At 44.5% G+C, this 121,896-nt stretch overlaps 2 protein-coding genes across 7 annotated transcripts in view; one reads left to right on the top strand and one right to left on the bottom strand.

The window, feature by feature from the left end:
• Nucleotides 1–9,435: 9,435 nt before the first annotated feature.
• LOC144480541 (neuroplastin-like) lies at nt 9,436–86,031 on the bottom strand. Of its 2 annotated transcripts, XM_078200115.1 has the most exons (9): nt 85,693–85,928; nt 55,990–56,337; nt 50,216–50,390; nt 49,113–49,207; nt 34,461–34,594; nt 32,890–33,163; nt 17,377–17,401; nt 13,855–13,929; nt 9,436–10,329 (listed from the first exon to the last, which is right to left on the bottom strand). In XM_078200115.1, exons 1-8 carry the CDS (start codon nt 85,784–85,786, stop codon nt 13,869–13,871), a joined length of 1,206 nt encoding a protein of 401 aa, XP_078056241.1. In that variant the 5' UTR covers nt 85,787–85,928; the 3' UTR covers nt 9,436–10,329; nt 13,855–13,868. The 2 variants fall into 2 exon arrangements, with proteins under 2 accessions (XP_078056241.1, XP_078056242.1); XM_078200116.1 differs by lacking the exon at nt 55,990–56,337 and having other exon boundaries at nt 85,693–86,031.
• A 24,848-nt stretch (nt 86,032–110,879) lies between these two features.
• The window catches only part of LOC144480539 (CD276 antigen-like), a 307,579-nt gene continuing 296,562 nt past the window's right edge, over nt 110,880–121,896 (top strand). For 3 of the 5 annotated variants that reach the window (XM_078200107.1, XM_078200112.1, XM_078200106.1), the window contains exon 1: nt 111,170–111,454. The gene's annotated coding sequence lies outside the window, so the exon portion shown is untranslated. Of the gene's footprint in view, nt 110,992–111,169; nt 111,455–121,896 lie in introns of those variants that run through there. The other 2 variants (XM_078200108.1, XM_078200110.1) reach the window with 2 other exon arrangements.

The raw sequence follows: 121,896 nt of genomic DNA, 5'->3' as shown, positions 1-121,896 counted from the left end.
TAAGCCATGTTTGGAAGGATTGTATTTATAATTGTGCAGCTGGGTGTTTTCCCAAGTTCAACGGAAGTTCACACACCCACTATTGCATTCAATGTCATGAGGCGAGAGACAGTGCCAAGTGCTGAGTGAAGGGCAGAGAAAGAGACCATTCGGTCCGACTGCTCTGGCTAACATTTAATTTACCTCCCTCCCTGAAATATCCCATGATACCTGACTTGATACCACACCAGGAGTATTGTGTGCAGTTTTGGTGTCCTTATCTGAGGAAGGATGTCCTTGCTATAGAGGGAGCGCAGCGAAGGTTTACCAAGCTGATTCCCAGGATGGCAGGTCTGTCATATGAGAGACTAAGTTGGTTAGGATTGTATTCACTGGAGTTTAGAAGAGTGAGAGGGGATCTCATTGAAACTTATAAAATTCTAACAGGGTTAGACAGGGTAGATTCAGAAAGAATGTTCCCGATGGTGGGGGAGTCCAGAACTAGGGGCCATAGATTGAGGATAAGGGATAAACCTTTTAGAACCGAGGTGAGGAGAAATTTCTTCACCCAGAGGGTGGAGAATGTGTGGAATTCACTCCCACAGAAAGTAGTTGAGGCCCAAAATGTTGTGTGATTTCTAGAAGAAATTAGATATAGCTCTTGGGGCTGAAGGAATCAAGGGATATGGGGGAAGCCGGGATCAGGATATTGAATTCGATGATCAGCCATGATCAAAATTAAGTGCAGAGCAGGCTCGAAGGGCTGAATGGCCTCCTCCTGCTTCTAGTTTCTATATATTTCCATGCCGGTGTTTATCCTCCTCCCACGCCTCCCTGGTGGTGCTTCTCCGTGGCATTATGAAGCAAAATGTTACAGCAATCGCCGGACATATTCGGACAGATGATCAAAAGCTTGGTTAAGGAGGTAGAGTATAAGGAATGTCTTTAAGGAGGAAAATGAGGCACAGTGGTTAGCACCGCTTCCTCACGGCGCCAGGGACCAGGGTTCAATTCTGGTCCTGGGTGTCTGTCTGTGCGGAGTCTGCATCTTCTCCCTGTGTCTGCGTGGGTCCTCCGGATGCTCCAGTTTCCTCCCACACTCCAAAGGTGTGCTGGTTAGGTCCGTTGGCCATACTAAATTCTCTCTTAGTGATCCAAACATGTGAGGGTTAGGTGGATTGGCCATGTTAAATTGCCCCTTAGTGTCCAAAAGATGTGCAGCTTAAATGGATTGGCCATGTTGACACCAAGTCCTGTTCCCCTGTGTGTCCCTTACGGAGATAGGATGGGGTGGAGAGGGCCTGGGTACGATACTTTGTCAGAGGGTCGGTGCAGGCTCGATGGGTCAAATGGCCTCTTCTGCACTGTCGGGATTCAATGATTCTATGAAGGGATTTCCAGAGCTTAGGGCCCAGACAGCAGAAGGCACAACCACCAATGCTGGAGTGATTAAAGTAGGGGATGTTCATGAATCCACAGTTAGAGCAACACACAAATCTCACAGGGCTGTGAGGGTGGAGATAGGAAGGGACGAGTTTAGAAAGGGATTGGAAAACAAGGATGAGAATTTTAAAATCACGTCATTTCCCATTTATAGAAACATAGAAGATAGGAGCAGGAGGAGGCCATTCGGCCCTTCAAGCCTGCTCCACCATTCATTACGATCATGGCTGATCGTCCAACTCAATAGCCTAATCCTGCTTTCTCCCCATAACCTTTGATCCCGTTTGCCCCAAGTGCTATATCCAGCCGCCCCTTGAATACATTCAATGTTTTGGCATCAACTACTTCCTGTGGTAATGAATTCCAGAGGCTCACCACTCTCTGGGTGAAGAAATATCTCCTCACCTCCGTCCTAAATGGTCTGCCCCGAATCCTCAGACTGTGACCCCTGGTTCTGGACTCCCCCCACCATCGGGAACGTCCTCCCTGCATCTACCCTGTCTAGTCCTGTTAGAGTGTTATAAGTCTCTGTGAGATTCCCCCCTCATTCGTCTGAACTCCAGCGAAAACAATCCTAACCTAGTCAATCTCTCCTCATATATCAGTCCCGCCATCTCCGGAATCAGCCTGGTAAACCTTCGCTGCACTCCCTCGAGAGTATGGGAGCCAACATAAGAACTAGGAGCAGGAGTGGGCCATCTGGCCCCTCGAGCCTGCACCGCCATTCAATAAGATCATGGCTGATCTTTCCGTGGACTCAGCTCCACTTACCCGCCTGCTCACCATAACCCTTAATTCCTTTACTGTTCAAAAATGTATCTCTCCTTGCCTTAAAAACATTCAATGAGGTAGCCTCAACTGCTTCACTGGGCAGGGAATTCCACAGATTCACAACCCTTTGTGTGAAGAAGTTCCTTCTCAACTCAGTCCTAAATCTCCTTCCCCTTATTTTGAGGCCATGCCCCCTAGTTCTAGTTTCACCTGCCAGTGGAAAGAACTTCCCTGCTTCTATCATATCTATTCCCTTCATAATCTTATACATTTCTATAAGATCCCCCCTCATTCTTCTGAATTCCAATTAATATAGCCCCAGTCTACTCAGTCTCTCCTCATAAGCCAACCCTCTCAACTCCGGAATCAACCTAGTGAATCTCCTCTGCACCCCCTCCAGTGCCAGTATATCCTTTCTCAAGTAAGGAGACCAAAACTGTACACAGTACTCCAGGTGTGGCCTCACCAGCACCAAACTCCATCCCTCTCGCAATAAAGGACAACATTCCATTTGCCTTCTTAATTACCTGCTGCACCTGCAAACCAACTCCTTGTGATTCTTGTACAAGGACACCCAGGTCCCTCTGCACAGCAGCATGCTGCAATTTTTTACCATTTAAATAATCGTTCATTTTGCTGTTATTCCTACCAAAATGGATGACCTCACATTTACCAACACTGTACTCCATCTGCCAGACCCTCGCCCACTCACTTAGACTATCTATATCCCTTTGCAGACTTTCAACGTCCTCTGCACACTTTGCTCTGCCACTCATCTTAGTGTCATCTGCGAATTTTGACACACTACACTTGGTCCCCAACTCCAAATCATCTATGTAAATCATAAACAATTGCGGTCCCAACACTGATCCCTGAGGCACACCACTAGTCACTGATCACCAACCAGAAAAACACCCATTTACCCCCACTCTTTGCTTTCTGTTAGTTAACCAATCTTCTATCGATGCTAATACATTACCCATAACACTGTGCACCTTTATCTTATGTAGCAGTCTTTGGTGCGGCACCTTGTCAAATGCCTTCTGGAAATCCAGACACACAACATCCCCAGGTTCCCCATTGTCCACTGCACATGTAATGTTCTCAAAGAATTCCACCAAATTAGTCAAACATGACCTTCCCTTCATGAACCCATGCTGCGTCTTACCAATGGGACAATTTATATCCAGATGTTTCGCTATTTCTTCCTTGATGATAGATTCAAGCATTTTGCCTACGACAGAAGTTAAGCTAACCGGCCTATAGTTACCCGCCTTTTGTCTACCTCCTTTTTAAAATAGTGGCATCACATTTGCTATTTTCAAATCTGCGGGAACCGCCCCAGAGTCCAGCGAATTTTGGTAAATAGGGGAGATAGGACATCTGTCAATGACACACAGGGGAACAGGACTTGGTGTCAACATGGCCAATCTACCTAACCTGCACATCTTTGGAATGTGGGAGGAAACCGGAGCACCCGGAGGAAACCCACGCAGACACGGAGAATGTGCAAACTCCACACAGACGGTGACCCAAGCCGGGAATCGAACCCGGGTCCCTGGCACTGTGAGGCAGCAGTGCTAACCACTGTGCCACGTCGAAGATGGGAGACATGCCAGGAGCTCATTAGAATAGTCAAATAGTTGAGAGATAGCAAAGAGTTTCAGTTACACATGGGCAAAGGGAGGGATGGAGTCAGATGATGCTATGGAGTTGGAAATTGGGAGTTTTAATGTTGGCACGGATGTGTGGTTGGAGGTTCATCTTGGGATAAACTGTGACACCAAGGTTGGGAACAGTCTGACACAGCCTCAGACGGCTCCCAGGAAGAGGGCTGGAATTTGAGGTGGGGACTGCAGACAATGGCTTTGATCTTCCCAATATTCAGTTGGGAGAACATCTCTGCGCACCCAGTACTGTTTAACATCTCTGCTTTCCAATTCCAACCGTCTAGCAATGAATCCCGACTGCTTCAGTTAGAAACCTTGCTGATGCCCTGATTTGGAGCATCTCATTCAGCACCAGCTTGAGATAATGGAGCCTTGTCATATTCCAGTGATACTTGGCGACACACTGGAGAGATGCAATAATCCATTAAACCACCAGGGGGATGTGATGGGTGTTTAGCCGGAATATTGCCTCTTACTGTCTCTTTTGGCCATTAATTTAGTAAAATATCTGAAACTGTTTCCTCTTAAACTGCAAGCAGGATGCAGAAATATTGTGAACATTCAACAATGCAATGAGTTCAGATTAAAATATAATTCACATTTAGTTTATCTATATTTATCCCATTGAACCATAGAATCCCTACAGTGCAGGAGGAGGCCATTTGGCCCATTCTGCCCACAAAGACCTGCTGACAGAGCATTGCACCCAGGCCTTATCCCCATAACCTGACGCATTTACCCTGCTAATCCCCCTAACCTACACATCCTGACTCACTGAGGGACAAGGGTGGCACAGCGGTTAGCATTGCTGCCTCACAGCGCCAGGGACCCAGGTTCAATTCCGGCCTTGGGTCACTGTCTGTTGGAGTTTGTACGTTCTCCCCCTGTCTGCATGGGCTTCCTCCGGGTGCTCAGCTTTCCCCCCACACTCCAAAGATGTGCGGGTTAGGTGGATTGGTCATGGGTAAATTGCCCCTTAGTATCCAAAGATCTGCAGGTTAGGTGGATTGGCTATGCTAAATTGTCCCTAAATGTCCAAAGATGTGCGGGTTAGGTGGATTGACCATGCTAAATTGACCCTTAGTGTCCAAGGACGTGTAGGATAGGGGGATTAGTAGGGTTATGGGAATAGGGCCACGTCAGAGAGCCGGTGTAGCCGAATGGCCTGCTCCTGCACTTCCATGACTTCTATGAAGTTAAACATGATTTGCCCTGAACATATCCACACGAACCTGAGTGGCTATTAATATTGTCCCAAATGATCATTTCTAAAGCCAACCTGAACTTTATGATTCAATGATCACTAATAATCCATGCTTACAACTGATCCACTTGGACTATACTATTCCCAAGAACCAGGTATAGCAGTGCCTCCTATTGCACTTGACTGGAAACATGCTGGGAGGAAACCAGAGCACCCGGAGGAAACCCACGCCGACATGGAGAGAATGTGCAGACTCCACACAGTGACCCGAGGCGGGAATCGAACCCGGGTCCCTGGCGTTGTGAGGCAGCAGTGCTAACCGCTGGTCTTTAGATTACACTGAGCAATGCAGCTCCAACCAAATAGATTCTGTCCTTGACCCCTCTGGAATATCCTCACTCCAACACTGCCATGTTCTCCTCAATTAATACTGCAACACCCCCCTTTTCCATCTTTCCTTGCATTCAGGAATATATAATTCCCTGTCCTACTTCGAACCAGGTTCATGTTTTCGACACAGTTCATATTTCCATGTGAGCATCTGTGTCTGCAACTCACCGATCTTATTTACCATACTCTGCACATTCACATCCATGCACTTTAACCCTAATATCGACTCCATTACCCCCCCCCCCCTCTCATGCTAAATTCACCTTATCATTTGCTATTTCCTATTCTAGTACTTGTCACTCGCAATATTCTTTGCACCTTGGTATCTCTTTTTCATATTACCACCTGGTTCCCACACCTTTGCCAATTTAATTCAACCACCTCATGTCCCTCACCAATTCACCTCATAAGGAAATTGGTCGCTGCTTTGTTTAGGTGCAATCCAGTCAACCTGGACACATTCCAGCTCTCCCAGAACTGATTCCCATGTCCCAAAAATCTAAAGCCATTCCTCCTGCATCATCTCTCCAACTCCACCCTCATTTCACGCATGGTACTGGGAGTAACACAGAGATTACTATCTTTGAGCTTGTGCTTGCTAACTTCCTACCTAGATCCCTAAATTATGACTGCGGCCCTCATTCCAGCCCTGTCAACGGTACTGATGTGGACCATGATTGCTGGCTGTTCACCTCCTTCCCTCCCCACCCCCCCTCCTCCTCCCTCCCACCCTCCCCTCCTTCTCCCACCCTCCCTCTTCCTTCCACACTCCCCCTCACCCCCTCCTCCCTTCCCCATCTTCCTTCTTCCCCCCCCACCCCTCCTTCCTCCATTCCCCCCACCTTCCCCTCCTTCCTCCATCCTCCCCACCCTCCCCTCCTTCCTCCATCCTCCCTTCCCCCACCCTCCCCTCCTTCCTCCATCCCCCCACCCTCCCCTCCTTCCTCCATCCTCCCTTCCCCCCACCCTCTCCTCCTTCCTCCATCCTCCCTTCCCCCCACCCTCCCCTCCTTCCTCCATCCTCCCTTCCCCCCACCCTCCCCTCCTTCCTCCATCCTCCCTTCCCCCCACCCTCCCCTCCTTCCTCCATCCTCCCTTCCCCCCACCCTCCCCTCCTTCCTCCCTTCCCCCCACCCTCCCCTCCTTCCTCCCTTCCCCCCACCCTCCCCTCCTTCCTCCCTTCCCCCCACCCTCCCCTCCTTCCTCCCTTCCCCCCACCCTCCCCTCCTTCCTCCCTTCCCCCCACCCTCCCCTCCTTCCTCCCTTCCCCCCACCCTCCCCTCCTTCCTCCCTTCCCCCCACCCTCCCCTCCTTCCCCCCTTCCCCCCACCCTCCCCTCCTTCCCCCCTTCCCCCCACCCTCCCCTCCTTCCCCCACCCTCCCCTCCTTCCCCCACCCTCCCTTCCCCCCACCCTCCCCTCCTTCCCCCACCCTCCCTTCCCCCCACCCTCCCCTCCTTCCCCCACCCTCCCTTCCCCCCACCCTCCCTTCCTTCCCCCACCCTCCCTTCCCCCCTTCCCCCACCCTCCCTCCTCCATCCTCCCTTCCCCCCACCCTCCCCTCCTTCCTCCATCCTCCCTTCCCCCCACCCTCCCCTCCTTCCTCCATCCTCCCTTCCCCCCACCCTCCCCTCCTCCTCACCGCCCCCACTCTTCTGGGTCAGCTTCAGTGATCTGAACCTGCTGCACACTGCTCCCGGTCTGCTTCACAATGATCCTGACCTGTTTCACACTCCTTGCCGTCTTTACATTGTACCTTTGTTACTCTATGTCCTTCTGGTTTATGTTTCAGCGTATTCTTGTGAAAAGTATGTGCTATATCCCAAGACTGTTTTCCATGTCCTAATTACTGGGTAGAATGTGTAGCTCTTGAACTGCGACACTGAACAAAGAGTCCTTTTAGAATCAGTCTTCCTGGGATAGTCCTACTCAAGGGACGGTTGAAATGTAGGGCAACAGGAGAACCAATTATCACAAATCAAGGCCACACAAACATCAATGAGTCAAGTGACCAGATAATCTGTTTTTCTGGTGTTGGTTAAAGGACAAGTATTGTGCACTGTTTTGGTCCCCTTATTTGAGGAAATATGTAGTGATATTGGAGGCAGTTCAGAGGAGGTTCACTGGATTGATTCCAGAGATGAGGGGTTTGTCGTAAGAAGAGAGATTGAACAGTTTAGGCCGATACTCTCAAATTTAGAATGAGGGGAGATCAAATCGAGGTACACATGATGATAAAAGTTATGAATAAAGTAGACGTGGAACAGATGCTTCCTCTTGTAGGGCATTCTAGGACAAGAGGTCATAGTCTTAGGCTGAGGGCTAGCAAATTTAAAACAGAGTTAAGGAGAAACTACTTCTCCCAAAGGGTTGCGAATCTGAGGAATTCGCTACCCCAAAGTGCGGTGGATGCTGGGACAGTGACTAAATTTGAGTTAGATTTTTAATTGGTAATGGGCTGAAGGGTTATGGGGAGAAGGCAGGGAAGTGGGGATGAGGAGCATATCAGCCATGATCGAATGGCAGAGCGGACTCGATGGACCGAGTGGCCTAAATCTGCTCTTATATCTCATGAACTTATGCACTATAGGCTAGGGTACCTGGGAGAACTTCCCTGCTCTCCTTTGAGAGATAGTGCCATGGGATCCTTCATGTAAAGCTGGGAGCAGATGGGTTCACAGATCACCGGACAGCATTATCCACAATGCAGCACTCCTTTCATCACTGCACTGTCTGCCTAAGTTTTTTTAAAAGCATTTGTTTAAAGTTTATTCATTAGTGTCACAAGTTGACTTAAATTAACACTGCAATGAAGTTACTGTGAAAATCCCCTAGTCGCCACACTCCGGCACCTGTTCAGGTACACTGAGGGAGAATTTAGCACGGCCAATGTATCTAACCAGCACGTCTTTCAGATTGTGGGAGGAAACCGGAGCACCCGGAGGAAACCCACACAGACACAGGGAGAATGTGGAGACTCCGCACAGACAGTGACCCAAGCCGGGAATCGAACCCAGGGCCCTGGATCTCTGAGGCAGCAGCACTAACCACTGTGCCACCCGGCCCAAGCTTCTGGAGTGGGGTGTAAACCCACAAGAATCTGTCTCAGAAGTGAGAGTGCTGCTTACTGGGTGGAGGAGGAAAGACAGCCTAAAGTGATGGATATCAAGATTTTACGATGGGTTACAAATGCATTTACCATTATATTTCCAATCGTCAGACATGCAGGAAAGTGTTCTGAACACAAGGTTAGCATTTCTTCCCTTTAAGGTGTCATGAACAGGTACAGGGACGGATCAAATAAGGAGACTAATTCTAGCTATCGGATGAAGAGCTTTCAGTAAAGCTTTTAGGCAATTGTGGCCTCTTTATGGAATCCCCACAGAAGGGGGCCATTCAGCCCATTGAGTCTGCACCGACACTCCAACAGTGCATCTTACACAGGCCCTCTCCCCATATCCCCACTTATTTACCCTGCTAACCCACGCAACTTGGGACACTAAGGGGCAATTTAGCATGACCAATCCCCCCTAACCTGCACATCTTGACGCAATAGGGGGCAATTTAGCATGGCCAATCCCCCTAACCTGCACATCTTTCGGACTGCGGGAGGAAACCGGGGCACCCGGAGGAAATCTACACAGACACGGAGAGAACGTGCAAGCTTCAAACAGATAGTCACCCAGGGTTGGAATTGAACCCGGGTCTCTGGCTCTGTGAGGCAGCGGTGCTAACCACTGTGCCACCCTGCTAACCACTGTGCCACTATGCTGTATGGTGAGGCAACGTGTTACTTTGATACTGGGAATTGATAGATTTTTCTTGAAGCACCAGTGTTTGTACTAACTAGTTATTCAAATTCCAGTGCGGTATCCGAAGATTGTGTCACCATCAGTTCTCAAAAGGAAATGCCACGCACTCAAAACGCAATGTCTTAATAAATTTTCTCCTTAACAAATCTCATGCAAGTAACCTGGTGTTCAGTGTCAGTCTTTATTTTTAAAAATCAGTGGGTCGACATACTGTACATGGAGTTGAGATTAACGATTATAATAATTGCAGGTAAATGTGCAATCTCATGCATTTCCACACCCAAAATTACTCTTCTTGAAGGAAAAATAAAGTTACAACATTAAAGCTTTATTTTGGTGTCCAAACAAAACAGAGGGAGGGTTTCAGACCAGTAATTTAGAAGAACAAAGGAAAAACTAATGATAAACCGCTCCTTCAAACTTGCATCGGATACTACCATGCAGTAACTACATAAAAACGCGACATCGAGAACAGGGCTTGTGAAATGGCATTCTGTGGAAGAGCTAGATATTTTAGCCTTATCCTTTACCAGATCAGTGCAATAAGATATACATCATTTTGTTATATGTTCTGAGTTACCTGACACTAAAATTTGCAATATATACAAATTTGAAACAAATACCATAGGAGTGACGGATATTGCGCAGGCGTTCAGAGGACAGAATGGAAGGAATCGTGGAGTTAGTGAGCCCAACACATGATGAAGCATGTTATGAACGAGGGCACCAGCAATAATAAAACACCGCATGCATCCACAGAGGTTTACAGGGTGAGGGACAGGGAGGTGGGAAAAGTAAATTCAAGCATCAATAGATAGCACATTAAGCGCCCAAAGTACAGCCTAGTCAATTTGAAATAATCAGAATTAAACTTGCAAAGTGATCTTCTTAATACTTTATTCTTTAGGAGAGATTGAATAAGGCAAAACATGCTTCACACAGTCATCTTCTTCCTTCTTAGATAACAGGGAAGTTAAAACCCGTCCATTCAGACCAACAATCTCGAGAGTCCTCGACTGATGCCCACGCTATTTGATAATGATGTTCAGAAATCCAAAATTCTGTTAAGATTCAAAACAAAATCAATTATTCTTTTGCACGTGGACCAAATTTAATTTACCATGACTTTAGACAGTCAACAGAAGTTTCTTGGTTTAAGAATATATATCAAGCATTCACATCAAGGCAAGATTAATCTTAAGCCATGAACTAGTCAGAACAGACAGTTACTGAATAGTTACAAGCATGGATACTTTTATCATGAATAAAAAGCTAACTTATATTTAACGATTCATATGCAAGCACAGTGGTTAGCACCTGCTGCCTCACAGCGCCAGGGACCCGGGTTCGATTCCCGGCTTGGGTCACTGTCTGTGCAAAGTCTGCGCATTCTCCCCGTGTCTGTGGGGTTTCCTCCGGGTGCTCCGGTTTACTCCCACAGTCCGAAAGACGTGCTGGTTAAGTGCATTGGCCATGCTAAATTCTCCTTCCGTGTACCCGAACAGGTGCCGGAGTGTGGTGACTAAGGGATTTTCACAGTAACTTCTTGCAGTGTTAATGTAAGCCTACTTATGGCACTAATAAATAAAAACTAGCAAACATGCCACAACTGTCTGGACCCCATATTTGGGCAGATGGGCAAAATAGCAGTCTGGGATAAACCGCAGTGGGGATATCCCGGGGACAAACACCTAAAATTATAAACAAAATTTGTAAGTCGTCAAGAGCAGATTTGCCACAACTCATTGGAAACGCAACAGGAATGGGCTGCAGTGAACAGGACAGGTGATTAGGATTGGCATGGCAATGGACAGATTCACCTTGACTCCTGATTTCTGCAGAGATCACAAGCCAATTTATTTAGTTACATTGGACAGCCAATTACTTAGATACAAATAGGGATAAATATCGCTGCAAGAACAGTTGTTAGTCTTGCACTATATATATATCTCAAGGCTTTGGATTTTAAGAATGCTGCACTTGATTGAAATCAGAAAACAATTTCAGAAGCAACACGGCAAACGGTCAAACCGAGGGGCAATTCCTGGGTTTCATAGATTCCTCTAGCTTTTTTTGGATTGTCGAACTTAGCAATGTGAGAATTATGGACAGGCGCATTTGTGTTGGAGTCCAAAGATGTGCGGGTTAGGTTGATTGGCCATGCTAAAATTGCCCCTTAGTGTCCTGGGATGCGTAGATTAGAGGGATTAGCGGGTAAAATATGTAGGGATATAGGGGTAGGGCCTGGGTGGGATTGTGGTCGGTGCAGACTCGATGGGCCGAATGGCCTCTTTCTGTACTGTAGGGTTTCTATGATTTCTATGATTTCTTCAAAAAGATGCAGCTCTGCTTTACTCACTCTGTTCAAGAAAGTTCTTGAATTGAGAGAGCAACTGACGATGCCCCTCACAAGACATTCCTGAACGAAGAAAATTACAGCACAGGAACAGGCCCTTCGGCCCTCCAAGCTTGCACGAACCATGCTGCCCGACTGAACTAAAACCTCCTACCCTTCCGGTGACCATATCCCTCTATTCCCATCCTATTCATGTACTTGTCAAGACGCCCCATAAAAGTCACTACCGTATCCGCTTCCACTACCTACCCCGGCAACGAGTTCCAGGCACTCACCACCCTTGGTGTAAAAAATCTGCCTCGTACATCTCCTTTAAACCTTGCCCCTCGCACCTTAAACCTATGCCCCCTAGTAATTGACTCTTCCACTCTGGGAAAAAGCTTCTGACTATCCACGCCTCTCAATCTTGTAGACTTCTATCAGGTCTCCCCTCAACCTCCGTCGCTCCAGTGAGAACAAACCAAGTTTCTCCAACCTCTCCTCATAGCTAATGCCCTCCATACCAGGCAACATCCTGGTAAATCTTTTCTGTACCCTCTCCAAAGCCTCCACATCCTTCTGGGAGTGAAGATTTCAATGTTCTCGCCCCCATCTGCACCGATCCAGCTGGAGGCCTCACTGGCTCCAATTCACCAAATTACCTCAACTAATTGAAGGGGACGCATTTGGAATACCACAACTACGATCACAAGTTAAATTGATGCTTTTGGATGAGGGCTCTGAGCAGGGAGGAACATCGCGAGGCTCTCAGAATTGAAGAAAGCACAAGGATGACCCAGCTCGTTCAAACTTTACCAAGCAGAATTGACATTGAAGCTGCCTGTAGGTTACTCAAATAATCATTGCCTGGAAACTAGACACAAAGGGATTGGAGATTGGGAAACAGTTCTCATGGTGTAATCGATACACAGGACAGCCATTCGCCAAACTAATCTAACTTTAGAATAATAGAATCCCGACAGTGCAGAAGAGGCCATTCGGCTCCTTGGGTATGCGCCGACTCTCTGACAGAACAACTTCCCAGGCCCTCTCCTCCGTCCTGTCCCTGTAACTCCACACATTTCCCATGGCCAATTCACCTAATCTACACATCTTTGGACACTAAGGGGCAATTTAGCATGGCCAATCCACCTACCTGCACATCTTTGGACTGTGGGAGGAAACCGGAGCACCCGGAGGAAACCCACGCGGACATGGGGAGAACGTGCAAGCTTCATACAGATGGTCACCCGAGGCCGGAACTGAACCTGGGTCCCTGGAGCTGTGAGGCAGCAGTGCTAACCACTGTGCCACCCCTTAATTAATGAACTTTGTTCAGTAATTTGATCAAATAAGTCTCTGACTCCACAACTTTTAAATTCACACATGGCATTGCAAACGAAACATTAGCTATGGAATGCAGGTGATGAAAATAGAATCTACAATGCTGTAATCAGCATTCTTGACTTTCACTTCTGGAAGAGGCCAAGAGAAATATCAGAGATTCCTCGTCTTAGAACTCATGATGCCTTTAAAGTTATGGGGGAAACCCGCATGTTTGGGTGGCCCAGTGGTTAGCACTGCTGCCTCACCGAACCAGGGACCCAGGTTCGATTCCGGGTCACTGTCTGTGTGGAGTTTGCACATTCTCCCCGTGTCTGCGTGGGTTTCCTCCCGGTGCTCCAGTTTCCTCTCACAGTCAAAAGATATGCGGGTTAGGTTGATTGGCCATGCTATATTAATCCTAGTGACAGGGGCATTAATTAGCAGGGTAAAATATGAGGGGCTATGGGATTAGGGCCTGGGTGGGATTGTGGTTGGCGCAGACCTGATGGGCCGAATGGCCTCCTTCTGCACTGTAGGAATTCTATGAATGTTTGAAAATGTGTCACTTTTGGACCAAATCCCTTTGCGGTCAGGAATATTTAAGCATTGGTTGCTGTTTTTATTGTGTTCATGTCTCCAGTTGCCTCAGCTTGACACTGTGGAATGTGAAGATCTAAAACAATTGTGTAACAAATGGAATCAGCTCAAGCAAGTTAAAAATAGAATGGCTGACATTTGACAAAGGGCTTCATTTTTTTAGCTTTTGCAAATGGTGGACCGACTGAGAATTGGCAACAGAATGTTCAGTTCCTTTCCAAGCGACTGGGAAGCAAAGAGAATGTATGCAGTTTGCTATCTGAAATATTAAGCCCAATAAATGCACAATAATTCCAGGTCTAAAATTATAAAGGAAAATGGAACTTACCTGACAACCAAGGTTTAGTTGGTGTTCCGTTGACGCAAGTTCTTATCCTTATGATTGTTTGTGGAATTGGTTTTCCTGTTTGAAATTACATGAAAATATCCAGCAGGTTAAGAGCTATTTATGCTACTCGTTATACAGACTACAATGTGAGATGATGTAACTCAGAATAAAAATAACTGAAGATCCAAAAACAAAGGTTACTGTATAAAACACACACAGCCTTGTACATTTTGGGGGAAAAGAGATCAGCCTCCCTCACCCCAAGGCATGCCCAATTCACCGCTCTCCATTCCCCCTTAGGACATGCCCAAATTTACCACTCCTTTCCCCATCTTCCCCGGGACGTGCCTCGATTCACTGCCACCCCTCACCCTTAGGGTGCACTCCAATTCACCCCCCCCCCCCCCCCCCCCCAAGTCGCTGTTACCAGGACATGCCTCAATTTGCACCGCCCCCCCCGGGCACACCTTAATTCATGCCCCCCTCTTCCCCGCCAGCACACCCCAATTTGTGCCTCCCCCCTTCCAGGGCACACCCCAACTCATCCCCCCTCCACAGTGCACCCCGATTCACCCCCCCCCCCCCCCCCCCCACAAACTCTTGGCACACCTCAATTCACTGTCCCCTTCAGTATTGAAGTCAGCAGTGAAACCACTCTACCCACACCGAGCACAGCATACTGAGGGGAGCTCAGAGCTGCTAAAATATTAGTGTATAGATTAGTAACTGCAGCCTGAATTCAACTTATTGACATCCAAATATTTCAGGTGATTGGGAATTGCTGAATCTTGTACTGTGGACTATGAGGTAATAATTGGTACAAAATGTACTCTTATCCACTGGCCGGAAGCTTTCTCCCCACAACTCAAGCAGTGGGAAAAACGGGAGAGAAAATGCTGGAAAATCTCAGTAGGTCTGGCAGCATCCGTAAGGAGAGAAAAGGGCTGACGTTTCGAGTCCAGATGACCCTTTGTCAAAGCACAAAGGGAACAGTAGTGGGAAAAGCAGCCAGGCCTCTGTTGCTCAGACCCCCATAGCCTAAGGGAAACCTTTCCTCCAATGCTTCCACCCTTCAGATCGCCATCAATTCAATGCATGCCTCTGTTCCACACCCTGCCTCAGAAGCTCGCGATCATGGACCTGCATTCCCTGCTACATCACACCATCCTACACTTCACAACCTTCCAAGTTGCAACTCTCTAGAATTCCACATCTGAAAGGCAGTGGCTAACATTTATGCATCGGCTCATGCTGCACGTCAGACAACACACCAATGGCACATGACGTGGACCAGGACAGCCTCGGGTTAATAATGGATTTAAAAATCCATTTAGAATGATATGAAATATAGACAGATTGGCTGCAGCAGCGCGAGAGCTGTGCTGACATTCAGATTTCCAATCGTGTAAAGTTGACGGGAGTCACCCAACATTGCAGCAAGAAGCAACGAGACCAGTTCAGTGCTTCAAATACATTGGCAGTTTTGGACGGCACTGAATGCTTTCCAAGCAGAGAGCGTTAATTGCTCACTGTATGACAGGACTGTGTAGGTACAAAGTGCAGACAGGCTAGGCTTTAAATGTACCTTTATTGTTCAAGATGTAAAGGGAACAATTCCTTTACTCTCTACAAAACTAATTCAGGAAAGAAACTTTTGTTCCTGTCCGTGCTGATCTGATTTGCAGCAACTTGCTAGAAAAAGAAAATCCAACAAGTATATGTGCAAGGAGAGACACACAAGCAGCAAACACATTTTCTATGACATTTTAATAGAATAATGTACGTCTGGTGGCACAGTGGTTGGCTCTGCTGCCTCACAGCGCCAGGGACCCGGGTTCTATTCCGGCCTTGGGTCACTGTCCGTGCGGAGTTTGCATGTTCTCCTAGTGTCTGCGTGAATTTCCGCCGGGTGCTCCGGTTTCCTCCCATTGCAGTAAGCCTACTTGTGACAATAATAAACTAAACTTTTAAAACAATGCTGTGATCGAACACGGTCCAAAGGTGTGCAGGTTAGATTGATTGGCCATGTTAAATTGCGCCTTAGTGTCAGGGGACTAACCGAGTAAATACATAGGATTATGGGGATAGGGCCTGGGCGAGATTGTGATCGGTGCAGACTTGATGGGCCAAATGGCCTCCTTCTGCACTGTAGGGGTTTTATGATTCGATAATGTAAAATTAAGCTAGAGTACTATAGGATTGTTGGCTAAAAGGTGCTGCAGAAAAACAAAGGTGCAGCAGCCAGGCATTTAGCACAGGCTTGGGGAGGGGGTGATGATGGCAGGGTGTGGTGGTGCGAGTAGGAGAAAGGAATATCATTACTGAAGGAACTTGGGGCGAATGGGATCAAAGGTTATGGGGAGAAAGCAGGATTAGGCTACTGAGTTGGACGATCAGCCATTATCGTGACGAATAGCGGAGCAGGCTCGAAGGGCCGAATGGCCTCCTCCTGCTCCTATCTTCTATGTTTCTAACTCCATTGCAATAAAACTCATTTACATTAAATTTCAAAAGAACCAAAACATTGAAGGCATGCATGACAAACAGTAACAGCTAACTTTAATCCTCAACAATTGAAGCTGCGTCAACTGCACAGACAGAACTCGAGACATAAGGAATGTTTGATCTACCATACAAAATTTAGAAAATACACTGGAGCTCCTTGGAACTTTTGATCAAGTCTTGTTGAGGCTACCAAGAGGGTAGAGGGGACATGCTTATGATCTTGTGAAGGAGTCCTTAATGTTTGAATATAGTTGGTATCTGTAATCTCATCCAGGTGTTTTTAAATTTAGGGGCCGCATGGTGGCACAGTGGTTAGCACTGCTGCCTCACAGCACCAGGGACCTGGGTTTGATTCCCAGCTTGGGTCACTGTCTGTGCACATTCTCCACGTGTCTGCGTGGGTTTCCTCTGGGCGCTCCGGTTTCCTCCCACATTCTGAAAGATGTGCTGGTTAAGTGCATTGACCCGAACAGGCGCCGGACTATGGTGAATTTCACAGTAACCTCATTGCAGTGTTAATGTAAGCCTTATTTGTGAATGATAAATAAACTTTAGATTCCTGAACTTGCATTGGAGAAGAATAATATCTAAGAATATTACATCATATCCTTATTGACCATATGTGGAGATATATGACCTTGCTATGTAAACTCCCCCAGCACAGACAGCACTGAAAAAGCTACATAATTTTGGGTGGCATAGTTTGGATACGAATCCAGTTCAGACTGATGATGAAATAAGCCACTGACCATTGTTTGGGAAATTGGGTTGAGCAATTTCCATGCAGTACCTGATTGGCACAGGGCCCACACAATAAAACTGCCTCCAATTTGGCACTGAACTAGTATCTTCACTTGGTGCGGGCTGAGGTGTGTTTTTGAGGCCAAGTAGAGAAAGATTTACTCAGCATGGAACCCCCAGGCTAAACCTGACCCGCCAGCGCACATTGCAGTTTCTGCTTGAAACCAACTTTGAAGAGCATCAGATATAAACAATGTGTAGAAATGCCGTACTCACATTGGTCCAGAAACTGGTTCGTCATCTGCCTCAGTTGGACAGTCAGATCACGGAGGGGGGAAGGGGTAGCAAAAAGTAAATAGAGAGAAAAGACACATTAGAGATTAACACACCACCAAGTTGCAAATGTGCTACACCAGTTGGCTTGACTTTGTCAGCTCACAGATAAACTTCAACGATGTAATTGTTCATGGAGTTAGTCTCTAAATCATTACATTCAAATGGCAAAAAAAATGTTATTACATGGTTGGTTAACATTTTGAGGCTTTGTCATGAAATACTGCAACTATAGTGGACAGATTGTGCAAGTTTCATGTTCATCTTGTCCCCAAGTTCCAGTGGTTCACTCTCATAGACCAATGAGAAGTAGTAAACCAACATCTGATTGTGAAATCCTGTTCAATGGTTTTTCTTTCTGGCTTTTGTTGACCTGAACAAAAATGGGTTTTGATTGCAGGACGAGAGGCAGAGCAAGGGCTTTGCAACGAGATCAAATCAAGACTTGGTACCTGATTGCCACTCGACTAAAAATGGCCTCAAACTTTAAAAAGTTCCTGCAGTGGTTTGCTGCATTGTTCAAATGCACTCTGCCAGAGAAAGGGACATGTTTTGTAGCAATAATTCTCCTAAAATGTCCTAATACAAGGTGGTAAAGGTGCAGTGAAATGTCGAACTGAGGATTATGTTTAACCTTAAGATCATTTAAAATTATACTCTATCGTGTTAAGGCAATATAAAAGGGTGGTAATCATACCATACGTGGGAGTGAAGGTTCACACTACCAACGCACTTTGATGTCCTGGGCTGTCTGTAAGATAGACAGTTTGTGCTGAGTGAGACACGTTGTACATAGGCAGGCTGAAGACAAGATTGTCCTCTCAAATAGGGGACTGATAAATGTGTGAAATGGTCGTCCATGTCTGTAATGGACCGTAATACTTTTAATTTGGTCACTTGTGTTGATGGCCATAAAAAGTTGGGAAATGTTTTGAGGGGGACAATGTAGCCACGGAAACCGAATGCTTAGACGGGATTGATAAAAGGTTAATTCATCCTTTTGGCTCCGTGTCATTGACGTATCACTTGCATATATCTTTGATGCACTGATTTAGTGGTACTATGCAATGAAATCAAAAATCGAAGGCAGAATTAGAATAAGAGATGCGTGAATGACGCATTGGATCAGTGGTACAATGGTTAGCACTGCTCCTCACAGCACCAGGGACCCAGGTTCGATCCCCGGCTTGGGTCACTGTCTGTGCGGAGTCTACATGTTTTCCCCGTGGGTTTCCTCCGGGTGTTCCGGTTTCTTCCCAGTCTGAAAGACATGCTGGTTAGGTGCATTGACCATGCTAAATTCTCCCTCAGTGTACCCGAACAGGCGCCGGAGTGTGGCGACTCGGGGATTTCCACAGTAACTTCATTGCAGTATTAATGTAAACCTACTTGTGGCAGTAATAAATAAACTTTTAACTCTACTTTTGGATGTTGTATTCACATTGGAATCAAGAAGTGGACACCTGAACACACATTGTGGAGTGAGGGGCATGAGGTTGCGATAAAGGCTTGAATATATACTGGATTATGTGGCATGGTGTCTCATGAATGACCCAAGAATGCATTGTTAAAGCTGCATCTGTGCTCTGATGTATAAAGTACTGAGACAAATTAGAAAAAGGGAATCTAACACCCTAGAACTTGGGTTTGAGCTTACTGCATTACTTAGCCAATTTCTATTGATTTAAAAAAAAACAGTGGCTGGTAGTCTGCTGTTACAAGTTTTTCCTCAACTCTGCCAGATTTCACCTTAATTTTTACAAATTGGTGATAAAAGGATGCATGATCTCTAGATGTCTTCATTTATCTAATTTGTTTATGTAACTATCTGTTGGGAGCAATCCTATTCTTTCAAAATATTGCTTTGTGTGTATTCAAGCTCACTTAGGAAAGGGAAAGAGCTCTGTTATCCTTTAAAATCTCTGGCTTCAATAACTATCGATGCAACTTGAAGTGGCAAAGAGGTTTTTTTTTGTCGAATGTCTGACCTTCATTTCATGAAGGGACATTGCGATGGGCCATTGTTAATGGATAGCCCAAATTTATTTTAACTCAAGGAATGACGTGGCATTGTGCAGTTAGGCAACAAAGACCGACATTTTCTTTTGGACAAGCCCTGTATTATGTCCACTAGGTTAAGCAGGATTCCACAAGGTGTCTGGTATACATGAAGCAAGTATGGAGATTTATCGCAACGCAGCCACCTGACAGCACGCATCAGGAGTAATGGCAACATTTCCAGGGCTCCGAAAGTGCCATTACTCCGTCTGTACCTTGAGGCACGGAGAGAAGCCACCGCCAGCGCACAAGTGACTGGGAAGACCAAAAAAAGTCAAACCACAAACCAACAGCTCACAGCCGCAAGACACCAGCAACACACCAGTGGCCACAGGTCTCAGTCACTGGCAAAGACGCATTTGTAAAACAGTGTACAAAGAAAACTAAGACCAGTCAGACAACCAGACGTCAGTGTCGCAGAAAAGTGTGAAATTATATACAGTTTATGTATATCGAGAGAGACGCATCAGGAATTGAAACAAGTACACAGAGTATATTGCTAGAGTTTCTCCCCTCTACCACCTGTTGCTTTACCCCAGAGTTTGCTTAAGTAGATTCTAAATTAACAATGAACTATATGACTCTTGATAGGACCAGGCAATTTTCTGTATCAGAGGACTTCCATGGCAAATTAAAAAGCAGCTTATATCACTTGGGAAGACGGATTTACCAGTACAATTTCATTCAATTTTGGTTGTTTTAAAGTCTGAGGGAGAATTTGAACACACCTACTTCCATACCCGGGAGAGGGAGTGAATAGTGCACTCCTTTAAACTCAGGAGCCAAATAAATTCACAAGTTAAAAAGAATCAAGGTACGAAAAAAAGTGCGCGCTTAATATGTTTATTCCTCATTCAAGCGCAGGACTCAAAAACTGCAAGCGATTTACAAAAATGCAAAGTTGCACAACGATCTTTAAAGGAAGGATAATATAACTTTAAGGAATATTATCAACTACACCCAGGTCTCAAAGCTAAGCTTCAATGGGGAACCTCCTACACTTTCAGTTGAGAGATGACCGGGCAGAGGTAAATTCGCATCTGAAATATTCCATTAAAAATTAAAATGTTTCACGGACACCATATTAAGGTAAGTTATATCTGTCCAACTTAATCCAAAGTAGTCCCATTGCTAGGAAGTGAAGTTGTACTTGAATGAAAAAACATACAGACCCCAAACACGTTTGCACACTATCCTTTCACTAAATCCTAACATTGTGAATTTCTAACGAGTTAAAGATTCCTACTGTGACTGACAAAAAAATAATAATTTTGGACTTTCTAAAAAAAAAAGTGACCGGACTTCAATAGTAAGTGGAAATTTAGTATCTCCGCAGGGGTTAGTTTCATTAAGAGAACTATTTTGAGTGGCAAGCAAGATTGACATACAGAAAACCTGTTGCAGAAAGGAACCTCATCATATTTAGTTGGAAGTCAACTGACATCCCAACTTTTAAAATACAGAGATGTCATCATTCTTCCCATCCCTACAAGAAATACACATGCACGCATGCATGAAGCATCTTCCACAGAGATATGCCTGCATCAGGAAGAAATTATTTTCGGGTATTGGGCAATTCTGAGAATTACAAGCTGTGGGAAGGCCAAGTGGGACGCAGAAGAAAAACACAAGATTTTTTTTTTAGTTTAATACTGCACTGGCTAGAATGGTTCCCGATCACTCCCCCCAGATCGTCCCTGTTGATGTTGGGTACCAGTTCAGTATTTACATTAACCATCTGCATGGGACATGCCAGACCACCCTGATACAGATTGTGACGTGACAAGGGTCCTCATCATCAGTCATATAGCTCCAGAAAAGGGCAGCTAGTTCAAACCTAAAGAGAATCTGAGCTTGCTGGCCGTTGAGTTCTGGCCAACTCCTGCAACATCCCCAGTACAGGAAACAAAACAAGACTAAACCCAAAAGAAACTAAAAACGCAGATTTAACAAAAAAACAAAACAGAACTACAAATCCAGAAATGGGCAGCAGGAAAAACTGAATGGAAGATACGAAAAAAAGTTGCGAACGTGGATGAGGACTTGGAAAAAAGTTTCAACATCATGAACTGATGCACTTCAGACTTGAAGCTGAGAAAAACAAATTCGAGCATGCAATTCTCTCACTTACCACCAGTTTTAGGGTATGATGCAATTGAGAGGGAAAGAAAAGAAGTCACAATAACCGACAAATATCAATATAAACCATAATTCTAACCTAGCATGTTAGTTTGAAGGGGTCTTGGTGGAGATCTGATGACCCTGCAGCAATTGACACTGAAAATGGCCTGGACGTCTGAACGAGACCAGAATTTGGAGCACTTAGAATATTGGATATAGCCTGTATCTTGTCAAGGAGACTTCTTTCAAAAAGGGATGTGCGTACATGTTTATTTCCCTAGCCTTATTTTCTACAATACATATACCTACACAGGCTTATTTGCTGTGCATGTATCAAAACTATGACTTGGTTTTTTTGTATTCGCTTAACGAGGTGATCTTGGTGGCTTTGAACTGGAGGGTTTAGAAACCAAAAATATCTGTTCAACAAAAAAATGTTTAATTAAGTATGCCTGTCCTGGACGAATAGAAGAAAAGTGTGAATGTTTCAATACACTCTTATTGGAACACTGTGTAAAACTTTTCCCCTCAACTTCCAAAAAAGAATGCACCTCAAAACCAAAACAAAAATACAGAAACGCAAGCAGAAGGAAGTTAATTTATGGGTTGCCAGTTTTTGAATAAATAGCCATTATGGATTTGGTGCACCTTACATCAATTCTGTTAAACAGTAAAAGACCCCAAGTACCTGGAGTAACAGAAAAATGCCGGTTAAACTCAGCAGGTCTGACAAGATCCGTGGGGAAAGGAGCAGGGTTAACGTCTTCAGAAAGAATTCTGAACAGCCGCAGATCTGAAACGTTAACCCTGTTTCTCTCCGCACGGATGCTGCCAGACTCGAGTATTTCCAAGCATTTTCTGTTTTTAAATGACAGATTCCCTTGTATTTTGCAAGAGTAATCATTCAGCAAAAAGCAAAATACTGTGGATGAGGGGAATCTGAAATTAAAACAAAAAACGCTGGAAATCCTCAGCAGGTCAGACAGCGTCTGTGGGGAGAGTTAATGCCGATTACCTTTTGTTACAACTCAATTGCTGCTCTTGCCTTAACGGAATCAAGGCTTAACAATTCAGCTGCAGTTACGAATCGTACGTTGGATGGATGTTCAAGTAAGACTACAGAATCGCAGTGAATTTAAAATTTATGCAACAAAAATCAGTGCGCTCTGAGATGCACAATTGTAATTCTTCAACAAAATAAAAGGTACTTGGATTAAATTTTACTGAGAATATTGCAATGTACTTTACAGACTTCCCAATTTTTGCTTTAATGCTGAGTGAAATTTTGGCAATTAAAAAAATTAATATTCCACTTGTGTTTTACATTGAATGGTAAAAAGGAAGTTTACAGTGTAGGTTTGCATCACATTTTACAAAGGTGTATTACCTTTAAAAAAAACTGAATCAGGCAACACTTTTTCCAGGAGTAACCACTGAGTTATATCCGAATAGAGGAAAACTTGGAAGTTTGATGACTACCAAAAGTAACGTTATGGTGTGATTAATCCTGGATTTGGATTCCTCCCTAATTAATTAACTTGAAATACCTAAGCGGCGTGATTGAAAGGAAGCAGTCTTGTTGTTGTTTTGGAAATGGTTTTATCAAACTGCAGTTAGCAAAGTAACCTCATTTCTGGGCTAGTTGACAACATCCAGGCTTTATCCAAATAGCTGTGGGAAAAAAAAACCTTATGCCGGCTTTAGTTTCTCTTTTCTGGGTCAGAGGGAAAAGTGAGTCGATTCGAAGTTGAGGCGCCACATCAGTGTAATGGGCTGTGCTCTCGATAATGGTTGAGTCTGTAGTCCTCTCATTTACGGATCGTGATACAAAACAAAGGCACTGTGCGGTAAGGGCTCTGAAACGTCAACTGAAATAAAAAAGTTCCTCCAAAACAAACTCTAAACTTTACAAAAAGTATATTCATAAAATCATACATCACACGAGATAACATGATAAAGTGCTAAAAATTGTTCCTTTTTGTCATAGTCTTTTTGGGTCCTTATTTTCCTCTTCGAAGCTATTCTCTTTTGACTACTTTTGACAAATTGCATTTCTTGCTCAAATTATTAAATGAAGCACTTTATTGGGAAGCACTTTTTAATGACTTAAATACCTCATTTACCCTGTTTTCTGTTGTCTGCAATGGACTTACAACAAGGATGTTTCAAATTGGAGATTAACCTAGATGGGTCAACAGCACTGCACCATGCAAGGATTCCCGCATAAGCAATAAAGTTACTTTCTCCTCACATTAAATCAGACGTTGCCAGGACGCATGGCACATTTATAGTGCTTTATTTTTCCTTTAAATACAGCTCCGCTACAACCATGTTGACAGGGTGATAATTCTGGGAGAGAAAGTAATGTATTTCTGAAAATAATCTGCACTAGATTTACTATACACAACAGCGGGAAAGGTTGATGACACACTTGCTGAAAAAAATGAAATAAATGAACAAACCAGCTTCAGAACAAAGTGAAAATCATATTTCAATTGCCATCAGACCATATACCAACTCAGATGTAATTAAAATAAAGTCAAAATAACATCAGTAAATCTTCTAAATATCATATGAATGCTCTATAATCTTTCACCGACCCTTTCAATTGTACTATTCACAAGCCAACCGGTTTTGCTTTTGTTGCAATAATCTAAACTGCACCAACTCTGCAGTAATGTGGAACAAACTTCTGTGAACTCAATGCTTTGTTCCACGGGCAAGGAAAGCAATAAAGGCCATTTGAGTTCAATTCCAGCAAACTCCTACAGATGGCCTTCTAAAACCATCTGCGGGAAATGGCAGCACGAAGTCTGGAGATTTCGGAGACGCTCACTGAAAGCGTGCAAAAACGGAACGGCAATAATCATGGGGGACTTCGACCTGCATCTTGATTGGCTGACTCAAGTTGGAAGGGGTGGGATGGAGGAAGAGTTCTTAGAATGCTGTCGGGATAGTTACCTTGAACAGTATGTTACAGAACCGACGAGGGAACGAGTTATCTTAGATCTGGTAATGTGTAACGAGGTAGTTAGAATTAAGGATGTTCTTGTGAAGGACCCTCTTGGGTCAAGTGATCACAATATGGTTGAATTTCTGATACAAATGGAAGAGGAGAAAGTAGGGTCCCATACCACTGTACTCTGTTTGAACAGAGGGAAGTACGATAGGATGAGGGCTGAATTGGCTAAGGTGGACTGGGAGAGCAGACTGGTAGGTAGGACAGCCGAGGAACAGTGGGGGATTTTTAAGGAGATCCTTTTCAGTACTCAGCAACAATATATTCCGGTGATAAAGAAGGGCTGTAAGAAAAGGGATAACTAGCCGTGGATAACGAAGGAAATTAAGGAGAGTATTAAATTAAAGACCGATGCGTACAGAGTGGCCAAAAATAGTGGAGAATCGGAAGATTGGGAAAACTTTAAGAAACAACAAAGAACGACTAAGAAAGCAATAAAGAAAGGAAAGATGGGTTATGAAGCTAGGCTAGCTCTAAATATAAAAAATGATAGTAAAAGCTTTTACAAATATATAAAAAGGAATAGAGTGGCAAGAGTGAATGTTGGACCCTTGGAGGACGAGAGGGGGGATTTAATAGTGGGAAATGAGGAAATGGCTGAAACTTTAAATAAGTTTTTTGTGTCGGTCTTCACGGTGGAAGACACAAATAGTTTACTGAATATTAACGACAGAGGGTTGGTAGGAGGAGAGGTACTCAATACAATTAATGTTACGAGGGAGGCAGTGCTTGGTAGACTAACGGGACTGAAGGTGGACAAGTCCCCGGGCCCGGATGGAATGCATCCCTGGGTACTGAAAGAAATGTCAGAGGTAATAGCGGATGCGTTAGTGGTTATTTATCAAAATTCATTGGATTCTGGGGTAGTGCCTGCGGATTGGAAAACGGCTAATGTTACGCCGCTGTTTAAAAAAGGAAATAGACAAAAAGCTGGTAACTACAGGCCGGTTAGCTTAACGTCTGTAGTTGGAAAAACGCTGGAATCCATCATTAAAGAAGAAATAGCAGGCCATCTGGATAAGAATGGTTCGATTAAGCAGACGCAGCATGGATTCATGAGGGGAAAGTCGTGTTTGACGAACTTGTTGGATTTTTATGAAGATGTGACTAGTGCGGTTGACAGAGGGGTGGATGCGGTGTTTTTGGATTTCCAAAAGGCGTTTGATAAGGTGCCTCACAAAAGGTTGCTGAAGAAGATTGGGTCTCACGGAGTTGGGGGTAGGGTGTTAGCGTGGATTGGGGATTGGCTATCCGACAGGAAGCAGAGAGTTGGAATAAATGGGTGCTTTTCTGGTTGGCGGATGGTAACTAGTGGCGTGCCGCAGGGATTGGTACTGGGGCCTCAACTATTTACCATTTATATAGACGATCTGGAGGAGGGGACTGAGTGTAGGGTAACAAAGTTTGCAGACGACACAAAGATAAGTGGAAAAGTGAATCGTGTGGGGCGTAGAAGGTCTGCAGAGAGATTTGGACAGGCTGAGTGAGTGGGCGAGGATCTGGCAGATGGAGTATAACGTTAACAAATGCGAGGTTATTCACTTTGGAAGAAATAATAGCAAATTGGATTATCTAAATGGAAAGAAATTACAACATGCTGCTGTGCAGAGGGACCTGGGGGTCCTTGTGCATGAGACGCAAAAACCCAGTCTGCAGGTGCAACAGGTGATCAAGAAGGCAAATGGGATGTTGGCCTATATCGCAAGGGGGTTAGAATATAAAAGCAGAGATGTCTTGCTGCATCTGTACAGGGCATTGGTGAGGCCGCAGCTGGAATACTGTGTGCAGTATTGGTCCCCTTATTTGCAGAAGGATATATTGGCCTTGGAGGGAGTGCAGAGAAGGTTCACCAGGTTGATACCAGAGATGAGGGGTGTTGATTATGAGGAGAGACTGAGCAGATTGGGTTTGTATTCGTTGGAATTTAGAAGGCTGAGGGGGGATCTTATAGAGACCTATAAGATAATGAAGGGGCTGGATAGGGTAGAGATGGAGAGATTCTTTCCACTTAGAAAGGAAGCTAGAACTAGAGGGCACAGCCTCAAAATAAAGGGGGGGGTCAGTTTAGGACAGAGTTGAGGAGGAACTTCTCTCAGAGGGTGGTGAATCTCTGGAATTCTCTGCCCACTGAAGTGGTGGAGGCTACCTCGTTGAATATGTTTAAATCACGGATAAATGGATTCCTGATCGGTAAGGGAATTGGGGGTTATAGGGATCAGGTGGGTAAGTGGAACTGATCCACTTCAGATCAGCCATGATCTTATTGAATGGCGGGGAAGGCTCGAGGGGCTAGATGGCCTACTCCTGCTCCTATTTCTTATGTTACGTTCTTATGTTCTGAAACGTTGCCTTATTCAGGTTTTTTAAAAAACGCCAATGGTATAAGATGCAAGCTTACGTTTTTCAAAGAAAATCCTGACTAGACCATAAACAAGGGGAGAGGAGCAGGCCATTCAGTCCCTCAAGCTTATGCCACCCTTCAATTAATCATAGAATCCCTACAGCGCAGAAGGAGGCCATTCGGCCCATTGAGCCTCCACCAACAACAATCCCACCCTGCCCTATTCTTGTCACCCCACGTATTTACCCTGCTAGCCCCCCGACACTGAGGGGCAATTAAGCATGGCCAATCAACCTAACCTGCACATCTTTGTAACTGGAGCATCTGGAGGAAACCCACACAGAGACGGGGAGAATGTGCAAACACACACAGTCACTCGAGGCCGCAGTGCTAACCACTGTGCCACCGAGATCAACTGGATCATGGTCAATCTGCAACTGAATTCCATTTACCCCATTGGTTCTATGATTCTTAATAGTGAACAACATCAATCTTGATTTTACATTTTTTTTTAAAAATTGACCCTCCTGGCCTCAGCAGCTTGCTGGGGCAGAAGGTTCTAGACTTCCACTAAACTTTGAGGAAAAGAGCTTCCCTCTTCACCTCAGAAAGCCCCAAGTCCTAATTTTAATGTTATGCTCCCCTTGTTCTGGACTCCACTAGAGGAGAGAGTTGTTACCTCCCATTTTGTTGAAACACTTTGGCGAAAACAACATAGCACTACCAATTCCTGGTTCTCCGGTTTCCTCCCACAGTCTGAAAGACGTGCTGGTTAGGTGAACTGGCCATGCTAAATTCTCCCTCAGTGTACCCTTAGAGGAGATGTGTAGGGTAAGTTTTTCACGCAGAGAGTGGTGGGTGCCTGCATCGCGCTGCCAGAGATGATGGTGGAAATAGGCACATTAGCAACATTTAAGAGGCATCTGGACAGGTAAATGAATAAGGAGGGAATTGTGGGATCTGGACTGAGTAAGGGCAGGAGGCTTTTGTTTAGTTAGGGGCATCATGATCAGCACAGGCTTGGAGGACCAAAGAGCCTGTTCCTGTGCTGTACTTTTCCTTGTTCTTTGTACCCGAACAGGTGTGGCGACTTGGGGGTTTTCACAATAACTTCATTGCAGTGTTAATGTAAGCCTAATTGTGACACTAATAAATAGACTTCTTTTTCATCCCATCTCAAGATAGCAAATAAATGAAGAATTATACACAACTCTTTAAAATCTTGATCCAATCTGGCCCAACAAATTTGGACATGGCGCTGTCAAAATCCTACACCATTGAGCCATTTAACTAAATAATTAATGTTGAATGAAACAAGAGGACTGCTGGAAAATGGCACGCGTCATTTAGACATCTAGCAATTTTATATTCATGACAATTTAGAACAGAGGTGAGCAACCAGAGGCATAGCAACTATGAAAGCCGAGATCAATGGTTTGTTATATAAACACGTCAAGCCAATTGATGAATATTAATTTCTGCCTGGACAAATCGGTTAATAAATCATAGAAATAAATCACCTCCAGTTAAAAGCAACACATTTTGAGCATTAATAAAAATGGACAATCACCACCTGTTAGAAGTTTAAACTCTAAGTATAACATGCAGAGCTACTGAAAAGAAAATGGCACAGCTAACTAAAATGGGCAAACTGACCACCACAAATATTGCATTTCAAGACTTGATAGAGTTAACCAAACTGATGTACTCGAACAATTTTTGATCGATGCCTTTTGATTACGGCAGGAAAAGAGTTCTGCTGAGTCATCAATTGAACGAGGCACCTATCTGCTTTTGTGAAGAGTTTTTAAACTGGCAAAGAATGGTTCGGGCTAATCAACATTCCAACCCAAATAACGGTTTAGGAATTCTCAGCAGGAAGCAGAGGCTTTAAGGGAGATATTCCGAATCTAACAACCGAGTCCTCAATAGCTGAGAAGTGCAAGTCAACAGGAAAATTAGAAATAAACTCAGATTTAGAAAATTAGCGAATCATAGAATCCTACAGTGCAGAAGGAAGCCATTCGGCTCATCGAGTCTGCACCGACCACAATCCCACCCAGTCCCTATCCTCATAAGCCCATGCATTTACCTAGCTAGTCGCCCTCACACTAAGGGGCAATTTAGCACGGCCAATCCACCTAACCCGCACGTATTTGGACTGTAGGAGGAAACCGGAGCACCCGCGCAGACACGGGGAGAATGTGCAAACTCCACACAGACAGTGACGCAAGGCCGGGGTCGCTGGCGCTGTGAGGCAGCAGTGCTAACCACTGTGCCACCGCGCTGCCCCACATGGGCATTTCTACGGACCTGGAAAAGGATCACAGCAATTTTTCTGACTGGAGTGTGCGCATTTCACCCCCTAGGCAAGCATGACCTCCATAGCAGAAAAACTACCATATAACTGATGAGTTCAGCAAACAGGTTTCAAATCCAAGACTTCCTGAACACCGTACAATGAAATTAAGACCACCACGATCAGATTTCATACATGTACACATTTTTCCACATGCAGTACCGCTTGATTTGCAGGTCACGTTATAATCTCTCAGTTTCAAAAAGTTGGAAGGATTTTCTAATTTGGAGTATGGGTCATTCAACAAGCTTCAGTTCAGTTTTTAACATCAAAACTCAAGACTAATTAATCTGCAGGCTCACAGGAGCAATAATAGTTTTGTCCCTACGGATTAAAATGGATATGTCCAAGGCTAGAAGATTTCTCATTCAGAAGCTATTTTAATGATTGGACCGTGTAAAATATACCATTTCGCGTCAGAGTGTCACCCATTCAGGTCACTGCCGCTATTTCCACCTTTCTTTCAAAACCTTCTGCCACAGACTACAGCTCCGAGCTCGAGCTCACTGCTCTCCCCCCTGCCACATATATTTTGATTATAGAACATAGAACATTACAGCGCAGTACAGGCCCTTCGGCCCTCGATGTTGCGCCGACCAGTCGAACCAATCTAAAGCCCCTCTAATCTACACTATTCCAATATCATCCATATGTTTATCCAATAACCATTTGAATGCTCTTAATATTGACGAGTCCACTCCTGCTGCAGGCAGGGCATTCCACACCCTTACTACTCTCCGAGTAAAGAACCTACCTCTAACATCTGTCCTATATCTCTCACCCCTCAATTTAAAGCTATGTCCCCTCGTGCTCGCCATCACCATCCGAGGAAAAAGGCTCTCACTATCCACCCTATCTAATCCTCTGATCATCTTGTATGCCTCTATTAAGTCACCTCTTAACCTTCTTCTCTCTAACGAAAACAACCTCAAGCCCCTCAGCCTTTCCTCGTACGATTTTCCCACCATACCAGGCAACATCCTGGTAAATCTCCTCTGCACCCTTTCCAACACTTCCACATCTTTCCTATAATACGGCGACCAGAACTGTACGCAATACTCCAAATGCGGCCGCACCAGAGTTTTGTACAGTTGCAGCATGACCTCCTGGCTCCGAAACTCAATCCCTCTACCAATAAAAGCTAACACACCGTATCGCCCAAACCTGTCGCTAATTCTCTCAACTCACGAACTGCCAAAACCAAACCATGTGTTTACTAACATGGAGGTACCGCACTCTGTTCTTCCATTTTGTTTAAGATCAATTAATATTACTTGATTTTTCCCGCTTATTTCTTTTGTTTATTACAAGAACTTTCACCTCAATCACACATAATGGCCACCTATTAAGGGCAAGGTCGCACAAGTTGCATCCCCTTGGCCCAATTAAGTGCATGCACGGTAACAGTTTAACCTAACACACCGCATAATATGCCCAGCTGCATGTTACCTTAAAATTTCAGGGGTTATCGCATTACCACCATCAAGATCGTGTCGGGTTTCAAAGCTTTATATTGCCTCAGTCATTAAGCAACAGGGGGAAAAAAAATGAACTGAATCCAGACATGAAAAAATCAGTCTAATATAACCGAGTATTTAAAATAATCCTAGCCAAGATTTGTGCACCTTTGTATTGACCCTCTTGTCTATACAAAACACAGATTCAAATTCTGATGGACAATATTTGCTTCAACTGGATTAACATGCTGTTCCAGAGATAGACATTTGATACCACCAAGGTTCAGCTACTTAAAATGCAGCCAACATGAGAAAGACGACACTCCAGATACAACAACTGAAATATGTAGCCCATCAGATTCACTTCCCAGTTACATGAGTTCTCTTATCAGTCTTTTCCTTTTGATTAATATGTCTCAACTTATATTTTTTCCCATGTGTCTTTGCACTGCCCTTTTGTAGCTGGCCTATTCAGCCTTTTTACTGAATTTTCCATATTTATCCTTCATTTTTAAGCTTATTACCTCTTGGGAGCTATGTCCAAAATGGTGTAAAGATAAAAGACCAATGGTCCATGCCGACAAGAGCAAAGCAGGGATTCATAGAATCCCGACAGTGCAGAAGAGGCCATTCGGCCCATCGATTCTGCACTGACTGACAGAGTATCTTACCCAGGCCATAACACCACACATTTACCATGACTAATTCCCCTAACCTACACATCTTGGGATACCAAGGGGCAATATAGCATGGCCAATCCACCTAACTTGCACATCTTTGGACTGTGGGAGGAAACCCACGCAGGCACGGGGAGAACGTGCAGACTCCACACAGAGAGTGATCCAAGGCCGGAATCGAACCCGGTTCCCTGGTGCTGTGAGGCAGCAGTGCTGGCCACTGTGCCACCGTGCCGCCCACAAGGATTCAAAGTGACAACATTCCCTTTAAATGTCAAGCTCCAAACTGTCCACACAATTACCAAAAGAATGAGCAATAAAGCACACAATGAAATTAAGATGCAACACTGCTTGTTATCCTTTATGTTTTTCTACAAGATATTGTCAAATAACCCAACATCACCCAGATGCAACAAGCCACCTGGATTTAAAGGTGCAACACTCAAGGGTTCAACTATAATCATTTGATAGTCTCACGATGCTTTACAGTATTAATAACTAGCAAGGCAGTCATTTGAATACTCCATGAAATGCAACAATCAAATACATTTGCCTCAATGGAAGTTTTAATTTTTGCTTTCACCATCTCGTGTCACTGAAACACAATGCAATAATCACATATTTATACCTACAAAAGAGAAAGGGTGAAATAAGGAATTTCTGCAGAAGGCTAGAGGTGAGTCAGACACAGCAAAAAACCTTTATTTATATAGCACCTTTAACTTAGAAAAAAAAACACTCCACAGTGCTTCACAGGAGTGTTATAAACAGAGGGAGGGAGAAGACAGGATAGGAAGATGAGGAACTGTGTCTTAAATATCAAGTTTAAACTTGAGGGAAAAAAATTCAAACGTAAACGGCATGGCCTTATCTTCAAAGTATCCTTGAAAACCGTCCTATGAAACACTTGAATCATTTAAAGTAAACCAGCAGAGGTTGACTCTGCAGCGATTTGGCTGTTCCATCTTCCAAATTCCAGTACGCCAGATTGCGATACAGGACGACCGACAATCCATTCATATATACAGGTGCATTGCGACAATGTACACAGAAGCCGCCTTAAAACCACAGACCAGCACTGGGAAAAAAGGTTCGGGAAAAGTAATGGTGACCAGTTTGTTTCTTTTCGAAAATCAAAGTTATTGGTTAGTCCATGACCCAAGTTCAAACGGATGGACTTTGGGTCAAATCCAAAAAGGGGAAACAGTTACCGGTAGCATGCTTATCAAATTGAAAAAGACAATTATCATAGAAAGGAATAATCTTTTAAACTGGGATCTGAATGTTTAACCCTTTTATTAACCCATTTAATACTATACACTGCTAAAAACAGTATTTGAAACACAACTAGATTAGTATGTTAGTATCAAATGGGTTAAGTATGCAGCAATAAAACAAAACATTATTCAAAGAAAGGGACTCACCATCAGGGACCTCATCTGGTCTCTTTCGCTTCTCATATACGACAATGATGATAACCAGAATTATGATTTCTGCCACGACCCCCAGGAAGGGCCAGAGAGGTGCCAGGTAGCTACGGACACGCAGGATAGTGGAAGCATGATGGTATCCAATGTAATTTGAAGCATTGCACCAGTATTCCCCTGGATCATCTTGGATGTGCAGGTTCTCAATAATCAGTTCTGTGTAGTTGTCTTTGTTTGTGATGAAATAGCGACCAGTAGCATTATTCAGCTCCTACCGTTGGGGACAAAAAAAATGGAATTAAAATTGAAGAAAGCTTACTGTTTTCTACTGGGAGGTGTGCATATTTATCTGCCCTTGTAAATGGAAGGAGGAATTCATCTCAACGTGCATGATATACAAACTGCAATTTAGTGCCATGCCGTGGCAGGAAAACCCGCCATCACAATCAACTTGTTGAAAAGACTTGAAATGGAAAGGAAAGCCCATGTGTTTCGACTGAAGGCCCCACCGCCAGTCTCAATTATTGATGTAGTTCGAGAACCATGAATGTCCAACCTTTGTTCTATCTAGGCATTTGGCTCTGCCCAAGGGTGGGCCTGTGCCAGAGAGATGTACGTGAACCCCGCAACACAGGTAGGTTTACATCATCTGGTTGCACGCTCCTTGGGTATACTGTTTCTGACCAGTGCCCAGGTGTTTGGACTCAGTAAGCCAAATGGTGGTCTTGTGTGTCATAATGACTCTCTCAAAGATTGTCCCTCGTGATTTTTCCACTGCTTTACTTGAGGCCATATAAATGGTTCTATGCTGATTTATTTCTAAAATAATGCCAATCATCAAACCGAGTGGCTTTCAAGGTCATTTCAGAGGGGAGTTAAGAGTCAGCCACATTACTGGAGCCACATGTAGGCCAGACCAAGTAAGAATGGCAGATTTCCTTCCCTAAAGGATGTTAGTGAACCAGATGGTCTTTATGACGATTGTTGACAGATTCATGGTCATTAGCTTCCGATTCCAGATTTATGAATTAAATTTAAATTCCACTAGCTGCGGTTCCCCAGAGCATTAAGCCTGGGCCTCTGGATGACTGGCCCAGTGACATTACTACAATCTCTCCTGAATCACACCTGATCAAATCATAGAATCAGAGTACAGAAGGAGGCCATTTGGCCCATCAGGTCTGCACCGACCACAATCCCACCCAGCCTTTATCCTCATAACCCCATGCTTTTAGCCTAGCTCAGTTCTCTGAAACTAAGGGGCAATTGAGCATGGCCAATGCACCTAACCCACGCATCTTTGGAGTGTGGGAGGAAACCGGAGCACCCGGAGAAAAGCCATGCAGACACGGGGAGAATGTGCAGACTCCACAAAGACAGTGACCCAAACCGGGAATCGAACCCGGGTCTCTGGCGTTGAGGGGCAGCAGTGCTAACCACTGTGCCACCGTGACGCTCTTACCACTGCCCTCACACCACCGTTATCCAGGAGGATTTAAATTTAAGTTAACAGAAACAAAACAGCAAGCTCTCCACGACGCCAGTGAATTCCAGCTCTGTGAACTCACCAAGAACTCGTCATTCACTTTTTTTTGCCAGGTCCAAATGGGATGTGGGTATCCTATAGACTTGCAGTACATGATAGCACTTTTGCCCTCATTCTTATTCTCACTCCGCTTGTGGCCAACGATTTCCGGAGATGCTAGAACAGAAACCCCAGATAATTAACATACTTGTATGGAAGAGGGTGGCGTTAAAACAAAAAGGCGGATTACGCCAAGAGATAGAACAAAGCAATTTAACGATACATAATCACTTAGAAGCGCCAAATGATGGCAGAATGACTTAGCCCCTCTAAAAGGCAATGAAACCAATTCATAATCTTGTCACAGTGCAAGATTAAATACACATTTGAGCTGTTCTTTTGAGTGAAAAACGCATGGGGAAATGTGATTTTGCTTCCAGTTGACAGTCAGGTTCATTTAGTATCATGTGTCGCACTAAACAACAAACTAAGCCAGGAAGAGGCAGAATATGTCTGAACGCAGTTCGGAATATTTCGCTCAGTAAATAGCTGGAGCGACGCAAGTTGTTTTCCACCTTTGGCAAACCGAACAAAGCAACTCGCCAGTTTGTCAGTTAGTTTACATCTCTACCTTGGATATTTTGTACCTTCATTTCTCGGCTTATCTAACAGTTTGACTCCTCTACAGTCTGTTGCTATGCTCCCTCCTACCCACCAGCACGGTTTTTAATTTATTTTTTAAATGAACAAAATTTCCACTCAATAATTGAGCATCTTCCATTTCCTGCAGGATTTGAAGGTGTACTGCTACTCGCCCACAATTCCTCAATTCAAACGATGTAAATACAATGTTGCTTTATTCAAATGACCAGATAATTTGATTTTTAATCCTTCTCCTCCTGTGACCCAGCCCCACACTAAATAACATGAGTACACTTTATTCCAAAGTCAATAACCCATCCCACTGTCATGTTTCCTCCCACAGTCCAATGATAAGAACATAAGTACACAAGAATTAGGAGCAGGAGTGGGCCATCTGGCCCCTCAAGCCTGCTCCGCCATTCAATAAGATCATGGCTGATCTTTTCGTGGACTCAGCTCCACTTACCCACCCTCTCACCGTAACCCTCAATTCCTTTACTGTTCAAAAATTTATCCTCGTCTTAAAAATATTCAACGAGGGAGCTGGAACTGGGCAGGAAATTCCAGAGATTCACAATCCTCTGGGTGAAGAAGTTCCTCCTCAACTTGGTCCTAAATCTGCTCCCCCTTATTTTGAGGCTATGCCCCCTAGTTCTGGTTTCACCGCCAGTGGAACAACCTCCCTGGTTCTATCTTATCTATTCCCTTCATAATTGTATATGTTTCCATAAGATCCCTCCTCATTCTTCTGAATTCCAATGAGAATAGCCCCAGTCTATTCAGTCTCTCCTCATAAGCCAACCCTCTCAACTCCGGAATCAACCTAGTGAATCTCCTCTGCATCCCCTCCAGTGCTAATATAGCCTTTCTCAAGTAAGGAGACCAAAACTGTACACAGTACTGCGGGTGTGGCCTCACCAGCACCTTATACAGCTGCAACATAACCTCGCTGTTTTTAAACTCCATCCCTCTAGCAATAAAGGACAAAATTCCATTTGCCTTCTTAATTACCTGCTGCACCTGCAAACCAACTTCTTGCGATTCATGCACAAGGACACCCAGGTCCCTCTGCACAGCAGCATGCTACAATTTTTTACCATTTAAATAATAGTCCATTTTACTTTTATTCCTACCAAAATGGATGACCTCACAACACTGTACTCCATCTGCCAGACTCTTGCCCACTCACTCAGACTATCTATATCCTTTTGCAGACTTTCAGCGCCCTCTGCACACTTTGCTCTACCACTCATCTTACTGTCATCTGCGAACTTTGACTCATCTATGTGAATTGTAAATAACTGCAGTCCCAACAGTGATCCGAGACACACCACCAGTCACTGATCACCAACCAGAAAAACACCCATTTACCCCCACTCTTTGCTTTCTGTTCGTTAACCAATCCTCAATCCATGCCTTGCACCTTTGTCTTATGCAGCAGCCTTTTGCGCGGCACCTTGTCGAATGCCTTCTGACATGTGGGTTAGGTTGATGGGCCATGCTAAATTGACCATTAGTGTCAGGAGGATTAGGAGGGTAAATATGTGGGGTTACGGGGATAGGGCCTGGGTGGGTTGTGGTCGGTGCAGACACAATGGGCCGAATGACCTCCTCCTGCACTGTAGGGATTCTATGATTCTGCTCACCTCCTTGTGCTCAGGATCAACTGTTACCCACTTCTAATTTTGGTTCCTTTAACTTTCTCCCACCCCACCCACCCACAAGAAAGTATACCAAATTGATCATATACGAAAACATATTTGGCGCAGAAAGATAGTGAATGTAGCCCTGTTGGTTCATTGGGAGAAGCTGCAATTGCAAAATTAGAAATGGATAATACAAATCACTATTCAATCCATGGTGCTCAGATTTCCTGTCAGGTTGAGAGAGAATTTGCCGGATCACGTACCAACCAAATCAAGAACAGCTTCTTCCCTGCTGCCATCAACTTTTGAATGGACCTATCATATATTAAGTTGATCTTTCTCTACAACCCTTTGGCTGTTACACTACATTCTGCATCCTTGCCTTTCCGTCTCCCCTTTGTACTCTATTAATGGTATGCTTTGTATAGTACACAAGAAACAATACTTTTCACTGTATCCCAATACACGTGACAATAATAAATCAAATCAAAAATGTTGTTAGTCCAAGAGTCTCTATCATCCAGAATTAAAGACACAGCAATTTGAATGATTGAATAATATAGAATTGCACAGCGCAAACAGTCTCAAATAAACCGACTGCCAAGGACTTGTTAGCAGTGTAACCATACATAATTTGATCAGCACCAAGAACTTTCAACCCAATTTTAAGTCAAGTTTGGAGACAGGCAAGTGGTCTCAGTCCCCATTTTCACCTTCTGTTGCCAAAAATCAGAGCTCATGCTTTTGTTGCCTGAAGATTTGATTTCTCCGAAGTCTTAACAGCTTTCCTCTGCCCCAGCTCATCAAAATACAGTAGTCCTCATCTTCCTTTGTATAAACGAACAGTGAATGCATAACATCGAACTAGGCCATTCGGCCCGACTGCTTCATGTCAGTATTGCAACACTGATTACAATGGGATCTTGATCAATTGGCCCAGTGGGCTGATGAATGACAGATGGAGTTTAATTTAGCTAAATGAGAGGTGATGCATTTTGGTCGATCAAACCAGGGCAGGATTTACTCAGTTAATGGTAGGGCATTGGGGAGAGTTATAGAACAAAGATCTAGGGGTACAGGTTCATAGCTCCTTGAAAGCGGAGTCACAGGTAGACAAGGTGGTGAAGGAGGCATTCAGGATGCTTAGTTTCATTGGTCAGAACATTGACTAGAAGATTTGGGACATCTTGTTGAGCTTGTACAAGACATTGGTAAGGCCACACTTGGAATACTGTGTACAGTTCTGGTCACCCTATTATAGAAAGGATATTATTAAACTAGAAAGAGTGCAGAAAAGATTTACTAGGATGCTACCGGGACTTGATGGTTTGAGTTATAAGGAGAGGCTGGATAGACTGGGACTTTTTTCCCTGGAGTGTAGGAGGCTTAGGGGTGATCTTATAAAAGTCTATAAAATAATGAGGGGCATAGATAAGGTAGATCATCAACGGCCGGAACTCTACCACCTCGCCAGCCACAAAATCAGCACGGGTGAGTGTCCAACGGAAATCTCTGTTGACCTCGGGCAGAATTACTAGTCTCGCCAAAGCGCGGCCGTAAAATCCCACCCAACATCTCTTCCCAAAAGGTAGGGGAGTCCAAAACGAGAGGGCATTGATTGAAGGTGAGATGGGAGATACGCAAAAGGGTCCAGAGGGTCAATATTTTCACATAGACGGTGGTGAGTGTCTGGAACGAGCTGCCAGAGGTAGTAGTAAAGACGGGCACAATTTTGTCTTTTAAAAAGCATTTAGACAGTTACATGGGAAAGATTGATATAGAGGGATATGGGCCAAACACGGGCAACTAGGACTAGCTTAATGGTAAAAATGGGCAGCATGGACAAGTTGGGCCAAAGGGCCTGTTTCCATGCTGTAAACCTCTATGAGCATTTATCCTCCATGTACCTCCTGCCATCCTACTTCATCTGGTTTAGTATACCTTTCCATTTCTTTCTCCTTCATGTTTATCTAATTTCCCTTTAAATACATAAATGTCATTAGTGTCAATTATTCCAAATGGTAGCATGTTCTGCACTTGTAGATGGAACACCTTATTTGATTTATGAATGACTCTGATCTATGGCCCTTAGTTTTAGATGCCCCAGTATTTGCAAACATCTTCTTTACATCTACCCTCTAAAATGACTTAAGGAACTCCTTGTTCAACATTGCTATTGCAGAGTCCTTTTCAAGCTCCTCGCTTCCCAGCACGCTCTCTCAGCATTCTCCAACTTGATTTAAAATCCCTTTGTGCCTTTATCCTATCCTATGTCTGGGACATCACCAGCCTTGTAGCCCAGCAGGCAGCCTCCATTCCTGCAACTACTGACTTCTCATCACTGGTGCCCCCTGCTCCAGTGAAGGTAGCTTTTTAATTAGCTACCAAATCCTATCCTCTGGAAAACTCTACATATCATTTCTGGCCACTTTCAAAGTCCTCTTCATTGGTAGAATGGAGATATGCCCCTCTGCATGCACAGAGGTTAGCACTGCTGCCTCACAGCGCCAGGGACTGGGTTCAATTCCCGGCTGTGCGGAGTTTGCACATTCTCCCTGTGGGTTTCCTCCGGTGCTCCAGTTTCCTCCCACAGTCCGAAAGACGTGCTGGTTAGGTGCATTGGCCGGGCTAAATTCTCCCGAACAGGTGCTGGAGTGTGGCGACTAGGGAATTTTCACAGTAACTTTACTGCAGTGTTAATGTAAGCCTACTTGTGACACTAATAAATAAACTTAAAACTTTGCTTCTTTTGCAGTCTAATACTAGAGTATAACTGCATCATTGTAAACATAAAACCTTGGAGTGTCTTTCTGAATGCTTCTTGGTCCACATATTCACCCTAACATTCCAGTTTGTTGCCTTTCAATGCACCGTTCACTTTTGAAAATGGTATAACAGATAAAGAACAATTCATGCTTCCAATCTGTTCCATTGTACAACTGAATATTATGAACCCCATTTCTCCTCTACACAATATCTTTTGTGTGAGAGTGCCAAAAAAGCAAGAGAGAGATATGGACCAAGACCAATGTAAGTGGGGAGCAGGGATGCGTGAGGAAAAATCTAAGAAATCACAAATTAAAGCTCATGTCCATCATGGTAACTGTAAGACCGGGATCAACTTGATGATCTATGAACTCTTTCCCACAACCTCCATGTTATTCACCCTAAGAAGGGACCAAAACTGCACCAAAACTACATCAAGGTTTTAGACAATGACAAACCTTTTTGCTTTTGCTATTGTCACATTGCTCTCAGTATTCAACTAATGTTTTGTGTACCATTAACCAAGGCTCCTCACTGCAATATTTCATTAAATTAAGTTATTATTAGCACTAACATGCAGGAGGTTTCTAATTACTAAAAGTAAACACTACCCATCCATCTTAACTCGTGTCGCTATGGATTTAATGTTCTTTTGGCAGTATACACACCATTGGAGCAACAGCATCTTTGCTCAGAGTGTTAGCAATGCAGGGGATGGGGTATCTCGGAGAGAAGGGGCAGGAGGGGAAAGATAAAGAAGATGCAGTTTCTTCCAGAGAAGTTAGAAAACAAATTAACACAAGGAAAAAAATCCATCTTAGCCTTTGCTGGGTTAACAAATCCCAGGGTTATCTTCCCCCAGAGCCCTACTTCTGTTGTCAATTATCCTTAATGGTAATGATCACGATTTCAATTCATTTCTCTTGTTAAAGCAGCCCATTTTCCAACATCCACGAAGAAATTAATTTCTCCCAACTTATTGGTAATGATTTCAAATTGGTGACTCTTCTGTCACTGGCTCACTAACATACAGCAATGCTCAAAATGGTAGAGACAAGCACACTTCTGGGTCAAGAGTAAAACAAAACAACTTTTTATTCTTGCAGTGTGTGTAATACTAGAACTTAATGCCTGCTCACAAGAGTTAATTCCATTGTGTGGGCTGGGAGTCCCATGTAAGCAGATGGCACAGTTGGCAGATTCCCTTTCCTGAAGGACACCCAGTCAACCTGTGGGTGTTATGACAAGCCAGTTCATTTGATGATTATATCTCCCCTTGGCACAAGCCAGCATTTAGCGAATTCAATTTCACAACCAGCTGTGATTAGGATTTGAATGCACAATCACTGGATTATTGGTACTATAAGGATTAATTAGGCTGCAGTACCCCAAGCAGTTAGTAGGTGGTTGCACTGAGTCAATTTCTTGAGGCTACTACACCCACAGAGGAAGAGGATACAATTAAAAAACAATTACTAACATTTTACTTAGGCCTCCAAATTAAAGGTGTTTTTTTAAAAAATGGCATCATTTCTAGATATGCAACTACGAACCTCAAAATTAATCTTAGTAGAGAAATGAGGATTAAAATAGAGGTGTTACACTCAAACCATAAAATATTCTTGACTGTTTAAATTTTAAAGTTTATTTATTAGTGAGACAAGTAGGCTTACATTAACACTGCAATGAAGTTACTGTGAAAATCCCCTAGTTGCCACACTCCGGCACCTGTTCGGGTACACCGAGGGAGAATTTAGCAAGGCCAATGCACCTAACCAGCATGTCTTTCAGACTGTGGGAGGAAACCGGAGCACCCAGAAGCAGCCTACACTGACACAGGGAGAACAAACTCCACACAGACAGTGATCCAAGCCAGGAATCGAACCCAGGTCCCTGGCACTGTGAGGCAGCAGTGCTAACCATCGTGCTGTGCTAAATTCAAAATCCATCCATTTGATGAAAGACCAGTTATTTGACCAAAACATAGAAGTTAAGAAGCTACAATTGAGATTTTAAACGTAAAAATAAACTGAACATGTCCTGTTCGCATATACATTGGCCCCACTTACATATAGCACCTGTACCAGAACTTTCTTACCCCAAATGTTTGTGAATGAGAGGAAGAAACAGAGCGAATGTATCTCCTATCTTCCGGTACAGGGGTGATCTTTATAGAATCTACAGGCCTGATGCACCCTTTGTGGGCCTTTAGTGCAGGGTTTAAATGATTTGAATGCAGCAGTAATTATTTTTGTTCTGCATTTTGTTTTGCAAGAAAAAAAAAATCAACATCTTTCACAGTTTGACATGGGAGTGAATTACTTAAAGCAACGTCGGAGGATTAAAAGGGCACGAGACATGAAAGCATTCCTCATCCTGCATAGCAGCAAACCGGATTCAACAGCTTAGCTATCAACATCATCGTGCAATCGCCATCTGTCACAGAGGGCTTCCAATTACAAGCCGTAAGGGAAAAACTCGAAGGGCAGATGAAGGAAGAACGGGACAGGTTTATTTCAGATCTATATTGCTGCAATTTTTAAACCACCATTGTAGTCGAGAGACTGGCACGATCATTGAATATCAAAAATGTTTGAGTTTTAAAATTAATATTCTAATAATCTTCTCCCTTTGAGTCAGAATTGTTTGTACATGACTTAAATTTACACAATGTGCAGAAACAGAACATTCAGCCCAAAATATTTCCAAAATGGCTTCAGAGTGTGGCGACATCTTGCAAGTTGTGCCCAGCTTACCCTCTAATTCTATCCTTTACTCCCTTTCTATGCTTTTAAAACTCTAACTCTTTTAAACTCTGTAACAATGCGTTAATTCAATCTCTTACAGATTTGGCGATCCTTAGAACAGAAGTCTGAGATCACGTACCAACCGACTCAAAAACAGCTTCTTCCCTGCTGCCATGAGACTTTTGAATGGACCTACCTTTAAGTTGATCGTTCTCTACACCTTAGCTAGGATTGCAACACTATATTCTGCACCCTCTCCTTTCCTTCTCTATGTACAGTATGCTTTGCCTATATAATACACAAGAAACAATATTTTTCATTTATACTAATACATGTGACAATAATAAATTAATTCAAAATCTAGTCTATCAGTTCTATGCTCCACACGCACCTCCTCCTACCTCACCTCATCTAGCCCTATCGACATGGGCAGCACAGTTACAGAGGTTAGCACTGCTGCCTCACAGCTCCAGAGACCTGGGTTCTATTCCTGGCTTGGGTCACTGTCTGTACAGAGTCTGCATGTTCTCCCTGCATCTGCGTGGGTTTCCTCTGGATGCTCTGGTTTCCTCCCACAGTCCAAAGGTGTGCGGGTTAGGTGCATTGGTCATGCTAAATTGCCCCTTGGGTATCCCAGGATGTGTAGGCTAGAAGGATTGGTGGTGTAAAATATGTGTTGTTACGGGGATAGGTGGGATTGCTGTTGGTACAGACTCCGTGGGCCAAATGGCCTCCTCCTGCACTGTGGGGGTTCTATGGACATATCCTTCTGTCCTTCCTCTCTAATGATCCTATCTTGCTTCCTTTGGTAACAAGAAAAATCAACCCAACTCACTTTGAACTAAAATCAAGACCTAGGGATACAGCATACAATGAAGTATTTAAACAAACACTGATGTGATCAAGAACTTGCTTCATTTTATTTATCTAGTAGAGATACCCAAATTTAAAAATGAAAATAGCTGAAGCAAAATCCACAGCAAAACTCCAAATGAGCTCCCACTTCTGAACAAATCACTGACCAGGCAACGGCAAAGGAAATAAATAGCCCCTCAACCTGCACTACTCAATGAAAGTCCTCAAAATATTTTTGAAACAGGAATTGCTTCACGCTCACTTTCAATTTTACAAAGCAAGCTTAAACTTCCCCTCCAAATAGATGAAGAGGTGAAAAACACGTGGGATGAGTTATAACTTTATTCATGCATCAAATTTCCACTGGGTCCCATATTGAAGGAAAATCTAAAATGCACTATTCCCATAATCCTGCGCATTTACCGTGGTTAATCCACCCAACCTACACAACGTTGGTAATTATTTCATTATTTGGACATTTTTCTTTTATCTTCATGTAGGCAAACGTATTGAAGAAGGGAAAGGATTAATGTTTTTTTTGTACTCAACGTATTTTGTACCTAAAAGGTTGAACTTTGTACCTGGAATGTATCACAAACATAACCCTTCCAAATGGCTAGTCTCCCCTTTGTTTATATTGCTCCTGGTAGTAGTATAAGCCATTTGTTCTTGGTTTCATCTTTTACTTTTAGTATAAGCCATTTGTTCATGGTTCCCTCGCTTGTTTATATCATTCTGATAAAACAGACAGTTGAATATGGATGTTAGTCTTTCTTTCCCATAGGCTTGTGTATGATTTAAACAAAGGAAGCAGCTACCAAATGGTAGAGTGCGAGAATAGCCGTTTGAAGGAGGACTCCCACTGGGACAGCTGCAATCGCACACAGTCACTTCAAAGGAAAAGCCGCGGGAAGAGCGGGGGACCAGAGGTTGCATCTTGACTACAACCACCAGGAGAATTGTGCTTTATGACTCAAGGATACCAGATAGTCTCTGGATCATGGTTAGAGAATATCAGAAGCTGTTAAAGGAACTATAATTTATGATCAAGGACTGTTAACTGGACTTTGCTTTATGGCTTGTATTGGGAACCCTGATGTATAAATGTCCACGCTTCTTGTGTTCAGAGAGAACTTTGGCTTCCGCTTTCAAGGGGTCAGGTTCTCCCTCAAGCTTGTGAGAATAAAGCCTTACTGTATTTTGACTCATACCAGCCTCAGAGTATTTTTACCGACTTCAGTATAATGATGGACTTGTGTGCATGACTTTGGGTTGATTTTTAAAATCTTTCATGGGATACAAGTGTTGCTGGCGAGGCCAACGTTCAATCCTCATCCCCAATTGGTGTGAGGTGGTGAGAGCCACTTTTCTCCAGATGGTGTTGGGGAAGGAGCTCCAGAATGTCGATCCAGCGGCAGTGAAGGAACAGTAATATTGCTCCAAATCATGATGGTATGGGGCTTGGAGGGGAACTTGCAGGTGGTGATGTGCCCTTGCATCCGCTTCCCTTGTCCTTCTTGGTGGGTAGAGGTCGTAGGTATGGAAGGTGCTGTCAACAGAGCCTTAGTGAGTTGCTGCACTGCATCTTGCAGCTGGTACACACACTGCTGACGCTGTGCATCTGTGGTGGAGGCAATTTAGCGGATGGGGTACCATCAAATGGACTGCTTTGTCCTGGCCGGTGTTGAGTTTTGAGTGCTGTTGGGAGCTGAACTCATTCAGGCAAGAGGAGAGTATTTTAATACACTCCTGACCAATGCCGTGTGGTGGTGAGCAGGCTTTGGAGAGTCAGGAGGTGGAATCCTTGCTGTAGGATTCCTAGCCTCTGATCTGCTCTTGTAGTCTCAGTATTTATATGGCTAATCCAATTCAATTTCTGATCAATGGTAACCCCCTAGGATGCTGATAGTGGGGAGATTCAGCGATGGTAATGCTATTGAATGTCAAGGGAATGTGGTTAAATTCTGATTGGAGGTAGTCATTTCCTGGCACTTAACTGGCAAGTTACATTTGCACTTTACAAATCTGAATGTTGTCCAAGTCTTGCTGCCTATGGGCACAGACTGTTTTAGTGTCTGAAGTGTCACAAATAGTACTGAACATTCTGTCATCATCAGCAAACATCCCCACCTCTGACCTGACAATGAAGGAAGGTCATTGATGAAGCAGCTGAAGGTGGTTGGACCTAGGGCACTATCCGGAGGAACTCCTGCTGTGGCGCCCTGGAGCAGATGACTGATCTCCAACAATCACAACCATCCTCCTTTGTGCAAGATATGAGTTTAACCAGTGGAGAATTTTTCACTCACCTCACCATCGGAGTTCAGCTTATTGTCCATGCTTGGCTCCTGAGGTCAGGAGCTGCGGGGTCTTGGCAGAACCCAAACTGACAATGACATCTTATTAAAAACGGTCCTGCAGTGTGACAAGGAGTTTGGAACCGAATATGGCAGGACCCACAATCGCTTTCAGATAGGTGAATTACTTTGGTCAGTTTGGGGGACACCTTCCATCTCTTTGCTAATCAAGAGTAGACTGGTGGGCAGTAATCGGCCGGGTTGGATTTCTCCTGCTTTCTGCAGACAGGACGTACCTGGGTAATTTTCCACATGGCCGAGGAGATTCCAGCATTGTAGTTGTAGTGATAAAGTTTGGCTAGAGACACAGCAAGTTCTGGAGCACAAAAGTCTGCAGTACGATTGTTGGAATGTGGACAGATATCCTGTACCCCCAGCTGTTTCTTGATACCATGTGAAGTAAATAGAATTGAACACTGGCATCTGTGATGCTGGGGACCTCAAGAGGAGGTCGAGATGGCTCATCTACCCAACAGTTCTGGCTGAAGATGGTTGCAATTGCTTCAGCCTCATCTTTTGTGCTGGGCTCTCCTACCATTGAGGAAGGGGATATTTGTGAAGCCTCCTCCTCTAATTGTTCGCCACCATTCACGTAGCAGAATTTCAGAGCTTAGGTTTGGTCTGCTGGTTGTCTATTTATCACATGCTGCTTACACTGTTTGGCATGCATGTAGCCCTGTGAATGTTTCACCTGGTCAACATCTCATTTTTAGGTATGTCTGGTGTTGCTCCTCGTATGCACTCCAGCACTCTTCATTCAATCACGATTAATCACCTGGCTTGATGGTAAATGGTAGAGAGGAGGATATGTCAGGCCGTGAGGTTACAGATTGTGCTTGAATACAATTCTGCTGCTGCTGTTGGCCCACAATAGCTCATAGCTGCCCAGCCTTTGAGCTGCTAGATCTGTCTGAAATCTAACAGAACAGAATGGAGAGTATTCTCAACATGAAGATGGGGCTTTAAAGTTTATTTATTGGTGTCACAAGTAGGCCTACATTAACACTGCAATGAAGTTACTGTGAAAATCCCCCAGTCGCCACACTCCGTCGCCTGTTCGGGTACACTGAGGGAGAATTTAGTGTGGCTAATGCACCTAACCTGCATGTCTTTCAGACTGTGGGAGGGAACCTATGCAGACACGGGGAGAACATGCAAACTCCGCACAGACAGTGACCCAAGCCAGGAATCGATCCCGGGTCCCTGGTGCTATGAGGCAGCAGTGCTAACCACTGTGCCACCCCTTGTGCGGTGGTCACGCCTACCAATACGGTCTTGGAAAAACCTACTTCATCTTCTGACCAATCTAGCTGTCACAGATGCATTTGTCCCCTTTATTGGCTGCCTCCACACCTGCCATCAACCCACCATGACAGAGATGTTCTTTAGGACTTTGACAAATGTGCCACCTTCAGTGCTTCTTCCAAATGATGTTCAACATGAAGTACAGATTCATCACTGAGGAAGGGGGGTTGGGGAGGGTGCAATGAGTTGCAATCAGCAGGAGATTTCCTTGCCCATGTTTGGGGTGATGCTATGAGGCTTCAGAGACTTCATGGGGTTTAGAGTAAAAGTTGAGCACTCCCAAGGTAACTGCCTCCCCATTGCACACCACTTCTGTTGTGTTGTCTGAGGCTGGGGTGGAAGGGGTGGGTGTGTATGTGCACGCAGCGATCAGTTCCATTCAGGTCCACATGATTTTATAAAAGCCTCTACGACTCTCACCAACTTTTACAGATGCACCATAGAAAGCATCCTTTCCAGTATTGGCTCCTGCTCTGTCCAATACCGCAAGAAACTACAAAGGATCGTGAACGAAGCCCAGTCCATCACGCAAACCAGCCTCCCATCCGTTGACTCAGTCTACAGTTCCCACCTCCTCAGAAAAGCAGCCAGCATAATCAAGGATCCCACGCACCCCAGACATTCTCTTCCACCTTCCTCCGTGGGGAAAAAGATACAAAAGTCTGAGGTCATGTATCAATCGACTCGAGAACAGCTTTTTACCTGCTGCCGTCAGGCTTTTGAATGAACCTACCGCATATTAAGCTGATCTTTCTCTACACCCTAGCTATGACTATAACACTACATTCTGCACTCTCTCCTTTTCTTCTCTATGTACGGTGTGCTTTGCTTGTACAGTGCACAAGAAACAATACTTTTCACTGTATACTAATACATGTGACAATAATAAATCAAATCAAAAGGAAGTTTTTTTTTTAAAAAGTGCGCTTTGCACAAGCTTCAATCCCCAATTGCCAGCAGCCTGTGGAGGCTCCGGTGATGTCATGGAATGATCACATCACCGTCCATTTAAAGGAGCCATGCTACACACACCAATTCCCCCAAGTACACAATAAATTCTTGCCACCTCTGGTAGGTCTGTCCAGTAAATGGGACATAACATACCCAAGGATAGTGATATCTGGGACATAGTCTGTTAAGACCCAATTCCGTGAGTATGATTTAAAAAAAGCTTATTTATTAATGTCACAACTAAGGCTTGCATTAACACTGCAATGAAGTTACTGTGACATTCCCCTAGTCTATGGAACAGCTCTATTGACTAGTCTATTGGACAGCTCTTCAAATTTTGGCACAAAACTTTGGATGTTGGTAGTTTTGCAGGGTTTTCAGGGCTACGGAGTGCAGTTGTCATTTCAGGTGCCAGAAGGTCGGTCTGGTTTCATTCCTTCTTGACTTTTCTCTGGTGGTTTGATACAGCTGAGTGGCTTGTTAGGCCATTTCAGAGTCAACCACATTGCAGTGGGACTGGAGTCACATGTAGGCCAGAACATGCAAGGATGGCACATTTTCTACCCTAAAGGACATTAGTGAACCAGATGGGCTTTTACAATAATGGCTTCATGGTCACCAGCTTTTAATTTCTGATTTATAATTGAATTTAAATTCCATCAGTTGCTGCGATGGGATTTGAATCCATGTTCTCAGAGCATGCGCCTGGGCCTCTGGATTACTACTCCGGTGACATTACCAGTGCACCACCACCTCTTCCAAGACTGCCGAACAGAAGACCTAGGTATTATAGTACACGAGCCATTGAAAGTCCATGACCAACGTTATGGATGGATTGTGACAGCAAATACAGCGATCTGATGTATTGCCAGGACGATTAAGTATCAGACACGAATCACTGGCATTTCTTTCCGCAAAGCCTTAGTCGGAATTAGGGGAACGTAGAATTATCTATGAGTTTTAAGGTCAGAGGAGGTAGTTTAAAGTTTATTTATTATTGCCACAAGTAGGCTTACATTAACACGGCAATGAAGTTACTGGGAAAATCCCCTAGTCGCCACACTGTGGGTACACAGAGGATGAATTTAGCACGGCCAATGCACCTAACCAGCACGTCTTTTAGGCTGTGGGAGGAAACCGGAGCACCCGGAGGAAACCCATGCAGACACGGGGAGAATGCACAGACTCTGCACAAACGGTGACCCAAGTCGGGAATCGAACCCTGGTCCCTGGCTCTGTGAGACAGCAGTGCTAACCACTGTGCCACCCGTGCTAGGAAGAGGCATGACAATGAAAATATTCAAAAACAAGGGTGACAATACAAAAAAATTGAGTTGCTGGTGGACCAGAAGCCAGCGAGAGTTATTCAGCACAGGAGCAATGGATGAACATTTAAATTTCCCTACAAGGAAACAACAGTGCTTACCTTTGATTTCTATGGAGGCATTGACTGTAGGGGAACTTTCAAACATGAAGACACAATGATACGCTCCAGAACTTTCAGTTTTTGGTTTGGTAATCCTGGATTTCAAAGAGAAAAAGGCAAAGCAGATCTAATGTTTGGAGGGAAATGGATAGAGATTGTGCAAGTCTTACTATTGTGGTATGCAGGAAGTTGCAATATTTCTACGAAAGGATATATTTAATGCCTGTAAATAAATGCACATCGTGGATACGAGAACGCTACTTCATTAGAAACACAGAGTTAAGAAATGTGCAAAATTTGAAGCCACATCAGATTGTGGGTTATTTTTTTAAAAATAATGTTCTGTTGCCATTTTCAAATCAAAACTCATGGTTAACATTTTCCAGGCCACATTGCCTGTTTATACACCACTCTGAAGTAGATGTGCTGCATTCCAAGTAAACAAGAGTTTTAATTTTTAGGGGCACGGGGTGGAACGTTCTGACAGGCAAATGTAAAATGTTTTGACACCTTCAGGTATTATTCTTCGGTGCTACATTTTGACGTAAATGTGTCTTTACTAAATTGATTAATTATAGGGTATTGTCTTATAAAGCTAGAATTAAACTTTTTCGCTATAGGAGTACAGTTTTCTTTTCTTTGCAGTATCAATAAGTAGTAGCAGCTTTCCAAATCTTGATTGCTGTAGGTGCAAAGGAACACCATCACCCCCTCCAAGTTCTCCCTCCAAGCCACACAACATTCTGACTTGGAATCAACTCGGCGTTACTTCACTGTTGCTGGGTTCAAAATTCTGGAACCCCCCCCCCAAACAGCACTGTAAATACAAACTATTACCTTCTCAAAGGGAAATTAGGCATGGGCAACAAATGCTGACTTTGCCAGAGGTGCCCACAGCGCAGGAATGAAAAGAAATGTTTGGATTCAAGGCCTGCAATACAATCTGCAATATTTCAGTTAATTCACCCATAATTCTCCATAACTTTGCTTCGATATCCAGAGGCATTTGAGAAAGTGTGGTTATTTATTGCCCCCCCCCACCCCACCTCATTTCCAAAATTCCACCCCGATTGGTTACACAATTCCAAAGTCTTAGTTCTCACTTGTACTCTGTGCTGTTGGCAGCAATAGAACTCCTGGTCCCAGTAATCTCTTCGCCATCTTTCATCCAATAACTGCCATTGCTGGGAGTTGGTGCCAAGGTCAGGTTACAGAATAGGAAGATGGGTGGATTTGGATGTTTTAAAACAATGTCTTCAGATGAAGTGATCCTTGGCTCTGTAATACAGAGCAGAATAAAGGTTGTTAGTGACCATAAAATTGGTGCTGGACACACAACAAATGCAAGGCAATTCCAGCCACTTGAAAACACAACATTCATCAAACAGACTGCTGTACTGTTATATTAATTTCTCGTCAATCAACAGCTGATAAATATCCATTACTAAATGCTAGCAAGACTTTATTTTGCTACTAATGTCCCCTCACTATGATGTTTTGCCAACTAGGAGTTTAGAAATAGTTTAGACGTTCAGAGCTGTTGAACACTAAGGAAAGCTGACGCTTCAGTAATTTATCTATCCACAAATCTAGGAAAAATTCTGTAAAAACAGTGACCAGAACGGTTCCAGTGGTGAAAACCAGCGTCGTCACATCACACCACAATGGCTTCACTGATAGCCAAGTCTCCACTTACTAATGTTGAAACATGATTATAAAACAACATCCAGATGGGAACAGATTATTGATGGATCTTAATAGCACTCAGGGCAGTGAATATAAATTAATCCCCCACGAACAGCGAATGATAATTGCATAAAGTAAAATTCAATTCAGGAGATTTTCTGGCTCTGCGGTTAATATAAATAATGAGAAAGATATATTTCACAAAATATTTTTAATTCACTCCTAGTTGTTTGCAAAAATCCCTTGGTTCGCAAAAGAGTTAAGTGAAATATAATAGAATTTGTCCAGTATTGGTTGGGGATTTGAAGTAGATTTTATCAAATAATGATAGAGGAACTGCTTTATAAAACAAAGTTGACCGAAGATATTACTTACGATTAATAGAAACGTGAAGTAATAAAAATCAAGATGCCAACAACTTTAATGAAAGGGATATTAGATAGGAAGGAGGCTTGCGGCACTAAGAACTCGCCACAAATTTGTACTCAACAAGCAGTTAAATAGCATCAAAATCTTGGCAACTGAGCATAAATTTCCTGTTATCAATCCACAAACATTTTTCTCGGCCATATCTGCAGTGGAATGAGGATGGGTTTGTAACCAGATTCAAAAAGGTTTAACAAGTAAAAAAATGTTTTCAAAAGACTGGCCATTCAGGGCTGTCCACGGGTGATCTGGGGTCTGCAATATGGCTTGGTTGCTAATGGTAACACAAGTTTAGCTGTTAAACTATACCTCCCTTTTAATATCAATGCTCAGGTACTCTTTCTGAACCCAACTAGCTGTAAATTAAAAAATTAATGTACTTCCACAGTTACAGGTTAGTCAATTTGAAGATCCAGGCCAATCTAGACTTGTGATGGACATGAGCTAAGCCCCAGATATTTGTACATTTGCTAGGTGAACCTCCCATTGCAAATCAAATGCTCAAAGGCAAGATCCATATACCAGCCAATGCATTATGGATTATTCTTCTCAGGTGGGGGCTTTGTCCCTAATGCCACAAAAGAAAGTTCTTCATCATGGACGAAATTGGAAATTCTGCTTGGGGTCAGTAGGGTAGAGGAGGAGCTTATGATCTTATATTCGCTCCATCAAGATGACCAGCTAGTTCCACTTCCAGAATCTGCCTCTACCCCACCTCAGCACGCCTATTTCCCCAATTTTATCCATGCTTTGGCAATCTCCAGATTGATTATACCAATACAAATCTCAGTTTATCATCATCAATTCTTCTTTCTAAAGCCAATTTGTGTTTTGGCTTCTGACACGAATTATGGAATTCAAATTGTGGGAGATAGCCAACCTATCACAAACGTTTGAAATTATGATCACTGAATCATCTTGAGCTTGTCAACTCAAGCCCGCTTCTCACGCTAGCTGTATGTATGCTAATTTTACTTGATTTCCCAATATAGTTTCATTTTCAGAAGTAGCAATTAAGAGATATGGCTCATCATTGATTCTGACTGACAGAGGCAGAACCACACTGATTTACAATTACAGTAGCTGAGGTTATTCAGTATATCCCCACCTGTTTGTACTATATTTGATCCAATTACTCTAATCCAATTTCTCCCTCCCCTCCCCACCTCCAACTCTCTCCTCATACCCATCTAAATTTATAAGGTCTTGAAATAGATTGTTAAATATCAATAGCTGCCTGCAGTAATGCATTTTATATTCTAATCAGCCTATGCCTGAAAAAAGGTTTGCATAACTCTTTAATCTGCAGAAAGTTCCTCCCGTCTTCTTCCGACATTTCTATGAATATTAAAAAAAACTGTGGTCCAGAAAAAAATGCTTTTATAATTGGCAAATTGAATATTGAACGTGCTGTATCCAGATAGTACTAAGAAACAGGCCAGGGTCAAAGTCTGCAACAGTCCAAAGCTGCACTGAAAGTTATCACTCAAAGTTAAGCTATTTATGTTATTTCCTTCCCGTAAATCTATTTGAAATTATCAAAATTAAACACACGCATAAACATTTGCAAAGTCAAATGGTGTTAAATATAATTCATGGCAGCTTTACAGGCCAATTCATTACTACATTTGATATTATTACTGGACTGCACGGCAGGCATCATAACGGACTGCAAAGTAGAGGAAATCACATATCCCAATTCTTATCATTCATCTTTTAGACAAACAGTAACTCTTAGATCACAACAGGCTGAGCTTTGAACACATGCAAGTTAAACTTCATTTTATTTTTTTGACCTCCTCTATGGTAGCTTCAAAAGAAGTGAATTTAACCCTGCAAATACAATGTTCAAAATATTTTCCCTTCCTCTCATCAATTGAGGCTCCCAATTCAATTAAACTAAGAGGAATGCAGAGCACAAGATCAGATTCCCACTCATGCCCATATCATGTCTCTTAAGCAGTGTCTCCATAGTTCTGAAGCCAATGCTTTTCCCATTATTCACCTACCAAGAAAATGGTTGTATATTATTATTTTTCAACACAGGGTCTCATCAGTAATGTGTAAATATGTGCAGTGGATTTCCTTATCAAGAAAGTCCACATATCATACTGGACACAATTTGTGAGGGAAAACACTAATTCCTGGCAATTCAGCCTCAATTGCCCTTTTCCAGATTTCTGAATCTCAATTGACTAAGAAAAAGGGATTCTGTATTTGTCTCAAGATCCACATTCAACGATTAAAAACATATATTATGGGCATTGCAAGAGAAGTGATCCCATTAAAATTCAGGAGAGATAGACTGCCACTACAAGGGAGATACTAGCGCAGGGAACACATCTAAAGAGCTGGTGACTCGGAAGACAGAAAAGATAAAGAACAGAGATGCATTTAGTCACTGTGTGTTCTAATCTGTGACATGGAAAAACAAGTGGTCAGGGTGGGGGTAGGAAAGAGAATTCTCCACAACAGGATCACTATCTTCAATGCCTACTCACCATTCCAAAAGGCTGTGTACTCCTCTATTTTTAATACCATTGACCAACTTACCAATACTACTGAAAAAGAAGGATTAAAGCAAGCTAGTGCAAAATGCAATCAATTTCAACAGTCTAACCTTCCTTCAAAAAAAAAACGCGCACACAAACTGAAATCACTGTTAGTGGACAAAGATTTTGTGGATTTGTATCCGATTCCTCCGTCACCATTTTACAGGCAGACACTAACCCTCAAATTTTCAGTTCTGAACAGTACAAAGCCTAGCGTGTAGCAGCATCATCTGCTAAAATAAGAACATAATTATAGCCCGCTGCACAGTGCTTTAAAAAGCAAAGAGCTCGCTGGTTTGCAGCACTGAAGTTTCACATTGCAGCATAAACTTCATTTAAGTCTGCAGCATTACAGCATCAACAGATTTCTCAAGTGGGTTTGCCCATTTTGCCTCCAGCAGGCACTCCTTTATGCCAGGAGGTGAACTTTTAAACTCAGGCTGTCGTTATAACTGCACTTGAAGTGTACATAAGCCACATGAAAACTTTAGTGGCACTTCGACACTTGACAGTATCAATCACTTGGGTTTATCTTGAACTTTTGCGTTCATGTTCATTCCAAAGTGCTGTACATTGACACCAATATAGCAGTCTGGCTGCAGCCTTAATTTTGTCTCATCATAGAATCCCTACACTGCAGTCAGAGGCCATTCAGCCCACCAAGTCAATAAATAAAATTCTGGAAAAAAGGGCATCTTCGATGCAACACCTATCACTTGCATGGAATGATTTAGACTCTTGAATGCTGAACCCCAGCTCAATAATGTGCACAACAGACAATGAAATATGAATAGCATTTAAGTTCCACAATCAATGAGTGGTCCCTACTTTATGCTTGGTTACTACCAACATGAAGATAGTATAATGATGAGCTACTGTGGTCACTAGTTAAAAGGGATCATTATTAAATCAGTAGTTAGATCTGGTGGTTCTACTTCAGAAACCACTCCTTCCACCCAGTATCCGGGATGAATTCCCCTGTATATCTTAAAAAGTTTGAGTTCATGGTTCTTTTTTAAAAATACGTAAGCGTTTGAAAGAAAGGGATATGCATGCTAGAAAGTAGGCCAATAGTTCTAGATCCATGCAGTTTGAAACCTGTCTGCCACACCAACAAAAACACAATTTTACTTTTCTTCCCTAACAAACTTTACTCCAGAGCAATCTCAAAGCAGTTGCTTAACTGGAGAGACAGAGCATATGGCAGATTGTAAACTTTTAACATATAAAATGATTATTAGCACATCAGCAAGAGATTTGGTTTGCTACAATGCATGGAAGGCACTTCTTTCAGTAAGGTACAACACAACTTTTGAGTACAAATTTTGGTTCTGAAAGCACGAGATGTTTGTTGGTTAGATCAGTCAGGCATTCAAAAATTACTTCAAAACTAGCCCAACCTCAAACATTTCTGACTAGTGTTGTGTGCATTCTGTTCTCAAGTGGTAGGGGAAAAAAGAGCAGATAAAATTTAAACACTCCATTAAGCCACTTCCATTGACAGTATCTGCTAGGGTATTAAACTAGATGCACAGTGAAACATTTAATATTCTATTACTTGGATAGTGAGTATTCTAGGTCTATTAGTGCGAGTCCTCAGCCATCATTTTTAGAACTGTGTCACTGGATTTTTTTTTCTACCCTGCAGCCTCAGAAGCCCATTAGTATTCTGAGCACCTCCCTTTGCAGTTCGCTATGCTGTCTGTCCCACATCCAGCATACAATACGCAAGAATAAACCTCTCACACATACACCCACATAAGATATTTATCAGCACTAGTGGCTGGCCATGGCTGCTACAAAGGAAAACCAAATCTGATTAGGTTTGAATCTCAAACACAAAAAGACCAACAAAAGCAAAACTTCTCAAGCGACTGCTCATGGGCAAAGGGGAAGGGGAATGGTTACTTAGCAGGTAAGGAATTGACGGGTCAGACACATTACAATGGTTAATGTAGGCAGAGTAAAGTGACTTCAATACTGGGATTTTTCTAACAGAGTTCAGTTGCACAAACTAGAGGCACCATGATGAGGTTAGGAAAGACAAAGTGCAATTTTCGAGGCATTTCTAGACTACTGAAGGGGAGTGCGGTTCTACAACATCATAAATGGAGAAGGGTGGCGGGGTAATCTAAATAAAAAGACAACAGGAAAGGAGCAAGGTCTTGCTGACCAGCAGGAACTACTATGGTACCACTATAAGTAGTACTCACTTGGTAGGATGACAACAGTGGCCTGGGCTCGTATCCAGGTAATGGCTGGATTTTGTCGCAGGTCGTTCCGCCTGGGGTCGTTGCTGGCCCTGCACTCGTAAGTCCCCGTATCTTCCAGGCCCAACCTAGTGACACGCAGCACACTCACTCCATTGCTGCCGTAAGCTGTGTTTATTGAAACCCGCCGCTTCCGAGCACCATCCCACAGTTGTATGAACGAGTCGCCCCTGTTGACCTCAGCATACCACCACTGGATCTCTGGTGTGGGGTTCCCTACCACATCACAGTACAGCTCAAAGGTGTCGCCTGTCAGTTTAGTTTCTGACAAGGGTGACTTGACAAACCCAGCTGGAGGGAGGGCAGTAGAAATGTAGTGATAGAGCAGTCAAAGAAGCCCTAAACTCTGAGAATATTCTTAACTCTAGACAGGTTATAACAGAAATTGTTTATTTGTAAGTTAGCTTAGAATACAACAACAGAAAGTAACAGTACATATAATTTAACGAGAACAAGACACAATGTTAGGTACTGAAATGGAAAAAGGTACATAAGAAATGTGGAGTATGGAATTATTAATTAGTTATATAATCAAGGCTTCCTTGGTGAAAGAATAATTTGCAGAGATTCATTAGAAAAAAAGGTGGCTATTTAGTGAATAGGTCAGAACATTACTACACAGAAATGAATAGGAATAGTCTAGTGTTTTAGAAATCTGTGATGTGCGCACAGGTTAAGAATATAAAGAAAAATAAATTGTTGTGCTCTTTATAACCGGCCACATGAAGATATTTTGGATTTGTAGTTAACTGATGGCATGGCTTGATGTGGCTCTTTACTGATCACTATACACAACCGGTGGCTTTTGAGGATGTTGAAGTACCTTCATTGCACTGGAAATGCATCCCGAGCAGAAAAATTCAGCAACTTCCCCAGTAATGTTCTTTTTAACTCCACGAAATATACCCAACTCCATTATACCTCAACATCAAGAACACACACAAATAAACCACTTGATTCATTTTATTGCACAGGGAAAAGCTAACTAAAAGTACCCCCTCTCCTTATTAAGCATCAAAGAATTTAAAACAGGAGGCAATGGAAACTTCTCAAGGAACCAATTCACTATACTGTACAATTGTTAACCTTACTGAACAAGTTCCTACACATACTGTAGCGCTTGCAACATTCACCCCACTGGAATGTGCAAAGCACAGCCACAACTAATTACACAGAAATAGAGAAACCAAAAAAAGCTTAAAACATTAAAAATTACAGATTGCAAAGAGCTTTACCAATATCTTATGTACGGGCACTCTGCCTGTTCGCAAGTTTTGATTACATTTTTATGAAAGCTTTAAATCCCCTAACGCAAACATTTAGAATGGCAATCCTAGATGTAAACAGTTGAGTAACAAAGTGCAGACTCTGGCTAATAAGTGGTGCAGTGCAGTGAGTTTCTAAACTCTGCTTGCTTTGTTACTTACTGTACATTAAAAAACACGATGCTCATTAATTGACTGAGATTAATTAATATGCTATCAAAATAAAAGCTTTTTTCACAAAGTTAAGATCAGGATTTGGCTTCAGGGTAGGACTCTGACCTTCCAGATACATACATTACCAAAATGCTGCATCCACGCACAATAAGTCAGGTTCATGGTCATTTTTACAACATGCGGAAGATAGCATTTAAGAACTAGAGTGAATAGCTGGCTTTTACGCAGGATTTAAAAAATATAAAATGCTGTGGGCCCAATAGTTCAAATGAAGCAAACACTAGATTGGAGCCCGCATCAGCAACACCTCAAAAAATTTAAAATTTTCCTTTGTGTACAACTTCCTTCATGGCCTAGTCCCCTGCCGCTCCCATCTTTAACCTCTCCTAGCCCCATACCTTTGGAGATCTCAGCACTCCTCCAATTCTGGCCACTTTTGCACCCCCAATTACCCCACTGGTGGCTGTGCCTTCAGTTGCCTTGACTCGAAGTCTGGAATTCCTTTCATAAGCTTCTCTCTCTCTCTCTCCACCTTTAGGAAGCTCCTTAGAATGTACCTCTTTGATCAAGTTTTTGTTCCTTATGCCCGTGTGCCAAATTTGGTTTGGTAATGCTGTGATATACCTTTGGATGTTTTGCCATGTTAAAGGCACTATATGAATACAAGTTGCTGTAAACGTCAATATAACGTCAATGGGCAGCACGGTGGCACAGTGGTTAGCACTGCTGCTTCACAGCGCTTCGATTCCCGGCTTGGGTCACTGTCTGTGTGGAGTTTGCACATTCTCCTCGTGTCTGCATGGGTTTCCTCCGGGTGCTCTGGTTTCCTCCCACAGTCCAAAGATGTGCGGGTTAGGTTGATTGGCCATGCTAAAATTTCCCCTTAGTGTCCTGAGATGCGTAGGTTAGATGGATTAGTGGGTAAATATGTAGGGATATGGGGGTAGGGCCTGGGTGGGATTGTGGTCAGTGCAGACTCGATGGGCCAAACGGCCTCTTTCTGCACTGTAGGGTTTCTATTCTATTCTATTCTATTCCTCAGGCTACAGAATAGCTAGTGGGGGAAATGGAATAGGAAGTGCTATAAGTGATGTTTAGAGGCTGGGAACTGAGGCATATTGGAGCGGAATAGAGTGGGCTATGCACAGGTATAAAGGCAAAGATATAAATAGACATTTTGCAATCCCAATGACAAAATGTACATTTGAACATTGCTTATATATTCAAATGGGTCTGTCTACCATAAGAGGTTGTACTAGATTCTGCATATGAGCAGCGAACATAGGAACAAGAGTAGGCCATTCAGCCCTGGGCATGCCCTATTCAATCAAACCATGGCTGACCTACAAAGTAAATCTACATACCCACCTTTGATCTGCATCTCTCATGTTTTTGCTTCACAAAAAAATCTGTCAAACCCAGATTTAAAATTAACTGACCTAGAAACAACCAGTTTGCTGGAGAGAGTTCCAAGCTTCTATCACCCATTACTTGTACAAGTATTTCCTTAATTAACAACTAAAAAGCCTGGTTCTAACAACTGACTAATGTTCCCTAGCCTTAAACCACCCCCCCCCCCCCCCCCCCCCCGCAACCAGCAAAAAAACAAGGATTCCTATTAGTTCACCTTGATACCCTGAAAAATTTGATCATATCACTCCTCAGCCACCTAAAGGGGAAATAAAAGTCTAGTGGTACCGAGCATGCTGGGCGACACATGATTCTAGTGAATTCAAACAGAATTTATAGGTACTGAAACTTGGCAGGCTACCAGCGTAAAACCGTATTTTCAATTTCTGCTTAAATATCCGATGCAGCAGAGAGAGATTTGCTCTTAGACATAACTGGAAAGCCAAAAATCTGAAAAGGAGAGAATGTTTAGTCAAGGTCTCAATTCCGGGTGACTGCGTGGAGTTTGCATGTTCTTCCCATGTCTGCGAGGGTTTCCTCCGAGTGCTCCGGTTTCCTCCCACACTCCAAAAGATGGGCGGATTAGGTGGATTGGCCGTGCTAAATTGCCCCTTACTGTCAGGGCGACAGGGAAAATGTGGGGTTATGGAGACAGGGCCTGGGTGGGATTGTTGTCGGTGCAGGTTTGATGGGCTGAATGACCTTCTTCTGCACTGTAGGGATTCTATGAGTCTATGAAATAGATTTGAAGGCATTTCAATTAACTAAATTATTGGGCGGGAAGTAACAAGTATCATTAATCTGCTTTTGCTTTTCATGTCCTATTTGCTATCTGCCATCCTTACCTGGTCTGGCCTACATGTGACTTGAGCCACACAGCAAATAGTTGACCCAACTGCCCCTGGGCAATTTGGGATGGGCAATAAATGCTGGCCAGCCAGCAATGCCCATGTCCCACGAATGAATAAAAACTATTCCAAGGCTCAGGTATAAGTAGCCCGATGATACCGTAGACTCAGTATTCAATTTGTTCCTGTTGATTTCTGCTGTTTATACAGAAAAAAGCCAAAAAAAGTTACAATAACAAAAAAGACTCCAGGGAATGTTTTTAAAATCCTATTATAACAGGTGGATTTAATACTAGTCCCCTGCAGTGCTTTCAAATCCAAAACAATGGGATGAAAGGGTCTCGGGTCTAAATCCTGTTTCTTGTTGGTATGGAGGTACAGTACAATATTGTCCCCAGTGAAGCATGAATCAGCAAACACATTCCAGGCCAATTATTGTGTAGCCTGATGGATATTAATAAGGGACCAGCAAAGCCTGATGGTTAAAACAATCTGTCTCAGGCTAGGGACTGTTGGAGCAGCAAAGAACAGGATGTGCAGTTATGGAACAAGCACGGGAGTTGATTGGACTGTGGCTGTTGCCATGCCTTGAACAGGCAGTGATTGAACATAGGTCCCGGTGTGTTGTGTTCCTGAGAGAATCTGACAGAGGCATGACATTTCAGTATTAGTGACCAATTCATGCCTGTCCTAGGAGTATGTGACTGGAAGCATGATCACTGCCAGTAAGATCTGTATGAGAAAAAACAGGGAAACATTGGCAGCAGTAATCCAGGATCAACTACTGCAGAAGCAGCAGCAAGACTCCACGTCTGGGACTTGGAGACATCAGAGCAAAGCCCATCAAGAGGGAATCTGATCAGCTTGCCTCGCCTCAGGTAGTATCCCCAAATCCAAGTCATGAGTTTGGATATTTGGGAAGTTTTGATACCCCTTGGATACTTAAAGTGGGAGTTTTAACAACACCAGGTTAAAGTCCAACAGGTTTATTTGGTAGCAAATGGCATTAGCTTTTGGAGCCCTGCTCCTTTGTTGAAGGACGAAGGAGCAGGGCTCCGAAAGCTAATGGCATTTGCTATCAAATAAACCTGTTGGACTTTAACCTGGTGTTGTGAGACTTCTTACTGTGTTTACCCCAGTCCAACACCGGCATCTCCACATCATACTTAAAGTGGGTCAGAGAACAGTTACTTGTTAAAACGAAGTAAATCAGAGATTAAATACTTTGTGTATAACAAAGTTTGATGCCTAGTGCACTAAAGCTTTGTAGTAGAGTTTGATACTTTTGTGGTAACTTGATATAGAGTACAATAAAGTAAATTTGTTGCACAAATGGTTGGGGGGAGGGGTGGGAGGGAGGAGGAGGAAGGGGAGGGAGGAGGAGGAAGGGGAGGGAGGAGGAGGAAGGGAAGGGGAGGAGAGGAAGAGAGAGAGAGCGAGCACCAGAGAGAAAGAGGGTGCAACATTTTGGTGCAATACAAGGGTTGCTCATCTGAGGGGTCTAAACCATGTTGCTGAGTAGAAGAGAGGATTTTGCTCTGCATCTGGTTAGGTTTATATCTCAACTCTAGGCAGTAAGAAACTGGATTCTTGTTATAACAATATTGCAAATGACAGGTTTGAGTAAAAAAGTTGAACACATGGATTGGACTTCCTTAGCTGCTTGGCATTCATCAGCTCAGTCACACAGCTACTTACAATGGAAGGAGTATGGATAGGAATATGTTCCACTTGCATTTGAAGCTAAAAGGACAGAAAGAACACAAACAGGTTCCTTCAAGATAAGGAGTCCGCCCAAGAGACAATGTCCTGCTGCTTATCCAGAGGATACAGTACTAGCAATGGCTCTTTAAACAACTGGAGGCACTGTATGATCCTGATCTCACAGATCAATTAAAACAGAAATAAATACAGAAAGCGTTGGCAAAACTCAGCCATTCTGGCATCTGTGAAGAGAAACAGAGTTAATGTTCTGAATCAAACATGACTCTTCTCCCAAACAAATGTGCATTCTCCCTATGGCTGTGCGCGCTTTGGACAACTGACTTTTTATAATGCTGAACAGGCCGCGAAGCAATGGTTTATTAGCAGAGAATTAACTGTGAAAACGACCTTTTATTTACTAGATGGAAATATGACACAAAGCTGAGTATATCCCTTTACACTGGTCTTCCTCGCATATTTTTCCTACCTATTATAATCCTGCTTTAATGTCTATTTCTTGGCTAGTGTTTTAATAAGATAGAAAAATACTGACTATTCTACCATAGAACCATAGAAAATTAAAGCTCAGAAACAGGCCTTTTGGCCCTTCTTGTCTGTGCCGAACCATTTTTTGCCTAGTCCCACTGACCTGCACTTGGACCATATCCCTATATCCCCATATCCCTGTTCATATACCATTTCAAGTACAAAAAACTCAGTTTCCTACTTAACCCATTAACCACAACATCACAACAGTTAGCCCAGGGCAGACAGCAGCCTTCAGATTTAACCACTATAAAGTAAAACAGTGGTCTTGTCTCAATATATTTTTCTGTAAACTCCAAATATTAGTGCAGAGGAAAGATATTCTCCATTTTAAAGACAATCAAATAAACCAGGTCTACAAAACACACAACATCCTTCAGGCTGCTAAACTGTGCCAAACCATAGCTCTGTTTTAGACAATTTGAATGTGCATCAAATGCACAATGTGCATGCAATGTGATTAAAAATGATTTTTCCATATTTCAAACATAGCTTTACAATAGGAATTTAACATCTAACACTTCACCAGCATGGAGTGCAGTGAGTATCAGAATTCAAAAGTGAATTAAAAACCAACCACTTACCCATTATACTGTTTTCAAAAGCACACAATAGCGAAATAGGTTTGAGGCAATTTAAGGCTTTTTCTTTGGCTACCTATCCAGCTCAATGTAAAAAAGTCTGACCCAGAAGCACCTATATAGCTACGCAGGTCAATGGGATGCCAAATTCAAATGCCTGGTCCATATCAAGTTGTCTAATCTTGCTTCCCTTAACCATTGCTGAAGCAGCAATAGGGTAAGAAACGATCTCAATTGATAGGAGAAAGCAAGGGGGATGAAATGGAGAAGGGGGAAAAGCATGTAGCAAGGGTCACCTACCCTGATTGCTGTCTAGTGACTCCTGCAGGTACATTAAGCAAAGTCTGGCATTGCCCCTTATTCTCCCAACACTCATCAGGTTAATGCATGGTTGAAAAGCAGGATATCAATGCAAGATAGAATGCTATCAATAATCAAAACCCACCATTTTCAGAAAGAAGGTAGTGGAGGGAGAAGTGGAATGGGCCAGAAGAACAGCTGGTCAGGGATTAACAAGTCACACCCATGCCATAGGCCTGATCCCCAAAGGATGGAATTAAAGCAGATTTCTGGTGCAGTGTACATAAATCATTTTGCATTTGCCAATTCAATTCACTCTGATGTGATATCAAAGAAAACAGCTGAGTACACTGGATACTACAAAGGGTAAGGGCTCCAACAACATTGTGGCGGTGAAGAAAAATTGGGCTCCATGACTAGCCAAGCTCTTCCTGTACAGCTACAACATTGGCATCTGGCCGACAAGGTAGCAAATTGCTCAAGTATGCTCTACCCACAAAAAGCATGAAAATACAATCCTGGCAATTACCCATTAAGCTACACTCGAACTAATGCAAGGTGCAATCAACAATGCTATCAAGTGAAATTTTATCACCAATAATTTATTCACCTCAATCTGGATCAACTTCATTACAGTCTTGGTCCAAACATTGACACGAGAGCAGAATCTCAGATTATGAGAGTGACATCAAGAACTCCCACAAAATTCAAGTCAATTAAATAATTTCATTGGCTGGAGTTATACTTAAACAAGGAAGGTGGTAGTGGATGTTGCAGGCTAATCATCGCAGCCCCATCACATCATTGCAGGAGTTCCTCTGGGCAGTGTCCTCAGATCAACCATCTTCAGTTGCTTATCAAGGCCTTTCCTTCATCCTGTCAGAAATGGGGATGAGTGCTGATAATTGCAGTGTTCAGTACTAATCACAACCCCTCAGAATAATGAATAATTCATTCACATCTTGCTGCCTGTGGGGACAACATTCCGGCTTGGACTGCTATGTGGCAAGTAACACTCATGCTCTGCAAGTGCCAAGCAATGACCATCTCTAACTAGAGAGAGTCTAATCACCTCATGAGATTGACAGTATTACCATCACTGAATTCTCCGCTATTAATATCCTGGGGTGTTTACTACTGGTAACTTAACCAAAACAAATTAAATTCTCCTGACTCCTAAAGCCTATCTACAAGGCACAAGTTAGGAGTGTGATGGAATATTCTCCGTTTGCCTGGATGGGTGCAGCTCCAACATAACTCCAGAAGCAGCCCACTTGATCAGCAAAGTCTTCCAAAGTCTTATACATTCACCACCAGCACATTGTGGCTATAGCGTGTACGATCCGCAAGATACACTGCAGTAACTCACCAAGGATTATTTGACAGCACCTTCGACACCAGTGACGAATATCACCAGGATGAACAAGGGCAGCAGGTTTGTAGATCATCCTAACTTGAAAATATATTGCCATTCATATTTCGCTAGGTCAAAATTCTGCAACTCTCTTTCTTACACACATGGGTTGTAGTAATTCAACTAGTGGCTCACCACCACCGTCTCAAGTGTAATTAGAGATTGCCAATAAAAACTAGCTTTGTCAGCAATGCCTAGATTTCTTCTTTTAGCTTCTCCCATTTTACTTGGGGTCATAACACTGGTCAACCATCCCTCTCCATCTGCTCCTGTCAATCACGTTCCAATCCTGCTGTGGTTAAGTGTCTTGGCACCGCATCTTTCCACCTGGTTTTAAGGTCTTCCTCCTCCTCTTCTTAAACAGTCCCATTTCCCCCATCATTCTCCTTACCATATTTCCTCAGTCTCTGCGCAACAGAAGACCGTACCATTTCAATCTCTGACACCCACAACACATGGATGAATAACAACATCTATCCAGTGTTATACCTAATTTGTCTGTATGTAGAGCTGGCACTAGCTGCCATACGTGACAGGATGTTCCATTCCTCAGCTTGTCAGGAGCATTTTACTGGATCTGGGTGTCGCTTACAATGTCAGCACTTGTTGCCCATTCCCAATTTCCTTTGAAGTGATGGTGGTGAACAACCTTTTTGAACTGCTCCGTGTGATATAGGTAAATCCACAATGCTTTTAGGGAGAGAATTCAGGGGCTGTTTTTAAACAATGTGAAATTTGCAAAACCTCACCAACAGAATTAACAAGCATGTGAAATCATAGAATCCCTACAATCCCCCTGCAGGAGGAGGCCATTTGGCCCGTCGGGCCTGCACCAACAACAATCCCACCCAGGTCCCATCCCCATAACCCCAGCTATTTACACTGCTAGTTCCCCTGACACGGAGGGGAAATTTGGCATAGCCAATCAACCTAAGCTGCACATCTTTGGAGTGTGGGAGGAAACTGGAACACCTGGAGGAAACCCACGCAGATACAGGGAGAACATGCAAACAGACAGACAGTGACGCGAGGCCAGAATCGAACCCAGGTCCCTGAGGCTGTGAGGCAGCAATGCTAATAGAAAATTTATGAGTGTAATGCATCAAATTTTGCACCCTTAAGCTACTGTAATTGCCGCAATAGTGTTACGGACAGGAGAGGGAGCAAAACTAACTACTTTATTTTCTCGCCATTTGTCCCCAAGCACAGGTGCCTTCATTTTTGAAATCGACCGTGGCATGTTTCCCCAATCCCTCCGTTTGAGAGGTCAATTTTTAAAATGACTCTCAGCCGACTCTCTTTAGTGATAAATCAGAAGTAGTTTCATACATTGAAACCTGGGATATGGTCGCAACTTCATACCCATATGCAGCCCACAATAACAAGATGGGAAAGGGGAGTTTTGACAACTATGAATAATTTAAAGAGAAAAAGAATCACATATATGGACATCAGTTTACATGCTTGCTAGAGTCCAGTGAGGGTTCCTCCACGGAGAAGCTCCGGTTCAGGCAGGTTTAGCAAGCTGAAGCTGCAATTGTAGAATTCTGTTGATGATCACGCAGCAAGATGAGGTTGCTATATAGAGACTTGGTCTGCTTGGCAGGAATCTTCCAGAGAAAACAGGCTTCACGGAGGTTTATACTCGATACAGGCTATGATCAGCCTGGAGTCCTGCTTTGATGTTTGCAAGAGGCGATGGCCTAGTGGTATTATCGCTAGACTATTAATCCAGAAAGTCAGCTAATTTTCTGGACACCTGGGTTCAAATCCCACCACGGCAGATGATGCAAATTGAATTCAATAAAAAATATCTGGAATTAAGTATCTCCTGATGACCATGAAACCATTGTCGATTGCCGAAAAAACCCATCTGGTTCACTAATGTCCTTTAGGGAAGGAAATCTGCCATCCTTACCTAGTCTGGCCTACATGTGACTCCAGAGCCACAGCAATGTGGTTGACTCAACTGCCCTTGGGCAACTAGGGATGGGCAATAAATCCTAGCCAGCCAGCCAGCGAGCGATGCCCATGTCCCACAAATAGAAGAAAAGTTGGAGTGTACATAGTGGACAGAGTTGAGAGTTTAGAAATATAGTATTAAAACTTTCCCACGGTCAGAGGCTTAGGTTATGTAATGTTGCCTACTAATGAATCGGTTGGAGGCCAAAATGCAGTTAATATGCCTCTGGTCAAAATCCACTGTCCACTTTAAGAGATGGACGACACGGTGGCACAGTGGTTAGCACTGGTGCCTCACAGCGCCAGGGACCCAGGTTCGATTCCCAGCTTGGGTCACTGTCTGTGCGGAGTCTGCATGGTCTCCCGTTTCCTCTGGGTGCTCCAGTTTCCTCCCGCAGTCCAAAGATGGGCTGGTGAGATGAATAGGCTCTGCTAAATTCTCCCCGAGTGTACCTCAACAGGTGCTGGAGTGAGGCGACTGGGATTTTCATAGTAACTTCATTGCAGTGTTAATGTAAGCCTACTTCTGACACTAATAAATCAGCTTTAAACTTTTACATGGTGGTTATTAGCATCTTTGCAAGTAAAACAAGGTTTGATGACTCTCCCTTTGTCATAGAACCTGGCTGGGGAACTGATCATCCGATGGTCTATTGTTTTGTGGATTGTAATGTGTCCCGATGATGAAGGGCATGAGATTCCACAAGGATGAGGGTTGACATTTTGTCCTGTAACTGTTGCTGCAAGTGTTCAGCAACTTGTGAATGACATGACCTACAGCAGCCACCATTTGGTTCAATAAAGTCCACTTTTATGAATAAGCTAAAAGTAAGGTTTGATTTAAACAGTTAAGGATCTCTTTCACGTCTTAAGGGCATGACAATATTTTGTACAAATAAACCTTGTTAATGACAGCAAGACAAAGTCACTACCAGAGTGTGGACTGATTTTCTAATCAGAAAGCACATTTACATTGTGATAAAGAATTTGATCATGTTATACAGAGAGATAAGATAACCTTTTGCAAAGCCTACCAAAAGGATGTTAGCAAAGGTAGATTGTATTCAAAAGTGGTGAACTTGTATTTATATTCTGGTCCTTTCTACCAAGAGATTCCTCATGGTGCAGTGGTACTTCATCTGACTCAGAGGCAAGTGAAAAAACAACCCACAGAGGTTACGAAATTGTACAAAAAAAAAACTTCCAAACCCACAACCACTTCCATCTAGAAGGACAAGGGTAGCAAATACCTGGGAACACCACCACCGACAAGTTCCCCTCCAAGTCTCTCACCATCCTGACTGAGAAATATATCGGCAGTTCCTTCACAGTCGCTGGGTCGAAATCCTGGAATTCCCTCCCTAACGGAATTGTGGGTCAACCCACAGAACATGGATTGCAGTGATTCAAGGCAGCGGCTCACCGCCACCTTCTCAAGGGCAACTAGGGATGGGCAATAAATGCTGGCCGAGCCAGCGACACCCATGTCCCATGAATGAATTTTTAAAAATTCCACAGACTAAAATCTTGGCCTATCTGTGCAGACTTGTCTAAATTAGGTCATCAGTGACCTGGATTTATAGCTTAAAATTGGCAGAACTAAAATTGAGAGAAAATAAATCCCACAATGTATTTTTCTTGTCACAATTTCTCTCCTCCATTTCTTTCCAGAAAACTCTAATTCATCACTTGTGGACTGCTCTATTTCTAAAAGCTCTACCAAAAGGTTATGATTGACGGGCGAGTGTGGAGAGCGAGTGTCAGCAGGGCAGTTCAAGAGGTCACTACTGATCCTGCCAAAGGTGCACTTTCAACATAGAACATAATTGGGTTTGGAAGACAGGTGTCTCTCCCCTAGAACCAGGGTCAAAATAATTTTGCAAAGGTTGCCTATTTTAACCTACAGCTTTCTGGGTGCGGACAGGGAATACTTTCATTACAAAGTTATATCCCATTTTGCTACCTGGGTTCGAATCACGGTTCGGGTCACTGTCTGTGCAGAGTCTGCACGTTCTCCTCCGTGGGTTTCCTCCGGGTGCTCCAGTTTCCTCCCACAGTCTGAAAGATGTGCTGGTTAGGTGCATGTTAAATTCTCCCTCCGTGTACCCGAACAGGTGCCGGAGTGTGGCGACTAGGGGATTTTCACAGTAACTTCATTGCAGTGCGAATATAAACCTACTTGTGACACTAATAGATAAACTTTACTTTACATTTCTACCAAAAAATCGTCACAGAGCAGGGGAGAAAGGCAGCTTTGAATCCCACTCCCCACAACTCTTGACCTGAATCATTTTGAGCAGGGAAGTGGCCAACTAACCTCTAGCATTGTCTTACTTATGAGAGATATGTATTTACATAACATCTTTCATGCCCTCAGAGCACAGCAAAGTCCTTTACAGCCAATGAGGTACTTTTTAAAAATCTAGTCACTGTTGTAGTGCAGAAAACATGGAAGCAAACAGCAATGTGGCAATTGTCAGAAAATCGGTTTCTGGGGTAGAGAGAAAACATCGGCCAGGCCAAAATTACAACAGTGCCTTAGAATCTTTAATGCCGATCTGGGAAAGAAGGTGGGGGTGATGCATCATCACAAGAAAAACAGCAGCAGCAACGATGTGACATTCTCTCAGTACTGCAGTGGTGGTATCAATCCAGACTGCGTTCAAAACCCTGCAGTGGGGCTTGAAACTACAACCATACTGGCTCAGTGCTACCCACTGAGTTATGGCACCATGAGCTGCTTCTGCCATTTTCTAAATAAAAAGTTGCATGTTTTGTGGATAAGCAAAGCATTGTTAAACATAAATGTCCTCGTGCTTCAGTCGCTGAAAGTTTTAAGCCATGGTAAAAGATTTGGACAGTAAGAAGTCTCACAACACCAGGTTAAAGTCCAACAGGGTTTATTTGGTAGCACAAGCCACAAGCTTTCGGAGCGCTGCCCCTTCATCAGGTGAGTGGGAGTTCTGTTCACAAACAGGGCACATAAAGACACAAACTCAATTTACAAAGTAATGGTTGGAATGCGAGTCTCCGAAACCTCCGAAAGCTAGTGGCTCGTGCTACCAAATAAACCTGTTGGACTTTAACCTGATGTTGTGAGACTTCTTACTGTGTTTACCTCAGTCCAACGCCAGCATCTCCACATCAAAAGATTTGGAGACAGTTTTCCATTAAAAGTTGAGCAGAAACCTTTGTCAACAGCGACAAGTTTGATATCTGCAGACTGATGCCCAGCTTGGAGTCGAGTGTCCCATTACATGTCTGAGATTGTGACTTGATTGCTAAATTTGAGCATGAAAATGATCCTGGGATTTAAAAAATCCTAAATGCCTAATTTCCTCAAAGGAAATCAATACAGAAATACTATTTTGTGCGACTCGTGTTGTATCAATGTAGGAGTTGGGTTGTGTGAATATTTAAAGAATGTCCAACTGCTTTGTACGAGGTTAGAAATCAGTCTTTTAAAAGTTTTTATTTATTAGTGTTACAGGTAGTCTTACAATCACACTGCGATGAAGTTACTGTGAAAATGCTCATCACACTACAGCGCCTGTTCAGGTACACTGAGGGAGAATTTAGCACGGCCAATGCACCTAATCAGCACATCTATCAGACTGTGGGAGGAAACTGGAGCACCCGGAGGAAACCCACGCAGAGACGAGGAAGAACGTACGGACTCCGCACAGACAGTGACCCAATCCGGGAATAAAACCTGGGTCCCTGGTGCGGTGAGGCAGCAGTAGTAATTACTGTACCACCGTGCCACCCAGCTTAACCACCAGGAGAATTTTAGGGCGGTTAAGGTCATAGAATTATAGAATCCCTACAGTGCAGGAGGCTGCCATTCGGCCCATCGAGCCTGCACCAACAACAATCCCACCCAGGCCCTATCCCTGGAACCCCACATTTACCCTGCTAATCTAGCATGGCCAATCAACCTAACTCGCACATCTTTGGAGTGTGGGAGGAAACCAGAGCACCCGGAGGAAACCCACCCAGACACGGGTAGAACATGCAAACTCCACACAGAGAGTGACCTGAGGCCGGAATTGAACCTGGGTGCCAGGCGCTGAGAGGCAGCAGTGCTAACCAGTGTGTCACCGTGCCGCTCAAGATGATCAGGAAAAAAGCAGCTCATTCAGCCCCTCCAGCCCATTCCGTCATTTAGTTAGATCACAGCTGACCTGTCCAGCAACTCCATTTGCTCCCATTGTTCAAGCATCTAGCATTCTCAGTCTTGATGTTTTCAAGTGACCCAATGTCCAAAAACTGCTACTTGATTTCACTCCTGAATGGTCTAGGTCTAATTTAAAGATTATACCTCCTTGTACTGGATATCCGTGTACTTGGCGGCACTGTAGCACAGTGGTTAGCACTGCTGCTTCATAGCTCCAAGGGACCTGGGTTCGATTCCCGGCTTGGGTCACTGTCTGTGTGGAGTTTGCACATTCTCCTCGTGTCTACGTGGGTTTCCTCCGGGTGCTCCGATTTCCTCCCACAGTCCAAACATGTGCGGGTTAGGTTGATTGGCCATGCTAAAATTGCCCCTTAGTGTCCTGAGATGCGTAAGTTAGAGGGATTAGCGGGTAAATGTGAAGGGGTATGGGGGTGGGGCCTGGGTGGCATTGTGGTCGGTGCAGACTCGATGGGCCAGATGGCCTCTTTCTGCACTGTAGGGTTTCTATCTATCCCCAGCAGGGATAATAGTTTTTCAGTATCTACCCTAACAAATCCTATCTGAAACGGAGTCTTTGCCTGGATGGGTGCAGCTGCAACACCATCCAGGGCAAAGCACAATGCTCGATTGCTACACTTTCCACAAACATTCAGTCTCTCCAACACTGATGAACAGAGGCAGCAGTGTGCACCATCTACAAGATGCAGGAACTCACCAAGGTTCCTCAAGCAGCAGCTTCCAAACCCAAGATCACTGCCATCTAGAAGGACAGGGGCAGCAGAGACACCTGGGAAAATCATCATCTGGAGCTTTAACCACCAAGTCACTCACCATCCTGACTTGGAAATATATCACCGTTCCTTCACCGTCGCTGGATCAGAATACTGACATTCCCTCCCCAACAGCACTGTGGGTGTATGTATACCCGAGGGACTGCAGCGGTTCAAGAAAGCAGCTCATCACCACCTTCTCGAGGGCAACTAGGGATGGGCAATAAATGCTAGCCTAGAGTGTGATGCCCACATCCCATAAATTAAAAACAAAAGCATTACATCTAGAAACACTAATGTCTCATTGCCTACTCCTTGATTAATCATAAGAGTTAGCCTCCAGTAAACTTATACAATAAGGTGACTCAGAACATACTGTTGCACATTTTACAAATCAAACACTGCTGCATAATTTCTAGCGTGATGCAAGGGGCCGCAATTTACTTTTGATGTTCATCATAAAAATGCTTCCATTTTGTTTTCAAACAGGCTCAAGTTGGTTGCAAAGTAAGTTACTTTATAATAAGTCCTAACTGTTCAGATCCTCTTAAATCAATTTTCATACTCCCCAACCCACTCCCATTTTCATTTCCAAACGCCCATTGCAGAACACTGCAGCTGAGGACATTGTAGAAAGATAGAAAAGGAAAGGGCTACTATAAGATTGCTAGACTCTGCTGGGGTTTATATTTAATCAACTTAGATGTAGAATTTACTTTATCAATGGGGAGCAAGTTTGTTAGTAATTGTAGTTAGGTGTTTTAAATACTTTGTAGTTTTAAAGGTACATTAGTCTATACATATAAATATATCTTCTATACATTTTTAAAAGCTAAAAAGAAATTTTGATGCACAGTTACAGAGTGTCCTTTGATGCTAAACATATACGTTAGATACAGTCCTTTTGAAGCACCCAACTGTTGGAATCACAAGGCCATAAAGGACACTTAATTGCCTTATCAGAAACAACTAATACAAGCGTGAGTTTTAACGAGGCTGCCTTCACAGTTTCTAATCAAGACAGTCAGAAAGACAATGTCACAGCTAATGAAAGAATTATGGTAGGGGACTTAGTGGGAACTGACAAGGATTAGTGGTAACGTGATGACACCCCTCAAAATTGTAGGTAGTGATAAAAAGTTCAGTCATTGAATTGATAAGCAACATATACACGTGTTTCATTGTGGTTGGCAATAAAACTTATCAGGGCTATAATCGGGGAATATCCTGAAGGCAAGTCGAGTTGACCACATCCCTTAGAGATTCAGTTAACTTCACTGACAAGGCTATAAAATACAAATTGCTTTTGTAGGCCATTTTGTGGTTTTCTTACCAGCAGAGGCCAATCGGGATGCCCTGTTTCTGTGTTGTACATACTGTTTAGCTTATTGCTTGCTAAATCAGGTCTGGAAGGGACCATTTTGATGCCCGTTGGCTAGCCCAAGTGTTTAAAAGACCTAACACCCCATTATTTTAGTGGGAAGCTGTCTCAAAATCATTTACAATGGTTTGACCATTGGATGAGAATTTTAGGGTCATGATGATGATGAGAAAAGGACTGATCCATTCCCCCAGTCTCTTAAGTAATTTCCTCAATAAATCAGAGTCCATAACCCTTTATAATTATTGAAGTTAAAAGTCATGGATTTGCAACGGTTAAAATGTGGGAAAAGCCAGCCGGAGGATGGTTTGTTTATGTTGGTAATGGAAAGACAAATCTTAATGGGGTTGTTGGTTTCTCAATTATTAACTGAACTGCTAGATAATCCTGAAGTGTTGCGCAGTACTCCTTTTTAAGGCCAGTAACAAAAAGGGTGAAAGGCTGACAGAACTCTAATACTACAGTGGAAGAAATCCTTGTCAATGGTTATTACAAATCAACAACACTCAACCCTGTATCACTTGAAATAATGAAGCGTGGGGGTGGTAAAGATGACTTTCAAACAAAAAACGTTATAAATATAAACAGCTGCGCATGTTTAAAAACCTGCAAAGGATTAACCACAAGACTAGAAGGCGCAATAAAGCTACACTTATAAATAGATTCAGGCTCAATGTTGTTATATAATTGATTTGCTATTTGGCTGGTTATACGTCGCTTGCTTGCTCAGAACCCTGCAGTTTCACGTTACCGAGAAGACACTTTCTAATCAGTCAATAATTGCTTTGTTAGCACAGGAGGGAAATAGAGAAATTGAGTAAATATTTCATGTGATATCGGAGCTCAGCAGAGGCTCCCCACACACTTCTCTCCTCTGAATCATTTTATTTTTCTGGCGCTATTCCTTATGGGCTCTTGGAATTCTGTCAGCAGAATTCAATTTGTTAAAATTACAAACTGAGGAAAGACAGGCATATGGGCACTTATAGGGATTTCTGTGGAGGAATTTAATTTTCCGCACGGATTTCAGAAGGGCAACCTCATTTTGGAACACAAAATTTTTAATCATTCGGAGTTGAATCATTTTGAGTATCAATGTGTATTTTTAGAATTTCACTCAAGCTGTTCTCCCAGATGCTCCAATCCAATCTCAAATGCCATGGCCTGGTGTCACATTCAACCAGCACCTCAGACAAATTTTTTGCCCTCAATGTAAAAGGGACACAAAATTTGATACAAGGTCAACTCCAAAGCCATTTCTTGAAACTGAAGTGGGATCAAGTTATTAAATATTGAAAGTAATACAATATGCAATGTATGCAAATTCTTCCCTTTCCAAACTGCTCTGAACGTTTGAATTGAAGCACAACTGTAGATAGTACTTGGAGGAGGAGGAAAGTAAACTAAATCGTTAGGTCCATAAAAGGAAATTAGGATGTAAAAGTGACACATCTCCAGTCATTAGAGTTTGACAAATAAGATTTACACATCCTCCATTGGTGAACTATCCCCCCTCGTGCTGTGTGATGTATATGCAGCTTTTGACATGGTTGACAATGCCATCCTTCTCTAATACCCCTTCATTGTCGACCAGCTGGTGGCATTATTCTCACCTGTCTAAACATGGCAAGGGAATCACTTGCAATGGCTTCTCTTCCTGCTCTCGCATTGTGACATACCTGAAAATCTATTCTTAACCCCCTGCGAGTTTTCCTCATCGACAGTATCCAAAGACACAACATTAGTTTTCACATGCATGCTAATGGCTACCTAACCAACTCTTTGAACTCCTCCACTGTTGCTAAACTAAACTGTTTACCCAACGTCTGGCACTGGATTTGCAGAAACTTCCTCCAATTAAACATCAAGATTGAAGCCATTGTTTTAAGTCCACACACTATTCCCATCCCTACTGACACCATTCCACTCACTTCCTGCAGTCCAAGACTAAACTAGTCTGTTCATAACATTGGTACCATATTTGACGCCAAGATAAGCTTCCAATCACTTCTTTGTGCTTTTAAGACCGCCTATTTTCACCTTCACATGGCATGGCCCAACTTCTTCTGTCACAGCTCATTTGCTGCTGACTCCCTCGTATATATCTTCATTACCTTTAGACTTGACTATTCAACTGCACTCCAGGCTGGTGTCTCACATTTCACTCTCCATAACCGTGTGGTCATCCAAAACTCTGCTGCCCATGTTTTAATTCACCGTGAGTCCCATTCCTCCAGCATCCCTGTGCTCTTTGACATAAAACCCAGGCAAGAAGCATCTTGATTTAAAACACTCCACTTTGCTTAAAAACCTCTCCCTATCTTTGTAGTCTTCTCCAGCTCCACAACCCTCCAAAATTTGCACTCATCTAATTCTGGCCTCTTGTGCACCCCCAATTTTAATTGCTCCATCATTGGCGGCTATGCCTTGAGGTGCCTGGGCTCCAAGCTCTGGAATACTCTTCCTACATCATTTTGTCTCCCTTGCTCTCCTCAAACATACTCCTTAAACCTACGTCCTTCACTGAGCTTTAACTATGCTTACGTGAAGCATCTTTGCATGTTTTATGTTAATCACACAGACTATATAAATAAGATGCTACAGCATCTGTTAAGATAAGAAGGGAAGGACAGTGAGGTAGTGGCATTGTGATTGGGCTAGTAATCCAGAGACCCAGGCTAATGCTCTGGGAACCCAGGTTCGAGTCCCAGCACAGCAGGTGGTGAAATTTGAACTCAATAAAATCTGGAATTGAAATTCTAATGATGACCATGAAACCATTGTCGATTGTTGTAAAAACCCACCCGGTTTCACTACAAAAATCTGCGGTCCCTAACCAGCCTACATGTGACAGCAATGTGGCCGACTCTTGGCTGTCCGTCTGAAATAACCTAACAAGCTACTCGGTTCCTGGGCAATTGGGGATGGGCAATAAATGCTGGCCCAGCCAGCGATGGCCACATCCCGTGAATGAATAAAGAATATGTACACTAAAACTTCAAGCCTTTTCAGAAAAAAAATCAAATTCAAAGCACCATGAATAAAGAGAATCACTGAAATTATCTTTAAAATGTAATTTAACAATTCCAATTTATTCCACAACCCGCATTAAACTGCTCCCTTTCTAAAGAAGGTACTTTGTTTCACTTGTGAACAATGTTTACAGGGGTAAGCAGAAAATGAAATTGCCACCATTTGTCGGAGGCACTTTGTGTGAAACGTATGGAATTAATTAAGAAAGACAAAAGCAGGGTACATGAGCAAATTTCTGTCCGCAATGACCCGAGGCCTGGAGCGCAGTTTCTGCCATTTACAGCACTGAATGGGAATCTATACTAAATGCAGTCAATTAAAAAGTTAAACGATTATTCAATTTAAACTTAAATAAAACTAGGATATTGCAAATGCCAAGTTTTCGAACAAAGCAAATGCCAGCCCTGCAGATCATCTGGGCACAAATTACAAACATCGTCTCGGACTTTAAACATATTTTTAAAATATCAAAAGTAGAGATCAAACACTTGCAAGATCTTAAAGTAGATTCGAAACATATTTGAAATACTGCCTTAATATACAGGATATTTGATTATTGTTGCTGAGCAATTTGTCGGAATAATCACGGTTGCTCGAATCACCTTCATTTCTCGCTCACTCTGCAAGCTAAAGAGTGGGAACTAAAACTTAAACTCAAGCTCACGTGTTTATTTCTAAATGTCTAATGCAGACTGATCAGAAAATCGACAGCTCTGAAATTCAAAGTAATCTTTCATTACCTTCTACATCTCAGGAGAAGAATTTAAAAAGTCTTTCTGAGAGAGCTATTTGTTCTATTGAATATTAACTTCAGTGGAAGTTATCAAGGCCAATACACAGAAAAAGGACCTGGTTGTGCTGAGAACAGTGGTGTAAGCACAGTAAGTGCCAGCATTCTAAGGTTAAAGTCCAACAGGTTTATTTGGCAGCCCTACCCATCGGAGTCTCAGGCTCCTTCATGAGGGTGAGTGAGGACTTGTGTTCACAAACACAAGGTCATATACAGACACAAACTCAATTGCCACTATTTGTCGGAGGCACTTAACGTGAGTTTGTGTCTGTATATGACCTGTTTGTGAACACAAGTCCTCACTCACCTGATGAAGGAGCCTGAGACTCTGAAAGCTAGTGCTGCCAGATAAACCTGTTGGACTTTAACCTGGTGTCGAGACACTTTTTTGTGCACTTACCCCAGTCCAACGCCAGCATCTCCACAACAATGGTGTACACACACCACCATTATTGTGCAAATATAGCCAGAAATTTGAAGAGGAAGCGCTACACTGAATTCTGAATTACCACAAGATGCTGGCTGATTTGAGCTGCTCTGCTGCCAGCCTCGCAAAGACAGCATCTCACCCTTAACCTGCCCAGATGTCAAATAGTGTGCATAACCATTGACAATTGATAATGACTGCCAATCAATCTCTCTTGCCCAGGAAGTGAACAATAAGTGTGCAGTCTCACATCTTCAGATTGTGAATTGAGATTTTTTTTAAACTTATTTTTTTTCAAGTTGTTGCTTTCCTTTCTCTCTCTTAATCCAATCTTCCCACTATTCTGAACATAACATTAAACTAGAGTGGGCAAGTTCACCCTCCTCTTTACATCTCAGTTCTTTAATCGCTGGTTGAGATACACTGCCTGCCCCATCATTTATCAAGGTCCCAGATGTCCTGCTGTATTATCAGCACACACTTCCAGAAACCTCTTCAGCAAACATTTCTCAAATCTAAACTTGCTATTGTCAGGCTAACAAGTGGGAAACACTTGCTGTAGCAAAATCTGGCCCTTGATAATGAACTATGTGGCAGAACCATTCAAAATATACTACTCAAGCACCAACTTTGGGTCCTATACCGGAATTGCTGTTCCAATATTAGGGAATTCTTGTTTTTAACAGACCTCTGCAAGATTTGAGGACAACTGGATGAAACACTGATACAGTACTCTTAAAAAAAATCTTACTTTGGCCACGCACGCGCACACATGTTTGATTAGTTAGTTTCACAGTCTCTGAGCAAGAGATTGGCTTTTGCCACAGTAAAGTGCAGTAGACGCATGACATCCATCGTCTGATTAGACATCACCCACCTGCCCTATTTAATGCTGCATTTTGTAAAATTAAAATGTGACATTTACTATAGGCAGCTATAAAGTAACAAAAATAAACTGAACATAACTACAGTATGTGAAAGCCATAGCTATCAGGGAATAAGCCAATATACTGCATTAAATTTAAAATGAATCAAGTTGTGCATTGGTCAATACTGTACCTGTTTGTTTGTCCTCAAAGAATAGTTTTACCACAACAACGTAAAGGTTTGCATATACAGATCAAAACAGTTAAACCATATTTTTATGAAACAACTTAATTAAAAACGTTGACTATCACAGTAATTCTGAAACATTGCATTCTTAATGGATCGATTCTACAATATAACACAGCATTAGTGTAACAATTCACAACATTATCGGGCAGATAGAATGCTGGCATTGTACAAATGCAAACATTTCACTGTCCCCTTTCAAAATATTCTGCAGCTGTGCTGCTTGCTGCAGTTCACATGGTACCCAATTCAGTTTTTCCACTAAACACGATGAAAATCCACCCAGTCAGATTGCAACTATGAATTAGTGATTCCACAAATTGGCACGCTCCAAGCATGCCAGATTCAAACCCTTGCTGTTTTTCACTCTCGCTGTCATCACCCAGCTCCCACATTTACACTATTTTGGTCTGTCCAACACACACACACACACACACACACACACAGACACACGCACAAAATCTAATTTTGCTGCTTTGCCACCAGCACCACGCACCTTTGGCTCTTGTTACTGCGACTAAATGGGGTGTGATCAAAACAACAACAACAGAAAAAACCTCCAAACCATTGTATTACTCCCCATCGGAGGCAGGGAAGCTAGACTTGAAACGAGTCTGTAATACCAACAGCAGAGGCAGCAATTATTTTTAATTATCAGTTGCTATTAAATTAGGGGGTCTTTTTCTAAAAATTTCGGATGCTAAAAAGCACCATAATTTAGATGGCACAAACAGTGAATTAAAACAGCAGCGATTCGGGTGACAGGGAGGGAAGGCAAAAGATCTACATGAAAGTGGATCAGTGTTAGAGAAAAACGCTGAACTATTGGTGAAAGTTTACTTTCACACCTCCCTAGCCGTCGAAAACCATTGGCTCTTGCTGGCATAGTTAGGTGCATGGGCACCAATTATTCTGTAGGATCCAAGGGGTCATTTCTCTCACACCAGCCAGCCCAGTAAGGGTCAGTGTGCCACTCAGTTGTGAAGACCACAGTCTTCAGCCCTATAGATAAATGCTTCCAAAACAAAGTAGCATATCAATCATAAGCAGGATCTCGGAGCGATATTTCACTCCTTCTTGGCGTGGGAGATTCAGAGCCAATTGCTGCAACCTAACTGCTGCCCCTGGTAAGATCTAGTGCCTCAGTACAGACCCAGGATTCAGCCGTGAACTTTCCTGGTCAGGATCGCTCACTATGTTTGTTAGATACATGTTTGTTCTCAACCCCCCCCCTCCCCCAACTAATCCAAAAGAATTGCCTCCTTACCCAGCCACAAGCACCTACTATTGTTTCCCAGTATTCCTTCCAACATGGGGAGGAGCGCAGAAAGCTTGCTGTTTAAATTGCCCCTCTTGCATACCATTGGTGTTTTGATATTACTTGTGCCAACTCTGACAGCCAGTGCTTGAAGGCCAAACTAGTGTTTCTGAGAGCAGGTACCATGTGAACAAAGCAGAAGACATTCAGCCTGCAGACTGGTCTCAAAAATGCAAACATCAAATGCAAGTATCATTGTTGTAATGTGACGACAAATAAAACATTGTCAGAAAACAATACTGGGACAATACAGTAGGTGCTGCAGTCCTGAATCATACATGCAAAGGAGCAACCAGGAAGAATCCAGTCTTTTCCCTAGCCTATGCTGAGATAGTCAGTCTCAGAGAGGGTGGTGGTCAAGGGTTAGAACCGACATCTGCTGTTCCTGTGTAGATGGAACTATTAGCCAGGGCCCACTTTACTGCAGCATATCTAACGGCAGACTAGACTTGTTTGCAAAGTCTTTCGCAAGAACCTTGCAAACATTTACCATCCAACCTCAAGCATTAATTGCAAGGTGGCGAGCTTCGTTACTTATCCAGGGCTGCTTAAGCATAAAAGTCAATCTGTGCAGGACAGAAAGGGGGAAAAGGCAACAGTAACGAGAGAATTAAATCTTATCGTTCATCATCCTACTTTGAACAGGAATGGTAGCAAATGCATTTGTGCATGTTTTTTTGAACTGTAAGTATGCAGTTAAAAAGATTGAATTACTTTATGCAGGAGGCCACATGAAAGGTTAATGTTTGTCCCCAGTGACTAAATTATATGTGTACTATAACCATATCAATAAATTAGGTGCTGGTGACATTGCACCTTGGAGAACTTGTGGCAGAACACAGATTCCCCATGACCCATGGTTTCAATTTCATGGCTACAGATCGAAAGCATCACCAGAATAATCAATTGCTACCAGGCCGCTGGCACATACCAATCAGCTAGGCCAAGGAGGATTGGAAGCAGAAAACCCAGTCTGCCGGCTACGTGACAGATGCAATCAGTGTTGCATTTGTCGAAAAGCAAGTACAACACTAAGTTTCCCCAAATCCCTTAAGAGCTAACAGAATGGGCCTCTTCAGTTCGTTGTATACCAGCCTCCAATCCAATTAAATCTTTAAACATTAACTGGATATTTTTCAAATTCCATACATTTCTTTCCCTTTAATAGACCATTGGAGGGATGAGATTCTCGAGCTGCCACGTAAAAGCAAACGAAACACGTGGGCTCAGAAAGTAAACTATTCCCATAGAAGAACGAGGCACGAACAGCTGTAAGTACCCAGACAATTTGACTGTCAGCATTTAAGGAAACTAAACAATGACAGGGCTCTTCCATGTAATTAGCTCAAATACTCTGAACTCCTGAACATTAGAGTGGCTTGCCCAAATGTATCGTTGTCAAGAAAAGGGACTGAACCATTTTTTAAACAAATATGTTCAAAGGACAATGATCATTTCTTGGTCGATCTGAGCGTCTACGTTTTTAGTTATCGGTCAGCTAACTTTTTTAAAAAGTTCTTTTTGTCTAGCTTGGTTCAAGCTATTTTTCAGGACTTGGGTTGAGACCATCTGGATCACATTTATATTTTTTGATCAAAAATAATCACTGCAATATATATTCAACTCGATATCGAACCTAAACTTCTGCCAATTAAATTTTTCATAAAATTGAGATTCTTCCCTGAATCCTACCAGAAAAAGACAGATAAATTGATTCTATTTTAAGAAACAATGGCCGGAATTTGACCATCCCGCCTGCCAGGGAATTGGAGCAGGCGACGGGTAGCCCATGGAAAGGTCCGCTGACCTCAGGCAGGAATTTACGGTCTCGGGACAAGCGAAGCAGTAAAATCCCACCGTCTATGCCACTAATGAGCAGTTAGTTAATGGTAGCGGAACTCAATCATTCTCAGATAAAGGCAGAATACTGCGGATCTGGAATCTGAAACAAAAACAGAAAAATGCTGGAAAAACTCAGCAGGTCTGACAGCATCTGTGGAGAGAGAATAGAGCCAACGTTTCGAGTTTGGCTGATCCTTTATCAGAACTGTCAGCAGGACTCTGACGAAGGGTCATCCAGACATGGAACATTGGCTCTATTCTCTCTCCACAGATGCTGTCAGACCTGCTGTGTTTTTCCAGCATTTTCTGTTTTCGTTTCAACCATTTTCAGGTTTTCTTCAAAATAGGTTTACATGGGAAATAAATAATTCATTTGGCAAAACATTAAAGATTTGACTTTTCATCTGACATGATTTTTTTTTGTTACTTCCAGTAAAGATCTCTGACTCGGAGATCTTTGAAGCTTGTAGGTATAAAGTTGAAAATTTCAGAATGCTATGAAAGCTCTGGACACAACGTTGAAAATCAATTGGCAGTGACATTGCAGGGATAAATTAAAAGAAATCTCGTGTTTCAATCGCAATTCTGTTTGCTGAATAAAGTGGCTTTTATTGCCAGATAATGCTTCTGCCACGCTAACTAGGCTTTCTTCTTTTCTGGTATGAGAAACCATTTATCATAAGTACAGAATCAGAGCAAGAAAATCATAGGGTCCCCCGAGTCTGCACTGCTACTCAAGGTCGTCACAGCAGGTCCAGTTCCCAGCCACTCCCCATATTCATTACTGCCCAAAGATTTATCGATCTCAGCCTTGAATACACTCAGAGACTGAGCATCCACAGTCCTCCGGGGGAGGGAAGAGCGTAGAAAACTCTTCTTATTCACAATATTCAGTGAATAAACGTCTCCTCATCTCAGTCCTAAATGGTCAACCCTTTATTCTGAGGTTATGGCCCTTGCTTCTAAACTCCAGTTCGCAGAAGCAGCCTCTCAGCATCAATGGTGGCATAGTGGTATTGTCACTGGACTAGTAAACTTGCGCTCCAAGGATCATGGGCAATGATCTGGGGATCATCACTGTGGCATATGATGATATTTGAATTCAATACAAATCTGGAATTAAAAGTCTACTGATGACCATGAAACCATTGCCGATTGTCGTAAAAACCCATCTCGTTCACTAATGTCCTTTAGGGAAGAAAATCTGTCATCCTTAACTGGTCTGACCTACATGTGACTCCAGAGCCACAGGTTGCCCATTAAATGCCCTCTGGAGTGGCCTAGCAAGGGCAATTAGGGATGGGCAATAAATGCTGTCTCAGTCAGTGACTCCCCTCATCCCATGAATAAATTTTAAAAACCTGTTGATCCACTCATTTCAATGCAATCACCTCTCATTATGACAAGAGGCTAAGACAAAGTAGCTAATGGGAATTCTTACCCCACATGGATTACAGTGGTTTAAAGAGGCAGCTCACCACCATTTTCTCAAGGGCTACTAGTAACAAATTCTGGTCCAGCCAACAATCATCACACTCCGAGAATGATTTTTTTAAAAATTAAGATTTATATTACAACTTCACCAGGAGATGCTTGGGTAGCAGAGTGGTTTCCTCCCACATTTCAAAGACGTACGGGTTAGGTGGATTGGCCATACTAAATTGCCTCTTAGTGTCAGGGGGACTAGCTAGGATAAATGCATGGGGTTGTGGGGGATAGACCCTGGGTGGGATTGTGGTCGGTGTAGACTCGATGGGCCAAATGGCCTCCTTCTGCACTGTAGGGTTCTACGACTCTATATTTCTCAGTAACTCCCACAGCACAAAACCGAGATTGCTATCCATTCAAAATTATGCATACTATTTATGGGGGCTGAATCTATCAAATTTTGTTTTTGCTACGCGAGATTAAAGGATTTTCACTGTGTTAGAGGGATTTAGTCCATTAATTTTTCTCCATAATGACTGCACTTAAATAGCCTTGGTGGCAGTATCTAAAAAGATACTGGCTCAACATCCCCAATCAAAGCAGCCGTGCTAATTTTCAGGATCACTCTGACCTTGTAATGCCTCCATTACTTTCCTGCAGAAGATGCTGAATTACATTAATTAACATCTCCTTCAAGCCCGGGAGACAACAATACTGACAGGATGAAGAAAAAGCAGTGGAAATGGAATGAAGCATACTAAATCATCACTGTCACCAGCATCAGGCTGTAGAATCGAGATATTACATTTGAGGTGGGCAAAACTGGTGTTGTAAAGGATAATGTATATATTTTATATATATATAGGACAGATGACTGAGCAATCCTTTACAGTTAGTTTCCATTCATTACTTCCAGTTTTACATGCAATTACTTCCAATGCATTAGCTACCTTTCCCTGCAAACGCAGTCAACTGATGTCTTGGCATATTTTAATTATCTTAGATCTTGATGAAACGTTTTTAAAACAGACTGTCCTCTCCTTTTCCCTGTCCTCAATTACAGAATGTCAAATGGGAAATTTTGAGTGCGCCTCGGTGTTGCAGTACCACATTGCATTCATCACTTGCAACTCAGACACTGCAATCCGCAAAGCACCAGCTCAGAATGCAAAAAAAGCAGCCCCAGTGAAACAAAATCTAAACCAAAACACGCATTGGGCTGATATCGAAGGCAGATGTTAACAAAAAAATAAAGCAAATTGGCCCTTAAAGGTGGGGTGGAGGGAGAAAGGGAAAGGATATGGGTGACAATACAGCATTGAGCTTGCATCTGTTTGAGCCAGTAACACATCAAGTACACATTGATGTTTTATAGGTAGGGAATGAAAAAATAAAATTATTTAAAAGTTATATGGAATGCAAATGCAATTAAATTGTGCATAGCAAGTTTTTAAAAAAGCAGTTAGAAAGTCAATTTAAATTGAACATATTTAGCAGAGTATGGGCACGTCATAATTCTCTCCCAGGCCCCGACACCACCTCACATTCGTCCCGCTCCCACCACCACCACCACCCCCCCCGCCCCGCCCCCCCCCCCGCCCCGCCCCCCCCCCCCCCCCCCCGGCCAGAAGGGGATCTGGCCCAGTTCCTAACCACCACGTCCCACCTTAGGAGACGGTCCCCCTAAGTTCCCCCTCAGGGGACAATCTGGCCCAGGTCCTAAGTTTAAGGGCGGCACGGTGGCACAATGGTTTGAGCACTGCTGCCTCACAGCGCCAGGGTCCCAGGTTCAATTCCACCCTCAGGTCACTGTGTGTGTGTGTGTGTGTGTGTGTGTGTGAAATTTGCACGTTCTCCCCGTGTCTGCGTGGGTTTCCTCCGGGTGCTCCGGTTTCCTCCCACACTCCAAAGATGTGCGAGTTAGGTTGATTGGCGATGCTAAATTGACCCTAATGTCAGGGGGCTTAGCAGGGTAAATGTGTGGGATTACAGAGATAAGGCCCGAGTGGGATTGTGGTCAGTTCTGACTCGATGGGCCGAATGGCGTCCTTCGGTACTGTCGGGATTCTGTGATTCTAAACCCCCTCAGGGGAGGATCAACCTGTTCCTCATCCCATCTCAAGAGAGGTTCTGGCTCTGGCCCTAGCTCCCACTTAAGGGAGGGTCTGTCCTAGTTCTTTTACCCCTCCCACCCCAGGGGAGAGTCTGTCCCAATTCCTTTACCCGCCTCCCCCCAGGGGAGAGACTGTCCCAATTCCTTCACGCCTCCCAGGGGAGAGTGTGCCCCAAATCCTTTACCCCCCAGGGGAGAGTCTGTCCCAGTTCCTTCACCCCCAGGGGAGAGTCTGTCCCAGTTCCTTCACCCCCAGGGGAGAGTCTGTCCCAGTTCCTTCACCCCCAGGGGAGAGTCTGTCCCAGTTCCTTCACCCCCAGGGGAGAGTCTGTCCCAGTTCCTTCACCCCCAGGGGAGAGTCTGTCCCAGTTCCTTCACCCCCAGGGGAGTGTGTGTCCCAGTTCCTTTACCCCCAGAGGAGAGTCTGTCCCAGTTCCTTTACCCCCAGGGGAGTGTGTGTCCCAGTTCCTTCACCCCCAGAGGAGAGTCTGTCCCAGTTCCTTCACCCCCAGGGGAGAGTCTGTCCCACTTCCTTCACCCCCAGGGGAGAGTCTGTCCCAGTTCCTTCACCCCCAGGGGAGTGTGTGTCCCAGTTCCTTCACCCCAGAGGAGAGTCTGTCCCAGTTCCTTCACCCCCAGGGGAGAGTCTGTCCCAATTCCTTTACCCCCAGAGGAGAGTCTGTCCCAATTCCTTTACCCCCAGAGGAGAGTCTGTCCCAGTTCCTTCACCCCCCAGGGGAGTGTGTGTCCCAGTTCCTTCACCCCAGAGGAGTGTCTGTCCCAGTTCCTTCACCCCCAGGAGAAAGTCTGTCCCAATTCCTTCACCCCCAGGGGAGTGTGTGACCCAGTTCCTTCACCCCCAGAGGAGAGTCTGTCCCAGTTCCTTCACCCCCAGGGGAAAGTCTGTCCCAATTCCTTCACCCCCAGGGGAGTGTGTGACCCAGTTCCTTCACCCCCAGAGGAGAATCTGTCCCAGTTCCTTCACCCCCAGGGGAGCTTGTGGCCCGCTTCCCTCTCCCCGGCCTGGGGCCCGGGGCCTCGGGCACTCACCGTTCTGTCCGCGGGCCGGTGCCAGCCTCAGGCTCAGGCAGAGCAGAGCGGACACGGCGGCGCCGAGCCAGGCCGGGCCGCGGGCCGTTGCCATGGTGCTGGTGCTGCTGCTGCTCCTCTCGTTGATGGCGCCGCCGCTGTCGTCCCTACTCGGTCCGCACCAACCCTCCCTCGATGTTGTCCCTACTCGGTCCGCACGGACTGCACCAACTCTCTACTGTCGTCGCTACCCGGGTCGGCGCGGACTGCACCAACTGGAGAAATCTTGTCCCTACTCGGTCCGCACGGACTGCACCAACTCTCTCCTCCTCCCGCTCTCGCGAGAGAGCTCAGCCAGCCAAGCCCAACGGCCGCGGGATCTTCCTGCGCGCGAGAGGGAGGGAGTGAGAGTGCGCGCGCAGCCAGGGAACCCCGTCGCTGACGTCTGTCTATCTTGAAGGTCGCGGCCGCACTTTGCACCTCCTTCCAAAGGAGGCGCTGCGCCCTCACTGTAACCAGGTGCCCAACAACCTCTACACTGACCATAGAATCCCTACAGTGCAGAAGGAGGCCATTCGGTCCATCGAGTCTGCACCGACCACAATCCCATAAGACATAGAAGCCGAGAATTAGGCCACTCGGCCCATCGAGTCTGCTCCACCATTCAATCATGGCTGATACTTTTCTCACCCCATTCTCCCGCCTTTTCCCCATAACTTTTGATCCCCTTACCAATCAAGAACCTATCTATCTCTGTCTCAAAGACACACAATGACCTGATGGTATAGTAAGAAGCCTCACCACACCAGCTTAAAAGTCCAACAGGTTTATTTGGTGGCACGAGCTTTCAGAGCGCTGCCCCTTCATCAGGTGAGCCCTGGTGAGACGCACCTGATGAAGAGGCGGCGCTCCGAAAGCTCGTGCCAAAGAAACCTGTTGGACTTTAACCCGGTGTTGTGGGACTTCTTACTGTGCCCACCCAGTCCAACGCCGGCATCTCCACATCATGGCTACCACTGATGCTATAGTTAAGAAAGCCCACCAACGCCTCGACTTTCTCAGGGGGCGAAGCAAATTTGGCACGTCAGCTACAATTCTCACCAATTTTTGCACCATAGAAAGCATTCTTTCTGGTTGTATCGCAGCTTGGTATGGCTCCTGCTCTGCCCAAGATCATGAGAAACTAAAGTTAAAGTTTATTTATCAGTCACAAGTAAGGCTTAAATTAACACTGCAATGAAGTTACTGTGAAATTCCCCAAGTCGCCACACTTCAGTGCCTGTTCGGGTCAATGCACTAACCAGCATGTCTTTCAGACTGTGAGAAGAAACCGGAGCACCCGGAGGAAACCCACGCAGACACGGGAGAACGTGCAAACTCCACACAGACAGTGACCCTAGCCAGGAATCAAACCCGGGTCCCTGGTGTTGTGAAGCAGCAGTGTTTACCACTGTGCCACCGTGCCACCAACAAATGGTCATGAATGTAGCCCAATCCATCACGCAAACCTGCTTCCCATCCATTGACTCTGTCTACACTTCCCACTGCCTCGGCAAAGCGGCCAGCATAATCAAGGACCCCACGCACCCTGAACATTCTCTCTTCCATCTTCTTCCGTCAAGAAAAAGATACAAAAGTCTGAGGACACGTATCAACCGACTCAAAAACAGCTTCTTCCCTGCTGCATCAGACTTTTGAATGGACCTACCTCATATTAAGTTGATCTTTCTCTACACCCTAGCTATGACTGTAACACTACATTCTGCACTCTCTCCTTTCCTTCTCTATGAACAGTATGCTTTGTGTAGCGCACAAGAAACAATACTTTTCACTGTATGCTCATACGTATGACAATAATAAATCACATCAAATCAAAGAAAGCATCCTTTCCGGATGTATCACAGCTTGAATCATAGGATCTTACAGTGCAAAAAGAAGCCATTTGGCCCATCGAGCCTGCATCAACCCCAATCCCACCCAGGTCCTCTCCCCATATGCCATGCATTTGCCCTAGCTAGTCCCCCTGACACTAAGGGACAATTTAGCATGGCCAATCCACCTAACTCACACATCTTTGGACTGTGGGAGGAAACCGGAGCACCCGGAGGAAACCCACACAGACATGGGGAGAATGTACAAATGCCACACAGCCAGTGACCCAAGCCAGGAATTGAACTCTGGTCCCTGGCGCTATGAGTCAGCAGTGCGAACCACTGTGCCACTGAGCTGCCCTAAATTCAGCATGTCCGCTACGACTCTCACCAATTATTCCAGGTGCACCATAGAAAGCATCCTTTCCAGATGTATCCTGCTCTGATCAAGACTGCAAGAAGCTACAAAGGATCATGAAGGTAGCCCAGTCCATCATGCAAACCAGCCTCTCATCCACTGACTCTGTCTCCACTTCCCGCTACCTCAGAATCACGGAATCCTATAGAGCAGAAGAGGCCCTTCGGCCCATCAAGTATGCATGAAAGGTCCTAACCTGCCCACCTAATCCCACTTGCCAGCATTTGGCCCATAGCCTTGAATGTTATGGCCACGTACTCATTCAGGTACTTTTTAAAGGATGTTAGGCATCCCTCCTCCACCACCCTCCCACGCAGTGCATTCCAGACCGTCACCATCCTCTGAGTAAAAATGTTTTTCCTCAAATCCCCCCAAAACCTCCTACCCGTCACTTTTAACTTGTGTCCCCTCGTAACTGACCCTTCAACTAAGGGGACCAGCTGTTCCTTATCCACCCTGTCCATGCCCCTCATAATCTTGAACACCTCAATCAGGTCATCCCTCAGTCTTCTCTACTCCAGAGAAAACAACCCAAGCCTATCCAATCTCTCTTTAAAACTTAGCTGTTGCATCCCAGGCAGCATCCTGGTGAATCTCCTCTGCACCCCCTCCAATGCGTTCATGTCCTTCCTATAATGTGGCGGCCAGAACTGCACACAGTACTCCAGCTGTGGCCTCATCAAAGTTCTATCCAACTCCATCATGACCTCTCTGCTTTTGTAATCTATAACCCCGATTGATAAGGCAAGTGTGCCATATGCGATTTTCACCATCCTATTAACCTGCCTTTCCACCTTCAGAGATCCATGGGCAAATATGCCAAGGTCCCTTTGTCCTTCGGAACTTCCCAGTGTCAGACCTTTCATAGTATACTTCCTTGTCAAATTCCCTGCCTCGGGAAAGCAGCCAGCATACTCAAGGACCCATGCACCCTGTCACTCTCTCTTCCACCTGCTTCCATCAGGAAACATAGAAACGAGAAGCCAGGAGTAGGCCATTTGGCCCTTCGAGACTGCTCCGTCCTTTCATTATGATCATAGCTGAACATCAAATTCAATATCCTGATACCCACCCTCCCTCCCATATCCCTTAATCCCTTTAGGCCTAAGAGCTATACCTAATTTCTTCTTGAAATCACACAACGTTTTGGCCTCAACTACTTTCTGTGGTAGTGAATTCCACACATTCACCACTCTCAGAGTGAAAATATTTCTCCTCACCTCAATTCTAGAATGTTTACCCCTTATCTAGTTCTGGAACATTCTTTCTTAATCTACCCTGTCGAACCCTGTTAGAATTTTATAAGTTTTTTAAAAATTCCAAAAAGATACAAAAGTCTGAAATCACGTACCGACCGACTCAAGAACAGCTTCTTCCCTGCTGCCGTCAGACTTTTGAATGGACCTACCTTTTATTACCAAAAGAGAAAACGCTGGAAGATCTCAGCAGGTCTGGCAGCATCTGTAAGGAGAGAAAAGAGCTGACGTTTCAAGTCCAGATGACTGTTTGTCAAAGCGGACCTTATGTTAAGTTGATCTTTCTCTACACCCTAGCTATGATTATAACACTATATTCTGTACCCTCTCCTTTCCTTCTCTATAGGTACTCTATGAATGAACAATACTTTTCACTGAATCCCAATACATGTGACAATAATAAGTCCAAAGATGTGCGGGTTAGGTTGATTGGCCAGGTTAAAAATTGCCCCTTAGAATCCTGAGATGCGTAGGTTAGAGGGCTTAGCTGGGTAAAATATGTGGGGGTAGGGCCTGGGTGGGATTGTGGTCGGTGCAGACTCGATGGGCCGAATGGCCTCCTTCTGCACTGTAGGGTTTCTATGATTCTATGATTCTATGAATAAATCAAATCAAATCACTGCCTGAAAGGGTGGTAGAGATGGGAACCCTCACAACATTTAAGAAGCATTTAGATGAGCATTTGAAACACCATAGCATACAGTCTATGGGTCAATGATCAATATTACACACTGCCCCACGAGGTGCTGTTCCATATCCTGCCACAGGAGGTGCTGTTCCATATCTTGTCACAAGAGGCGCTGTTCCACATTCTGCCACAAGAGGTGCTATTCCACACCATGCCACAAGAGGCGCTATTCCACACCCTGCCACAAGAGGCTCTGTTCCATACCCTGTCACAAGGGCGCTGTTCCACACCATGCCACAAGTGCCACTGCTACACACCCTGCCACTAGAAGTGCTATTCCACACCCTGCCACACAAGGTGCTGTTCCATATTCTGCCACAAGAGGCACTGTTCCACACCCTACCACAGGAGGCACTGTTCCATTAGCTGCCTCTAGAGGTGCTGTTCCACACCCTACCACAAGAGGCACTGTCCCAAGCCCTGCCACAGAAGGTGGTGCTCCACATCTTGCCACAGGAGGCACTGTGATCCATACCCTGCCACAGGAGATGCCCTGGTGCAATTCCAGATCTTGCCACAGGAGGTACTATAATGCATTTGCAGACCCTGCCATAGGTGGCACTATGATGCAGTTCCGGACCTTGTCAAAGAAGTCACTGTGGTGCAATTCCAGACCCTGCCATTAGGTTATTAGTATTGATAAAAGTTTTTTTCATAGTGGTAAGATTTATTAGAGGCAGCAATGTTAATAACAGGGAAGTGGTAGGGCTGCTCCAATCTTGAGGGTGCACCTCCTGTGCTATGTGGGAACTCCAGATTGCTTCCTGTGTCCTGGATAAACATTTGTACAGGAAGCTTCATTCATTACAACCACTGGAATTCCAGGATTCGGAACTTGAGCAGCAGTTGGCGCCACTGAGACATATTCATCAGGTGGAGAGCTTCATAGATAGAATAGAAGGTAATAGGGAAGACAAATGGAATGCTGGCTTTTATTTCAAAGTGGCTGGAGTATAAAAGTAAAGAGGTGTTGCTGCAACTGTCAAGGTACAAGTGAAGCCACATTTAGAATAGTGTGTACCACTTTGGTCCCCTTATCGAAGGAAAGATATATTATCATTAGAGGCGGGACAGAAGAGGTTTACCCTGGGTAAGGAGGGATTGGCGTATAAGGAAAGATCAAGTAGGTGGGATCTGTACTCCTTGGAGTTCAGATGAATGAGAGGTGATGTGATTGAAACATGTAAGATTCTTGGGGGAGCACGGTGGCACAGTGGTTAGTACTGCTGCCTCACAATTCCGGCCTTGGGTCTGTGTGGAGTTTGCACGTTCTCCCCGTGTCTGCGTGGGTTTCCTCCGGGTGTTCTGGTTTCCTCCCCGAGTCCAAAGATGTGCAGGTAAGGTTGATTGACCGTGCTAAATTGACCTTAGTGTCAGGGGGATTAGAAGGATAAATGTGTGGGGTTACGGGAATAGGGCCTGGATGCGATTGTGGTCAGTACAGACTTGATGGGCTAAATGGCCTCCTTCTGTACTGTGCGGATTCTATGGATTCTACAATTAACAGGGTAAACGTTTGGAGGATGTTTCCACTCGTGGAAGAGTGTAGGCCGAGAGGACATAATCGCAGAATGACTGGGGTATAAGATAGATTGGAGGAAGAATTTCTTCTCTAAAAGAAAGGTGAAACTTTGGAATTCTTTACCCCAGGAAGCTCTGGAGGCCGAATCCTTGAGCAGTTTTGAGGCTGAGATTGATAGTTTTTAATCAGTTGGGGACTTAAGGATTATGGAGATAAGGCAGGAAAGTGGATTTAATGAATGTTAGATCAGCCCTGATATTATTAAATGGCAGAGCGGGCTCAAAGTGCTGAATGGTCTACTCCTGTTCCCATTTCATGGAATCATAGAATCCCTACAGTGCAGAAAGAGGCCATTCGGCCCATCGAGTCTGCACCAGCAAAATCCCACTCGGGCCCTATTCCCATAACCCCACATATTTACCTCGTTAATCCCTTTAACCTATGCATCCTGGAACACTAAGGGGCAATTCAGCATGGCCAATGCACCTAACCAGCACATCTTTCGCACTGTGGGAGGAAACCGGAGCACCCGGAGGAAACCCACGCAGACACGGGGGAGAACGTGCAAACTCCACACAGACAGTGACCCGAGCCGGGAATCGAACCCGGGTCCCTGACGCTGTGAGGCAGCAGTGCTAACCACTGTGCCACCCAGTATTAGTGTAAAGGGCAGAGGGAGTCAAGCGTTCCTTGAGTTTGTTCAGGACAACTTTCTACAGCAGTATGCTTCGAATGCAATGAAGAAGGAGGCACAGCTCGACCTGGTTCCTGGGGATGAGGTGGGCCAAATGGATCAACTATCAGTGGGAGAACATTTAGGGAAGAGTGATCATTGTATCATAAGGTTTAGGATGACTATGGAAAAGGACAAAGAACAATCCAGAGTAAAAATAATTAACTGTGGGAAAGTCGAGCAGATATTCCCATCCTGCCAGTGATGTTGCTTACCCCTGACAGAACTGAAACATTCTAGAAACATAGAAACATAGAAAACTACAGCACAAAACAGGCCCTTCGGCCCCACAAGTTGTGCCAAACATATCCCTACCTTTTAGGCCTACCTATAACCCTCCATCCTATTAGTCCCATGTACTCATCCAGGAGTCTCTTAAAAGACCCTATTGAGTTTGCCTCCACCACCACTGACGGCAGCCGATTCCCCTCACCCACCAACCTCTGTGTGAAAAACTTACCCCTAACATTTCCCCTGTACCTACCCCCCAGCACCTTAAACCTGTGTCCTCTCGTAGCAGCCATTTCCACCCTGGGAAAAAGCCTCTGAGAGTCCACCTGATCTATGCCTCTCAGCATCTTATATACCTCTATTAGGTCTCCTCTCATCCTACGTCTCTCCAAGGAGAAAAGACCAAGCTCCCTCAGCCTATCCTCGTAAGGCATGCCACTCAATCCAGGCAACATCCTTGTAAATCGCCTCTGCATCCTTTCAATCTTTTCCACATCCTTCCTGTAATGAGGGGACCAGAACTGAGCACAGTACTCCAAGTGGGGTCTGATGAGGATCTTATATAGCTGCATCATTATCCCCGGACTCCTAAACTCAATCCCTCGACTGATAAAGGCCAGCACACCATACGCATTCTTAACCACCTCCTCCACCTGTGGGGCCGATTTTAGAGTCCTATGGACCCGGACCCAAGGTCCTTCTGATCCTCTACAGTACTAAGAGTCTTTCCCTTTATATTGTACTCCTTCATCCCATTTGACCTGCCAAAATGGACCACTACGCATTTATCTGGGTTGAAGTCCATCTGCCACTTCTCCGCCCAGTCTTGCATCCTATCTATGTCCCTCTGTAACTTCTGACATCCCTCCAGACTATCCACAACCCCACCAACCTTCGTGTCATCGGCAAACTTACCAATTGCTCAATATGAAATACCAAAGGATCTACAAAAGGTCGTGAATGTAGCCCAATCCATCACACAAACTAGCCTCCCATCCATTGACTCTGTCTACACTTGCTGCTGCCTCGGCAAAGCAGCCAACATAATTAAGGACCCCATGCACCCCGGACATTCTCTCTTCCACCTTCTTCCATCGGGAAAAAGATACAAAAGTCTGAGGTCACGTACCAACTGACTCACGAACAGCTTCTTCCCTGCTGCCATCAGACTTTTGAATGGACCTATCTTGCATTAAGTTGATCTTTCTCTACACCCTAGCTATGACTGTATCACTACATTCTGCACTCTCTCCTTTCCTTCTCTATGAACGGTATGTTTTGTCTGTATAGCGCACAAGAAAAAATACTTTTCACTGTATGTTAATGCATGTGAAAATAATAAATCAAATCAAATCAAAATAAAAGGTATGATTCTAAAGTGGCTACAGTGCCAGAGGGACCTGGTTGTATGTGTACATACATCACCTGGGAGTCCTAGTTCAGGATTCTCTTAAGGTTAAGGTTGGTAGTTAGGAAAGCAATTGCAATGTTAACATTCATTTCAAGAGGACTAGGTTACAAAAACAGAGATGTACTGCTGAGGCTTTATAAGGCCAAGTGGTCAGACCACATTTGGAGTATTGTGAGCAATTTTGGACCCCGTATCTAAGGAAGGATGTGCTGGCTCAGGAGAGGGTTCAGAGGAGGTTCACGAGAATGATCCCGGGAATGAAAAGCTTGACGTATGAGGAGCGTTTGAGGACTCAGGGTCTGTACTCAATGGAGTTTAGAAGGATGAGGGGGAGATCGCATTGAAACTTACAGAATACTGAAAGGCCTGGAAAGAGTGGACATGGAGAAGATGTTTCCATTAGTGAGAGAGGCTAGGATCCAAGGGCACAGCCTCAGAGTAAAGTATGATCCTTTAGAAATGAGGTGAGGAGGAATTGGGGTAAATCTATGGAATTCCATTGCCATCCACAAGGCACAAGTCAGGAGTGTGATGGAATACTCCCCACTTGCCTGGATGGGTGCAGCTCCAACAACACTCAACAAGCTCGACACCATCCAGGACAAAGCAGCCCCGCTTGATTGGCACCACATCCATAAACATTCAATCCCTCCACCACTAATGATCAGTAGCTGCAGTGTGTACTGTCTACAAGATGCACTGCAGCAATTCATCAAAGATCCTTAGACAGCACCTTCCAAACTCACGACCACTTCCATCTAGAAGGACAAGGGCAGCAGATACATGGGAACACCACCACCTGCAAGTTCCCCTCCAAGCCACTCACCATCCTGACTTGGAAATATATCAGCCGTTCCTTATCAGTCGCTGGGCCAAAATCCTGGAATTCCCTCCCTAACGGCATTGTGGGTCAACCCACAGCCCGTGGACTGCAGGGATTCAAGAAGGCAGCTCACCACCACCTCCTCAAGGGCAACTAGGGATGGGCAATAAATGCTGGCCTCGCCAGCGATGCCCATGTCCCACGAATGAATTTTTAAATTGTGGAGGCCAAGTCATTGAGTGTATTTAAGGCAGAGATAGATAGGTTTTGATTGGTAAGGGGATCTAAGGTTATGGATAAAAGGCGGTAGAATGGGGTTGAGAAACTTATCAGCCATGAATGATTGGCGGGAGCAGACTCGATGGGCCGAATGGCCTAATTCTGCTCCTATATTCCTACAATCAAGATGCATAAAATATATTTTTGGAGTCTGAGCCCTGACTCTGAAACAGTTCTATCATTTTTAACCCCTATCTCATTTCAGCAGCATACCGTACATAAAGAAAGAAATTGGGTTAGTGAAAGAGAGAGGCAGAGAGGCCAAGAGTGACAGGCACTAGAAAGTCAATGAGAGAGATGGAGAGAACAAGGCAGGAAGAGAGAGAGTGACACAGCGAGACAAAGGGATAGAAAGAAGAGGGAAAGTCAAGGGAGAGAGAGAGAGAGAGAGGGATGACCAAGTGAGACAGAGAGAGTGATAGAAAGAGGCAGCGGAAGAGAAAAAGAAAGAGGTGAAGACTGCTGGAGAGTGGCAAGCAGAGAGAGAATCAGAGACAGATAGAAGGAAACATTCAGAGAGGCAGAGGGAAAGACAGAAAGAGAAAGAGGCAGAGAGGAGTAGAGAGATGCAGAGAGGTAGAGAGATGCAGAGAGGTAGAGAGACGCAGAAAGGTAGAGAGACGCAGAGAGGTAGAGAGACGCAGAGAGGTAGAGAGACGCAGAGAGGTAGAGAGACGCAGAGAGGAGTAGAGAGACGCAGAGAGGTAGAGAGACGCAGAGAGGTAGAGAGACGCAGAGAGGTAGAGAGACAGGGAAAGAAAAATAAAGAGAGACAGAGACAAAGCAGGAGACAGAAGCAAAGAAAGAGCCAGTATAATATAAACCAATAGAAGGAGCTGTTTCACAAGAATGTGAAATAAAAGTTGTATTACTTTTTATATCAGGAGATGCACTTGCCACGCACGCATTTGATCTGCAGTGTGTCCACATTATGTTTGTCTTCTAAAGGAGACCATGGTAGAGAACAGGAATATGAAGTTAAAAATAAATATATATATATATATAAATTTGAATCCTTGATTTTCCATACTTGTGGTCCCAACATGTGGTATGCATTGAGAAATCCAGGGAGTGCTCCTGTGATTTTATATTTTAGTGGGTGCACAGTTGTAAGAGTGTGCCCTATATTTATATGCCGCAGTGGCACAGTTGTTAGCACCGCTGCCTCACAGCGCTAGGGACCCAGCTTCGATTCCAGCCTTGGGTGACTGCGGAGATTGCACATTCTCCCCGTGTCTGCGTGGGTTCCCTCCGGGTGCTCTGGTTTCCTCCCACAGTCCAAAGATGTGCGGGTTAGATAGATTGGCCACGCTAAATTGCCCCCTTAAAGTAAAGTTTATTTATTTATTAGTCAGAAGTAGATTTACATTTACTATGAAAATCCCCTAGTCGCCACACTCCGGCTCCTGTTCGGGCACACTGAGGGAGAATTTAGCACGGCCAATGCACCCTAACCAGCACGTCTTTCGGAGGAAACCGGAGCACCCGGAGGAAACCCACGCAGACACAGGGAGAACATGCAGACTCCACACAGGCAATGACCTGAGCTGGAATCGAACCCAGGTCCCTGGCTCTGTGAGGCAGCAGTGCTAACCACTGTGCCACCATGCCACCTAGTGTCCCAAGATGTGTAGGTTAGAGGGATTAGCCATGGGAATTGTGTGGGGTTATGGAGATAGGGAGGGGGAAAGGGCCAGGGTAAGATACTCAGTCAGAGGGTCAGTGCAGACTCGATGGACCGAATGGTCTCCTTCTGCACTGTAGGGATTTCCCAATGTATGTTTCCGAGCCTCTACTGGGTGCACATATTCTAACAAATGACCCCATCTCCACCAATCCTACCCACTCCAACTCACTTCTTCCAGAAATTGCAAATTGTGAACTATATAACGTCTCACAGGCTTACTAACTACTAACCATTAATATATCTACTATATCCTTCAGTCTATATCAGTCTATAGTCAGTCTATAGTCCACTGCTTCCAGTTTTTTCCCATTCTATCTTTAATTATTTTCCATCTCGTTGGTATCTTGCTGCAAATTAAGCCTGTTCCCAAGTTTTCCAGCCCCAATAACCCACACTGGATTCTCCCAGTTGTTGAAGAACCGTACACTGGGTACCTTCAATTAATGTGATAAGTGCAGAAGGAGGCCATTTGGCCCATCGAGTTGGTACCGACTCTGGAACGGAGCATTTTACCGAGGTCCATGCCCCCCACCCCATCTCTGTAACCCCAGACATTTACCCCACTAATCCCACCTAACCTTAACATCTTTGAATACTAAGGGGCAATTTAACACAACCAATCCACCTAACCTGCACATCCTTGAAGTGTGGGAGGAAACTGGAGCACCCGGAGGAAACCCATGCAGCCACGGGGGGAATGTGCAGACTCCGCACAAACAGTGACCCCCAAACCGGGAATCGAACCCAGGTCCCTGGCGCTGTGGGGCAGCAGTGCTAACCACCGTGCCACCCGACTTTGTTAGGAACAAAAGATATTTGATAAGGTACAGGAGGGTTACAGCTCCAGGTTGTCCTGGAGCAGAGCTCCAGTCCGTACATGCTTACGACATGGCTCTGAGATGATTCCGCCTGAGAGAGAGAATTCCCCCACCCTCCAGAGGGATCACTCACTCTCAGTTCTCATTGGTCCCTCAAATCAGGTGACTCACTTCTGTTGTACTCTCTTAAAGAGGCAGACGCCCCATACACAACAACAGCACATAGTCAGGTGGCATAGTGGTTAGCACTGCTCTCTCTCACAGTGCCAGGGACCCGGGTTCAATTCTGGCCTCAGGTGACTATCTGTGTGGAGCTTGCACGTTCTCCCCATATCTGTGTGGGTTTCCTCCGGACGCTCCGGTTTCCTCCCACACTCCAAAGATGTGCGGGTTAGGTGGATTGGCCATGATAAATTGCCCCTTAGTGTCAGGGGGATTAGCAGGGTAAATACATGGGGTCATGGGGTGGGGCCTGGGTGGGATTGTTGTCGGTGTAGACTCGATAGTTCTTTCTGCACTGTAGGGATTCTATGATTCTATAAATTGGGATTTAACAATGAAAGGTAAATGTAGAAAGAGTTAACCAATTACGCTGTTATTCATGGCCAAGGCAATTCTTAAATCTGTAGTTTGTGTTTTTTGTCTGCTGGAAATACTGCTTTGGAAATTGAAGTCTTATTCAGAATTTCTCTGTCTGCGGTCCACAGTGTGATGTATGAAGGTCGGGTTCACTTCAGTTGAGAGAGAGAATCTAGCAGCTTTTTTTGCTGCCTTCAGATGTTCCTTCTCTACTGCCCCAAAGCCAATTCAGTTTTGTAATAAAAAACTTTCCAATGCCAAAGGAGTTTGGTTGTGTGGTGACTGGCCATCGATACATGATGCAAGACAATTGAGAGTCTCTTCATGGTAACAATCTGAATTTATTTGATTTATTATTGTCACATGTATTGGGATACAGTGAAAAGTATTGTTTCTTGCGAACTGTTACAGACAAAGCATACCATTCATAGAGTACATAGGGGAGAAGGAAAGGAAAGGGTGCAGAATATTAAACTGTTAAATGTGTTTAAGTCACAGATAGATAGATTTTTAACCATTAAGGGGATTAAGGGTTAAGGGGAGCGGGCGGGTAAGTGGAACTGAACCCACTATCAGATCAGCCATGATCTTATTGAATGGCGGAGCAGGCTTGAGGGGCTAGATGGCCTACTCCTGCTCCTATTTCTTATGTTCTTATATAGTGTTACAGTTAGATCACCAATAGGGTGAAGAGAAAGATCAGCTTAATGTATGATCGGACCATTCAAAAGTCTGATGGCAGCAGGGAAGAAGCTGTTCTTGAGTCGGTTTGGTACGTGAACTCAGACTTTTGCATCTTTTTCCCGACGGAAGAAGGTGGAAGAGAGAATGTCCGGGGTGCGTGGGGTCCTTAATTATGCTGGCTGCTTTTCCAAGGCAGTGGGAAGTGCAGACGGAGTCAATGGATGGGAGGTTGGTTTGTGTGATGGATTGGGCTACATTCACAACCCTTTGTAGTTTCTTGCGGTCTTGGACAGAGCAGGAGCCATACCAAGCTGTGATGCAACCGATAAGGATGCTTTCTATGGTGTATCTGTAAAAATTGGTTCGAGTCATAGTGGACATGCCAAATTTCCTTAGTCTTCTGAGAAAGTAGAGGCGTTGGTGGGCTTTCTTAACTATAGTGTCGGCATGGGGGGACCAGGACAGGTTGTTGGTGAAAGCAGTTTCCACTTTCCTTGGCCAAAACTATTAAGGTATATTGGAGGCAGATAGGGGTCCTTAGCACTTCCCGTGTGCATAATTAGTATTATTTGTTCTCCTTCAGAGTTTTGTAACCTTATAATCCTGGAAACCAAAAGCATGAGGCCTTATTGTCCTTCCTGCTCTGGGGTAAGTCCTGTCAAAGACAGGTGCAACATTTCACAAGGGTGTGTTCTAGGCATGTTAACTGTAATCCACCTTTTAGGAGCTTCCAGAAGCTTGGTCAGCTTGCAGTCCCAAACATCATGTGACCTGTGGCAGCCATTAAGTCAGTCCTTATTTTTAACAGTTCAAGTTGCCTTTTTAGAGCAGGTCCCTGTGCGAGTTGAAGAGATGAAATAAAAATTTAATGTTTGATAGTAACACATCCACCTAACAATATACGGAATGGGAACTCATTGACACGGATCAAACTGCTCTCAGCACAGACCTGGAACGTTAATGATCTATGAGGCTCAGGTCCACACTGGGACATGTACTTACCAAGTAAACCAGTGGCGGTGGGGGGATTTAAAACCTTGGGGCGCGCACGGCTGGAGAATCCTGCTCATTGTATGTGGTTACTGGGAGGATTCAGTGATCTTTATTTCAGCTAGGCCTGTGGCTGTCCAGGTTCGCTTTTCAGAGTGAATGGCCAACCCACTGCCTCACCCAGTTGACACGAGACGGATATAGATGGGGATCAGTGAAAGCAGAGCCTGCCCTCAGCCAAACAAATTGGGATTACTGGTAAGGACATGGGGATATTCGGACCAGGGGTCAACCAAGTAACCCCTCGCCCGCTAGTCAAATAGATCATGGCTAATAATCACAGCTGGCAGCATTGAGGGCAGACCAATTTTACAATGAGAGCCTCAAACAGGTTTAAGGGCGCTTTTTTACGTGTGCAAAGTGACTTAACTCCTGTTTCTTTAAAGTTTTAAAGTTTATTTATTAGTCACAGGCTTATATTAACACTGCAATGAAGTTACTGTGAAAATCCCCCAGTTGCCACACTCCGGCACCTGTTCGGGTACACTGAGGGAGAATTTATCATGGCCAATGCACCCTAACCAGCACGTCTTTGGCCTGCGGGAGGAAACCGGAGCACCCGGAGGAAACCCATGCAGACACGGGGAGAATGTGCAGACTCCGCACAGACAGTGACTCAAGCCGGGAATCGAACCCGGGTCTCTGGCGCTGTGAGGCAGCAGTGCGAACCACTGTGCCACTGTGCGTTTCAGGCATAGTCTCGCAATGTCTCTTCTCTCCCCACTCACAAATATGGTGGGTGGCATTTTTCTAATGTGAAATGTGTCTTCCATACTGGACACGTCGGCAGCCGCACAGTGGCTCAGTGATTAGCACTGCTGCCTCACAGCGCCAGAGACCCGGGTTCGATTCCCGGCTTGAGTCACTGTCTGTGCGGAGTCTGCACATTCTCCCTGTATCTGCGTGGGTTTCCTCCGGGTGCTCTGGTTTCCTCCCAGTCTGAAAGACATGCTGGTTAGGTGCCTTGGCCATGCTAAATTCTCCCTCAGTGTACCCGAACAGGCGCCGGAGTGTGGCCACTAGGGAATTTTCATAGTAACTTCATTGCAGTGTTAATATAAGCCCACTTGTGTCAATAATAAATAATCTTTAAATGTTAAACTTTAAATCCATTTCTGCCTATATAACCTTCTCTTCATAGAGAGATCCTTGATCCTTTGGGATTAAGGGTAACTTGCTTCCATTCCAGTGCGATGGGCTCTGAGGTGGCTGCTAAGTCCAATGCATGACCTGTGGGTTCTGCCACACACACACGGCAGGTGGTGATTGTCTGGTCAGGTAGGTGAATTGTTGGGAGCTTTGTGCTGTCTCTCCAACATGGCGACTTCACCTCAACGTGTTCCTGCCAACATCTCTCGGTGTGTTTGGTACCCTCCTGAATAAATGTTCTTATTTTGGTCAGGTCTGGCATCAACTGCTTTCTTGAGTGGATGCCTTTCATTTCTTCTGATGTCCCAAATTCAATTAATTATTCTCAGGAGCATAATCAAAGCTGCTTTGTCGGTCTACTCGAAAGGCTGGATGTGTCACAGCTTGGTACGGCTCCTGCTCTGACCAAGAAACCACACAGGGTTGTGAATGTAGCCCAGTCCATCACGCAAACCAGCCTTCCATCCATTGACTCTGTCTACACTTCCCGCTGCATCAGCAAAGCAACCAGCATAACCAAGGACTCCACGCACCCCGGACATTCTCTCTTCCACCTTCTTCTGTCAGGAAAAAGATACAAAAGTCTGAGATCACGTACCAACCGACTCAAGAACAGCTTCTTCCCTGTGTTAGGTTCAAGAATTCGCCAACACCTCGTGGTCTGGTACAAGTGAACGAATTTATTAGGAGTTCCTTCTCATCTTACAAGGTGTTAACAGTCTCCTGTGTTTTCTCTCTTACAGTCAGTATCATACATTATTTCAGAGACCACCCCTTCACATTCATTAGTTAATTAAACACATTTGCAGAGGTGGCTGACACTAATTGGTTCTGACCTCTGATCATGCACTGTCCACGAGTTAGTGGTCTCTGCTGAAGTTAGCTGATCACGAGATGTGAATGTACATGCTGGTTGTAACATTGTAACACGTCCCAGCACAAGTAAGATCTGAGACCTCAGCAGGATTAGTACAAATACACCGTAAAAATTATTATAAAAATTAGGAGTTATATCAAGAAAAAATAAAACAAAACAGTTAGCTTCCAACATTCCCCCCTTTAATTCTTCCTGACTCTTTACAGAAGAAGAATTAAGCCAGCACGAGCATATATTAAAGAGCATTCTCACCTATTTTTTAGTGGCCCCTTTTCTGTGGAACAGCCTTCAATAGAAAAGAAGGCTAGCGCCAGTACTGAGCTTGATTATATGTATGTGTCCACATAAGTTTAAAAAAAGTTTAAAAGTTTATTTATTAGTCACAAGTAAGGCTTACATTAACGCTGCAATGAAGTTACTGTGAAATCCCCCTAGTCCGCCACACTCCGGCACCTGTTCGGGTCAATGCACCCTAATCAGCACGTCTTTCAGAATGTGGGAGGAAACTGGAGCGCCCGGAGGAAACCCACGTAGGCACGGGGAGAATGTTCAAACTCCACACAGATACTGACCCAAGCCGGGAATCGAACCTAGTTCCCTGACGCCGTGAGACCAGTGTGCCGGGGAGAAGCTTGGTGACCTCCGAAGCCTCGTCCATAGCTCGCTTGTAACAATATTTAATGACCACGAAAATAAGATATAAAATCAATTAAAAAATCAAGAAAAACACAATCCTTGCACTGTAAGATGTTCCCAGGGAACCCAACCGCCCTGAAGCCCAGCTCCAGAGGGTAGATGGTGGAGGTTGTCTGAGTTTCTCAACTGCCTTTTTGATATGCTCGGCCAAATCAGTGATGGGTTCTGAGTTATCCGGTACAACCTTCAGAAAAATAGAACAAAACAGTTAGTTTCCACACCTGTGGCCATCAGACTGTGAATGGACCTACCATTTATTAAACTGATCTTTCTCTACACCCTAGCTATGACTGTAACTCTACATTCTGAACCCTCTCCTTTCCTTCTCCCCATGTAGAATCATAGAATCCCAACAGCAGAGAAAGGGAATGAAAGCAAAATACTGAGGATGCTGGAATCTGAAACCAAAAGAGAAAACGCTGGAAAATCTCAGCAGGCCTGGCAGCATCTGGAAGAAGAGAAAAGAGCTGACGTTTCGAGTCCAGGTGACCCTTTGTCAAAGCTTTGACAGAGGGTCATCAGGACTCGAAATGTCAGCTCTTTTCTCTCCTTACTGCCAGATCTGTTGAGATTTTCCAGCATTTTCTCTTTTGGAGCACAGAAAGAGGACATTCAGACCATCGAGTCTACACCGACAACAATCCCACCCAGATCCTACATATTTACTCTGCTAATTCCTCTAACCTACACATCCCAAACACTAAGGGACAATTTAGCACGGTCAATGCACCTAACCCGCACATCTTTGGACTGTGGGAGGAAACCAGAGCACCCGGAGGAAACCCACGCAGACATGGGAAGAACGTGCAAACTCCACACGGACAGGCGCTCAAGCCGGGAATCGAACCCGGGTCCCTGGCGCTGTGAGGCAGCAGTGCTAACCGCTGTGCCACCGTGCTGCCCCCATGTACTCTATAAATGGTATGCTTTGTCTGTATAGCGCGCAAGAAATAATCCTTTTCTCTGTATCCCAATTCATGTGACAATATTAAATCAAACCAAATCAAAAGAGTGAACCCTGCTTTGGGTGTTTTTGTAACTGAAAGAAAAAGAACAGCCATGACCTTGGGTTGGCGCTCCATCTCACTAACATCTGGAACCAGAGCCAGAAGGATAGGTGGAGAGACATAAACTGTCCAGGTGTTTCCACAAGGCAAATGCTAATTACAGCTAGCTTGAATTTATTGGGCATGTCATCCTGTATGTGGGTGTGAAAAGGCTTTGGGGAGGGATGCATAATTACCAGCAAACTGAAAGAATGATGTTTTCCGCAGTTTCACATAGTAATTTAACCCTTAGTTTTAATTATCCAAATTAAGGGTAAGGTTAAACAGATGGAGTTCATTATTTGAACACTTAGAAGTGATCACTTATTGACACTGGGCAGTGAGTACGGTTAGAGGCTACGCACTTGTAATTTTACACTTTGTGAATATGTCATGTTCACTAACTATTAAAATAATTTATTCTGAGAGAAGTGGAATATCGAAGTAGGGAAGTTTTACAGTTGTACAGAACCTAGGTGTGACAACATCTGGATTACAGTGTACAGTTTTGATCTCCTGATTTGAAAAAGAGAAGATATAATTGCTTTAGAAGCAGTTCAGAGAAGCTTCACTGTGAATCCAATCTGCCTTTAAGAAATGCATTTTAGTGATGTCTCTCTGCAGTTGTTTTAAGAGGGCCTGTTGCCGACCTGTCTGATTAGATGTCCTTTTATTGCTGCTTAAATGGTTTAAATGGGGTTTTGTTTATTTTTAATCTGGGCCTAATGCACTTTCTAGGACTTTGTGACCTTTTGAATTGTTAGAATGATAGAATCCCTACAGAGCAGAAGGAGACCATTCAGCCCATCGAGTCTGCACTGACCGCACCCCTACCCAGTCCCTATCCCCGTAGCCCCACTTATTTACCCTGCTAGTCTCCCTGACACTAAGGGGCAATTTACTGTGGCCAATCAACCTAACTCGCACATCTTTGGACTGTGGGAGGAAACCAGAGCACTGGGAGGAAACCCACGCAGATATGGGAAGAATGTGCAAACTCCACACAGACAGTGACCCAAGCCGGGAATCGAACCCTGGTGCTGTGAGGTAGGAGTGCTAACCACTGTCGCGGGAAGGATGATTGACAGGGATCGTTTTTTTCTCTCTCTCAAGAGTTTTTTTCACTTTCAGTTTTGGCTGTTGGCTTGTTAGAAGCTGTGCGGAATCCAGACTGACAACAGTGCTTGTGTCTCTCTCCCTGGTACTGGAAATTCTACTGGCTGCTGGCTCGATGGAAGCAGGCTTTCCTGCTTCTCTGGAGTGAAGATTTTGCTGTCAGTGGTTTGCTGGTTTAAAGGGAGAGGCCACCAGTGGCTCTATAGCTACCTTGAGAGGTGTTGGGAATTCCCAGAATGGAGAAGCCAGGTTTTCAATTCTCCAACCAAAGGACTAATTTGCAGTAGATGCATTGAATGTATTCAAGAGGCGGCTGGATATAGCACTTGGGGCGAATGGGATCAAAGGTTATGGGGAACATAAGAACATAAGAAATAGGAGCAGGAGTAGGCCATCTGGCCCTTCGAGCCTGCCCCGCCATTCAACAAGATCATGGCTGATCTGAAGCGAATCAGTTCCACTTACCCGCCTGCTCCCCATATCCCCTAATTCCCTTATCGATCAGAAAACTATCTACCCGTGATTTAAACATATTCAACGAGGAAGCCTCCACCACTTCAATGGGCAGAGAATTCCAGAGATTCACTACCCTCTGAGAGAAGAAGTTCCCCCTCAACTCTGTTCTGAACCGGCCCCCCCCTTATTTTGAGGCTGTGCCCTCTAGTTCTGGTTTCCCTACTAAGTGGAAAGAATCTCTCCACCTCTACCCTATCCAGCCCCTTCATTATCTTATATGTCTCTATAAGATCACCCCTCATCCTTCTAAACTCCAACGAGTACAGACCCAACCTGTTTAATCTCTCCTCATAAGCTACACCCCTCATCTCCGGTATCAACCTGGTGAACCTTCTCTGCACTCCCTCCAAGGCCAATATATCCTTTCGCAAATAAGGGGACCAAAACTGCACACAGTACTCCAGTTGCGGCCTCACCAGTGCCTTGTACAGTTGCAGCAAGACCTCCCTGCTTTTATATTCTAAAGAAAGCAGGATTAGGCTATTGAGTTGGACGATCAGCCATGATCATGATGAACGGCAGAGCAGGCTCGAAGGGCCGAATGGCCTCCTCCTGCTCCTATCTTCTATGTTTCTATGTTGCAATGCCAGAAAATCCAGCATCACATGAACATTCTTATTTTCTGTGCAAAACATGGGACTGGTGCATATTTATGGCGAGGCTTGTACAGATCTACTGGTGAGATACAGCTGACTGCCCTCTGTCAGGTTCTTCTGTATGTCCTCCAAATATGGGAAGCATGGTGGCACAGTGGTTAGCACTGCTGCCTCACAGCAGCAGGGACCTGGGTTCGATTCCTGGCTTGGGTCACTGTCTGTGTGGAGTCTGCACGTTCTCCCCGTGTCTGCCTGGGTTTCGTCCGGGTGCTCCCACAGTCTGAAAGACGTGCTGGTTAGGTGCATTGGCCAATGCTAAATTCTCCCTCAGTGTACCCGAGCAGGCGCCGGAGTGTGGCGACTAGGGGATTTTCACAGCAACTTCATTGCAGTGTGAATGTAAGCCTACTTGTGAAACTGATAAATAAACTTTAAAAAACCATTAAAAACTTTAAAAGTGTGGGAGGAAACCGGAGCACCGGGTGGAAACCCACGCAGACATGGGGAGAACGTGCAAACTCCATGCAGTCACCCAAGGTTGGAGTCAAACCTGGGTCCCTGGCATTGTGAGGCAGCAGTGCTAATTATTGTGCCACCGTGCTACCCCTTATCTGGGTGTCCTCGTGCATGAATTGCACAATGTTAGCCAGCAGTTACAGCAAATGATCAGGAATATCAATAGAATGTTTGCCTTTATTGTAAGGAAGACAAAGTATAATGGGAGGGAACTCTTGCTACACTTGTATAGCGCATTGTTTGTTAGTGTCACAAGTCAGCTTCCATTAACACTGCAATGAGGTTACTGTGAAAATCCCCTATAAGCCACATTCCGGCGCCTGTTCGGGTACACTGAGGGAGAACTTAGCATGGCCAATGCACCTAACCAGCACGTCTTTCAGACTGTGAGAGAAAACCGGAGCACCCGAAGGAAACCCACGCAGACACAGGGAGAACGTGCAGACTCTGCACAGTGACCCAAGCCAGGAATCGAACCTGGGTCCCTGGCGCTGTGAGGTAGCTGTGTTAACCACTGTGCCACCGTGCCTCACATTGGTCAGGCGGCATCTAGAGTGTGTACAGTTTTGGTTTCCTTACTCAGGAAGGACATGTTTGAATTGGAAGCAGTTCAGATACAAGGTTCATTTGGCTAAATCCTGGGATGAGGGCGTTGTCTTATGAAAAAAAAAGTTTATTTATTAGTTGCAAGTAGGCTTACATAAACACTGCAATGAAGTTACTCTGAAAATCCCCTAGTCGCCACACTCCAGTGCCTGTTCGGGCACACCGAGGGAGAACTCAGCATGGCCAATGCACCTAACCAGTAGCATTTGGACTGTGGGAGGAAACCGGAGCACCCGGAGGAGTCCCACGCGGACATGGGGAGAATGTGCAGACTCTGCACAGACAGTGACCCAAGCTGGGAATCGAACCTGGGTCCCTGGCGCTGTGAGGCATTAGTGCTTACCACTGTGCCACCGTGCCGAAAAGGTTGAACAGATTGAGCTTTTACTCGCTGGAGTTTAGAAGACTGAGAGTTGATCTTATCAAAATGTAGAGGGCGGGATCCTTTGGCTGAGTTCGCCCCAAAAACTGGAAAAATCCTGCCCGAGGTCAATGGACCTTTGCACGTTCTGCCCCATGCCTGCTACGATTCTGTGGACAGGAAAATTCTGCCTATATAAATATATATATATGATCTGGTCTGGAAGCAATTTGTTTTGACACTTGACAAATGGAAGTCAAATGGAAGCGTTCCAACTGCCCAACACTATCAATAGTCAACTTGATACAAACAACATTCATTCAGGAGAGCAAAGAGAGAGGACTGTTATATTGTGGCATATATTTAATTTTGAACAGAAATTGAGCCAATGTACCATTTGGATCGTGGATATCTTATACAAATACCCCAAGAGACCTCATAATAGATACTGCTGTTGTACACATGAGGAAAGATATGCTAAACCTTTTCTTCTCAGAGATGTTGTTAGTTGAGAGATCATTGTGAAGGTCAATGAGTTTATTTGAAAGGTCTGAAAGCTCTATTATAATAGCAGGAGTGGAATTCGATATGGTTACACATTTGTTTGCGATGGCAAGATAACTAACCCAGGCTGCTGTCTTCTCGAATGCAAAAGCTCAACGCTAAGTAATCAACTTGATCGACGTTTTCAGAGCGGGTGGCACGGTGGCACAGTGGTTAGCACTGCTGCTTCACAGCGCCAGGGGACCTGGGTTCGATTCCCAGCTTGGGTGACTGTGCGGAGTTTGTACATTCTCCCCATGTCTGAGTGGGTTTCCTCCGGTATCCTCCCACAGTCTGAAAGATGTGCTGGTTAGGGTGCATTGGCCGTACTAAATTCTCCCTCAGTGTACCCGAACAGGCGGCGGAGTGTGGCGACTAGGGGATTTTCACAGTAACTTCATTGCAGTGTTAATGTAAGCCGACTTGTGACACTAATAAATAAACGTTAAAAAACAGATCGTTAAGGGGAACAGATAGGGTGGATCGAGAAAAACGATTTCCACTGGCTGGGGAGACTAGGATTGGGGGACAAGGTTTAAAGATTAAAACCAGTCATGGAATCATAGAATCGCTACTGTGCACCCAGACCCTATCCCCGTAACCCCACATATTTACCCTTCTAATCCCCCTGACACAAAGGGGCAATTTATCATGGCCAATAGACACCTTTGGACTGTGAGAGGAATCTGGAGCATGCTCTTTCAGGTTGTTTTCCTTGGAGCAGAGGAGTCCGAGAGGGGACATGATTGAGGTGTATAAAATTATGAGGGGCACAGATCGAGTAGACAGGAAGAAACCTTTCCCCTTGGTGGAGGGATCAATAACTAGGGGGCATAGATTTAAGGCAAGGGGCAGGAGGTTTTGAGGGAATGTGAAGAAAAACTTTTTTACCCAAAGGGTGGTGGGAGTCTGGAACTCACTGCCTGAAAGGGTGGTGGAGGCAGAGACTCTTACAACATTTAAGAAGGACTTAGATGTGCACTTATGATGCCAAGGCTATGGGCCAAATCAGATTGGAATAATTAGGTGGATTGTCTTTGACTGGCACAGACATGATGGGCTGAAGGGCCTTTTTCTGTGCTGTAGACCAATATGGCTCTACAACCAGGATCTTATTGCTGTTCACGCTGGCAGGATTTTCCAAATTCTCCGACCTCACTGCAATGGGAGTGTGGCGTGAACATCAGATAAGATCACGCCCTGTGACTATGAGTGAAATTAGGGAACACATCCGCATGTTAAGCTTGGTAGACTTTCCAAAATTTCATTAAAAAAACATTCCTGAGATATTAGCATTGCAGCTATTACCCATTCCTAATTGCCCTTGAGAAGGTTTTAAAGTTTATTTATTAGTGTCACAAGGCTTACATTAACACTGCAATGAAGTTAGTGAAAATACCCTAGTCGCCACTACCCGGTGCCTGTTCAGGTACACTGAGGGAGAATTTAGCACGGCCAAAGCACCCTAACCAGCACGTCTTTCGGACTGTGGGAGGAAACCGAAGCACCCGGAGGAAACCCACGCAGACACGGGGAGAATGTGCAGACTCCGCACAGATAGTGACCCAATCCGGGAATCAAACCCGAATCCCTGGCGCTGTGAGGCAGCAGTGCTAACCACTGCGCCACCGTGCCACCACAAGGTGATGGTGAGCCATCATCTTGAAACACTGCAGTCCATGCGGTGTAGTTTGGCAGTACCCTCTGGGAGGGAGTTCCAGGGTTTTGACCCAGTGATAGTGAAGGCACGGCAATATATTTGCAAGCCAGGATGGTACATGGCTTGAAGGGGAACATGCGAGCCCTGATGCCAATGACAATTTATGCCAGACCAGTTGCTAAACTTAAATCTAAGGTGGACAGATGCTTGTGAAGCAAAGGTGTGGCGGGATCCTGGGCAAAGACATGCGCAGTTGGTTTGTAGATGGAGAAACAGGTGGGAGGGCCTCAGTGACATCCTCATGTTCCTATGTCCCTGATACATGTCTTACACCGCTCTGCAATCCTACTGCAAGACATTAGCCACTGCTATCGTTAAGAAAGCCCACCAATGCCTCTACTTTCCCAGGAGGCTAAGGAAATTCGGCATGTCCACAACAGCTCTCACCAATTTTTACAGATGCACCATAGAAAGCATCCTTTCTGGTTGTATCACAGCTTGGTATGGCTCCTGCTCTGACGAAGACCGCAATAAAGTACGAAGGGTCGTGAATAAAGCCCAGTCCACCACGCAAATGGCCTCCCATCCATTGACTCTGTCTACACTTACCGCTGCCTCGGAAAAGCTTAATCAAGGACCCCCCGCACCCCGGACATTCTCTCTCCCACCTTCTTCTGTCGGGAAAAAGATACAAAAGTCTGGGATCACGTACCGACCGACTCAAGAGCAGCTTCTTCCCTGCTGCTGTCAGACTTTTGAATGGACCTACCTCGCATTAAATTGATCTTTCTCTACACCCTAGCTATGACTGTAACACCATATTCTGCACCCTCTCTTTTCCTTCTCTATGAACGGTATGCTTTGTCTGTACAGCACGCAAGGAACAATACTTTTCACTGTATACTAAGACATGTGACAATAATAAATCAAATCCAAATCAAATCAAATCACTGGAAACCAGGCCACTTAAAATAGGGGACTGGCGGAGTATATTTACAGAGGGCGGCACAGTGGTTAGCACTGCTGCCTCACATGCCAGGGACTCGGGTTTAATTCCTGGCTTGGGTCATTGTCTGTGTGGAGTTTGCACATTCTCCCCGTGTCTGCGTGGACTTCCTCTGGGTGCTCCGGTTTCCACCCACAGTCCAAAGATGTGCGGGTTAGGTGGATTGGCCATGATAAATTCTCCCTCGCTGTACCCCGAACAATCGCCAGAGTGTGGCGACTCGGGGATTTTCACAGTAACTTCATTGCAGTGTTAACATAAGCCTACTCGTGACACTAATAAATAAGCTTAACGCTGTTGGGAAAAGCTACTGATATCTCAAATGGAATCTGGTTTGGATTGGAAGCAGTACAGAAGAAGTCAGATTAATCAGCCAGTGGGTGGATGTTTGTTAAAAAAATTGCGGATGCTGTGAATTTTTAACCTGGGTGAGAGAAGCGAATGAACTGATTCCCCCCTTCCCACTGCACAGAAAACTAGGATGGGAAGTTTAGTGAAATCCCACAAGCGGCTCCTTGTAAAAGTCAAGCTTCCCTTTCCGGTCGCCACTCATCAGAGGACAAGCAAATCATTATGCACAAGGTATTCGATTGCGTTAAAAAAAAGGACAAGACGGGATGTGTTGTGGAGTGGAGTGGGCGTTTGAAATGAACAGAGGGGGACAGGCAGACAGACAGACAGAGGGAGTGTGTGATATTGACAAGACCATCCCCTTTGCTCAGGGAAACTCCTCTCAGACTGGTTACTCCACACACACACACACACACAGCCAATGAGTAGGAATTCAGCACAGTGTGGTGACATCAGCGGGACAAAAGAGGGTCTATCCGACTTCCTTAAGCCGCTGACTCACGCTTCTTGCACCTATTACTGATCCCGCACCCCCCCCAAATCCCTCTGTGTGTGTGTGTTGTACCTTTACACCAAGAACAGGGACAAGACTGAGTGTAGCCGAGCCCTTCCCGCAAGAATCCAACTAGTGTGTTAGGGGGGGGGTGCAGAAGCTGCAACCGAGACTCTCTTTGCCTCCTGCCCTGGCAGCTTGGTGAGTACGTTTTGTCTTTTGTCTGCAATGGAACTGCACTGTAACCCCCCCCCCCCCTCCTTGAAAGAAATGTGGGACTACCTTAGGAGCAGAAATAGCGGGAAGTTTGCAATTATCCGGACTGCTGCTGTCTGTTATCTGAGTTTTAACAAGTCCTTGCATAACTGTTCTGGTCGCCACACTACCAGAAGGACGTGGAGGCTTTGGAGAGAGTGCAGAGAAGGTTTGCCAGGATGTTGCCTGGTATGGGGGGTATTGGCTATGAGGTGAGATTGAGTAAACTAGGGTTGTTCTCCCTGGAAAGACGGAGGGTGAGGGGCGACCTAATAGAAGTTTATAAAATTATGAAGGGCATAGATAGGGTGAACAATTGGAAGCTTTTTCCCAGGTCAGAAATGACAAACACAAGGGGTCACAAGTTCAAGGTTCAATACAGATATGCGGGGGATGTATTTTACACCGAGGGTGGTGGGGGCCTGGAATGCACTACCAAGCAAGGTGGTTGAGGCAGACACGCTGGGATTATTTAAGACTTATCTCGATAGCCACATGAACAGACTGGGAATAGAGGGATACAAACGGATGGTCTAGTTCGGAACACATGATCGGTGCAGGCTTGGAGGGCCGAAGGGCCTGTTCCTGTGCTGTATTGTTCTTTGTTCTGTACAGTCATAGACGCTTAAAGAAATGCTACCCATTTCCCCCAGAAGAATTGAATGATAATTTGTTGAAATTTAAAAAAACAATCCTCTGCTACTTTTTCTTTCCAAACTCTCTTCCTGTTCTCAAGTAATTCTTGCTGGAGTAAATTAATTCTTGCTGGGGCGGCCCGGTGGCACAGTGGTTAGCACCGCTGCCAGGGGACCAGATTCAATTCCGGCCTTGGGTCACTGTCTGTGTGGAGTTTGCACGTTCTCCCCGTGTCTGCGTGGGTTTCCTCCGGGTGCTCCGGTTTCCCCCCATGGTCCAAAGGTGTGTGGGCTAGGTTGATTGGCCATGTGAAATTACCCCTTAGTGTCAGGGGGACTAACTAGGGTAAATATGTGGGATTATGGGGATAGGGCCTGGGTGGTATTGTGGTTGGTGCAGACTCGATGGGCTAAAAGGCCTCCTTCTGCACTGTAGGGATTCTATGATTCTAAAGAGTTCACCCTCCAAATAGATATTACTTGTGCTTCAGTCAAGACAGCATGTGTGCCAGTAAACTGATTTGACTGGGGATTGAGGGCTATGTCAAGGCTCAGATCAAGCCCAAAATGTGGTGCAGTGTCTTTTCTTATCAGTTTGAAATCATAGAAACCATAGAAACCCTACATTACAGAAAGAGGCCATTCGGCCCATCGAGCCTGCACCGACCACAATCCCACCCAGGCCCCACCCCCATATTCCTACACATTCAACCCGCTAATCCCTCTAATCTACACATCCCAGGACACCAAGGGGCAATGTTAGCATGGCCAATCAACCTAACCCGCACATCTTTGGACTGTGGGAGGAAACCGGAGCACCCGGAGGAAACCCACGCAGACACGAGGAGAATGTGCAAACTCCACACAGACAGTGACCCGAGCCGGGAATCGAACCCAGGTCTCTGGAGCTGTGAAGCAGCAGTGCTAACCACTGTGCTACCGTGCCGCCCTTGGAGTTTGGAGCTTTCATAGAATCATAGCATGATTTGGGGTGGCACAGTTGTTAGCACTGCTCCCTCACAGCGCCAGGGACCCGGGTTCGATTCCGGCCTCAGGTGACTCTGTGGAGTTTGCACATTCTCCCCATGTCTGTGTGGGTTTCCTCTGGGTGCTCTGGTTTCCTCTCACAGTCCAAAGGTGTGCAGGTTTGGTGGATTGGCCATGCTAAATTGCCCTCTAGTGTCCCAAGATGTGCAGGTTAGATGGCTTAGTCATGGTAAATGTGTGGGGTTGCAGGGATAGAGTGGGGAGAAGGGCCTGGGTAGGATACTCTGGCAGCGGGTCGAGGCAGACTTGATGGGCTGAATGGCCTCCTTCTGCACTGTGGTGATCCCTACAGTACAGTAGGGTAGGATACTCTGTCGGAGAGTTGAGGTAGATTCGATGTGAACTTTGCAGTCCAGAAGAGGTCGTTCGGCCATTGACTCTCTGACAAAGATGGACGTTTGGAATCTGGATTTTCCATGAATCTCCAACAAAGGCATTCCTCATGTTTAAAAAAAGAATAGTTCTGCTTTCCTCAATATTCTCCCCTTAACTCGGATCTGCACTGACTCTCTGACAGAGTATCTTCCCTTAGGCCCTCTCCCTTGCCCTATCCCTGTAACCCCATTGGCTAATCCACCTAACCTGCACAACATCTTGGGGCACCCATGGGCAATTTAGCATGGCCAATCTGTTTTTCACGAGACTCTTCCGTCCTTAATACAAAGGCAAACACCAACCATTGTCAGGATCAAAGTTCTTTATTTGTCCTACATATGTAGGCTGGCTAACCTTTGCTACTCAACTTCTCCTCAGTGCTGGAAGTCAGTGAGCAAAAAGCGCGCCGGAGTAACAAGGCTGACCCCTTTTATACAGTTTTACTATTGCATCAGGTTGATGTGATTTCAAACAAGACTTAAGCACAAATCACCCGAGTCAATCAAAAACGAGTAGTTACAGGAAGTAGTTACATAAGAAAGAACGCATTTACGAGTAACAACCCCCACTCATCAGAACATAAGCACAATGTCTTTAAGATATGCTATCTGTTAGCGCAAAAGAGAACATTGTCATGGACTTAGCTAAACTCGCAGCCCAGCCGTGCCCAGCAAGCTGGAGCCTGTGGTTATCTTGTTTTGTCAGTTTGCTCCCATGAGCTGTTTCTCTGCCGTTCTTGCAAGCCCAATAGTTTATCCTGCCCTCGACAGTGGACATTAACTCTTTAATACCTTAAATCCACCTAACCTGTACATCTTTGGAGTCTTGTTTTGTCTCTCCAGTGGGGAGTATGAAATGGATTCAATTTGAATTTGGATTTTTGGAGCAAGCAAGGAGATGGATTTGGGTCCACTCTGAACCTTGGCTTTGTAACTTTAAGAATGGGATAAAAAATTAAAAAAATAATGCACAGCAACTGAACGTGAACTTGTTCTGACCCAACATATATTTTTTATTATGCGCCAAGGGCTTGTGTGCCCAGAATGATAATTTGTTCTGAGGTCATTAGTTGCCTATCCCCGCTTCTGCAATGAAGCTCATCTGGACCACCGGTTTATCATCTTTCAATCCAGTTGACTTTTCAAGTACGACCTCTTTACTCAGACCAATTTCTTCTAGTTCCTCAGTTACACAGGTTCTTTGGTCACCTATTCATAGAGTTTTACAGAACATTGTCTCTGTGCTGGTCATTGAGCATCTATCTATTCTAACCGCATTTTCTGGGAGATTTTCTCTCTCTTCTTCCATGAAGACATTTCCAACATAACTGTTTAGTTTCTCTGCCATTTCTATGTCCTCATAGAATAGAATCACAGAATCCCGACAGTGCAAAGCAGGCCATTCGGCACATCGAATCCACACCGACTCTCCGATAGAGTATCATACCCAAGCCCTCTTCCCAGCCCTATCTCCGTAACTCCGCAAATTTACCATGGCCAATCCACCTAACATACACATGTTTCGGACTATGGGAGGAAACCGGAGCACCCGGCTGGAACCCACGCAGACATGGGGAGAACGTGCAAACTCCGCACAGACAGAGATGAGGAGGAATTTCTTCAGCCAGAGAGTGGTGAATCTGTGGAATTCTTTGCAGAAGGCTGTGGAGGCCGGGTCATTGAATGTCTTTAAAACAGAGATAGATAGGTTCTTGATTAATAAGGGGATCAGGGGTTATGGGGAAAAGGCAGGAGAATAGGGATGAGAAAAATATCAGCCATGATTGAATGGCGGAGCATACTCGATGGGCCGAGTGGCCTCATTCTGCTCCTATGTCTTATGGACAGAGTCATCTAAGCTTGGAACTGAACTCAGGTGCCTGGCGCTGTGAGGCAGCAGTGTTAACCACTGTGCCACCCATGTTCTCAATTATAAATTCTCTGTGCCCCATCTGTATGCTCTATTTAAAGGTATATATACACATTATAATGCAACATGCCCCTTTGTTCCAAACCAAAGATTTACCCTTAAAGAATCTAACTATTTATATGATAGCAAAGGGAAATTAACATGGGGGGAATTTTCCCATCCCGCCTGCCAAGGGAATTGTAGTGGGTGGGGTGCGGAGGGGTGGGGGGAAGCATGGGGGTGCGGGGCATGCAAAGGTCCGTCGACCTCAGGTGGGATTTTCCAGTTTTGGGGCGAGTGCGGCTGGAAAATCCCACCCGGAGTGCCTGAATGTGCAATACATTTACAAGTCTCTGAAGTGTATTGGCTATTTGCATATCTTTGATTTGATTTATTATTTTGTCACATGTATTAGCATACAGTGAAACGTATTGTGCTATACAGACAAAGCATACCGTTCATAGAGAAGGAAAGGAGAGAGTGCAGAATGTAGTATTACAGTCATAGCTAGGGTGTAGAGGAAGATCAACTTAATCCGAGGTAGGTCCATTCAAAAGTCTGACGGCAGCAGGGAAGAAGCTGTTCTTGAGTCGGTTGGTACATGACCTCAGACTTTTGTATCTTTTTTCCGATGGAAGAAGGTGGAAGAGAGAATGTCCGGGGTGCGTGGGGTCTTGATTATGCTGGCTGCTTTCCGAGGCAGTGGGAAATGTAGACAGAGTCAATGGATCTGTCCAGACTTTGTTATATTGATCTTTGTTGGAGGTTGCTGCATGGTTTTGTCAGCGTTTTTTTGTAGGAATAGAAAAAGGCCATTCGGCCCATCAAGTCCGCTCTGCCATTCAATGAGATCCTGACTGATCGGATGTCATAATGCTCAACTCCACTTTCCCGCCTTATCCCCATAACCCTGATTCCCTTACTGATTAAAAATCTGTCTCAGCTTTAAACGTACTTAGGAATGCTTTGTCTGTGATGCGTTTCAGACCGCACTCTAGTTACAATAGGATTAGTCGGTTTTTGTAGTTCATAGAATCCCAACAGTGCGGAAGGAGGCCATTCAGCCCAGCGAGTCTGCACCGACCACAATCCCACCCAGGCCCTATTCCCGTAACTCCATGCATTTACCCTAGCTAGTTCCCCCTGACACTAAGGGGCAATTTAGCATGTCCAATCCGCCCAACCCGCATATCTTTTGGACTGCGGGAGGAAACCCACGCAGCCATGGGGAGAAAGTCCACACAGACAGTGACCCGAGGCCGGAATTGAACCCGGGTCCCTGGCGCTGTGAGGCAGCAGTGCTAACCACTGTGCCACCGTGCTGCCCGACGTTATGGTATTGTTCTGATTTGACATCTGTTTTGTCGCACAGTCATGCCATTTGGTGTTCATATTTGATACAATCTTGGTTCTGCCATAAGCAGGATTTCGGGTGCCATCAGTCGGGTGCTTTACTCGAACTTCCAGTCTGATGTATAGAACGGGTAATTTGTCACCCCCCCACCCCCCCCCCTCCCATGCCAGTCACTGGCATCTTTTACCTTCCCGTGCTTTTTGTCCAAGGCACCACATACACCTGGGCATATTGACGAGTGTTGACTGGGAAGGTTTAAAGTTTTAAAGTCAAGTTTCTTTATTAGTCACAAGTAAGGCTTACATTAACACTGCAATGAAGTTACTGTGAAATTCCCCTAGTCGCCACACTCTGATACCTGTTTGGGTCAATGTCACTAACCAGCGCGTCTTTCTGACGTCAGTGGTTTGTGTGCTGAGTAGCAGTTCCGCGGGTGAGGGAATGCCCCCACTGAGCGATGTCCCTTTAGGGAAGGAAACCTATTGTCTTTACCCAGTCCGGCCTATATGTGACTCCAGACCCACAGCAATGTGGTTGACTCTTAAATAAAAGCGAAATCCGGTGGATGCTGGAATCTGAAACAAAAACAGAAAATGCTGGAAAATCTCAGCAGGTCTGACAGCATCTGTGGGGAGAGAATAGAGCCAACGTTTCGAGTCTGGATGACACTTCATTTTTCCAGCTTTTACTGATTTGTGTGTGTCTGGTTGTGTGCGTGTGTGTTTGGTGTGTGCGTGTGTGTTTGGTGTGTGGGCGTGTGCGGAACTCATGTGTGCGCACACATGAGGACGGCCTAAACCGGGATGTTGGGTTTATGTCACACTATCGGTAACCCCCACAGCTTGCCTCCTGGACTTACAGAATCTCACTGGCTGTCCTGTCTGGAGACAATACACACCTCTTTAACCTGTGCTCAATGCTCCCTCCACTCACATTGTCTGTATCTTTAAGACCTGGTTGGTTGTAGAGATTCGCATTCTAATCAGTATTCTGTAACTTGATTTTGTGTCTCTGTGCCCTGTTTGAGAGCAGATTTCCACTCTATCTGACGAAGGAGCAGTGCTCCGAAAGCTAATGGCATTTGCTACCAATAATCCTGTTGGACTTTAACCTGGTGTTGTTAAAACTCTTACTATGTTGATTTTATCCCAGGCTGCAATATTTAGCTCCTGTCTGAGGTCTGCTGCTTAAATTTGCAAAGACTTTTACGAATTAAGGTCTCCCAAATTTGAACAATCTTACTGGGACTCGATGCCTGCTGACTGGAGTAAGGTTTGATTTGATTTTATTCATTGTCACATCTACTGGGATACGTAAGAAGTCTCACAACAGGTTTATTTGGAATCGCGAGCTTTTGCGGCGCTGCTCCTTCATCAGGTGAGTGGAGGTTAGTTCACAAACACGGCGTATATAGGCAAAGACACAATTGTAATATTATTACAGATTGGAATGTGAAGAATTGTCAGAATGCGAGTCTTCATATTCTTCACATTCCAGTCTTTAATTATCTTGCAATTGTGTCTTTGCCTATATATGCCGTGTTTGTGAACTAACCTCCACTCACCTGATGAAGGAGCAGCGGTCCGAAAGCTCGTGATTCCAAATAAACCTGTTGGACTTTAACCTAGTGTTGTGAGACTTGTTACTGTGCCTACCCCAGTCCAACACCGGCATCTCCATATCATGGCTACTGGGATACAGTATTGTTTCTTGCATGCTATACAGGCAGAGTATACCATTCATAGAGTACATAGGGGAAAAGGATAGGGTGCAGAATATGGTGTTGCAGTTACAGGTGGGCTGCAGAGATCGACTTAATATATGATATTTGACTATTATTGTCACATGTACTGGTATACAATGAAAAGTATTGTTTCTTGCAATATGCAAACAAAACATACCATTCATAGAGAAAGAAAGGAGAGAGTGCAGAATGTAGGCTTACAGTCATAGCTAGGCGATAGAGAAAGATCGACTTAATATATGGTAGGTCTATTAAAAAGTCTGATGGCAGCAGGGAAGAAGCTGTTCCTGAGTCGGTTGGTACGTAACCGTAGACTTTTGTATCTTATTCCCGACGGAAGAAGGTGGAAGAGAGAATGTCCGGGGTGTGTGGAGTCTTTGATTATGCTAGCTGCTTCTCCAAGGCAGTGGGGCTTGTCGTCAGCCAATGGATGGGAGGCTGGTTTGAGTGATGGATTGGGCTATGTTCACAACCCTTTGTAGTTTCTTGCGCTCTCGGTCAGAGCAGGAGCCATAGCAAGCTGTGATACATCTGGCAAGGATGCTTTCTACGGTGCATCTGTAAAAGTTGGTGAGAGTCGTAGCGGGCATGCCAAATTTCCTTAGTCTCCTGAGAAAGTAAAGGCTTTCTTAACTATAGCATTGGTGTGGAAGGACCACAGTAAGGAGTCTAACAACACCAGGTTAAAGTCCAACAGGTTTATTTGGTAGCAAACGCCACTAGCTTGTCTCTGTGCCCTGTTTGAGAGCAGATTTCCACTCCATCTGACGAAGGAGCAGCGCTCCGAAAGCGAGTGGCGTTTGCTACCAAATAAACCTGTTGCACTTTAACTTGGTGTTGTTAGACTCCTTACTGTGTTTACCGCAGTCCAACGCCGGCATTTCCACATCGTGGAAGGACCAGGACAGGTTGTTGGTGATCTGGACACCTAGAAACATGAAGCTCTCAAGCATTTCCACTTCATCCCATTCAATTCAGAAGTCTGGTGGCAGCAGGGAAGAAGCTGTTCTTGAGTCTGTTGGTACGTGTGACCCCAGAACGGAGGTATGGTGTGTGTAGGACTAACAAAACTCCAGAATCTCTCACAAGGTGAGGCTTTGATGGTGGTTTCACTTTCACACCAACTTTCTTCTGTTGCATGGGAAGGATTGAGGCTTGCATTCTGCTCAGTGGAACCTTCATAAACCACCACTGCCACTGATGCGCGATACAACACACGAGAGGCGTGATGTACTCGGGAAATAAAGGCTTTTATCGCCAACAATAACAGAGCTACCATATACAGTATACGATCCCAGACTAAAGGGTCACCAGGCAGAGCAGTGACCTTTATACCTCTCCCAGGAGGCGGAGCCGACTGGGGTGTACCATAACAACTATATTAACAGGTAGAACAGCCCAACCTAACCCCAACAGTAACATATATACAGACTCATAGTACTGGCCAGACCATGGCTCAGCACTACCTGGTGGGAACCAACAATGGTTCACCACAGCCACCATGTTACGTTCTTCACAATTCGATGCACATCTACCAATTATACACAGGGATTTGTGAAACAAGAGCGTGGGTTCTTCATTTAAAGATAAGACTACATACTGATAATGTTCACAGGGAGGCTAAATGTAGGACATCTGATCTCCACCTTCTTGCTTGCCGACTGATAGTATTGACAGTAGTCTCATGAGATAGAATCCCTACAGTGCAGAAGGAGGCCATTCAGCCCACCGAGCCAGCACCGACAAGTCCCATCTGGCCCTTATCCCCGTAACCCCACGTATTTACCCTGCTAGTCCCCCTGACACTAAGGGTGGAATTTTCCTGTCCCGCCAGCCATGGGAATCAAAGTGGGTGGTGTGGACCGTGCCAAACTCCGTTGTCCTGGGGGGGGGACTTTGCGGTCTTGGGGCAAGCACGGCTGGCAAATCCCACTCTAAGGGTCAATTCATAGAATCCCTACAGTGCAGAAGGAGGCCATTTGGCCCATCGAGCCTACACCAATAACAATCCCACCCAGGTCCTATCCCCGAACCCCAATGTTTTTACCCTGCTAATATCCCTGGCACTAAGGAGCAATTTACCTAACCAACACAGTGTGGGAGGAAACCAGAGCACCCAGAGGAAACCCACGCAGACACGGGGAGAACGTGCAAACTCCACACAGACAGTCACCCGAGGTCGGAATTGAACCCGGGTCCCTGGCGCTGTGAGGCAGCTGTGCTAACCACTGTGCCACCTTTTAAGGTATGCTCCCATGGATGTACATCATTTGACAGCAGAACTGACGGATGATAGCGTCGGAGGTGCAGTATACTCTTTGGCTGTTGACCCTGAAGATTCCAATGGATGCTCACTCGCTCTCCCACCTGTTTCCCTGTCCAATGCCATGAAGGCCACAGAGATGTCCTGGGATTTTGCGCTTCAGCCAAAGAACACCGAAAACATGTTTGACTAGATTTGCGACGTAGCAGGCCATATCACCTACATCTGAAAACAGCACGCCAAGTTTACGGACTTGCCCTAGTGCTAATTCCCATCCATTCTCAAGGCTGATACAATGTAAATTATCAACCCATGGAATAAAGAATTCTTAACGGTCTTTCACTATGTTTTACTGTGCATTTTTATTTAAATTAGTGTAGTAAGCGCTTGTAAAACAAAGAACAAAGAAAAGTACAGTCCAGGGACAGGCCCTTTGGCCCTCCAAGCCCGTGCCGATCATGATGCCCTAATTAAACCAAAAATAAACCTTCTGCCCTTACTCAGTCCATATCCCTCTATTCCCTCCCTATTCATGTACCCATCCAAATGCCTCTTAAACGTTGCTAATGTGCCTGCTTCCACCACCTCCTCTGGCAGTGCGTTCAAGGCACCCACCACTCTCTGTGTGAAACACAGACGTATCTGGTTAAATGCAGATGCATTCATGGGGGAAATAAAAGTTTATTAATTAGTGTCACGAGTAAGGCTTACATTAACGCTGAATTGAAGTTACTGTGAAAATCCCCTAGTCGCCACACTCCGGCGCCTGTTTGGGTACACTGAGGGAGAATTTAGCACGGCCAATGCACCTAACCAGCACGTCTTTCGGACTGTGGGAGGAAACCAGAGCACCCGGAAGAAACCCACGCAGACACGGGGAGAACGTGCAAACTCTGCACAGACATTCACCCACGCTGGGAATCGAACCCGGGTCCCTGGTGCTGTGAAGCAGCAGTGCCACCGTGCCGCCTCAGCTATCACACAGCTTTGCTTAAACCAAAGTTGAAGGCCGCTCCCTTGGGATTTGACACCTTGGAAGTTTGCGGCAGGTGCACTTAATGG

The sequence above is a fragment of the Mustelus asterias genome, chromosome 29 (genome assembly GCF_964213995.1).
Source record: "Mustelus asterias chromosome 29, sMusAst1.hap1.1, whole genome shotgun sequence".
Taxonomy (NCBI): domain Eukaryota; kingdom Metazoa; phylum Chordata; class Chondrichthyes; order Carcharhiniformes; family Triakidae; genus Mustelus; species Mustelus asterias.
The sequence above is the reverse complement of the archived record's forward strand: the minus strand, read 5'-3'. Positions and strand labels throughout refer to the sequence as shown.

Bases quoted from the DNA above. Each gene is read 5' to 3' on its own strand.
- LOC144480541 (XM_078200115.1), bottom strand. From the start codon at position 85,786: ATGGCAACGGCCCGCGGCCCGGCCTGGCTCGGCGCCGCCGTGTCCGCT. The intron at 34,595-49,112 runs GTAAGCACTGTT...TTTCTGTTCTAG, and splicing joins TGCCTCCATAGAAATCAAAG to CATCTCCGGAAATCGTTGGC. The intron at 13,930-17,376 runs GTGAGTACGGCA...AATTTCAAACAG, and splicing joins GAACCAGTTTCTGGACCAAT to GAAAACCAATTCCACAAACA.